Genomic DNA, 121,896 nt, shown 5'->3' with positions numbered 1-121,896 from the left:
TTGAATCAACAGACCCATGACTATGCCGTAGGACAAAGTTTGGATTTGAAGTTGAACATTTTGGAGTGCAATAGGAAATATTTTCTACTTAAACTTTGGTGTAAATGGGGGTTGAATTAAATTATGACTAACCCCAACCTCATAGAGTTCTATTTCTTTAAAAAACCTCTTTAATCTTCCTTTATATTTTTAAAATACAATGGTTAATAATGTTAGTCAGGGTTTCTCAAACTCAGCCCTATTAACATTTTGGGCCAAAAAATTCTTTGTTGTGTGTCCTGTGCATTGTAGGATGTTTAGCAGCATCCTTGTCTTCTACCCACTAGATGCCAGTAGCAACTTCTTCCCCCAAGCTGTGGCAACCAAAAATGTCTCCAGTCATTGTCAGAAGTCCCCTGGAAGGCACAATTGCTCCTGGTTGAGAACCACTGATGTAAATAATTTTCATATATTCCTATTTGAATGAAGGGTTATATTTTTGATATGATACACGTAATGGAGTGGAAATCAGAGGGATCTCATGCTTACTTTATCAACTTTATAGATAAGCACCACAATAATGGGTAGCAGCATGCTATATTTGTAGATGTTAAAATAAAGTTTAGGAAGAAATAGAATATGGATAAGCCCTTGTTTAACGACCTGGAAACTCTATCCCCATGGAGTGATCGTGAATGTTGAGAAGTCTCTTTCGGTAAAGGGCCTTGGAAAAATAATAATAATAAAATGGTAGTGTGGCTTCTTCCATAAATTATGCAGGTGAAACCAGATTAAATAATACAAACATTGCTTGCATCATTGGGACAATGGAATCACAGACAGAAAACAGGCAACTTGAAGTCTGTGTAGAAGGAAGACAGGTGATTCCTTCCTCATTTATTCCATTCAAGGCTGGTGTGTGGCATGTGGATGGAGAGTTTGGTTATGGATTCCCACTGGAGGTGTGTATTTGAATTTCTGATGCCTTCTTTTTGAAAAAATTGATTGATTGATTGATTAAAAGCTCTACTTGTGGAGACACCTCTTTGTCCCCAGCTGGCAATTCCCTGGGACATTTGTCCAGGTAGCAGTCAATATAAGAGCCCCAAGTCCCCGAGAACTACTTGTCACAAAGCAATGCTTTTAATTTTGAGGTTTAGGTATGGTTCGAAGCATATGTAAATTTATATAAGGCACGTGATAGACATTTATCAAATTGAACTGAAGGGATGTAACCTCAGAACTATGGGAAACGGAAGTAAATTTTGCAACCATATTTGAGGTGGCCATCATCAAATGATACGCTGGAAGGAAGAAAAAGGAGCAAGATGAGGAGCAGGAAAGAATGATGAGTGGAGAAAATCTCAAAATTTACTTTTTGAGAATACTTGGGGAAACTTGTTTCATACTTAACCATTTTACACAATACTTTTATCTCATATATATCATAAATATTCATCTATGTGTTACTGAAACAGTCCTGGATATATTACCTTAGTATCTTTCCTCAGTTGAACAAAATAGAAATTCCAGAAAGCCATGAAGCCCACCCTCCGAGTTTTACAAACCCCAGAGGTTGAGCTACATTGATTAATCCCCTAAATTCTTGGATGTCAAAAGCATGTCACTAACTAAGTCACTAAAGGCACCAAGAAAGCCAAAAAAGGAAAGAGCCTCCTAAAAGAAAGTGGCATTTAATTGGGAACTTGCAGACATCTGTCACTCTTTGTGACAAGCGCAAAAAAGTACTTTGCACATTTTGTGACTGCAAGTGGGATGGCACTGACAGCTGAAGGAACTGGAGCTGCGTGGAGGGAAGGCATTTCGGGGTGGGGAGGAATAAGAGGCTGGTTTTGAAGACTGTTCCTTTTCATACCTAATGTCATTTAAAAAAAATTGTCTGGGGTCAAAACTGTAACCTAAAATGCCATCAATTGTCCATTTAAGATGTCCTACTTGATAAACTGAGGTATGCACCCATCTCAAAAACAGGTCTTGCGTAAAGTTTGGAAAAGAAATATCGTGTAGCCGTCTCTGCTAAAATCAAAACAATGTTCCATCTCCTGGCCTCTTGGTTCAAATCCGTGTGCTTGCTCCTAGGGGGAGAGACTGCCCCTGGAGAACTGTGCTTTTAATAAGCTTCCCAATCAGCTCGCGACGGAAAGGCGCGCTCCCTCCCTCGCTCTGCCTGCGTCCTCTCCCTGCCCGCTCTTCTCATCCCTCCCAGTCTCCATTTCCCTTCCGTTCCCTCCCTGTCAGGGCGTGATTGAGTCCAAGGCAGGATCAGGTTCCCCGCCTTCCAGTCCGAAAATCCCGCCAAGGAAGCCGCAGAGCAGAGGAAAATCCAAGGGGGAGAGAGGGAAAGAAAGAGAGCAGTGAATCACCGTCTAGGAGGGAGGGAGCAGCCGCCGCGCCACGAGCAGCAGCAACTCGGGTACCTGGACTCGGAGCAGACCACCTCGCCCCTTTCAACAAAGGCAGCCGGAGCGCCCAGAGCACATTTGCAACTCAAAGTAAGTGAAAAGGACTGCTCGATTCTCCGAGGTGTCTCCAATCGAGTTTCCCTTCACCTTCTGCCACTTTTCTGGGTGCCAGCAGATGATGGTGGCGGGAGTGAGAGAGAGGCTGCCTTGGTGTCTTTGCTGGTGGGGCTGTTTTCAAGGCAGATTTGCTCCAGAGGTAAACTGAGGCATATTTGGGGGGAGACAGGTGAGGATAGTCTGCGTGCCCTGAGATGAGCAGAACGAAAGTTGCTTTTGTGATGTTACGCATGCATTTGGATAGTGTTTCTGCTGCCAGCTGGAGAACATGCAGGGGCTTTGCTCTCTGTGAAACCTCTTTAGTAGGTGTGTCTGTGGCTGGGTAGAGAAGAGAAAGTAAGGCAGCCTGAGCAAGCAGGGCTCATTTCCTACCCTTTCTCGGCTTCCCCCTTGCCCCAGGGCTTGCCAGATGACGACTCTTAGCTGGCATTTCTAGGTATGACGTGGGGGCTTGTTTCTCCCAGTACCAGCTGACATTGAGCATCTCTCATGGAGCATCTAGCACTGCTTGTGCTGCCTATTCTAGAAATGATCAAATCCAAAGTTTAAAAGGCACACTAACACGCCATCTCTCATTTGAATGCTGACTTTAATAACTGCCCTGTACACAGACACTTGAACTTTTTATTTTGCCCCCGTAAAGCTAGTGTATATTTATTACTAATTTGCCAGATACTTAGTTTCTCAGTTGATGTTTCTAAGTTAACCAAATATTTTTAAATGGAGGAATGTATTCAACTCCCTTCCCTATTTGATACACAGAACATACAACTTCCTCTCTCTTTACCACACACACCCCCCTTTCTCCTTAACACAACACACACGCACACTCACACACAAACGCAAGAACACACACCGAGTTTATGTGCACTCTGTTGTTAGCCCACTCTTCTCTCTGTTAACAGCTGCTTTGTAAGTTTGGGGATACGTTGAAAAAATAGGATTGGCGTGTGGGGGGAGGGGTGGTGATGAGAGGGGAGAATGGAAAAAGTGGGGGACAAAGTTCCAGTCTTTTAGCATCTTTCATCTTAGAAGGCATTTTGCTTTACCAGGTTGAGAAAGGTGGTGTGTGTGTGTGTCTGTGTGTTGGTGTGTGTTGGAGGGAAGGGCCTGGGAGGAGATTCAGGAACTAGCAAGAAGAGCTTTTGAACTAATAACAGAATGAAGCAATTTCATGATCTTAGGCAAATGTGGAACTGATGAAACAGTGGAGCCCATTTTAGCCCCTTGATCATCTGGGGATGAATTAATATGTAGAAATGTTACAAGGTAATGGGAGTGAAACAAAAGCATAGGAACTGAATCTTGTATTTTCCATCTTTATTATGCTCCTTTTTAAGTAAATTATATACTTTAAAGACCAAATGTTAAAAAAAGCATTTATAGTCCAGTTACATTCAAAGAAAATCAGAGTGGATAGTATCGTTTTGCTCCCCTTTGGGACATGAATTATTTCAGAGTGGCGATATTTGTACTTTCTCATTTAAACCAGAGGATGAGATTTTTTATTATTTTATTTTTTGAAAAAAGCCCCAATGCCATTATTCTGTGCTTTAAGAAACTTTTATGCTTGGAGTTGTCTAATTGTCCTTTAAATCTTGAGAAGGTCATCTTTCTTCTCCTACTGTCCCCCATTAGGACATTTTTCTCCTCATCTAGTGAAAGGCCTCTGCAAGGAATGTCTACCTGACGCCTTGCAAAACCACAGGAGGTGCTGTATTCCAGCTGTTTCCTTGCGGATACAATTGCATTATCTTTTCAAAGCTAGAGCTGCAAGAGAAATGAAACTACTGTTAATATATAACCTTTTATTACCTGACTTTTAAGTGAGGTATTATACCGAATGAGAATAATATATATTTAAAGCAGGTATAGTATCATACAGGTTATATATGTTATGTAATCTTACATAATAATACGTAATTCTGAGGTTTCCATGATATTTGGAATAATTTGTTCAAAGTTTCCAACTACCTTTTTTTGGCCTTTACTTTTAGCAATATGTGGCAGAGCCCACATTTTTTTTTTTTTTTAGTGGGCATTTTTTTTTACTCCAATAAAGCCAATGGCCTGGTTTAAATTTTCACAAAACCTAATCATTAAAAATAACCTGAGAGGGGCCAGCCCGGTGGCACAGCAGTTAAATTGGCACGTTCTGCTTCTCGGCGGCCCAGGGTTCGCCAGTTCGGATCCCAGGTGTGGACAAGGCGCCGGTTGGCAAGCCATGCTGGGGTAGGCATCCCATGTAGAAAGTAAAGGAAGATGGGCACGGATGTTAGCTCAGGGCCAGTCTTCCTCAGCAAACAGAGGAGGATTGGCAGTAGTTAGCTCAAGGCTAATCTTCCTCAAAAAAATTTAAAAAAATTAAAAAAAAAATAACCTGAGAGAAATAAGGTCCCCAAATAGTTTAATCACTTTTATCAATAAAATCAATCTTAGAAATTAAATATTTTAAGTGTTTTGTTTTCCCTTTGAAGTTACTCTTGCTTTCTCATTTAAATACAGTCTCACGTGAATTCTGATCGTATTCCTATTTGCCATGTGGTGTTTTTATTGCTATTCAAAATTTTCTCAAGAGAGTGAGTTTAGTTGGCTTGTTCAAAATGGTGTAGTAAGTTAACGATAGATGGAGGGCCAGAAGTCAGAATTCAGAATACAAATTCGAGTTCTCCTAAGACTTAGGCTTTTTAATATGGTGGCACAGTGATGAGGCGAGTTGTCCTTGACTTCCTTCCTAAAGGTAATGTCCAAATTGAGACCACCCAGGATGATCAGGGAACAAACGTGTTCTACCTACACCTGGGTGCACCTCAGCCTCAGCCCAGATGCAGGTGTGGTTTCCTCTAGAGCATCTGGCTGAGGCTGAGGGAGTGCTCTCCCACTGCCCTTGTTCCGTTGCTTGGATGCTCAGTGGGGCTTCTCTACAAGGGAATGTTGTCTCCTCTGGCTGCTGTTCTAATGGATAATCAGAAGAATTTTTGTCTCCACGTGGCACAAGGCCGTGTCATTGCCCTGGGGTAAAATAACATTCAGATATGGACCTTGTTTTTATGAGCTGAGTCTGCTTTTTTTCATCCAGAGTCAATTGGCTCGAGTGAAATTTGGGTCATGGCCTCACTTTGGAAAGTTGTTCTCCATTCTTGCTGTTTGTGGCCAATTCAAGTTTCCATTCACTGGGCCATTTTTCCATGCACTTCATGCCAGTCATTTATATGGCATAGTTTTCATGGTGTCATACATATAATCTTTCTAGATTGTCCAATATAAGAAGCCTTTTGTTCCTCCCTATTTTAGTGTTTGGTAAACAAGAAGTTAAAATTTCTGTGGTTTAAAAGGGTAGCTATAATGTAACATTATCAGAGGGTATTATCATTATGGTAATATTTGTATTCAATTATGTAGATCACATTCACCACAAATCCTTATTTCTTTAGGGTAGGCAAGGAACACAGTGGATATTTCATACCTGAGGTATTTTGAGAAATAAAATTTAATTTCTTCTACTGGGCTTTATTTTGGAGACATTTCTTCACAGTAGGTTTAGATAAAATTTTATTTTAAATTAAAAAAGATAATCATAGTGAGTCTCCTAAAAGCAGAATTCTACATTCTTAAACATAATACTCATAAAAAAAGAAATCTCTTGCTGTATATTAATCTTGAAAGAAGTGAGTCATAGTAACTGATACTTAGGCTCTTGATTCTAGGAATTGTGCTTAGTAAAACCCAAAGCATCATTTAAAAACACAAATAGCATGCTGTATTTCTAACCTTTTGTTTCTACTTCCAAATTTTACACTCACTTGTTCCCCCTTCTCTGGCTCTCATTTCTTCCTTTTATTGATCTGGTTGCCATCATTTCTCATCCAAGAAGTCCCAGGATGTCTTGCCCAATTTCATCCCCACATCTATGACATCATATATCCATTTATGTACATGTGTATCAGGAATGGTTGCCCATTTCTTGGAATCCATGGAAGGTTTGACCTTGCTACCCAGAATTTTGACATTTTTCTGACCTGGTTAACCCAAATTTGTTTTCAGGGCCAATGTACTCTCTATCGACTCCACTAGATTTTTTTCCTTTTTGACTCAGTCTGTGGTGAGGATCAGCTTACCCTTTCATCACTACAATAAACGTTGGCTTCATTCTCCTCTCAGATTCTCAACTTCGATGAAAGGATGGAGCCAGGATTATTTATCTCCATCATGCCTTCCTAGGTACCACCTCAACAATACAATGTTTCTTGCTACTATGGCAAGTCAATTTAACAGTAATAAACAGTATTTGTTATATATGTGCAGGATGCATAATTCTTTGCTGGACAATGTAGTATATTTAAATACAACACAGAAGGTTCTTTTCTCTAGGGCTCACGATTTTACAATTCCAAACACTTTGTGAATGGCAAATGGTGCTAACCTGTGAAATCTTTTATTAGAAATTCAATTAAAAGAGATCTCAAACAATGAAAAATCCATTATACCCTCACCCATCTCTGGAAGAAACACTTAAAAAGTCACAGTTCATTTCATCAAATCAATGGCTTTTTGCGTTTCTTCCTTTTTTTTTTTTTAACCATGCAGCAGCTTTGCCTGCTAACATCACCTTCTTATCTTTTACTGTAACCTCCTTGACATATTATTATCTTAGTTTTTTTCCAACTTCTTTGGCCACTCCTCTCATCTGTTTTTTTTTGATTTTTCCTTTTTCACCGTCACCTTCAAAATGTGGACATTCCTTTCCAAATATTTCAATTCTCTCTCTTCTCCTCTCTCTTCATCATCCTCTCTCCAAATGCTTTCATATTGATCATGACTCCTCTTTGTGTTTCTACTCCAATTTTCATTGAGAAAACTCTCAAATTTCTCCATTCTCTACTGAGCTTTAGTCTCACATTTTAAAGTGGTTTTTGAATGAATAGGGATGGGAATGATTTGAGTGTAATCCTGTTGGGGAAGTGGATTGAAGTAAAGGATTTCTTATTATTTTATTCTTGTCCCTAACACACGTCTACAGATATTGACTGCCCTATTACATGTCAGGGAGTGTGATGGGGATACGAAAAAATAACTATGCCTTCAAGCAGCTTATGGTCTACTCAATGTATATGTTAATAATAAGATTAAAACACAAGTTACTACAACACAAGTTAGAGTAAGATATGTGCATACAAGGTTTTTTGTCCTAAGCAGTTCCAGCGACAAAGGGATAAAAAACATTTTTATGAGAAAAAGGAAAGTGTAACTCACAAAAGGCTAAATGGAGAAGGTAATAATATTTATTTCAAAAGCATCTTTGTCCTTTTGTTGGTTTAATGCTTTCTTTCTGGAAGAGAAATTGGACTCTCAATTCCTTTGTGTTTTCATTTCGCATTTGCCACATAATAGACCAGAAAAAAAAATATTGAAAGTGACATCTTAAGAAATCAGTCTTAATTATTTAGAATAAATATAATTTTGAAGGCATGAGAGTTCACCCTAGGTGTTCTTTTCAGAAAAAAATTTATACCAGATATGAGATGACTGTCCTTCAGTGGAAATACAGACATAAGGAAAAGAAAGCAAATCCTCCAACTTCAGCTGTGGCATTTGGATGAAACTGTCAATGAATAGGGGATTGAAGGCCCCCAGGGAGCGTTTCCCCAGGTGAATCCTCCCTCCAAATGGAGCTCTGATTGTCCCCTCCTCTTTTCTTCTCGGCCTCTCCATCACCCCTTCCAGTGACTTCAACTCCTGCTTTCCCAGCAGTGTTGACACTGGAAGAGCACATCTTTTACCTGTCATAATTATTCACCTTTACCACCAGCTCCACCCCACCCACATCATGCACCCTTGAAGGCAGAGACTTTTTCTCATTCACCTCAAGAACGCTAGAATATCTAGCATAGGCCCATTGAAAATGCCCAGTAAGTGTTTGGCAAATGAGTGAAAACTAAATAAATGACTCTGAATACCATTTTCTCTGCCCTTAATGTTCCAATGACCTTGACTGTCCTCTATACCTAATCTCCCTAAACATCACTTGGTACCAATTTCCTATTTAAATCTGAGCACCCCCATTCTCAGCCTTGAACCTCTAGAAGAAGCCTCTCTGTCTCTCTTTTCTTCACTCCTTCATTCCAAAGGTCATATATGCCTGCCAGGTCTCTGGAGTGTCTTCCTACGCATACTCCACCTCATTCAGTTTAAGGCCCCAAACCTTCTATGATTCCTGACTCATGGCTACCTCCATAATGGAGAGAAAAATCCTACCTCTTCTTTAACAAGCCCTATAATTCAAAGCTACAAGACTGATCACTTGAAGCATTATTTTCATCATAACTCCAATGTAGCTGTAAAACATTTGCTTTTCAGAACTTTTCACACTTATTTTCTCATCATATTTTGCAGCAATTCTACTTAGGTAGGTTGAGCAGGGTTTTTTTTTTTTTTTGATTGATGTGGACACTTAAGCTTAGAGAGGTTAAGGTGACCCCATTAAATGCCATACTAGTTTTAAAACAAAGGTCTTAAAATTGCCAGTTTGGCAATTTTTTTCTCTATAATATAATGCCATCTTTTTCTTTGGCTAATTAATTTTGTCTCCCAGTTGCCTCTCATATCTAACCTAAACTCCAATGTATGTACAAAAGAGGCCAGATAACCTCTGGTAGTGGTTCCCTGTCTTCAATGATTATCAGAGTAACTAGAGTCATGTCTTAGCATCCAGATGGGCCTGGGGCCCATCCCCAGAGATTCTGATTTGACGGGTGGAATCAAGGAACCTGGACACGTGATAGGTCATCTGGATGCAGGTGATGCATTAGAAACATTAGCCCCAACTCTCAAGTATTTGAGCTCCAAGGCCAAAGAAATCAAGGTGTAAGCTACAGCTACATTTCTTACTAGCTGTTTGACCATCAACAAATATTGTGGTCTCTCTTACTTCAAATTCCTTGTCCCTAAAATGAAGGCACTAATACTTACCTCCTAGGACTGACATGAGTGTTAATGTAGAAAATGAATGTGAAGGACTGAACCAAGAGTCTGACTGCTAGGAGTGTGTGATGAGGATGATGAAAATGCTGATTGCACCCCATAAAAGTCCCCCTTTGATCTGCCTGCTCTACGGCTTTTATTTCTCATGCCCAGTTGAGTTTTCTAACAAACATACAAACATAAACCTAAGGGAGACTCTCTGCTTCTTGAAATGCTTCTCCTCTCCACACTGTCAGATCATTCTCTCTAAATAAAGATCCAAAACTCCTTTCTTCTGAAAAGAAATATGTAGAACATGTGATTATGCTCAAGACCTGGGGTGTTTGACATGTAGGGTCCCCAAATCAGATTGTTGACCTTGGCCTGTCCCATAGTGTCTAGGAGAGCATTGTGCATACAGAACACTCCCAATCTAAGGTGCACCCACCTTATCGCTGACATTAGTGATGCCCATAACCATGTTCTCCCTGACTCCTGCTGCCATCATGGAGGCATCAGCTCAGAGGAAGGAGTCAAGGTTTGGATTCAAGAACCCACATTTATCTCATCACAGTTCTGTCTGTTGTTTGGTACGGGATGCTGAGGATGTCATTGAATCTCCTGGAATCTCAGACTTTTCAGTATGAGATGATGACAATGATGATGATACTATCTGCTTTACTTACACAGGTTGGTGGTAAAGGTAAACTGTGACAATGCAATGTTTATAAACTGCAGACTGTCTTACTACACGTGAACTATTATTAATAAAATCAGTGGGGCCAGTTCTGTCTTTCTCTTTCCCCAATTCTGCTGCTTGTCATTGTCATTTTCTCAGGACACCTAGAGATTGCCTCAGATCCCAGAAGGTAAGTTTGACCTGATGAAGTGAGTAGGAGGAAAGATGTGTGACGGGTGTGAAGAAAAAGAAATCTGAGTCATAGTGAAAAAACAGTGAGTAGACAATTCTAAAAAAGGCTAAATTAAAATGGTTATGAATTCTTTTACTAAATTTTATGTTATAGTTCTTCCCAAGAGTTGTCAAGGATACATACCAAAGTTTTCAATGAGTTATTCTCACTAAATTTAGGTTTTTACGATTGACTAGCAACACTTTGTTTACACTATAGCTGTGCATCTCATACTCTAATGTGCATATGGGTCACCTGGAGGTCTTGCTGAAATGCAGATTCTGATTCAGTAGGTCTCCGTGGACTCTCAGAGTCTGCATTTCCAACAAGCTCCCGGTGATAGCTATGCTGCTGGCCTGGGGATCTCACTTTGAGTAGCCAGCCACTAGTGTTTAGTTCAACAAACTTGAGAGAATGGAAGAAGGATCAGAGCTCTCCAGTCATGACATCCATAGCTTAACAAAAACAATGAGAGTCATTGGCACTAACACTTCTTGCTACATGCAAAAGCTTCATGTCCAAATAATATTTACAATGTTTGATTATTTATAAAGGAAATTTACAGTCACCATATGAATTGCTATTGACTCGACCAAAGCCTCTTAAGAGTAAAAGGCCCCTTGCCAGGTGTGTATGCGGGTCTCTTTACCAGTGCTTCTAGACCTTTCCCTGGAGAGAATGTAAGTGATCCAAATGCAGCCTTCTTAATTTGCCTTAAAATCTATTGAGAAGTGTTCAGGAAACTTCATTCTTAATATGGAAAGGATATAATGTAATATGTTTTCTTGGTGCTGGAGTATTCTCTTCTTTAGGCGTCGAACATCTATTACTCCCTTCAGTTGTCCCCTTCCAAACTAGAATGGAAGTAGAGCAGGTCTCACCCATCTGTGTGACTTCCTGGGAGACATTGGGTTGCCTAGAGAAAGAGCAGGGGTTTTTTGCCTCTGAGTCTAGAATTAATTGATACGGAACACATCTTGGTAACACTCTTAGGAAATGGAGAAAATTTTCATTCGGGCCAAAACAAATGGAGACCATACAAAACTTTAAAACAATGTTTTCATAATGGCCTTCCATATTTGCTGATAATATGACCTTTTCTAAAACCTAGCCATGGAATTATTGCTCCCGGTAGCAGAGAATCATTTCTGAGGTTTTAACGTATAGTGGCCTTCATTTCTGAGCATAAGAACATCAGAGGGGTTCCACTGGGCATCCGCCAGCTGGCCAGATGGAGTGTCCATATGAAGTCAGAAGTTGGATCTTTGGCTTTAAAAAAAACAAAACAAAAACCCTGCAGCTTTGGAGAATCTTTTGCAAGGGTCAGTTTATTTCTCCGAAAAATAATTTCTATAAAAAAAATGTTGCCTTGTGTGTGCAATATTTTTCTTTAAATATGGTATAAGGGGTGTGAATGAGGAAGCCTGAAGCTGCTATTGGAAAGAAAGCTGGTAGTTTATTGATTATTTTAACATGTGTAGGTACTTAAATCTTGAAACAATAAAATAGCCCCTTTCTTTCTATCCTGTTTTCTGGTATACAATATACATTTCACTATTAAATTTCCTGTCTCTGACGGTATGCTCTCAAATACAGCTCAATGCATGTCAAATTTGTGAGAAGGTTGATTAATTTTAACCATGTGAAAAATGATGAAAAGGATTTTTTTCCCTTATGTTTGTTATTAGGAAAACACAAATATATGCCTGAAGAAACACATCATTTTTTTCTCATTCTAGGAAAAATATGTGTTCATGGTACAAGAAATTCAAACTTTAAAAAATTACAAAGAGGGAAAAACCTCACTTATAAGCATCCTCAAAATAGATACCACTATTAGCACTCTGCTATACTTTTACAGTTTTTCTGATGTAACTTTTTAAAGTAGTTGTATGAATCACTTTCTGTCCTGCTTTTTAAATCAACATTACAACCGACGCACACTACATTTTTAATAGCTGTACATACGTTAACATGTGCATTTGTTTCTACTAAATGGGCCAATTAAGATGGAAATTCAACTTATTTGGTTTGATATGGGTAAATTTAAATCATAAAAAAGCTTAATAAATTAGCGTTACGGACTCTCATAAAAAAGTTGGAAATAGAAAAATACAAACAAACGGACATAATCCCATGAAACAAACAAAAAGTTCTTTGTCCCAGCAAAAGATGTGCTGTTTAGATGGGAACAAATAATCCTGTGGAACTTAGTGTGTGCCAACTAAAGGTCAAGCTGAGTAAACATCATCTTCCATTCTTACCCTTGCGGACCCTTCCAGATACATATCCAGGGGTAAAGTCTCCCCAGGGAAGCCACAGCTGCCTGATCCTGCCCAGATCCAACCTGGCCCCTTTAGCAGGTCCCAGGGGCCCGGGGGACCTCTGTGTGTTCTGGGATGACGGGAGTGGGCCTAATGCACTGCAGGTGGGGAAAGTGCAAGAGGAGCAAACCTCTTTGATGCATGTCGCTCCAGGGCTTGGCACCCTTTGGGGAGTTATTTATTTGCTTTGTTATTATTTGGAATGACGAGTGTACAAATTGGCTCTAGTTTAAAGTGAGTCAGATCAAATTTGGGGTTGAGAACCACATTTCTGTTTGTAGAGGATGGGGGAAAGTTAATGCTTTTGTGGTCTACGCCAGGGTTGAGATTCCCACAACTTGAGCCTGAAATGAGGTTTAGCCTTTTTAAATAGCTGTTTTAGTCTGATGGTTAGGGATCACAGGGTTTGCTCTCTGATACGTGATACCTGGGCATTTGAAGCTGTGCTTCAAGGCTGTCATAGATGAATTTGGGTTGGAGAAATAGATCAAAAGCAATTCAGCAAGAATAAGTGGGTAGAGGTGGATTTTTACCAATTCCTAACCAGATCCACATTTCCTAAAAGCAAGAAAACTTTGTGGGTTTCTAATGTCTCATCCAGTGATGTTCTCTCACAAGAGATTAAAAGGAGAGCAGTTAACTTCAAAGGTAGCAGAACTGAGAAGACAAAAGCAATAGAAGTGGACGTGAACTGAAACCTTAGGGAAACCTTCCAAAAATCTGATAGAAGCCCTACATTTGCGGAGAGAAACTTCAGACGTCACAGAAAATTCTATTAGATAGCATTGACTGCAGATGAACTGCTGGGTGACTATCTTTGGTCCCTTGGGCCCATCTGGCTCTGGTGGGGCTGGTTAGGAGATTTCTCTGGGGTAGATTTGTCTTGTTTGCTTTCCAGATCTCCCAGGCTCTAGATGCATCTTGGTGTAATTATTCCATGAAGTCGGTTTGGCTCTGTGGGGCAACCCTGTCCTCTTCTTGATCTTCTCAGAGGAAGCTTTTGAAGACAAAGCAATATCAGTTGTTCCAATGAATAGTTCCTGCCTCAGATAGGACCTGAGTAATCTTGGATGCAGGGCTACCAGTTCTGTCACTGGTGCCAACTCTTCCGTAAAGCTGTCCACACTCTATTGTTTCCAATCATGTCTTCTCTACCATGGGGGTGGATTATGACAGGGAATTAAAGAGGAGACTGAGAGTCTCCCTTCCATGGGCTGCGACACAACAGGATCCCTCCAGGCCCGTGGCTTAGCTGAACACAGGCCAGTTAGCTTCCTGGGTTAGTTTTCTACCATAACTTCCATTTACCAGTTGCGTAACGTTAAGTATATTGTTTAAATGAGAAAAAGTTCAGGCTTGGGCATTTCTATTAAAAATTCTAGTTTTACTTTGAAGAACAAATATTCCCATGTCTTCTTCCCATCTCAGATTGACTCCTTCCTTATCTGATTTCCAAGTCCATACTAAGGTGTAAGCAGGTTTTTCATTACCCTTTAGAACTTCAGCAACAGTTGAAAACAGGCATAGAACAGGGGCAGGTGTATACTCTTCTTAGGGTTACTTTAATGTTTCTTTGGTGAGGAAGATTAGCCTAAGTATTAGAGGCTGTTTTCCTCAAAAGGGAATGAACCTCATTGCTCATCCTATGTGTTATGGGATTCCTTATCTCTATTCTTGGTGGAATTTAAGAATGTCTTGGTCCCTTAAGAATGTTCAAATATTTGTACTTATTATGACTCATAGTGCTGCAGTGAGAGTGGAGTGTTCTTTAGATCTGCAGAGTGGCTGGAAACCTCTGAATTGGAAGAGGTGAGATTTGTGGAAGTGAAGTACAGACCAATTAGTAAGGCTTTAAGGAGCAAGTAACAAAATTCTTCCAGAGGGTGGAAATGGAGAAACTGTGGGACTGTGGCTTATCAGTTAAATTTGACTTTTACTGAGTGAGGATGAGGAAACACCCAATGAGGAGCACCACGTGCAAGTGAGGGACATTTAAAGTACATACTAGAAAGGATAAGACATGGAAATATTGACTGGTGTTTCTTGAAGCAAATTTGCAGATCTTAGAATATATTCCTCAAGACAGCATCTAACTGATATTATTTCCATTTGTAGGTTCATTTCAGTATGAAGATGCTTCAATTGTTAAATCATCTTAAATTATTTGTTCTTTGAAATAAAAGAAGTTGCTATATTAATTCTGAGTTTCAGTGGTCCTGTCACTGTTCCTACTATATTGCTAGATGATCATTTCTGGTTCTTCTTTTACTTTACCACTGCCCAAATAGCAACCAGCACATAATAGGTGCTCAGTTTGTATTAACTGGCTGCCCTAGCCAAAAATTGTGACATGAGCACTTGTTTACTTTGGTATCCCAGCTTTTCTTTTCTGCTCCATCCTTCATACTCAGGGATATTTCCTTTATCAATGTTCAGGCACCCAGAGTCCCGCCTCCTGCTATTGTATGAAGACATCTTATATCTCGGCTTCTTGCAGGCCATTGGCATCCTTAACTTCCCTTGATGTGCTCTGGGGTCACACAGCAGTAAGTCAAAGTTCAGGACCTGCCAGCACCACTGAGATGCTGTTCATAGGAACTTTCAGAGCCAGCCTTTGTTCTTTATGGTTGGCTACTTCTAGAAGCTGAAGACTTTGCTTTCTTTTCTTATTATTTTTCTCCTTTCTCCTTTCTGGCACAATTCACACACTTTAATAATAATATTTAATATTTGTTGAGAGCTCCTATATTTAGGGCTCAGTACTAGAACTTTACATTCAGTACTGGCTTATCCCAACAACCCCATGGGATAAACACTATTTTCCTTCTTAGTTGAAAAATGAGGAAACTGAGTCTCAGAATGGTTAAGTAACTTGTCCAGGATCACAAACTAGTGAGAGGTAGAATTGAGTTTGTAGTCCAAATATTTCTAACCACAGAGCTCTTAAGCATCATGCTTTTCTACCTCCATCCCATGTTCTATGACAAGGGCCCAGGGAGTATATGAAGATATTTGGGTTCAATATTTCCTTCTTCCCCCTAGCCAGTGTCCAGGAATATAAACTCTCATACTATGCAATTTATTTCTACCTCACTATGATCAGGAGAATACCCTCTCTTGGACAAAGAATCCTGTCATAGACTAGACCTCTTTGATTGCATGTTATTGTATATTGTTTCATTCTCCATTGTTTTCTCAAGCACCAATTTGCCTGGCCTGGTGATTCAACTGGCTTTTGCTGAAGAAGGGAATAGGGAGAGTTAGGCAGAAGGGTGTCTAGGAGATGCTCTATCTATTCCTCCAGGCTGCTATCACCTGACTAAATTGTTTGTTAGATTGCTGTGTTCCAGCCCTGGGGGAGGCCACAATGGCGTGTTTGTTTGTGTATGAGAGTCTCCAGCTTTGATTAGCAGCTAGCTCCAGTGCAGCTGAGCTTACAATAGGGACCGAAGGATGGGAAACAAATCCTGCTACAGTTTCCCATTGGAAAGCATTCACTGTCGAGCTTGGACACCCAACAGTGGGGCACAGATGGACGGAGGCTGGGAAAGGTTAGGTGATGGATTCTCCATGCCCCACAGCTTGGTGTGTGTGATGAAGTCAAGTGCTAAGCCTCTATCCCTCTACACGTCTTTTAGCGATTAAGATTTGAGACTGGTATTGATGTGGTTTGATGGGGACAAAGCCTGGAAGGCTGAAAAGCATGAAGGAGCCACACAATTATGAGGGCAAAAACAGTGAAAAAGATGTAACTATCTTAAAGGGCTAGTCACACAGTAAAAAAAAAAAAAAAGTCATTACTTTGGTTACATGGAAGTGGTGAAAATAACCATGACTATAATTCTACCAATGAAAGAGGGAAGTAGAAAATTTTTATTTCGTAAGATAGGAAAAGTTAATGATTTCATAACATAGACAAACTCTAGTGGAATTTTATTTCTTCTCATTAAATTAAATCCTATATCTGTTGTAAGCACCCTCATCCCTGGTAGCTGAATAATAAGGTATCTGCCTGAAATAATGAGCCCTCATACATCCTTAGAGGAGTGTTTAATTTATTGAGAATTGTTAATCAATAGTATATTTGTCTGAAACACTGTGCACGTTACAAAAAGACATAATCTATTATCTTAGCCTGTAGGTACCTTAGTTGGGTCTTCACAGGCAGGACAAAGCTGACTTATGGTTAGAACACCATACAATGTAGCATATGAATAAATGGTAGGCAAGTGGTTCAATCAAGTTATCTAGAGGAAGAAGGCAGTCTAGTTTAAGTGGAAAAGCGAGGCTATATGAGGGGGGTAGGATTTTCAAAGACAGAGCAGTAATGTATATGGCAGAAAGGCAGGGGGAAAGCATTGCAGGTGCAGGATGGAGAAAGAGGAACACCAAAGAGATGAAAACGAGCAAGATATTGGGGGACACAGAACAGATGGACCTGATTTGTGCAGAGAGTGGGTGGCCGGAGAGTGAAAGTTAAGAAAAGTGTTGGGTAATAGTAGCAAGGTCCTTGAAGTGCAAGCCAACCTACTTGAATTCTGTCATGTCAGTGAGCAAAGAATCATGGAGAGTTCCTCACAAGCAGGGAAAGAAAGAAAATTTTGTAGAGTATTATTATTTGTAGAGTATTATTATTTGTAGAAAGATTATTCTTAGAGAAGTAACAGATTGGAGATGGAGAGAATCAGTTAGATTTTAGAAAGTAATCCTCAGTGTACCACCCTTCCCCCACAAACACTTGATCTTTTCAAATTCTGGAAATCCTGTTCACGCTTCAGCGCTTTGCTTAAACACCATCTCCTCCATGAAAATCGTCTTTATTCCCCTAGTTAAAATGAATACTTACTCCCTTTTCTATTCCACAACTTCCTATGATTTTTCTTTTATAATTTTTTATTCATTCATTCATTCAAAAATATGCCACGCACGCAATGTGCTGGGCTCTGTGTTAAGTACTAGGGATACAGAGATGAATACAACACTGTCTTCAAATCTCACAGTCTAGTTGGGGGGCGGGCACATAAACATCTAATCAGTGCAATGTCAGTGCAATGATTTAGATAAGCACTTTAGAAAGCCTGTAGGAGAGACACCTAATTCAACTGGGAATGGATTCGGGGCAGCTTCCAGGAGAAAGTGTCTCCTGACTATGTTTAGAGACTGACGAGACAAGGGAGAAAGTGGGACTTCTAGGCAGAGGCAATAGTATGAATCCTTACTTCATTCTTGTCATATAACAGTTACTTTAAATGACTATCTTTTCCCTACTTAACCATGGAACTCTTAGCCCAATCCTTTGCACGATAATGAATGAAATAAAGAAAGAAAGAAAAAGAGAGCATGAATTTCTGGTGCCTTGGTGTAAGTTCGTAGTTAGGAAGAATCCTTTCTAGAGACACTACGAAAGAAAATAAAAAGCTATCTGAAATCTAGACCTTAGGATGGAAAGTGGGTACACGAAGGGTGAGTGAACAACGAGATGTTAAAGCTGATGAATTTGGGAGAATGCTGGTGCCATAGATAAAAAGAAGAAATTTAGAGATAGAGCTTATTTGGGGGAAGTGTTCTGGGCCTGAAGGAATTGTGGAAAGACAGGATTCTCCTCACAACGGAGTGTGAGCGGAACACAAGCTTCTCGGATCTCCTGAACTTTGTGGGCACCCTCAATGTCTGGGGAGGCTGTTTGATGAGAATTTGCCTCAGGCATGTGTCACTTGGTCAGTGGTAAGCAGGCTGCCATCTAAACTCAAATTCCCTGGCTCATTACTGTACTTTCCTCCCCAGGAGGTCTCGCAACATACTTTTGCTAGAATGAGGTAAGACCACGTTAACACTTATTTTCTGGAGAATACATTTTATTACTTTGCTCCTTATTTTAAGGTTTCCTTGGATGCATCGGCTTTGAAGAAAACTCTATAACCAGGCCTAGATATTTCATATGTACACAGAACCATTTGAAGCCACTTCTTACAAAAGAGATCAGTCTGCCTACAAGAGCCTTCTGTAATTTGAGTAACTGTGTTTTCGATGCCCACTGATTCACTATGCTGAGGTGCCCACTCTTTCCTTGAAACTGCTCATTTTCCTTTGCTCAGATGAATGAGCTTCTGCCAGGCATGTATAGAGTCATTACTTCTGCAGCCAGTGGAAAAAGTCGTTACTCATGAAACTCAACACCAGAGTGACGGTGAAAGCCAGATTGTTATGGTTCCACTAATATTGATTAAAATATGTGGAGAAAAACAATGTGCCGGACCCACAAAGGGAGAAAGTTTCTTATGTTCTCTGTTCCTGTCCCCGAGGATGTTTTGTAATGCACTTAACTCCCCAGAGTCAGCACCTCCTTCACCACACACCCTGCTGGGGAAGGAAGACTCTCCCTTTCTTTTACGTATTTTCTTTATCCAACTCCGCGAATCCTTCATAGTGAGGGCAGAGTCGAGGCACATGGATCTTTTAAATTTTTCTTCCTTAAAAATCTTTTTTTCGGTTTTGTTAAAAGAAAAGAGAGCTCAGAAAGTCAAAATTGTGGCATTTCCAATCCCCAGTTCAGTTGTGAGTAGAAGAGGCAGGAAATGTCCTGGTCACAGAGATTAGACAAGATATTTTCTAAGCAAGCCATTTAGCCCAGGATGTGTTATATTAATATTGTTCCAGATTAGAGTTTAGTCTCCAAGTCCTCATCCGGGTAATTTGGGGCCTTTGAGTATGAAATCTTGTGATTTCATGGAGTTTTTGCCTCTTCTGTTTCCTTTGATCAATCAGTAAGCTTCTGCTAGGATGAGCCTATTATCATACGATTGTCTCTTTTATCTGCAGATAACCCACCTGATATTTAAAAAACCATACTCTGTTTAGGCTTTTCGATAATGAAGCTAACAACTAACATCCGTGTAATATTTTACTATTCACAAGTGGCTTTCATATATCTTCTCTCATTTTATCCTCAGAACAATTGTATGAGATCAGTTTCAATATTTTTACCTCTTATACAGATGAGGAAAAGGAGGCTCCAAGATTGGAGGAGGCTTGTCCAGGCTTTCTCCAAGAAGGAAGGATGATAGTTGCCTCATCTACCTCCTAGAATATTTTTGGGAGTTTTCATAGTCTGTGGTTATGTTTTATGAAAAAATTCAAAGAAAAGTCAGTATTCTATTCTTTCAGATGTATAACAGCTTCTGTGGCTTAAGACGTTTAGCCTTCGCGAATCTAGAGCACTGTCGCTTTAAAGAACGGTCCACCTGTGTTAGAATCTCATGGGCTTGCGATCTAAAAGTGCCCCGTGCTCCACCTGAGAAATCAGAACCTTTAGAGGGGCGTTTAGGAATGTTAGTTTTTAACTAGGCCACACGACTACTTTCACAGAGAGTAAAGTTTGAGAACCTCTTTTCTAGTGTGTGTGTGTGTGTGTGTGTGTGTAAAATATATTCCACGTGTACCTATTGAGAATAGGGCCTATTATGATGCCAGCTGTCTTCCAGAAGTTATTGGAAATAGATTCTAGGTTCTAAACCAGCCTCTAAGACTGGCTAACTTTGTATTTGAATTAAACCACTCGAATTTTGCAGGTTTCCACTTCCTTAATTGTAAAGCAAGGAACCTAAACTAGAAGATCTCTAATATCCCCTTAAGCGCTTTGATTCAGTGTCGATGCTCTTGTCAGATTTTGGTCTCCTGATTCTTTCCTCTCTCCCCATGGAATACCCTTCTGATTGTGTTTAAGTCAGCGGTTCTCAAAATGTGGTTCTTGTTCAGCAGTGTCACCTTCACCTGGAGACTCGTTAGACATGCAGATTCTCAGGTACCGCCCCAAACCTACTAAATCAGAAACTCTGAGGGTGAGCCAGCAATCTTGTTTTAATAAGCCCTCCAGGCAATTCTAATACATGATAAAGTTTGAGAGCCGCCCAGTTTAAGCATTTCCAATCCTGGCTAGTGAATGTAAATATGCAACTTTCCAGTGACAACATTTTGTTTTCCTAGACCTCTGCGATGACTAAAAATCTACTCCTGTCTATTTCTCAGGGGAAGACATTAAGAAAAGTATAATCTCTCTGTTCTTAATATATGACTTCCAAGGGTAAAAATCCAATTTTCCATGTTACTAAAGTAGCTTCTCCCACACATAGAGGTGTTTAGAGGTCATAGGAAAGTTTGGCAGAGAAGTGAAATTTTCAATTAAAGGCAGTTTTTGCTTTGCATGGTTCCAATATCCATGAATTTCGGTTGCCACAGTTCAGTTAATTAACACCAGTCCTGCACCAACATGGTTCAAACTTTAGGATATCAACTGTAAGTAATTGCATAAAGTATAAATTTTACTGCTAGCTACTCAGCCCACAAATCCCTACATAAATAACAGATTTGGTTTATAATCAGTGACCAGTCACATCACCTCTTTCATCATTGTCCGTAATTGGTCACTCTGCATCCGTTATTCACTCTACGCACAGACAGTGAAGGAGGTAGTATTGTTGCCTCCTTGTGTCCCAGTATAAACCCACATGACATTTTTCAAAAATGGATCATTAAAAGAGGAAATTGGCTGATAAAGATGAAAGTGCAGGCTAGAAATGAGAAGTGATTTAACACTAGAAGTGAAATTCAAATGAAATAAATGGAGTTAGAGAAGAAACAACTGAAGTTGGGAGCCTTGACACTGCTGCCACTGTAGGTCTGCAGACAAAGACACTGAGTGAAGACAGACTTGTCACGTAAATGAGGGAAGCAGATAAGACGAAGAGGATGAAGATGTCCCAAAGGAATTGATGCTGGCAAAAAAAACTCACTTTAATGGGATTCTTGAGTATATTTTGCAACATTGAAAGCGTGAAGAATAAAATGTCAGAGACTACTCCAAACCTGGAAAGATACATGACAATTTACCAAGGCATGGAAGAGATGCTCCCCCTGTATTGTAATTTACAAAATGAGAAAAAGAAAGTTGTTCAAAGTACTGTTGATAGATATTTTACCAAGAATTGAAATACTTTAAATCTCAATATTTCTAATGTTGTAAATTATGGTATCTAAATAAATATTAGTTTTGTTATATTTTTTATTTCCCTATATTAGTTACAACTGGTAGTAAGAGCATTTTTAATGATTTGACAAAAATTTTAAAAGGTCAAAAACAATAATTTTTCCCATTGATCATTAAGGTTGCTTACCATGGTTTCAGTTTACATGGTCATTTTATGGCACCACACTACTGTGCAAAGTGAGGATTGCCTGTATATATCTGTCATATATCACTCCTGAAAAATAGCTACATGAGATTATCCGTTTTGTATTTTTAAAATAGAGCATAGATGTCACCACTTGAAAATATCTCTCCATTTGTTCACTCATCAAATATTTCTAAGATGCCCACATACTATCCTTCTAAGTCCTGGAACACAGGGGTGAGAACATGAAAGACACGTGCTTTCACTGATCTTTCATTCTCCATAAATGAGGAACCAAGTAAGTAGACACAATTTCCGTCGGTGGTAAGGGTTCTGAGGAAAAGAAGAGAGGGTCATGAGACAGAGGAGGACTATGCTTGTACGAGCGAAGGAAGGATGGTTTAGGAAGGAGGGTGTCAGGAAAGGCCTGTGGAGTTCCCACCAGACACATTTCTGTCCCTGAGCAGGGATAAAACAATGGTGAAACATCTCATACAATTTCAGTGACTAAGTCCAAACTTATTGGGTAACTTGGAGGGCAATATATTTCTGAAAATCAAAACATACTCTTTTACTTATCCTAGTCATGTATGGCCTGTACTAAGTAAAACAAATTTTAAAAACCTAATATTAAATTTATAAATAGAACCTTAACCTCAAGACTATGATAACTTTTTCTTCTATAACTTCAGCGCTAACTGATATTTTATTTTTACTGATTACATATATTTAAATCTGATCATAAGTTTACATTCCAAAGGCTGTGGCCTTCACTCAACTGAGAAATGAGTATGAAACAGTATTTTGACAAGAAGAGCAAACCATATTCTGATGTTGATTAAAAAAAAGTTAGTCAAGCATTAGTCAATATCTAGCAAAAATAACATTGTTATAGAGAAATTATAAATCCACATATAAAATATCTTTTAGCACCTATCATCTCAGAACTTGGCATCAACGATAAACACTATTAATGACAAGAGAAATAGTGCCACTGTTGCCATATGAATTTTATAGTTAGCACGTGGGCACGAGCAAAGACAGTGGGTTACCTTTTTAGATGGTGAAATATGAAAGTGTAGATGTATATAGATGAATAGGAATGAAATATATGTATCTATATATATGCAGAGAGAGAAGTCTGTATAAGTGTTTGATTAAAACTGTTGTAAAGGTGAACAGAAGTCCAAAGCGTATTTGTTTAAAGGATTTCCTTCTTACAAAACAAACCTCTCTTGGTTTTTATCCAAGCTGTGAGCAGTTATAAAGCCTGCCCTGAATCCAGTGCAGTAAGTGGTATTAACCTTAGAGTTTGGAGGTGAGAGAGAGTGGTGAATGTGGAGTTGCTTCGCTTGTTTAGCTGTGCATGTGTTAAGTAATTCAGCACCGCCTGGAGCATGGAAACAAGATTGGCGATAGCAAGGGAGGCCTACCAGCTGCTGTGCTGTTTCCTTGACTGTCCTTAGCTTGGATGCTCTGAATGGGACACCTGTGGACACAGTATGTTGTTGAATCCTCCTTTTGGAGCCACATCACATACAGTTTACCTCAAAGCTTACTTTGAGTCTGTGAAAAATAAAGCCAGAAATGATAACACAGAGGGTTCTCCCCGTCCCAGCTTGCTCTGCAGCATGGATAACCACCACCTCAAGCTGTCTGAAGAGGAATAACAAGGTCTCCTGTGGGGCAGGTTGACAATGAGCTACGGGACCAGAGCAGCCAGAGTGGTGGTTTGTGAAGGCTACTGCTGTTTGAATGAAACTCAATTGACAGGCGAGAGTCAGAAAATCAAGAGAAAGTGGACAATGCAAACTTGCAAAAACCTCATGGTGTTATAAAAGTTTTCTCTAGTCAATGTCCGGCTTCATATTTCTTTCTCTAGGACTCCTGATCCCTGCCTTAGCTCTCTTTCTCCTATCTAAACACCTTCCAGAGATTTTTTTTCTTTCTTCACCTTTCCCAACCGTAGCTTCGAATTTGAGACAAAGTAAAAGTGCTCATAATGTTTATAATAAATACATAGTTATTAGTGAAAGGACTGGTATTAAACTCTAAGAGCAAGACAGCACTGCAAAATATCCTAGAAGTATGAAATGATGCAGTTTATAATTGCAATACGTGGATAGGAAAGTTAGAATATCTAGTCTCCATTTTTAATTTGACATTATAGTGTTCTTTAAAGATTTTATATCTCACGGGTGGCTGTTACTCTATCAGGTAAGCGAGGAGCGAGTGTGAGCATGGAGGAGGGGTGTGTGTGTGTGAGTGTGAGGGTAAATTGTGGTAAAAGATGAGTAGGAAAAGAAAAAATAAGAAGACTATTTTATTCCCCCATAGTGTGAAATAATAATTGATAATGATAATAAAATTGAGGATGCTCGATGGTTGTCATTTAAATATAAATGCATATATTTAGGTCTTCTAAACGAGCAAGCACATATTGAGGGTACATGTAGTGTGCAAGGGAATTTCAGAGCTAGAAAGAGGGAGGGATTTGTTTTCTGCGTTTTAGAATGTCGTGGGAACACAGACGTGAATTCTTAATTAGTGGAATATGTTTTCAGGGCGCGTATCAAAGAGGGCAGCTGTATCGAGTATGGACTGAAAAAATGGCCCAGACCATCTTAACATTCTCTTTGACCCTTTGATGTCACTTCAACCTCACTTTAAAGGTAGAAAGATATTACGTTACTGAGTCCTAGCAAAGACATGAGAGGCTGGAGACCAGGCAGCATGTCCTGCCTACTTCAGCAAGATCACACAGGCCTTGCGCCCAGCCTCTGGGTCCTGACGTCTTGGCAGCTTGTCCTTCTCCTCATCGGTGCTGAGAGACAGTCTGAGATCTCAGTCAGATTCCGATAAAATGAGAAACAAAACCCTACAGGGGAGAAATCCTGATTTTTCCATTTCAATGACTACAGAGGAAGCTGAAAGGCCAAAAAAGAACAGTGAGCAATGTGAGGAGGATGCTGTCTTGGTGAAATGACAAAGAGATGCTCGCTTTCAGTCCCTCGGAGTGCCTTGATTCAATGTCAAGTTTTAAGAAATACTCCAAAAAGAACTCTCAGGTTGTGAGGATTAAAGTCATGCCCTCTTTGGAGACTTAAGCTTCCTGAGAAGAAATGAAAGGGAGAAAAAGCTAAGCTTTGTAATATCTAACATTTTTTTGAGCCAGGAACTCTGATAAATCGTTTGTGTATATGACTTCAGTTCATCCTCACAATAATTCTCTAAGGTATAGAAAACTTATCAATGCCATTTTACAGATGAGAACATTGAGGCTGAGAGTGGTTGAGTAAACTGCACAAGGTCTTTGGATTAGGAGGTGAGATTTGAAAGCAATTGTGTGTGTAACTCCAGAATTGAAGCCATCGGCAGTTATGCAACATCAGAAGAAATACAGAGCTTCATATTAGTGGGGTGGACTGATGGATGGAGAAATAGGTAGGTCAGTAGGTAGATGGATGTATCAGAAAGATTCTCCTTTAGTAATGTAAAAAGGGAGAGACAAATGACGCAAGTTGCTAAAATGCCAGAGAACAAACAAGGAAACGGGTGCTGGTGAGAGAAAAGTTAATTCTATGTATTGAATCCTATGCTTATTGCTTTCACATGCCTTATTTCATTTGAAGTGTTATTATCCCATTTTACAAAAAAGGAAAATGAGGTCGCAGAAAGGTTAGGGAGATTTCTTAAAGTCATCAGCAAGTAATTAGCAAAGGCCAGATTTAAACTCTGGTTGTCTGACTCCAAAATCCATGCCTTGTTTATAGCATCATAATGTCATGGTGAATGAAAGCAAACCCCCGAAAGGTGAAAGAGGAAGAGCACACAATTCAGAAAAAGCCTGTGGCTCTTCCTTCACTTATTCATTCATAGTACACACATTTATGCATCAGGTCTCTGAAATGGCACACAAAGTTACATGAAACTTAGAGCCTACCATTTGTTGTCCAAAAATTATAATGAGCCTGAAGTATAAATAGTTAATATTTGGGGCTGGCCCCGTGGCCAAGTGGTTAAGTTCACATGCTCTGCTTTGGCTGCCCAGGGTTTCGCCTGTTCGGATCCTGGGGGCGGACGAGGCACTGCTCATCAGGCCATGTTGAGGTGGTGTCCCACATGCCACAACTAAAAAAAATATATACAACTATGTATTGGGGGGATTTGGGGAGAAAAAGCAAAAAAAAAAAAAAAAAGATTGGCAACAGTTGTTAGCTCAGGTACCAATCTTTGAAAAAAAAGTTAATATATAATGTGAAGCCATATATGATAAAATGCTGTATAAAAGAATCTGTAGAATTCTACCTGACTTTTGTCCTCTTTGAAGTCTCTGGAATTGCTGGAATTATCATCAGGGCCAGCATGGGAGTGATGAGGTGCTGAAATTCTTGGTCCCTTTCAAAGCTTCCTCTCCACTGGGCTCCCTGCCACTAGATAACTTCTTGTGAAGAAAGGTTCAAGTCCATCTTATCCAGGAAGTCTTCTTTAAACCCTCCATCTGACCTGTGCATCCACTTCTGAGCTCTCGGGGTACTCACGTCGATCCTGATTCACATGTCCTCCGTCACTCAGCTTCTCAGTTGATGCATCTTCTTTCTGCAAAGACTGTAAACTAGGAAGAGTCTACGTCTATTTTTTAAAAAATATGGCACAACACCCTGCAAGGCATCATCATTTACATCTTGAGTGCTCTACATATAATTATTTCACCATATTTAATTAAGATATTCTCTCAAGAAGACCCTATACAATTCAAAGACTGAAAGAAAAGGAGCATATGGTTATCTGTCACTGCATTTGTTGACTGGAACATTTTGAAGTTTCTAGAATGCACGAGAAGGAAGTTGGTAAAGTTCCAAAGTCAACTGGATTTCCCAAAGTTGGGACTTCCCTGTATGTGGTCAGTAGTTTTGGGGTGTAACGTTTGCCATGTTAGGGACCTCTGGGATTCCTCTCATATTCTTTACCCACATTCTCAAGCCCACTGTCCAGTTAGAAAGCTAGAAGAAGAAATTATGATTCTGGAGGTGCTTGGGCATTTATAAAATTCTTGATATTCAAATTTAACTCTCAATAACCACACAGGAAGAAACCTAAAAGTCACATTCTGGCTTTTGAACTGAGGATATTCAAGGATAGAATAACAAAATCACTTCAGATCCGGGGGCCAGGACGAAGAGGAGAGGACCAGGAGCCTGAATCTGCATTCCCAGCCTCTGCTCTCTCTACGCTCATCCAGGGCCTCTTTCATCAATCCTGACATCCTAAGTGATGGATTCGCTAACACAGTCTCAAGAAAGCTCTAGGTGACTGATGTGATTTCTGATTAAGATTGCTATGCGTGTGTGGAAATGAGAAAGAGAGGGAGGGAGAGAGAGACCACCAACCTGAGAGGAACCCCATGTCCGACAGAGAGGCAGGCTTGGTGACAGACAAAGCAGTTAATTGTGAGCAGTTCCACTAAGGGGCCTGGGAAACTCGAGCGCAGAGGGGCGGCTGTGACCCATTTGGCTCAGGCAGTGCTGGTCTTGCATATTTCAACCTCCTCTAGGGTCAAACACCTGGGTTACCTCGTGAGTGCAGCCGTGTTCTTAGAGATTTATGATGTTTACCAAATCTGGCAGCTGGCTAATTTGTTGGAAAGGTAATGCTTTGGGAGCCTACTCTGCAACCCAATGCTCCCCAGGAGGGCTTTAGTCCCCTTGCTTATTGTTCTTGCTGAATTGCCCAGCCAGTTTCTACAGCAAAGAAAGCGCTTTCTGCTCTCCTTTGGGCTCTCTTGATCCTCTGGTATCTGACATCAGTCATTTTGAAATTAGCCCCCTCCTGTTTGAAAGACATGAGCCCCCTCTTATTAATGTGAGATGACCTTGGCCTGTCTTTATGAAGTTTTCTTCCATTGCGTCACTTGACATATTTAGTCATGGAAAATGCCTCACTCTGATTTTCTCAGGAACACTACTTGCTTGTTCTCCCAAAGGATTTTCTTTACATGATTTGTGTTCCCTTACTATGGAGGAAGCCCTCAAGATGGAAATTCCAGGGCTAGGAATGAAAGCAGAGGGTAAGCACCTTGCTCCAAGTGTACACAGCAAGTGAGCGGGGAGACGAGAGTTGAGTTGACACAGTTTGAGTTCAGAGCCCTGAGAATTTTCATTTCTACCAAGTCTCCAGGTGATGTGATGCTGTTGGTCTGAGGACTATGCTTTAAGATCAGGTGGTTTAGACACGAAGAGAGGATGTCAGAGTCAGTTACCTTTAGAGTAAGAAGGATCTTAAGAGATTATTCTATTGAGATGTTTACTGACTATATTCAAAAGAGCCTTAGGATTCTGAAGAGGTGCCTTGGGGTGGATGTATTATGCAAGGAGAGGTCCCCCATTTTGGTTCAAGATATAATCAGAGCAGCTTGTTTTTATCTGTTTTATATATTGGAGTTTTATATGTGGTTTTATTTGATAAGAGGTTTTTGCTACTTAAAACAGAAGTGAAACTACCCATCTAGTCCAATATTTTATTTTAAATATGAAAATGCAGAAACAGAGGCAGAGACTTACTTAAGATCACAGAACTGTATAAGTAGGTCTTTCTGGTGAATAATGCTACCTCCCAAACTCTGTACAATTTAGCTGTATGTATGTGGCGGATATGACACTCTTTCCTCTCAGCTCTAAACTCATCCTTGTGCACTCTACCCTGTGATGCGGGAGTGGGGACAGTGCATACCACATTTCTGTTTTGCCAGGTGGCTTGAGGTTAGGCTATCAATAATAGGTACTAGAGGGAAACTCAGAGGTTTAGGAGCCTGGGTTTTGTCTGAGTCCAACTAGATTTCCCCTTTCCAAATTTCAGGAACTCTACTTTCCAAACAATGTCCTTACTTGCACATGAGAGAGCTGCTGAAGTTGTAACTTCAACATAGTTTGTAATTCTGTAACACACACAATTAAATGTTGTGCTTGATTTTCAGCGATATCAGCCCAGAATTTACAAGAGATAAGAGATCCTTTTAGGGCTGCTGCATGAGTTCTCTTCTGTGATTTGTGATAAGAATTTAGACTCGAGCTTTTCACTTCTTTCTAATAATTACTCCAGAGTACTCAGAAGAATGTAGCCCACACCACAGCCCTCATAGTCATCATCACTGTCATAATGGTCAAGGACAGCAGCCATCTGGGCTCTCAAGGCACTTTCTTCAGTAGGCACTTTATCACAATCAACCACAGGTGTTCATTTGATTAAGTGTGATGCCATTGCACTGCAGAATTATTGGCATCCTATTTTCCATTGGCTTGGAGCCCATCAGGGTGTTCAAACCCAAGGACACAACCAAGCCAATCCTAAAGGCCATCTATGAGGGTCTGGTTCCTAATCTCATACCTGCGATCACTTTCTGTGTCAATCAGAACCACCTAAGAGATAAACCACACTGGTTATTTTAGCAGAGAGAATGAATAAATATTAGTTTACTATGTGTGAAGTTATAAACTAGGTAACTGAATGTAAGACACTAATGAATATGGAGCATCACAAAGCAGCATAAAGAAGGATAGGTTTGGACCTAAGAAATTACTTAAAGTTAGGCGTAATGTATACTGTACATTTGTATATATAATTGTCCTTGATTTCTAAGCCTATCTAATTGCCTGAGACAGAATCTATATTCTGACAGAACTTTTTACGTACTTCTACAATGCCCACTTTGCATTGTGCTACAAATGTCTTTATACGTGTCTATGTTGTGTCAACATAGATACCTCAATGGTAATTCTCATCTCTGCCATATGCCCTAATACACAGAACAAAGTAGGCCAATAACTATAGAAAAGAATAATGAGCCTTGATACTGTTGAACTTGCTTTAGTTAATGGAGTATTCAGTACAGACCGTATTCTAGAGAGCAGGTCTTGGGATTCTATCTTTTAAGGTATTATGCAGCCTTCTGAAAATTTTCACTATGTTGTGTACCTTAAAGTGATCCTGCAGTGACTGCAAAATAGATCCTTCCTTCTGCCTTCCTAATATGATTTCCCAACTCCTGCTCATCACCTAGCAGCTGATTAAAGAGACTGAATAATAAAGCTATACCTAGCCCAGTCCAGTAAGCCTGTGCATGATGAACATCCAGTGCTGAGAAAAGGTTATATTCCAAAGAGGGTATAGGTTCTTGTTGCATTCCTAATTGGATTAAAAGAAGCTTCTCAATTCAACAGATAGGACATCTGTACTACACTAGATTTCAAACCTTACTAGATATAGAGAGGACCTTGCCTTACAAATTTTTAGAATAGTTATTTGTGTGAATTGAAATAAAAAATCTTAGATGAATTTATTTCATCCTTTGACGGTTATGGAAGGGTTGGCTGAGCACAGAATTTGAAGAAGGACAGAGTGAAGTCAAGTTTTTTTTAGTCGAAAACAACAAAATCCTCTCTGGCTAGTTTAAGCAATGAGAGACTGATTAAGGGATGGGGATAGTTCCCACAATTATTGGGACAGCTGACAAAATAGATTCTAAATGAACTTCTGGGAATGACTCTTAAAAACACGCTGCAGAGCTGGGTCACTGTGGGAGCTGCTGCCTCTGCCACCATCAAAACACCTAGATTCAGGAAGCTGCCACCACAGCAGCTGGCTCTAGCACCACACGATTTCTGTCAGGAACAGGAAGGAAGGGAATCGGGATGCTAGGCTGAATCACAAGGCAACTAACAGAGCTGCTGTCTCCAGAACCAGGTTGTCCTGCCACAATCCTCCTCCACAAACCAGTTACCATATGCTTTGCCTTTGTCCCCTCATGACTTAGCTCATGAAGTCTCTTGTGAGTGCATCTGACTGGCAATTCCCTAAATCACCTGCAAAACAACAGTAAGATGTACTAAGAAATGAATTTTCTTTTTAAAATCTGTTTTGTTTTGTTTCTCTTTCTGCTTTTGCTTTTCATTTTCTGCTTGCTGGAATAGGGTTGGGGTGGGTGTCGAGCAAGCCGATACACGGTATAGACTTGATGATAGAGAAGTCAGATGAGTCTCAAAGAAGTATGTCTTTGGAGATGAATGTGGGGTGTGAGGGCAGTCAGGATGGCACTGGGCTTCAGCAAGATGGGTGGTGGATGGGGAACCAAAAGGGAAAGGAGTGATTGTTACTAAAATCCTGCAGTAAAAGCCCTGGAAGCACTTTGTAAGAATATCATAGTATAAATAACATGTATCACAGGATGAAATTAGTTTATGGTTTTCATTATGTTCAATCTTTTTTTTATTTGATTTTCACAATAATCTTGTGAAGTAGGTAAAGAGTAGTTGAATTAGTGTTGTTATCAACTATTTCTTCACTCCATAATTGATGTGTTTTATACGTTTGTTTTATAGTAGGTTATTTGAAAGTAGAGTATGACTCAATTTAAAATTCAATATTTTAAAATTTTTGTGAAAAAATAAATAGAATTTTCTGGCCCTCTCTTCACCTTACTTATTTTGTCTTCCCTTGGACCAGATGCTGAAAATCTCTCCAGCGTTAATAGCTTCTATTTTTCATTAAATATGGGGGAGGAATGGGGGTGTAGTTAAAAAAAATTAAGTAGCAGCCGTCTTTCAAAAGGTAGGTATTTAAACTGAATTTGAAAGCTGCGATAAAGAGGGTGGCTCAGAAACTGTGGAGATTGCAACTAAGCATCAGGTAAAGGAAGCAAATAAGCAGAACAAACCACCCAGACAAAGTGTCAACCGGGCAAAGTTTATCTTCGAGCATATTCTATTTCTCATTTTAGTAGGCATCCCACTGCGTGGTTCCCTGGCTCGTTTACCCTGCTGTCCGTCATTGGTAGCAAACAAGTCAAGTACCTTCCAGTGAAACTGTCCTGAGAAATGTACACTGCAGAGACTCCTCAAAGAGAAATGGATGGATTCATTTGGCTGCCTCGTTGCTGCACATCCCAATTTATATTCATTTTCACTGGAGAATGACTACAACTGTAAAATTTAAAAATTGGCTTTGAAAACTGCTGGCACCAAAAATAGATGATAGTTAATATCCTGTCTTTCAAATCAGAAAACATCACACTTCTCCCATGTTGGCAATGTCTGGTAGGTTTTACAGATTTCTTAGAGCTTCAGAATTACCACCTGTATCTTAAAACCAGGTCCATCTACCTTTGTATGACATGGCCAATTGATGATATAAACCAGTTTCTTTAGGCACTCCAACTATCCAGTTCACAGAGAAATTGTATCCAACTCTCACTCTTTACTCTGCCTTAAGATCCATTTCAGTGGCTATTTTGGATCCCATCCTTTTACCTTCTCTTTCAGCTCCAACTTCACATGGCCATTTGAATTGACATTATAATAAGTGAATCTTTTAGGTCTAGAGGTAACAATTTCCATTTGAACTTGTTAGGTGGCAAAATATTAATCTCAGACAATTCAGAGAATCCAGTAAATTTAGGGTTAGCCAGTTGATTCAAACCTTTTTGCTCTTCCCTAATCTTTACAATCCCTAGAATAGTGTCTAAGTTCCAGGAAACTTACTGAAAGCCAATGTGCTGGAGAGAGATGGAGTTTAGGTCAAGACCATCTTATCCTTGGTCATTCTGTTTGCTGCAAAGATTTTAATGCTCACCTATCTTGGGATATAGATTGATCATGACCAGATTACCCCAATGGAATCCCTATTGTGATATCTTCAACAAAAATTTGCCTTACCAAGTTCTGAATCCTAAAACTCCCCAGCAGCTTGGCATACCCTACCATGAAAAAACCCACCATAAGGCATATGGCTAATTCCTCTAGTGGTTTCAATAGGTTTTGATCAGCTGATTTGAGAATCTAATCACCACTGGTATGAATGTACATAAGTATGTATGTATTTCTATGAAGTAATGATGTGAAATGGAAGAATAAATTCTGTATTGATGTTTTTTCCCTACTGGAAAGTCCAGTTTCCTTAAATCCCTTCTTCCTTTGAGCCGCTAGACAAGACCACATGCAACCCTCAAGAGAGAGTGGCTATAGCAGATCACAGCAAAAGGGAGTGGAATTTACGACTTTTGAGTAGCAATCAATGTGGGGACCTCCAAAGCCATGGGGGACTCAGGGCATAAACGTTATAACAATAACAATGAACTGGTTCAGTAAGTTCTTCTTCCTCCTGGAGTGCATAAAGACTTTGCAGGCTGTAAGAAAGCAAGTTAGAGGGAGCAGGATTGCTAAGACATAGGTGTATCCCTCAGTAGGGATCTTATAGCTCCTCCTTTTTGGGGAAGGAGGACAGAAAATATAATCCTAGATAGTTTAGAGATTCCATGAACAGATGAAGCTGTTTCTCACTTCCAAAGAACACAGCAAATCTTGTAATGTCCTCTCTTCCACTTGGCATGGAACAGGGGCAGGAGTAGAAGCAGCTGTGCAGGGGGTTATACAGCAGCATTCAAAGATAGGTCTGGCCCTGGCTCTGCCCTTCATCAGTGACTTTGGGCAAATTACTCAGCATCGCTTTCTATTGGTCAGTGTTGTTGGTATCATCAGACAGGATGATATATGTTGAAGCACACCATGAACTCTAATCTCAGAATTTTAAGCCATATTACACACAGAACACACTAAACTGGATGATCCACATCAAATATATATTAAAGATATATATATACACATTAAGTATATATACATTTATATACATATATAGATATATATACACACACACACACACAGACACACACATCATTGGCTTAGGTTCCCTAAAAATGGGTCCTGATTTCAGCCCCAACACAGGCCATATGTATAATCATGTGTGATTTCGAGCAAGACATTTCATCTCATCTCTCTTAGCCTCTTACCTCTGAAAATTAAAGTGGGGTAGACCAGATGGGCTCAGTAATCTGTTCCATCTCTGTACTACTATGGTTTTGACAACTTATGCTTATACGTTCAGTCTGAGTTCTTAATCAGACAAGAATGAATTTTAATTAGTTAGTCTGGTCAGAAATAAAAATTAGAAGAAATGGATTGTTGAGAAGAAAAGTCTATGAATATAGTCAGCCCTCCATCCAGCTAAAGGCATTCTTAAAAATATTTACGTGGCCTTTCCATTCATAAATGTATGTGATGATTTGTCCTAACAAGCATGTGTTGAGTGACTTCCAGGTACCAGATTTGGGAATCCAGGCACCTTTCTTCCCCTGCTCTAAAAAGGACCTTCTACTGTCAGGAATGAAATAGCTCTTAGATGCTGTACGTCAGTGGATCCAGCAGGATGCAGTACCTTGTTTTGGGACAGGAATAGGAGTGAACTTTCATGGAGACTGAGACTATCCATGGGGAAAATAAAATGGAAACATCCACCAAAACCCAAACTTTAAACCTGTTGTTCAAAGTAAGTGCAAGTGCACCATTGATATCTGGATTGAAGTTCAGTTTTTCCTCTGAGCATTGACTACTTGTGGCATGTACGGGAAGTCAGTTGCTAGTTGCCAGAGTAGGTCAAACCCATTGTTTTCATAGAGGAATCTGAGGCCTTGGAAAGTGAAGTGAGTGCCCAGGGTTGTGTGCTGGTGAGTGCAAAGCCAGAACTGAAGGTCTGTGCCCCTGTTTCTTAGTGCTATGATTTTCCTACCACATTTAGCTGTGGCTACCTCAACAATGGCTTATCATCATCACATCCTAACCCAAATGTGGTCTTCCTAAAACACATCAGATTTCATTTTGAGGATGTTTTTTAGATATCTAAATGTCTTAGGAGTTGTCATATTTAGGGATGCAAAGTAAAGACTAGTAAATACTAGCAAGGAGGTAAATAAATTTAGAGTACGTTTCAAAATCTGCTGGGAGATGAAAACTCAGTTATTTTTGTTATCCTTGGTCCAGATTTTTCTGTTTCTATAAAAAAGAATTTTGTGAGTTAAGCTGTATAACCATTGGCTTTGGCATTTTTTCAAAGGGTTTCTTTCATTTTGCAGAAGACCTCATTTATTCCTAGCTCTCGTTATTCCCGGGGGATTGGAAACTCAGCCAGGGCATCTGATTTATATAATTAGCCTTTCGTGAGTATGGATGGCCTCTCACTCCAGCATGAAGTGAGGTGAATTTGAGAAAAAACACTCTTCCTTTATCCTCCTCCTCACCCTCCCTCCCAACTCCAATTCTCATTTGTAACCCGATTTACCAGGGAAAGCAATGATTCTGCAATCCAATGTGATCTCACCCTGTCAGAGCTTTCAGCCAGCAAGACTTAGAGCCCATCAATTTCATAATAATGGGTGTATAATGACGGTCCCTTTGGTATTGCTCTCACCCAAATCCCCATTTAGAGATGGCGACTGGAAGGACAAAGGCTAGTGTTTCAGGAAGGGCAGATTTAGGGTAGATCGGCCATGGAAATCAGCATTGGCTCACATGTCCAGGACCTAATGAGAATCTGGCAGAGGCCCAAAAGGAATTGAATCCACTTTGCTTCTGCATTCTAGTCCCTATTTCAGTGCTTTTCATGGGAATCTGTAGAATTCTAAGGGGAGGAGGTGAGGGAATGGTGCAGGGAAGAGGTAAGTAATCACAAGAGTATTTGCTCAGATTGATCTCTGTCCTTCTTAGTACAGGGACAAAAGATAGAGCCTCTGATGGTTTCCTCTATGGGGGATTCTCCCACAGTCATCTCTACGTCCTATTTTGTGACTGTTGGAGATGCTCAAGGCCCCTGCCCTTGACTGTAGTAAGTATGTATCCTTGAAGTCCACAAGGTTTCCACTTGATGATTTGAGCTCGTGTGAACTTGCCAATTTGACTCTCAGCCTCATCCTTATTTTTCCCAATCACAACAGATCACCTCCTTCGTGCATATTCTTATGGTTGAAATCTGACAGTGCTAGAAAACATAGATAGTCAGAGAAGTGTCACTAGAGATGGAAAAAAAAGGGAAAGTGCAAACAGATATGTAGGACCAATGCCAAATTTTCTGGCCAAATAGTTTTAGAATTCTATTTGAAAGTAGCTGGAATATGTCAGTGAAGAAGTAGGAGGACTTTTTTGTCCTGCAAATACAATTCCTCCGCAGCTGTAGAGGTGGAGATGATGTCCTATTGGGGAAGAGGAATGGACTGAAAGGTCATCAGAACATCTTCTTGCTCCAGCCTTTTTTATCTGAAGCATGTGGTGCTTACTTTGATTCAGAGAGAATGAAAACTTTTTGTAGTACTAATCTCAGAGATAGCACTTATGTGAAAAAGCAAAACAGATTTTCAAATACGTGATTAATATGTTAGGAAATGTTTACCTCTTGTCGGGGGAGGAGGAAATACAGTGAAGTCGGCTGAGTGACTGAATGCTACCTAGTTTTGAGGTTGATCTGAATTTAATTTAGATTTTTTCTCACACCTAACATTCTTAGATTGACAGGAAATACTCTGTTTGCCGTCCTCTGTTCTGTTATTAAGTTGGTTGACTATGAGACCCTTCACCAGTCTGATTTGGGCCACTTTCTTATGTCGCAGTCTGGTCTCGGAGGCATCAAATTGCTCAGCCAAGCCTGTTGAAATAAAGATTGACTGTATGTGTAACCCAAAGAATATATCTGCGATAGCTTGCTTTCTGCCATGTAAAAATGTTTCCTCTGGATCTGTGTGGGGTTTTATGGGAGTTCTCAGTTCCTGAATCTCTCAGCAGGTGCCCTAGTTCCATATCACCCAGCTCCCAAACAGAGCCACCACGATGCTTCAAGAAGGTCAGTCCCAAAGGCTCTGGGCTTCTCCCTTTGGTTCTCCTGTTGGTGCACTCTTTAGTTTTAAGCTATAACACAAGTAATAGGCATTCATTTTTGAAACAGCTGGCCTGTTAGAGAGACCTCAGTTTGGGGAAGTGTGTAAGGCTGCATTTCATCTTCTGAATTTTTATTTCTGAGGACTCAGAACTTGCCCTCCATCCTAGCTTCCTTGCTTCTCTTCATTTCTTTCCCTGGCATTCCTCCTCTCCTGCCCTCTCTGCTTCTTGGCTTGCTTTTCAGCCAATGGGGCTTTCTTCTTCATCTCCTGCTTATTGATGAATGAGTTTCATTCATCTTTCGCTCTCTCTTTTTTTTTAAGGGGGGAGGGGAGAGCAGGGTCGTCTGTGAATAGCTATAGAGTTTGCCTGCTCCCATTTTTCCACTTGGCTATTCAGTTCCATGGAGACAGAAAATGGAGGGGAGCAGCAGGATGGGAGGCACCAGGGTCAGAGGTCAAGAGTGGCCACTTTTTAAATTAAAGCTTCTCATTTCCACTGGGGATAACATATTGTAACCCAAAGTAACTGTGCGAGTACTTGGCTGTCAGAAGGCTCAAAGCAAAGGGAGGGAGGAGAAAAAAGTAGGGAAGGATCAGAGAGAAGGGGAGGAATGCAAACTCTGGGGTCAGTTAACATTATGTGCAGTGCTTTCTAAGATAGTGTCTGGTGACGTGAGCTGTTGTGCCTTGAACCACTCTGCATATCGTCCCAAGAGTTGGACCTGGTATATACTGTGCAATCTATGTACAGAAGATTACAGCCTTCCTACCTTATAGACAACTTATTTTAAAACTATTTAATTAGGTGGCAAACTATTGTGCAACATCAAAGCTTTTTTTTGGGAGGGTGGGTTATGCTACATGTTACATTTATTGTCACGTCTTAGAGACTTTGCAAGACCACTCAAGAGGCCATTTGTGTCCTATTGGGTATAAGATGCACACTTAAGTTTATCTGTTTTAGTGTCTTAGTGATTGTCTCATGGCCAAAGTGCAAGAAATTCTACTTTCAGTGAATGAGATCTGCTTGCTTTTTTATTTATATATGCTGTTCTAACACTTCAAATATAATTTTGATTAGGAATGGATTAACATCAAAATCAAACTGTAATTTTCCCACTACATTTTTAAGGGCTTGGTCTCCATTTTATTTGTCTTTATGCCCATAGCACAAACCTCAGCAGTGTTCAATAATTGTGTGTGGAAAGGATGAATGATGAACCAAGGAGATTTAAGAATTTTTCAAATATCTCAAGCACTTTTTTTATATTCTGGGATATTAATTTGTTTCTGTCAAATGAGCCTAATTCAAATTGAGAGCCATACTAAGAGAGGTTTTCATCTGATTAGGCTTCTAGTTTTGTCTGGGAACAGGTTTCCATTCTAATAATACAACAATAATCAGATGGAATCCTCAAAATAGAATGAGTCGACATAAGTCTACAATAAAATAAAAGGACTTTCCATAGTACAGTTGTTTTAAAATCTTGAAACTCATCAGAATCACTCAGGAGACTTAAAAATTCTTCTTCCTGGGCTCCATAACTGGTAATTCTGATGTGCAACTTGTTTGGTAAACTACTGTCATAGCGCAGGGAAAGCAAAAAAGGAATAAGTTTTGCAAATAAACTCTGAAACATTTAGTAGAACTCAGAGCCATATACAACAAAATTCCATTATAACTAAAAAAAATACAGAGAGAGTGTTATAAAACAAAGCTATTTCCATGTCTCATGCAGCTGGCCCATAGAAACAGTGCCTTATTGATATGATTACAATAAATACTATACAATGAATAAACATGAACATCAAGTCCTTTCTCTTTGAGGCGATATAAGTAATAGCTATTGTTTTATGAAGGAACTAGATTGCAGACAGTTTACATTGAGAGTGGGGAGAGCAGAGCTGAACTGATAAACTTTATAAGACATTTTGAGATATTTATGGAACTGGATCCTATGATTAAATGGCACGTGCTACATATTCCAGCTACCTACTTGGGCAATAAAATGAGATAATTCAAATGCAAATGTCTTAAAATTATAAAAGCACCAAATAAGTGTAAGCTGGCACCCACCATTGCATTCTTCATAACAAAATTTCATTATAATAACTGCAACAACGATATTGGTTACCTCTTGAAATTTCATGTCAAAAATGTTAATCTGGAGAACATATCCAGAAGTGATTTGAGATAGAGTGCTGATGATCCAGTAAACTCCTTGCATTATTTGGTATTGGTTGGTGGTAAATTCAACTCCATTGCGTCCATTTCTGATTTCCATTCCTCTTTGCTTTATCAAATCTATCCATCTGAAGTTTTTTCACTGAATTTCACCTGATTGCTAGAATTGTTTGTTTTCATTTTAAAAGCAACCAAGTTCTTCCTTTGCCTATTGTTAAATATTGTGTTACAATACTGTTACAATACAATACAATAAGGATATATGCACAACATTCTTTGGAAACCATAAATTACTGCATAAATGTAGGGACTTATTAGGCTTCTTTCTGTCTTTATTATATAGACTGCTCTTAAATCCCTAGAGAATTTTTATTTTACACAGAAATAATTTTTATCATATTTATTTCTAAAAAGAATGCCTTTGAGATTTATTATTTGAAGAATTAAGCAATAACAAAAATAATAAATTACAAAACTCTTAAGGAACATATATTAACATTGTGATTATTATCCTGGGCTTTTGACAATCAAGAGTAAAGAGTTTCAGGGTTACCTCTATTTTGTTAGGTCTTGATCTTCAAATGCTAAGATATATTTTTTAATTATGACATTAATTAAAAAAAAGAAAATAGGGGCTGGCCTCATGGCCGAGTGGTTGAGTTTGTGCGCTCCGCTTCAGTGGCCCAGGGTTTCGCCAGTTTGAATCCTGGGCACAGACATGGCACTGCTCATCAAGCCATGCTGAGGCGGCATCCCACATGACACAACTAGAAGGACTCGCAACTAAAAATACACAACTATGTACCTGGGGGCTTTGGGAGAAAAAGGAAAAATAAAATCTTTTTAAAAAACACAAAAAAACAAACAAACAGGACAAAGCATACTTCTGTTGAACTCAAATAACAAGAAAGTGGTTTGCGTTCTTGGTTTGTTTTAGTCTAAGTTCACAGTTTTGCTTATTCTGCATCTGTCAGGGAGCTCATTGGATTGTTCCATGAAAATCCAAAATTTACACTTCTCTTACACATAGTGTTCTGCATAGAGTGCAGAGAACACTTTCTATACATTTCTATTGACTTTATATACACAAATCTCAGCTGCTCTTGGCATCCTACAGAGAAACTGTGGACCCTTCTATTTACTCCTTACCTATGTGAATTGACCAATATGCTCACTATTCCTTTCTTTAAACATCCAGTCCAATCTTTATGTGAGCTGGTTCACCTCCAGCACTATGGCAACTCTCACTGCTGTCTCTCTCCTGGCGGATTGGTGGGCATTTACAGTCTGACGAACAGCCTGCCCCATCCTGCACTTCAGTGTTCTTGATACCACCCATGAGTTCCTCACATAACGTAGCGTGTGCCCCCTCCTGCTTTCTTTCTCACGTCAGTCGTTAACTGCAGTGGTGTTTACTCCATTCCCCACATTGCCTTGGTTCATTTCTCTCTGACACATATTGAAAATCTTCAGGATATTGTTTAGGAAACTCTAGTTATATGAGGATGTTGATTAAAGGAGCCACATTTTTTTTTTTTCTTTTGAGGAAGGTTAGCCCTGAGCTAACATCTGCTGCCAATCCTCCTCTTTTTGCTGAGGAAGACTGGCCCTGAGCTAACATCCGTGCCCATCTTCCTCTACTTTATATGTGGGCCTCCCACCACAGCATGGCTTGATAAGCGGTGCATAGGTCTGCACCTGGGATCTGAACCGGTGAAGCCTGGGCTGCCAAAGTGGAGTGCACAAACTTAACTGCTATACCGCCAGGCCAGCCCCAAAAGCCACATTTTTAACAAATATTGTACAATACCCTTTTATTTTTTTATCTCTAGAACCTGGGCCTAACTCCTTTGTAATTATCCAAAACATCTTTAAAGAGTCTGTTTGCACACCATTAAAAATGGGCAATGAGGGGCTGGCCCAGTGGCATAGTGGTTAAGTTCACACACTCCTCTTTGATGGCCCAGAGTTCTCAGGTTTGAATCCTGGGTGCAGACAAAGGCACCGCACATCAAGCCATGCTATGGCAGCATCTCACATACAAAATAGAGGAAGATGGGCACAGATGTTAGCTCAGAGCCAGTCTTCCTCGGCAACAAGAGGAGGATTGGTGACAGATGTTTGCTCAGGGCCAGTCTTCCTCACACGAACACAAAAAAAATTGGGGAATGAGTGAGAATTCAGTTTAAGGTACAGGTGGAAAAATTAAAATATAAAAGTGCTAATCCCTAATACGACAGGGATAGGTTAAACAAACTTTATACCATATTCAGAACAGGATTTTGAAAATGGGACTTTTAGCTGGTCGAGGTGGTGCTAGAGTTGTGATCCCTTGGGGTTGAAGTGAGGTGAATTCAGGGAGAAATCAAAGCCCTGTGAAGATAATCCGAGACACAGAGAATATCTGCCTTCGTGCTCTTACTGCAGCGCTTTCTTGAAACCCCCATAGTCCCTCCTGTTGGTCAGGACACCCACTGCGCTGAGTAGGCCTGCCAGACCCTAGTGCCTCTTTGTGTCTGCCTTTAGATCAGCAAATGCCTGCTCATCCCTTCCAGGGTCCACCTGGCTTTACTGTCTCTGAAACGCCTTCCCTAACTCACTCCTGACTCCCCAGGAAGAGTTAGATCCTTGCTCTTCTCTGTTTCCAGGACGCCTCATTTTCCTCTGTTTTCATGATCCTCTCTATTGTGGTTGGCTTATGGTCAGTTTTCTCTGTCGGGTTGTGATCTCCTTGAAGGCAAGTACCATGCTGTTTTGGTCTGTGTTTCTTCTGATCTCTAGGACCATGGCTGACACCTGCGAAGCACTTGGTAAATGTTTATAAGAATGAATGTGCAAGGAAATAAGGAAAAATTCTTAAGTTTGTTGGAAATAGTTGATGCATATTATGCTTCTCAAATTATACTGCTGTGATCAACCACCTGTGCCTTAGGCCCTAGGGCCCCTCCAATGATCACAAAATTCTGAGTCAAATGGGATAAAAGATATAAAAGTGTTTAGATGGTGAATTTCAATGCAATACCAATGTTCTTTCTTTCTATCTATCTATCTATCTATCTATCTATCTATCTATCTACCCACCTACCTATCTATCTATCTATCAAAAGGATTCAAGTTTTAAAGAGAGAAGTGACATTGCTACCTTGGACGGGGGCAGTCGTGTCACCTCAGGCCTTCGGTCCCCATGTTGTCTGGACTACAAGACTTAGGGTAAAAGGGTGTGGACCTTCCAAGAAAAGATTTTAAGCTTAGACTCAATGAAGGGGACTTCTGCAGATTTGGATCCTATGGTAGAGTTTGGGGCTTCCCTGGTCTTTTAGATAAAGAATGCCTTTTATTTGGGGACCATTATGATCAGATCACTGTGATCAAAAGATTAGTTCTTTAGGGCTGATTCTTAAGCAGAGATGTTAAAAATAGAAGTGTAATGTTTCTTGACATTTGTCCCTTTCACATTGGTAGAAACAGGGATGAGGAGTCAGGGCAGAGTCTCTGTCTAAAGTCGAAGGTTGTACATTTGATGGAGGTGTGTCTTTCATACCAAAGCATGATTTTCAGTAAGATTAACAATTTCGGCCTCCTATTTAGAGATAACTGCCCACCATATTTGGTGCTCTCACCAGGAATAGTTCTTTCGGTGCTGCATGATGCTGTCACATGTCCCTCAGAGGCCTCTGAGAGGTGCATGCCACGGTGCCCTTTGCACTGGATGGTACAGCACTTGCTAGTTGGGGCCCTTGCTCTGTTCCTTGTGAAACTTGCCAAATGGCTTGATCATTTTAAAACTCAGCTTTCCCATTTGTAAAATGGGGTTAGCAGTCATCTCCCAACAGATTTATGGTAAGGATTAAAGGAGATAAGGGCATACAAAGCATTTAATGTTGTGCTCAGAACTAAAAAAGAAAACAACAACAATAACAACAAATCACAGTTAATATTAACAATTATAACTAGAGTAGTCTATTTAGGGCACTTGAGTGCCTGAATAACGTGTCCTGAGGTTTTCCAAATGTTGGACATAGGGCTGGACCTGTTGATAACTCATATTCCAGCTGTGAATGCCCACTGGTACATAGCATGACCCCATCGAGGAGGCATGTAGGAAGGCTCAGTACAACATTTTATTAAATCCCATGGGTAGTGAACATTCTCTTTGCTCTTAGTACTTAATAAGACGTTCTCTAGAGTTCCCCGATTGTTTCTGATTAGTCAGAGGTTCGCCTCTGGACTCACCTGAAACTGATTCCCACAATGAACCTAGAAAAGAGCCAGGGCTGCTGTCTTGCCACTGGCCTGGTGATATTAAGCAGGCCTGAAGCCATGTCCTTTCTCTGAATCCCTGGATATACTACAGATCTTGCTTCATTTCTTTGCTCACAAGCTAAGTTCTGGATAAGAAACCAAAACAGAGTTAGCTTTTTTGAAATTCCTGGCAGTGAACCCTAACCCCTACAGAGAGGCGGTGCCATGAGCAAAGTGGGTTGAAAGAGTTGGATGCTTCCTGCTATTTTGGGCAGGAAGGCAGGAAATAGTCCTGCTTTACAATAGTTGTGGGCAACAGGGTTAGGAATAAAGTAGGCTTCTATGAAAACAATCTGTTCTCAATTTGGTGTGCTGAGCCACCAAGAGTGTGTGCAGAATTTTCACTGGGTGTCACTGTGTCTCAGTAGCCAGCCACTCAGTGGCCATGCATTTATTAACATGAATTACCATAAGAGGTTTATAACACTTTAATTACCAACATTTTTATGTTAAAATCAATCCAAAGATCAGAAAATTTGAAAAAAAATTCACATTAAAAGAATCTACTATATTTAATAACTGGGACACGTTTTTCTGTTAACTGTCTACTCAGAGACTCAGTAAGCTTTTAGACTGTTCAGATCAAGGTCTGGCCGGGTTGGGAAAAAGAAAATCTAAAACATATTTACTCAGGTAATGAATACAGGATTTTGGATTAGTTTAATCAAAATTCAATCAAAATTTGGATTAACACAAATCTCAGGATTGTCGAAAACTCAAGATTAGGAACAATAATATTTTTATATCTAAGAATTCTCGTTATGCTCTTAATGTTTCCTGTGGACCTATTTCTTGTTTATTCTTGCTCCCTGATCCTTGATTTAGGCATTTCACGTTGGAAGTCTGTAGAATAGCTACTTGTAGCAGTTCTTCTTTGCTCCTTGTAGTGTGACCCACCTCTGTCATGTGGACAATAGGAAATGGTTTCAGAGCAAGCTGTGACAGGATAAGTAGGTCAGACAGGAAAAGTCCCCATAAACGTTTCCATTCTGCCCACCATAGGAAAGCTTCTAGTCCCATGATATCCCCTCGATCTAACTTATCAGCTGTTTGGGATGTGTTCTTTCTGCCCCTCCAGCTCCCCTTCCGATCTTCTCTATTCCGTTCTGAGTAACAGAAAGCTGGCCTTTTGGGTGGACATCAACAGATCCTTTTGCCATCTGGCTTCTGGTTGGCTTTGGCCATTGGAGACGCTGTCAAGAGATCAAAAAGTGGAAAAGAATGAGTCTAGATTGCCTGTTCTTCTCACTCTCTCCTTCACCAATGAGCAATTCGTGAATTTCCAGAGGTTGATCCTCTTCAGACTGTCTTCTCCTACAGTTCTCGCTGTCTCGAGGTTCTGACAATTATGCCTTCCACTTTCCACCTCACACCTAAAGATGATAAAACCTTGTTGTTGCTCGCCTTGTATGTTTCAACGTTTCCCCTTGATTTCACTTAATTCTTCTTACAGCATTTTAAATAATGCATTCATTAAACTCTTTTCAATAAATCGCGAATATGCCATCTGCTTCCTGCTGAGACTCTCCTCTCTATGCCTCTACGTGAAACCTCCATTCCATTCAGACAGGTTTACTCACTGTGTCTTAAATGTCCTCTGTGGCTTTTCGACCTCCACATGTGTAATGTCCCATGCCCTTTCATACCACAAAACCACATGTGAACCAAACTTAACTATGCTCACCTGGCTGGCCACTCCACAGGAAAGTGATGGTACAGGTTCTTTGGAAAAAATAATCATGTGCTATTTTATAACATGCCTTATTTAAAAAAAATTATCCAACATTATTTATCTGTTCATGTCTTATGGAAGCTTCTTTAGGCAAAGTCCATTTCTTTCAGTTCTATTTGTTTCCCCATGATGTCAACCTCGTTGTCATGCACATTGGAAAATGTATTTACTGACCTAAATTAGCTCAATTTGAAATACTTTTTGAATCTTTTGTGCAGTCAAGTAAGCATAAAACAGGTTGATTTTCCACACCACAACAAGCTTCCCAGACTACAACAAGCACAGCCAAAGTAGGACTTCTGAGACCATGGGATCTGCCTTGATTTTCAGGGTCTGATGGAGACCAGGAATGTTGGGACCAGCTCGGATACCCAGAAAAATAATCGTGTCTCTGTGTCTCACTAGTTTGCAATTATGGGCTAAGTGGTGTGGTGCCTGGTATTGCTGAGCCAGAAATTGTACAAAGTGCCCTCTGTTTCAACAAGCTTCAACTTATGCAGTGTGAAATCAAGGCCCACCGCCCACCTTTTGCTACTGCAGAAATTCTTAAACAATAGACCACTGTATAAGTAGGGTGAGTTTATTGTTGTTTTTTTAATCAGTCGCATATATAATATATAGAGTATTCATTGGAAGAGCAAATAATATCAGAGTCATCTCTTGGCATCAGGCAAGTGATAGAGATGTCAACTCCAAAACCAAATTGTCCCTACTCTTTTACATGCTTCCACTCTAAGTCCCCAGTTAACTCACCTCTTCCTTTGTCAACTTTACTATTTAAACATTAGTATTTTAATATTTTTATTGAATTTTTGTTGTTTTTGGAATTTTCCCCAAATTATGGTATTTTAATCTTCTACATCTCAAAAGTTTTCTTAACTGCTTACAGAGATATTTATTATGATCATTATTATAAATAATGATAACGGCAATATGGTTTGCAGTTTATCAGGTGTTTTCATATATATATTTATCTCACTTACTACAATTCTATCTGAAACAGAGAGAACAGATTATTTTTATGTTTTTACTTAGAGGGAGATTCTGCAAGATCTCATGATTTGCTCTTGATCTTTCAGTAAGTGAGAACTCTAAGATCAAAGGAACCAAGGTTTTCTGATTAATAGCCACTGCCTCTTCATTGCATCATGCTACCTAGACTTTTGAATCATGTTCACTAATTATTCAAGGTACTCAAACAGGAAAGATCCTCAAACGGGAAAGAAAAGAGGGGAAACTGTGCCCAAGTTAGGTTCAAGTTCCTCCATCAGTTATTCCACAGCGCCCTGGAGGGGAAAGCTCTGTCTGGTACGGTTATTTGCACTGGTGGAGTGGAAAAAATGAGGGTAGAGAAGTGCTGGCCAATACAAATATTATGTAAGCCACATATGTAATCTTACTTTTTCTTGTAACCGCATTCAAAAAAGCAAAAAGAAACAGGTAAAATTAATTTAATAATATAATATATTTAATCCAATATATACAAAACATTTCCATTTCACCATGTAATCAATACCAAATATGCATGAGATACTTTATATTCATTTTTTCATACTGTCTTTAAAATCCAGTGTGTATTTTACACTTAGAGCATGTCGCAATTCAAACTAGTCACATTTCAAGTGTTCACTTGGCACAAGTGGCTATATTTTATTGAACAATGAGGCTCTAGAGCAATGAGAAATGGCACCTTTGCCAGGTGGCAGTTGGGAATGTACTTCTAGGACACATCCCTGTCCTTGACGTTGCAACAGGGCTATGGTGGTATGAGAGTATCAGAAGTGCAGACAGAGCATTCATGCAAAAGGCCAGACAATCAAGGAAGACAACTTTGAGTAATATCTACTAGACTTTAAACTCCACAAGGGTCAGGACTGAGCCTGTCTTATTCATTGCTCGATTTTTAATGATTGGCACAGTGCCCAGCTCTTGAATGAATGAGTGAACTATCAATGGAATGAATGAAAACTATATTTAAGATATTTTTACATTCTTTTTTTTTCCTCCTAAGTCTTTAAAATCTAGTGTGTATTTCACATTCACAGCACATCTCAATTCAGACCACCCACAATTCCTGTGCTCAATAGCTGCATGTGGCTAGCGGCTGTTGTGTTAGAAAGGATAGGTATGGGTTTTGGGGATATAAGACTGACTGTATCACCAACATAAACTGTTAGATGTATGACCCAGGGCAAGTTTAATTAATTATTTTTTTTGTTTGCCAAACTCTCTGGAAGCATGAATTCCAATTTAAATTATGTCACCTTACAATAGAGCAAATAGATAGAGATATATTATATTCACACCTAATTCCATACTTACTTAACCAAAACAATTACTATTACCTTCATTAACAATCTAAATAATTTGGCTAATGGAAATGGCAAATGTTTTTATTTGTCTCTTCACCCTTCCCAAAATGTACGAATGCGTAATACCACAAAGGCACATAACTAGAAGCACTGAGAGGAGAAGTTAAAGACACAATAGATAATGGGCTTTTCAGTAACTGCAACTTGGCCTGTTTTCTGGTGGCTGGAGCAAATGGCAGAGAAACTTGCTAACAGGCCAAACTTTCTTGGTGGGGCAGGAGATGTCCTGGTGCGGAGCAAGTGATTCTAATTTGGCTTCTGACTAGATACTTGATGCCAAGCAAAGCAGCCAGAGACTAAATAAAAAAAAAAGGAAACATAAATGTTCAGGACCAGGACTGTTGCACGTCATGCAACGTGATGCAAAATTGTGCCCTGCACAAGGGCGCCCAACCCAAGGCGAGGGTGGGTAGTCAAATCCATGCCCAGTGGGCCTGCCATGGCCTTGTGTTCACCTGGAGGAAGAGGTCCACTGTTAAATTTTGTACAAGGATACTTTTTGGGTCACCAGAAGCCCACTTTAGGTCCTAAGCAGCTGTATTTAACACTCAAGCTCTGGCTAGAATAAATAAATAATAAAAAATCAGTTTGCAGCTAAAGCCAAAAATATGGAAGCCCTTTATATACCTGAAATTGGTCTAAATATGAATGACTATTATTTCTTTCTAGGAAATAAAATAAAAGGAAACAAAAAGCAATGTAACTACGTAGGTACATGTATGAGGACAGTCTCAAGATACACTTCTAATGCTCTGTCAGTATTTTCTGCTTGAGTGATATGCCAAAAATTTTTTTTCCTTGAGTACTTTCAAGAAAATCCTAGACATTTTATTATTTCATTTGAAAATGCCAAGATGAAATCTTTTTAAAAATTATAACCACGATACCATAATCACTCCTAATAAAAATAGTACTTGAGATTCATTGTCCTGTCCTTTCTTAACCTGATCTCTATTTCTATAATAAATCATTCAGTTCAAAAAGTAAGGTCAGGACATCAGTTTGCCATCTTCGTGGTGCTGTGCATGGTGGAATCATCTAAAGCTTCACTTCCCAAGAGAAAATATTTCTGTCTTCCCTCTGCACCCCGCACAACTAAATGCTAGTAGTTACTAGCATTTCAAGTACGCTAGCCCAGCAACTTTATCAATTGTCTGATAAATGGCTTGTAAAGGTATTTAGGGGTGCTTGCATTTTGCTTTTTCCCCAGTAAATGGTTACACTGCTTGGGAGGTAGAAGAATCCCTGTCATATCAGCATGAATCAGTTTCAATTACTGATTTCTAGCCCCATGAGTCAGGAAGTCGGGGCTGGTTCCAAACCATCTATTTCTGGATTCTTCTTTTTCTCTCTTATCTCCTGACTTGGCTGTTAAGCAGTTTTAGGCCTAAACAAACTGCTGTTTAGCTCCATCACAAGACGCAGTTTATGTTAACTCTTTTATAGGACCAGGACTAGCTCTAGAAAAGGAAGGCAGCCCTGGGGTGACGTGTGGAAGAGCTAGTCTAAGGTAAGTGGGCTGCATGATATGGCTTTGCTACCTGCGTACCTTTGCCTAATGTTGAGGCAAGAATCTTCATTTTTGGAAACTGGGAAAACAGGAAAAAATAATTGGCATATCAAACTGTGGTACATCTACTTGGTAGGAGTTATGCGGCCATTAAAGAAAAAGTTAAGACATTACATGGAAGCATGGAAAAGTTCTTTTGGCTTGTTAAATTTTGAGAAGAACAATGCAAAATTGTGAGTATCATGAGATGGCAACTATGTAAAAATAAATATGAAGGTGGGTAAAGGATTGAAGGTAATTAAACATTAAAACTGTTTTGCTAATGTTTTAGGACGAAGGATTCAGGGTTTTTTTCTTCTGCAAATTTTTAAAATATTGCTTTAGTCCACATTTTGCTTAGTTCTTTTTTCCTTTTTTTGAAGATATCCCCATCAAAATGCCAAAACTCACTCACTTGACCCTAAATAGCCTATTTCCCAGTGGTGGCAATGGACATATAACTACAAAATTCATGTGCATTCCCATTGGTTCAGGGCAGGCCAAAGATCCAAGGGTCCTCATGCTTTATTAGAATGTGGGTTTTATTCCTCAGACACAAAGGGACACAAGGAGCGAAAGACATTGAGTCACTCCAGGGAGATGCCAAAGGCCATAATCTCAGTAAGAGTGGGCGGTTGAAACCCTGGCCAAGTTACACCTACTTTTTAAGTGTGTCAAAAGAACTCACAGTCCTTTTTATCCCACTGCCTTTGGCTAGAAACTTATAGGTTTCAGCAATTCTGATTGGAAGCTTGATTTAAAAGAGTCTGGCATTTTCACAGCCTAGGAAGGAGAAAGTGAAGGAAGAAAATTCCCTTTAAGTTACTTCAGTGGGAGCCTTCAAGAAATGGAGTCAGGGGAGATAAAGCTTCCCTCCGGCTCATTCCTCTGATCAGTGTACCTGGCTAGGTCTAGGATGCTCTTGAGAACATTAATTGGCACTTGCTGCTCAGTCAAAATCGGTCAAGAACAGTCAGGGATCTGTAGGTATTGGTCATACAGCTGTTGATGCTGAGCATGAGAGACACAGGTGTGCGCACAGCTGAATTAATGGGAACAAGGAGACATCTTCAAGATGAGAGCCTCGCTCCATATTTAATTCTCAGCTGTCATATTGACTCTTGGATATTTAATAATAACCATGTTGCTTTGATACCACTAGACTGAGAGTTTCAATCGAATTATTTTGTAAAATAAAAATGACCTTAGTGTTATTTTTGGATGGTAAAAATACACTATAAAATATAATACTTACAAGAAATGTAGAAAATTTAGAAAAGCATTAAAAGGAAATTAAAATGCTCCGCATTCCACAGATGACCTCTGTCCAAAGTTTAGTATATGTGTTAGTATGTGCATATGTACATATTTTTTTACAAAATGGGATTGAAGTGTACAAATGGAATCAACAGCTTCTCAGGTGAATAAACATATATCAGAATTTTTTATGTGGATAACTATAGATCACATTTTAATGGCTACATAGAATTCCATTTTATAGATGTATTTAATGGATCCCATTTTTGACAATTTTTCATTATCTTACAGCTTCAATCATTTTGAAGCTTAGTTCAAACTTTTACAAAATGTTTGAACGTTTTTTTCTAAACATTAAAAAAAATTTTAAACAAAAATCTTTTTTAAAACATAAAAATAAATGTTAAAACATCTTTTTAAATGGCCCATGTTGTGTGAAGGGTAGGAAAGTTTTATGTGGGAAGAAAAGCAATTATTCCAAATATAAAATTATCTAGTTATTATTTTATTTCTTAAAATAGGAAGAGAGGAGGAAAAGAGAACATTACTCCTTTGTTTTGCTAAAATATTTTAAGTCAGTCTTGAGAATAAAATGTGGTTTTGAGAGAAATCAGAAGAACTTGATTGTCACCTACTGGTCACCCCATTGTGCCCCCAAATTCTTGTGGTTGATCTTGAGTAGGTCACTTGCCCTTTTTTACGTATTCATTTCTTGTGCTATAAGGAAGGATAAGAATAATTATTATTTGTCTACTCTACTGGGTTATAATAAGGCTTAAATGATATAATGAATGTGGAAGTATACTGAACACTCGAAAGCATTTACATATTATTATTACTATTATTATTTATAAGTTCACATGATTAGATGACCAGAGGAATTTGATGGACCTGCAGTTTATTTGATGAAAACATTGATGTTTTCTTGCAAATGTGTGTGTAGAAAACTGATTATACAATTTACAGATAAAGCAACCCCATTTTCAAGCTAACTGAAGTACCCACTAAAGTCCTAATCTCAGGTTAACATTTTTGTTTTATAAAAGTGTTTAGCCTCTTGTTTTTGCTTTTTATTACCATGTGACAAATTACTATAAACTTCGTGGCTTAAAACGATACCCATTTGTAAGCTCACAGTTCTGTAGGTCAGAAGTTCGGACATGATGTGGTTGAGCTCCCTGTGCTCAGGGTCTTTAGACTGAAATCAAGGTGTTGGCTTGTTTTCTGGAGGTTTTGGGCAAGAATCTGCTCCCAGGCTCATTCAGATCGTTAGTCATGTTCAGTTGCTTGTAGTTGTAGCACTGAGGTCTCCCTCTCCTTTCTGGCTCTCAGCTGGGGGCCATTGTCAACTCCAGAGGCCATCTACTTTCCTTGCCACATGATCCCCCCATCTCAAAGCCAGCAGGAGAACGTCCCTTGTGTCAAATCCCTCTCATAATTCCCCTGTCTCTGATTGTATGACCCTAATTTAGTGGCCTCATGTGATTGTCAGGCTCTCCCAGATAACCTCCCTATTTTAACGTTGATTGATTTGGGACCCTAATTGCATCTGTGAAGTCCTTTTATGGTAACACTTAGATTATTGTTTGCTTGAATAATTAGGAGAAGGTATGCATACATCAGGGGCTGGGAATCTTAGGGACATCTCAGAATTCTGCTTGCCATACTCCCCAAAGCCAAGGCTCTTCTCTTCCAAAAATTCACAAGACTGCTCTTTCCCTCTGAAAAAAGAGACCCTCCAGTGTGAAAGTCGCTAATAGGTCCGAGTTCTAGGGAGCCGGGAGACCACATTTCATTACCCAGGTTCTCATTTCACAGTAACAGCCTTGCTGATCTCCTCTTAGCAGTCCTAAGAGAACGGGTGTAGAAATTGATGCACAAAGTTCAAATCTTGTTTCAACCAAGGCCTGTCTGAGTCAGACAACGTGCTTAACCTGTCTGATTTTTTTTTTCTATCTGTAAAATGGTGACAATACTACCTGTTTTGCAAGGTCATCTTGGCTGTTGAATAGGATTATGCGTGTAGAAACCTTTAGTACAGCACCTGCATTTACACACAAAATAAGTACTAATCTCAATGTTGTTTCAGTGGGGAGGGAAACAAAGAAAATTCAGATTGATATTATTTTCTTCTCTTGGAATTTTAAAATTAAATCTACCATCCAGCAGAAGGCTTGATTCTGCCTTTGGAGAAAGAAGGGAAAGTGATATCCCATTATAATATCATTATTAATGAATATAATGCAGAGATTTTTAGTTTTCTTCAGGAACAATAGGTCCAATCTTTGCAAACTCCAAATGAGAATTTTGTTTTCTCCAAATAAATGTTTCTTTTCATCTCTACGCAAATATATATGCTTGATTTTTAGATCACAGTGCTAAATTAAAAAACTGAAAAGTACATTTGGCTTTCAATAACAGTAAATAAATAATTTGATAAAAAATGTATGTGCTGTTTTTATTGGAGGCCCCTGGAATGTGATCAAATACCCTTCAAAGAATGAATAATGATCACAAATCATATTTAACATATAAGTGAACTGGGAAGTGAGAAACAAAACTGAGAAGGAAGCCAAGTGGAACTCCTGAGTTCCTCCCATTATTCTAGAAAGTATTTGGTCAGGAAGATAGGGCTGTAAAACCAAGTCATAACTTTGTTGCTTCATAAAATTCCTGAAAGCCAGTATATCCAAGCACAGAGTTTATTCATCTGAGCAAAGTACTCTCCTATTAGAACAATAGATTACTTACCTGGGTAAGCAATTAGCTTATTAAATAGCAGTTCACTTATCAAGACTCACTTTAAGAACTTCGCCTCGCTCAACTATTATATTATGAACTTTACTCAATTCCCTGCCTTGAAAGATTCAACTTCAAGCACTTGAGACCAGACTGCCGAAACCTGCAAGTGACTCCTGGACCTACTCCTTCCGAGACACTAAGATGCAGTCAAGGTTATATTCTTCCTCACTGTAGTAGGGTTAGTGAAATTAGCTTTGCTTAGTCAACAGATTTTTCTGGTTCGTCTTCTGGAGGGAGTCAGTAGTTGATAATAATTATCATATATACCTTTCATAATCTGGAAAAAACTTTACTAAAGAAAAGAAGATTTATTCATCTCTCTGGCTTCAGAGTAGACTGCACTGTAAACATTTTGAGAAGCACATACAGTATAAGGCTTTCAAATTTTCATGGAAACCTTCAAGTTTTAGTTTAAGTTCTTTATAGGTAAGGGTCATATATTATATTTATTTTTTATGTCCACAGGGTCTTGTACATAACAGCACCAAATAAATTCTAGTTGATGAATTAGGAGCTGAAGGATCAATTTAAGGTCACTTTTCTTTCGAAAATGCTCTGAAAAAATATACATTTGTTTGTACTTAGATCACATCCTGACTACCCTAAGCAGAAAGGAACTCCGTGTCAACCGAAAAATAGCTGACAAGCTTAAATATATGTAGTAATCAGATTTGGTAATTCATAAGTTTCTTTTCATAAGCCCTGTGGAAACGGCAGTTATTTATAAGAAGCACTGTAAGTAGATCAGCAGTGAATTCCTCCACAAATTGTGCATGTGGAATGCCAAGAGAAGAGACGGAAAAACCTCACTAGCAAAATTGCAAATATTCCACCATTTGGGGAACAAGCCTCATTTATTCAATATGCTATTTTGTAAACATAACACCAGAATGAGATTTCAATCTATGAAATGGGATAGCTGATGATTTCCTATCATAAAACATGAATTAGACACGTTACATAAGTAGAATAATTAATTAGGTTTCAAATCAATTTAACTTTTTATCTGGCTTCACCATTAGCTTGCCGTGTGGTTTGGGGTAAATTATGCAATCTATTGAATCTTCAATTTCATAGTCTATTAACTGCAGATTAAAAATGCCTGCCATTGTTACCTCACAGTGATTTTGTGGAATTGAACAAGATAGTATCACACCATTTTGGGGTTGAGGAGTAATTAACAGTTATTTAGTCTAACTGGTGCTTTAAAAAGAAAAGTGCTTTAAAGAAAAAAATTTAGTACCATATATATGGTATTTTAAATATCAGACCTTTACGATTTTTAACTCATTCTGAAAATATTCCTCCAAATATTTGTTTATGTGCCTGTTTTCCCAAGAGAATTGCCTAACTGCTACAGTTGCATCACCCAGCCTCATGCCTGGCATGTCATGCACATCCACATTATAAGTTTATTCAGTCTAAATGAATGATTAAGTGAAAAACAAAATCTTTACCTTTAAGGAATAGACTGGTCTACTTTCTCTTGATTTAGTTTCTTTTGTGTTCATTTGGTTCACATATCCGTAAGTTGGATATGGTGTCCTCATTCTTCTATTCTGAGGTGTTAGGATAATTGAGGTGAAAAGAGGAATCGCTGGAAGCTAACATGAATTGCTAGGGAGGCTTCCTAGAAGTTTGATGAAACTGAGGCTGTCGGGATCCCAGAGGAAGCAAGTTAACCATGGATAGTAGAGTTTGGAGTGTTTCTAGAGAGCTGAGGGTTTATGCCTTTAGGTACTAATTTTTTCAGCTAACTAACTTTGTAGGTGTAGTCTTATAAAGGTATTGTGCATACTTTCCCATGTTGGTGATCACATAATGCCTTATAAATATAAGTGTACCTCGATGATCTTAGCTCTCTTCCAGGTCTCAATGCTGTGAAACCTTTGAGTTCTCTAAACAGGGAAAACTGAGTGGTTGGGAGTTATTTGACTCTACCCTACATGACTCATATGTACATTTGAGTTTTTAAAAATAATTTTCCCATATTTTCCTTTATTATTATGCTGATACCAAGATACTTAATGATAGCATTTATTTTCTTCCTTCTAATTTACTTCAGACCTGAAAACCAAATGACCAAGCCTGCAGAATTATATGTAAGATTCAAAAGATGATTAATTTCCTAAGGGTGTCAACCACATGATATTGTTTCATTGGAGTTGGTTGGTCAGTCTTTTAAATTTTATTCATTCATTCAATAAGTGTTTGTCAAGTGCCTGGGTACTTTGCTAAGCATGGAGGTAGAAAGATATATAGGACACAGAAGTTGCTGGATTTACATGCTAATAAAACAGGATGTTATTGTATGATTTTGAGGAAATAATATGATCTAGGTTAGCAACTCTTTAAATCTAGTTAATATTTGCAACTGCAAGGTAACAACCTCTAATCTGTTGGGTGTTGTTCCCTGCTGTCAATGTCATATTAGACATATCATGATCACAGTTAATGTTGTATCTTATTGTCTGTGTATGAGTTGCCAGGAATTCAACTTTATTTATTTCTAAGAAAAATTAAATGAAATTTATAGTGAATAGATTCCAGCTCAAGATACGGAAGAAATTTCTAACAATTTGAGCTTCTCAAAAATAGAATGTACTGATTTGCTCATTAGCTTCATTTTTCCACCCATATTTACCATTTGTGTATATTATGCTTGTGGTCCAATAAAACCTCCAGTTTATCCCGTGAACCACTGTGAAGCAAGTTATCTTCAATTACTTAAGTTATTGATTTAAATACATTCAAATGCAGGACTTGGCAGTTATGATTGTTAAATTTTAGTTAAAGTCAATATTGTAGTCCACTGAGATTATAATTAATGTTGAATTTATCATCAGTGTAATTTCATATTTGCCCCAATTTTAAATATCCTGCACTTTTAACTAGGATCCTTTTGATGTTTCCATTCCAATTATTAGTTCAATTTTTTACAGAACAGAGTTAAAAAGAGAAGTTTCCATAAATTTCTTGTAGGCATCACTCCAGGTTGACTTCTCAGAATAGTAGTTTTCTAGCAGTGTATTCACCTCATAATATTATTGTCTCATTCAAACTTCGCTGTCTTACTCAGAGGTATGTTTTCAGAATATGTGTGAAAATTTCCTGAAACCGAGATATTCTATGGCCATAAGATCACTATTATTAGCCACTTTCTCACACAACTAAATACTATTTATTTGGCATGACTGAACCATTTTGATCTCTTTGTTCCTCTTTTAAAAATTCCCATGGTAGTTTTAGCCCTCAGGCTAATTATTTCTGGAAAGGAGAAAGTTCATTGAGTGGGGCATTTGATGCTCCTACAGAAAGGAAGAAAAAAATTAAAGAACCTCTTTCTTTGACCTGGAAACTATGCAGAAGAACTTCAGAGAATCTCTGAAGGGGCAAGAAGCAATTGATTCTCATGCACCTGTATGAGACCTGGTGCTCACGTCCACATTCATTTACCAACATTGCATAGAATGAATCATTAGGTGAAAGAAGAATGAGTGAAACTAGTATGTGTATGAGAGAGGAGGATGGTGGAAATGAGGTAAAAATAACCATTTAAGCAGAAAAAGAAAGTGGGCTTTTAGAGGCCAAGTGAGTAAACAGAATCACAATTTCTGATTTTAATGTTTCTAATTTCGAATAAGTCACATTTCTTTCACCATATTTTTTAATAGCAAACTTTTCATCATTGCTAAAAGTATGATGAAAATGCAAAAAATGAGGCAGACAGAATGGAGGAGGCTAGGGTACCCCTACCAAACTATAAGGCCACTTGATGTTTGAGACTAACCTGATGTAATGTTCTGGTTTTAGAAGATGTCACTAGGTCCCTAATGAAGTGAATGTGCCAGGCTTCTAACAAGATTTTCCCCTTTCCCAAAGCAACACTCTGAATAATCAATTAAGCCTTTCCTTGAATTCTTTTCTTGTTTATTTTTTTTTCTGTTCTTCTTTATTTTTTTAGTCAATGAGCTCAGCCCTAAATGAAAGCTGGAGTTGTATGAACTGAATCGGCTGGAAATAGTAGCTGAAAGGCGTGCAAATCAAAGCTGGCAAGTTTCAGCTCTTCCGTTCTTGAAGGAGAGGCTAACTTCAATCCAAATGTCTTCCTGGGCGATCGTTTGATTATTCTAGGGCTTTGTTCCTGGTATGGAACTGGGCATTAATGACCTAGCCTTTGCAAGCCTAAAGCAAGAAAATACACATTACATCTTTACCTTGCAGTGGCTTAGTACCCATGTGGACAATTCCTGGTAGTCTGGGAACTGTGTAGGAAGGGATGTTACATCACTTGTTGGGTGTGTGGGTAGAGGGGGTAGCCTTCAGGCTCTTTGATATTTCCTGTTCCATCCTAACCTAGCATAGGGTGTCAACTATAGACAGGAGAAACTAGGAGCTCTGGAACTCAGGCAGCCCCATCCATTTTGGTACCTATACTAAGGGCAGGGATTTCTAATATCTTCACAGGAGCTATATACACACCTACATCTGTACATATAGATCTATCATCTATCTATCTCAATACACACACATTTTGGGGGATAAAAATTATTTGTAACTCTGTTTTTGAAAATTGAAATTATTTGCCTTCAAGTAATTCTTTTATAGACTATCACTAAGTATATTTCAAGAATTCCTGCAAAGTAGGAAAACCTAACCTAAAGATGGTTTTTCAAGTATGTATTGTAAATTTTCTCATTGCTAAATATTATACTTATGAAGTTGACATAATGGTTTGTTTTGCAGCCACTACGAAGCATGAACTCAATTTTTGCTATTTTCTTGTTTCAGAGACATCTTTTTTTTTCATAAAAAATTTTTGAAGGCCTCCAAAAGGCCTGTTGTGCTAGACACTGAATATAGCGACCAATGGGTCAAATGGCCATGAAGGAGTGGGATTAGTTCCTGGCCCCATATTCTGCTTCCATGCTACTGCTTGTCCCCCACTTGTTTTCTAGTTCAGGATAATAAATTATCGGTCATCTATTTAAAGTTTGTATAAGATATTGCTATAATATTAAAAAAAATTCTGGATACACTTTATGTACCTGTTAACTAAGAAATAGGATCTTAAATCCATGGTACACATTTCAATTTATTGAAGTTTTATGTAATTCACACTTTTACAAGGATGTATAGCTCCTCTAAAAAAATAGTGATAGCTCTTTTCTACCACACAGATAACGTTATGATAGAGAATTAAATACGGGCTCTATGGATGTTGTTCTTATAATCTCTCTTCACATCAGCTTCTAGAAAGTGTAGAGCCAAATGCAGCATAAATCTTTAGGAAGGATACAAGAGTACATAACAGGCATTTTGTGTTTTAACCTCACCACTCAACTCTGTGGTTAAGAGCATAGATCTAATTTGGTTTTAACCAGTCTAGGTCCAAACCCTACTCCTAACGCTTTGTGATCTGGGTAAGTTGTATTTTCCTCACCTGTAAAATTAGAATCTTATTGACTCCTTTCCAAAGTTGTTGGGAGGATAAAAGTTAGAAAAAGCTCTTAGCCCAGAGCAAGGCTCTTTAATCCACGACAGCTATTATCTTTCCCTACTCTTATTTTCCCTTTGCCTTTTTCTTTACTTTCATTGTTTAATCTTTCTAAAATGTATATGTCTTTAAAAGCTACCTTAAAATTATTGGAAGAAATTGGTCTATAAATTAAGCAGTCACACAACTAAGAAATATTTAATTTTTTTATTCCTAAGGAAATTATGGTTTAGAAGAGGCGTTTCTCAAACCTTCATGTACATAGGCGCTCACCTGGGCATCTTGAGCTTGGTAAAATGTAGATTCTAGCTCAGAAGTTCTGGGGTGGGGCTTGACAGTCTACATTTCTAACAAGCCCCCAGCTGATGCTGATGCTGCTGGTCTTTTCGAGTAGCACTTTGTGCAGCCAGGGGTTTGGAAGATAGTGTGGGTGTCGTCTTTAGAGCTTTATGAAAACACATAGTATCCATGCCTAGGACTCCTTGAATCACAGCCAAAAGCAGTGAGGTACTTTCTTATTTTTCTTATTATTTTAGGAGTAAAAGCTTCCTCTCTTTAAGCAAAATTACCTGAAAGGGTCCCATGGGATTCTATTTCTGACAAGAGTTATTATCTTTGCCACCCTTTTGAGTCATACAGCTTCCTCAGCAGGCGTTTGGTCCCTTGACTCTTGGACAGAGTGTTTTTCATTATACTGCACCAGTTCTCCAAGCCGTTCATTATGTCACGTTGAATATCTATTAGGCTTTTCTAACATCTTAACTTGGCAAAGTCACACAGAAATGCACTGGCCAAGACACAGTCTCTAAACTAATGTTATCTTAACTTAATGATTGTTTCTGAAACAACTCTTTGCTTTAAATGTACCTCATTAAGGTTACTAGTGACTTCCTATTGCTAATTCCTATGGGCACCTATTTGGCTCTAGAATTTGTAGAATTTGACCTTATGCATCATTTCTCACTTCTCGAAATTTCCTGTTTGCTTAGTTTTCATGATTCATCTCCCTTTGCTTGCCTCTTACTCCTCTGTTGCTCCCCCTAATTCACTTAAGTAAGAACTAGGATTCTCATCTCTTGCCTACCTCCTCAATTCTTACTCTACGTCTTTTTTACTCAATGGTCTCCTTGGGCAACCCCAAGTCATCCTACTTATTCAAATAGAGTATGTTGACTTCACTTTAATTTTGAACTCCAGATCAGAGCTCTCTTCCAAATCTATAACTACTATCTATTTCAACTCAACTGTCCTATTAGTACCTCAAACTCATCATGTCCAAACAGATCCTTACTACCTTCCTTAAACGTAGTCATGGTAAGTCTTTAAGTCTTAGTTACTGATCTGAAAAATAAGGTTAGTAAAAGAACCTAAGTAATCAGATTTTCTGAGAATTAAATCACATTTAATATATGCAGATGCTTAGAATACTGTCCTTAGAATAGATAATAGTATGCATTACTTATGAAACTATTTGTGAACCCGTATTATCTATATTGGAACCTCTCTCTGGATTGAAGATCAGAACCTGGGAGATATTCTAGATTTCTCCTTCCACAATATATTCAATTAATTTGATATGTCCAATAAATTTTATCTCTAAAATAACTTTTCATTTTCTCTTCTCTCCACACCCTTTCCAATGTCACAGCTTAAGTCTTTGTAATGTCTCATCTGGACTATGTCAAATGGCCCTCTCTATGCCTCCTTGACTCCAGCCTCATCGTCCTCCATTCACTCTGCTTACTGCTTGCTGAGTGTTTTCTCAAAAATTCACAGCTGATCATAGTCCTCCTTTCTCAAAATTCTTCATATCTCCTAAAATACAGCATCACTACATTTTCCATGTGACCCTTATATATGACAAGCAAGAAACACCAAGATTTGTCTCTTTTATCACTCGGTTTCTTTTCTGTTTCTCAACTTTCTTTACTGATGTTCCAGCAATATTTAACTAATTGTTCACTCCTGGAATATATCACACTTATTCAAATCTGTAGGCTTTTGCCTGAATGTTCTTCTTCTCCTCACCTAATCTGTTATTTGAGGCCAAATTCAAAATTAGTCTCCTCTGGAAGCTTTCCTTAAAGTCTCTAAACATACTTAGGTAACTTTTTTATACCTATAAACAAAAAAACCTATAATAGCAGTTTTCTAATTTTAGTGCATCATAATTTTATCAGGAAGTAGTGTTGGTTTTGATTCAATTCTTTTACTGCATCTGTTGAGATGACCTTATGATTTTTCTTCATTATTCTGGTAGTCTGTTAATGCGGTAAAATAGATTGGCACTCAATTGTTAAAACCACCTTGCATCCCAGAATAAACACCGAGATGTTTATAAACCATGAAAATAGTTATGGTTTATCAGCTTTTGTTTTATATTTGTTGGATTTAGTTTACTAACTATTTTAAAAGATTTTTATGTTGATGCTCATTAGGAATATTGGCCTATTATTTCTTGTAATGTTCTTGTCAGGTTTTTGTATCAAGTCAAGTTCATTCATACTGAATTTTTTTTCTACTTTTATCAATTAATCAGAGAGATTTTTTTTTAAACCTCAGATTATGATTCTGGATTGGTTTCTTTCTTTCTTTAGTTTTGTCAATGGGTGATTCACGTCTTTTGAAGTTTTGTTATGTGCAAACACATTTGGTAATGTCTTCTAGATTAATAGATACTTTTCTAATTATAAAATTTCCCTCTTTATTTTGTTAATTCTCCCCATCTTGAAATCTATATTTACAAATACTACTATAGCCACACCAGCTTTATTATGATTACTGATTGTGTGGAATAACTTTGCCCATCCTTTTGCTTTCAGCTTTTCATATTATACATATTTTAACATGTATAATACATATACAGACACATATATAGTATAACACAACCATATAATCTTTTCCTTCACTCTGAACAACTGCATTTAGAATTTATTGTAAAGAAAATTGACTGGCACCAAATTCTTTCATATTTTTTTCCCTGAGAATGTGTTTATTTGCCCTCAGTTTTGAAATATATGAATTATAGTTTGTGAGTTTTTTTCCTTCTGTCAGATGTTATTCCACTGTCTTTTTGCTCCCATTGTTTAAATCAGAAGTGAGCAGTCATTCTTGCTTTTCCACTCTATGCAGTGTACTTCCCTTCCAGTTTTAGATTGTTTCATTTTTTAAGATTTTTAAGATTGTTTCATTTGTTTGTTTGTTATATTTTATTTTCAATGATTTGAATATGAAGTGCCTATGTGAGGCTTTCTTTATCTTTATCATACTTGGGGTTTGCTGAGCTCCTCATTTCTGTGGGCTGATGTATTAATCAAATTTTAGAATTTTCAATTATTATTTCTTCAAATACTTTAGGTGCCACATTCTCTTCTCTCCTTCTGGAACTCCTACTCAGAGCATGACAGACTGTTTAATACTGCCTCACAGGACACTGACGCACTAGTCACTTAAAGAAAAACAATTTATTTCTCAATTTTTTAGTTTAGATTATTTCTGTTGATCTATTTCCAAGTTTAAAGACTCTTTCTTCTGCTGTTTATTAACCCATCCAGCAAACATTTTGTATGTTTTTTTCAGTTCTGGAATGTCCATTTTATCCCTTTTTAATGTTTTCATTTTTCTGCTAAGATTCCCCACTTATTGTTATATTATCATAGGAATCTTGACAATATTTATCATATCTACAGTATTCTTGTCAGCTAACTCCAATGTTTGTGTCATCTTGGAATCTATTTATGCTGACTACAGTTTCTCTTGATTATGTGCTGCTTCATAATTTTTTGATGTCTGCTATTTTAAAGCTTTATTGGATTTGACTGACATACCACAAACTGCACATATTTAATCTGTCCATTTGATGAGTTTTGATTTATGTATATACTTGTAAGACTATCATCACAATCAAGATAATGAATATGTCCATCACTTCCAAAAATTTCCTCATGCCTCTTCGTAATCTTTCTCTCATGCTTCTCCCAATTCCCCTAAATTTCATATTCAATTAATCTTGATCTTTTTTTGTCACTATATGAATTTTACATTTTTCTAGAGTTTCATATAAATAGAATTGTAAAGTATGTATTATTTTTTGAATAACTTCTTTCACTCAGCACAATTATTTTGAAACTCATACATGTTGTTGCATGTATCAGTAATTCTTTTTTTTCTTAGTAGGATAACATTATATGGATATGCCACAATTTACTTATCAATTTATCTATCGATGGGCATTTGGGTTATTTCTAGTTTTGGCTATTATAAATGAAGAAAGCTGCTATGAACATTTGTGTACAAGTCTTTGTGTGGCCCTCAGTATTCATTTCTCTTTGGAAAATACCTAATTAGTAGAGTGGTTGGGTTGTATGATTGGTGTATATTTAAATTCTTAAAAAACTGCCAAAATGACTTCTAAAGTGGTTGTAGCCAGCAGATTATGAGAGTTAAAATTATTCCACATCTTTGCTAACACAGGATGGTCAGTCTTTAACTTTTGGTCAGTTGAGTGGCTACGTAGTAGGATCACATTGAGGTTTTCCTAATAATCCTGGACGTCTTTTCATGTGCTTGATTTGTGTATCTTCTTTGAAAAATGTTCAAGTCTTTTGCCCATAATTTTATTGTGTTTTCTTATTATTGAGTTGTAAGTGTTTTTTACATATTCTCGATAAAAATCCTTCGACTGATACATATTTTGCAAATATATATATAATTGATATTTGTACATTGATCTGGTGTCCTGCAACATTACTGACTCACTTAGTTGTGGTAGTTTGGGGTGATTCCATTGAATTGTAAATAGAATCCTATTCCTTGCAGTTTCATTGGTCATTCTAGGTAGCAAGTTAAGAAACCTGGTACAGCCTCTCACATATAATCAAGATTTACTGGGTAAAGATTTTCTGTGATTTCTTTGCACTCAAAAGTAGTACTCGGTTCCTTTTCTGGTTCAAATTTAGTAGTCTGCAACAGACCAATAAACAAATTTAGGTTTCTCTTCAAAATTCTCACTTCCCAGGTGTGGCACTTTCATCAGAGGTTTGACTTTTATGGCAAATGTAGAAGAGCTTCTTCTCTGAGTTGGTGCTCGAAGCTGCCCTGAGAAGTCTCTATCTTATACAACCATGCACCATTTATTCTCTGCCTCCGCCCAAATACATGATAATGTGGGACACTCTTTATATGCTTAGCAGTATCTTAGTGAACATGAAAACCTGTTTTGTTAATTATGTTTTTAACTGAGTCACTTCATCTGAAGAAGTAAAGTCACCAGTTCTTAGTGAGAGGCCCTCTGAACTCAGTAGTTAATAAAGCTGTCCTGAATTGTTTAGAAGAGTATGAAAATGTGGTAGTAGTCTTGACAGAAATACATTTTTATTTGAAGCTGAGATCCACAGATTTTGTTAAATGTGGTTTCTTACTGAGCTAGGCTGAATGAGTATGGATTTGTGTTTTCAGTCAACATGGGGTATGCATCCATGATTTGATACTACAGACTCTTGCTTTGACAAACTAATTCAGTTTGCCAGAATGGACAATTTTCTTTTGATTTTTACTTCCAAAAGTTGAGAAGCATCCTTTTAGCTTCACAGAAGAGATTTTGGCAGAATATTAGATACTCCTCTTTTATCATAAATATGTTTGCTTTTAGTTACAGCATTTTTACATCCCACACAAAAATATGGTGTATACTCTCATTGTCTTGGTCTCCATAACAAGTTTATAATCTTGTCGGACTCATGAGATCAAATGTAATTCATATCTGTGTCTCCCTTATAAACTAGACTACTATCATGCACATAGTAGGCGGTCACTAAACTCTGGTTTATCTATACCACACTTCCTTCTTTGATTACCAAACTGAACTACTTACTTCAAATTGGTCTCTTGATTTCTCACCTGAAACTTTGGCTTATTCCATTTCTTCCTTGGAAATGCTTTCCATTCTAGACTCACTTATCAAAATCCAAACCCCCTTAAAAGGAGGTATTGCCACCCTCTTTATGAAGCTGCCTCTGGAATCCTTTCAAGAAGATATACACTCTTCCGCCTTCACTGTCTTCCTCTAAGGAACCACAAGAGCCCCCACTGGGGAGCACCTAATGTGTGCCTGACAAAATGCTAGGCATTTTATATCTGTTATCTCTTGTAATCTTCAAACAAACTATGAGCCCACATAATAAACTCTAAATTTCCATAGAGGAGGATACTGAGAGTAAAACAGAGTGACTCCTTTGTCCAGATCACAGCTGTAATAAGTGATGAAGCCAATGTGGAAGAATTCTGGCTGACTCGAAAGCCTCTTCTCTTTCCGCAGTATTAAAATTCATTTCTAATGCTTTATGATTTTATGTCATATTTTCCTCATAATTGTAATTATACTCGTTAGGCTGTGTGTTTGACTGTTGACAGAAGAACAAAATCTTGTGAAACTTTGTTGTATAGAATAGTTAAAATCTGCATTTGTAAAATTCCTATTTGCCCTACCACAGGAAAGGCATTTTGCACACTCAAAATATAGTCCATATTTAGGGCACCATACTTGAGACATTTGCCCAATTCTACCTTTTTATAAAAATATTGTTTTGTATCATTGTCATATCCTCAACAGGATAGACCTTGAGATTGGCTAGACCAGTGACTTTTCAATATATTTTTCGTTTTTGACAAATGAAATCTTACAAGGGAGCCAATAAGGAAAGTGAAGAGGAGCGCTCTAGCAGAAGCTCTAGCACCTGCTCAGGACCCTCTTACCTTGTGACCACCCTTGATGCCTCTCTGTGGAAACACCAGTGCTCTAGAAGTCACTCCTTTAGCCCAACTTTGTTTTTCTAATGAAAATCAGAGGGACTTTTGCGTGTACGCGTGTGTGAAATTTTTGAATCTTAGAGCTTGACTCCCAATTACAGTACTTTTATCATAATCAAATACCCAAAAATAAACTGAAGTACCTAAAACATTCACAAAACTGATGAACAAAAACAAAGCCAAAGAGTAACCAAAGTACTTTGCAAAGGATCTCTGTATGAACTATTGAACTCCCAGGACTAACTCATTTCCTTTTCTCCTTTTGAGGTCTGTCCATTGCTACTTGCCACTGTATACTCTATATTCTAATCACATTTTGTCACTTAATATATTATAAACATCATTTCCACACGTTTGCTAATGTGGTCCCTTCTGCCTGAAATTCCCTTCCTTCCCTCCTTTCTTTACTTAGAAGACTATTTTTTTCCCCCAAAACAGATAAAATACGCCTCAACCCTCTGCCTCACTCAACCTTGCTAAGCAAAATTATCACTTGGGCCTGTGCAGTCAGCGCTGTCGGTATAAAGTTTTTTAGTAATATTTACCATAGTAAATCATCATACTCATTTCTCTCTCTTTTCTCCCAGTTAGAGAGAGCTTTTTTAGGGCAAGGGATGTATCAAATTCATTTCTCATATTCCCATGCCCAGCATAGACCCAGCCCTTAGTAGGTGCTCTAAAAATTGGTGAGTAGATGTCTAAGGAAAATATCCTGAAATATCACACTTTTCCAGCAGGTGCCACCATGCCATGAAAATATTTTGCCCTGAAAGTTCCCTGTTTTTGAGACATTGAGTTATACAAAATTAAATGAATGCCCTACTTTATCAATCTAATTGATATGCACTTGGTTAAAATCAAAGATGGCACGTTGTTGAATTCACTTCTGTGCTGTGAGTAGAGTGCACCTGAGGTCATGTGCTTGGGACACATTCTTTTCACTGCTTAGTGTTTAAATAAGGCAGCTTAACAAGGCCAAAGTGAAGGGCTGATTTAGCAACTGATTCCATTATAAACATAAGGCCTAGTTCTGTGAGACTTCAGGAATCTAAGGCAATGATCAAGCCATTAGAGAATAAATCAATATGAGGATTTCAAGACTTGAAGATGAGCTAGTGAAAATAAAGAAAGAAAAGTAAACTATACATAAGAAAAAATATAATTAAAGTTACTAAATCCCCCATAGGAACAAATATCTCCCAAATGTAATGTAGGAAAAAAATGAAATCACCATTCCTAAGTAAATGTATGAAGTGGAAAGATAAAATAAAAATGGCATATTTGCCTAATTGACGTTTCTGTATTTGTAAACTTAGAAGAAAACTACCTCCAGCAATACTTTGCATTTCATAAGCAAGGTAGAGGAAATTCACTTAAATAAAAAAATACGCTACTCCAAAATCAAGGTTCTTTAGCTGTTAAAAAATATATGAATTAAAATGCATTTTAGTTACTATGTCAGATAACACCCAGTGCTCAGCATATCCCCTGGAATGTCTTTTTACATTTCTTATGCTCTCCCACCTTCAGTCTGCAATAAGATTTCAATAGCCAGCACTGCTGTTCTTCAGAGGCCTGCCATCTTGGGAGAGACGATAATTAACAAATAAAATAAACATATTATAAATCCAACATTAATTTGTGCTGAGATAAAAATAAAGCCAGGTGAGGGAACATAGATATATGAAGTTGGTATTATTTTAGATAGCGTTGTCAGTTATCATATTGGCTACCAGGCTATTTTTTCCCTTATTTGTTATTTTACTCATTCATATAACAAATATACAAGTGACATCTGTGTGTCAAACACTGTTCTAAACCTTATAAATGAACATAAGAAAAAGATAGTGTTCTATCTCTTAAAGAGCTTGTAGATTACTGAAATTGGATGTATACAAGTGTTTGTGTACACACACACACTATTATAGGCACATATACACAAACACAATCACAATCACCTGTGCACACACTGAAGCTTATACTATTATGTCAAAGGTTTTTGATAGAACTTCAGCATTAGAGGACATTCTAAATGCCAGTCATTCTAATAGGACCTCAGAAGATCCATGGCTTGTATTGCTGATAGTTTTCCTAAGAAGAGAATTTACTTCTTGACTGGTGAATGGGAGCCAGTGAATTAGCTAGAGAGGAACCTTAGAAACCTCCATTGACTTCTCAGTGCCTGCCTTTCAGGACGGCTTTTTTATTCTCTCCTAGTTCTGGCAATGAAAGAAGAGAAATTAAAGGGACCTAAAAAAATAATGGTTACTAAATGGTCTAGAAGGCTCATGTCATTTTTTTCTGGTTTACAGAGTCAATTATATGCCACTTGTATATTCAGAGGTGGTGAATGATGGGAGCCTATGGAATGAGTATAGCAAAATGACCTCCAAAGATAAAGAGGAGAATATTGCCTCAGCAAAGGCTTCATTGAAGATGAAATCCTTGAACTAAACCTTGGAAGGTGATAAGGGTTTTCCAGGTAGAGGGGTTTGGGAAAGAACTTCCAATTGCATGGGACAGCATGAGCAAAAGATCAGTGGACTAAAACAATGTTTCTGGGCTTAGAGAATTATAAATACTTCTTTCTGGCTAAAGATATATAGATTGGGTACAGGAGGCGAGAGGACAGAGTGAAAGGGATTCCTGTGAGAAAAAAAGGTTTTGAGATATTCTAGACATCTTGACTTTAGAGGAATAAGATTAGAAGGAAACAAGAGAGGTGGCAGGAAAGTGAGTTAAAAGCTAGTACAGTAAGCTGTGAGGGAAGTGGATTGCCATTTTTGCCCAGTGAAAATTCAGTATTTTGCACTCTGTTATAGGAAAATTCCATCGAAAATGTCAATTTGTTATCTTAGCACAGTTAAAAGTGAAGCGGTTGGGGAGCTGCAATATGAGTTAGGAAAGCATCCTTAGAGAAGGTCCAGTGGGTTGGCCATGTGCCAGGTACTGTGTTGCTTACTTTTCATGCCCAATCTTTTATCCCAAAACATTGTGCAACAGATTTTATACCCATGTCTATGACTGAGGAAAATAAGTTTCAGAGAAATTAAATGTACTGCTTCATTACCTAGCCAGGGTTGGGATTCCAACTCAGGTCCAACCTACTCTAAAAGTGTTACTTGTTCCTCTATATCAGGTTGCAGTAGATAGATATAAAAAGGATTAAGAGGAAATTAGAAAATTCTAAAATTCTAAAAGTTGATCTCCAGTTGCTTTTGATTATAATGTATGAAAGCAGAAAGGAATAATATAAACAACCCCAGTCCCTTTTGAACTCACTTGGCTCCAAAAAATAATTGAATAAACATACCTTCACACTACAGTCATATTATAAAGGGAAAATCAAATCCATTTATTCCGTTGTTTTATTTTTTCCTTTCTCATTCCTGAATCCTTTTGTGTATTTAGAGTTGAATTTGAAGTAGAAAGCAATTTTCAAGAAACCTACACATCCTTAGAAAGATTAATAGTGGGCAGAGGTGAAAAGGCTGCATGCTTTTAGACAAAATGGATTTCCTACTATATTACCAGGCTAGAAAAAAAGAAAAAAACACTCTGTGATGTCATGTTTAAATTAAATAAATGGTGGCCATTATTTTTCTTGGGAAAGTAAACATAAAAACTATAATTTCTTTGATTGTATTTTTTTGGTTAAATATGATGTCACATATTAATATAGATTATAAACTGGCAAGATTTCAGGTTTGACTGTGCTGCCTACCAGTGAGCCGATAAGAGTGAGATATTGTTGGCTGTTGGTCAAACCTTAGGGAGATCCAGAGATTGTGGTGGAGTGGAGAGAACAAGGTCAATCAGGAGGAGTGGATGGCTAATTCTTGAGTTCCAGAAGTATTGTAAAAGCTTGGAGGCAAAAATAAGACCATCTCATCTCAGAAGAGAATGACGAGGAATGAAAAGTGGTAATTGGGGGCCCCTGATGCACAATATTTATCACTAAGACATATTATACTTTACTGGCTCTTTCTCAGCCTTATAAAAGAAGCCATGCGTAAGCACCCTACCTAAATTGTCTTCTTCAGGTCACTCTTTCACTCTATCACATCATCATCTTTTTTTTCCCACAAAATTTGCCACAATCAGAAATTATCTTGTTTGTGAATTTGTTTACTTATTTGTTTACATCCTATTTTCTAACTTGCTTACTATTAGGTAAGCATCATGGGGCCAGCAATCTTGCCTATCTTGTTCAACTCCTTGTCTCCATTGCCTAGAACAACTTATGCTACAAAGGATGCAACTCTTACATACACATAGTTTTTGAATAATTGAGTAAATGGATATACTGTCTGTGATGGTTCAGATATCAGTTAATATTAATATAAGTCAATATTTATAAAGTACTTAAAAGAGCTCCTTGTATATAGTAACTACTATAAATGTTTGTTAACTAAATAAGTACCTTCTTGACTGATGCAAGCTGATAAATCTCCCTTGAACTAAATTAAAATCCTTTATGATAAGTGAGAGAAGATAGACATTTAATTCTATGACTAAAATCATCAGGAACATGACTAATAGTTAATGCCCCATAACAGAATTTCTACTATTAAATTAAATCTTTGGCCTTAACTGAATCCCTGTCTTGAGTTAGATAACAATCAAGAAAGGGAAATGCAAAATGGTTGCCCTTCTCTTATACTTCCTGACAGTTTGTAATTCTTATCAGAGAATAGTGAATTATAATTGGCTATTTATTTGTCAGTGTAAACTTTATTGGAGTGCAAACTTCATGAGAACAAGCAAAAACATCATCTATCTTATCACTTCTTACTGTTACACCCTAAGAATATGGCCCAATGGCTGGCATAGATAGGTGCCATCAAAATGTTTAATGAAGTAATATGCTGATTTTGAGAGGAAGGAGGTGTCAGGATGTTTTTAGAATCTTCCTGAATCCTCATATAAAAGCGGATGGGCAGCTTGATAGATAGCAAAACCAAACCCAGGGACAATGTTTAAAACAAAACTCAGGACAGAGTTTTCCCCACAAACCTCAAAATAAAAGTGGGTGGGAGTAAACCATTATAACTACAAGATCCACAGGCTATTGGTGTCTGAACAAAAGAAGGCAGAGGGGGGGCTGGCCCCGTGGCCGAGTGGTTGGGTTCGCGCGCTCCGCTGCAGGCGGCCCAGTGTTTCGTTGGTTCGAGTCCTGGGCGCGGACATGGCACTGCTCACCAAGCCACGCTGAGGCAGCGTCCCACATGCCACAACTAGAAGGACCCACAACAAAGAATATGCAACTATGTACCAGGGGGCTTTGGGGAGAAAAAGGAAAAAATAAAATCTTTAAAAAAAAAAAGAAGGCAGAGGGAAGCAACAGAACATCTGACAAACCTGACAATGGGAGAACCCCAAAACAGCCCATACATGTCCATTGTAAATCATGGTGAGCGAATTCGAGAACACAAGCTGACCCTCCAGGACTTCCTTCTAGGACAGGAACCCACAGTGAAGATGAACTCCCGGGAATAAAATCAAAATTGATCAAAAGAGCAACAATGGAAACAAAGGAAACAGAAAGTCCAGATAAAAGTAAGGACAGGAAAACAGAACCAAGAAATCTCAGAAAGATAGCTTTTTTATTTCACCATAATACAGAAAGAACAGAAGAAGGAATTTTGTGAAGGTAAAACAGCTATAAATATGAGCTAGAGAAATGTATTGAGGTGAAATCTCATATAAAGTAACTATTAAAAAGGGAAATAGAAGATAAGGAGCGGAATAATGTCCCTAAAGGTAGGGAAAGTATGCCTGAACATGCTCAAGAACTAGAAAACAGGACAAAAACCCCTGTAACATACTATTTTAAAATGAGTTAGAAAACACGGAAATCATACGAGATGTAAGAGAAAATCATAAATCATAACTAGAAAAACTCAGGAATGAGGTGACAGAACTCATGTGAGAATTAGAAATAAAAATAATAGTTTAGAAATGAAGACTAAACTAGAAGAAACACAAGATCGAATAAACACAATACCTTAAGATAAATCGAAGATAAAAACAGACTATTTTAATTTTTTTAAAAAATGTTGATAAAAAAGATTTGAGATAAAAGCACAAATAATGAAAATAGTCAAGGAAGAATCAACTCACAGATAATGAGATCCTGAAGAAGAAAACCAAGGAAAGGTAATAGAACTTATATTGAAAACTCTCATTCAAATAAAAAACGATGAAATGATCTAAAGTTGACTATTAGAAGAGCCCATGATTATGCGAGGTTATCAACCCCAAATGAACAATGCCAAAGTATAAGTTAGGAAAATTATCGCATTTTAAAGAAAAAAGATCCTTTGGTCATCTCAGCAAAAATAATACTTTACTTACATAGAAAAAAATTAGATTGTTATTAGGTTTTCCAACTGCAACACTTTATGATGAAAGAAAATGGAAGATAATATTTTGGATACTTAGGGAAAAAAGCTGTAAGCCAAGAATGTTACATTCCAGCAAAACTGACCCTCAAGGACAAAAGGGCTGGATAATCTGTTATCAGCACTCAAGAACTCAAGTAATAATGTTTCCACAGCTTTTCTAAGAATTCTGCTAGAGAGTCGTTTCAGACCAACAAAATGCTTAGAGAGATGTCAACATAAGGACTGTAGCGACCCTTAAATATATAGCTGGTTCTATAACAAAGATTAATGAGAATTAAAGGGGAGATGGTATAGTATACAATGGCTAAAATTTCTGATGACATAGATATTGAGCAACCACGAAAATGAGGGCAAAGGAGATAGTGTGATAAAACAATTTTAACTGCTTTTAGGATTCATAATTGGTGGTTTTAGTATTAATATTGTTATTCTGAGACTATTGTTTCTGTAATATGGGATAAATCAAATGATCAATGCCAAATGATCAAAGGAGATAGTGTGATAAAACAATAGTTTTATTGTTTAATATTTAATTCTGTCATGCCCTATGTTCTTTCTTGGCTCTGCTCACAGAAAAAGGCCTGGAAATAAGGATCAACTCAGTAATGTCGAGCATCCCTAGCGTCCAGATTTCAGTTTGGAAATATTATTTACCCTAAAAACAAACAAGGCTTCTTGAAGGAATGGTTGATTTCAGGTCTGGGGTAGGAAATGTGCAAGGTAGACCTGGCACACCAGATCTTGGCACACCAGATAGCAAGGATGTTGTCAAAGATTACAAGGATCATGTCAAAAGAATTCAGCGGCCAACTGAATGAAGCTTACATTGGCCAAAGATGGGACAATTAGAGCTTCAATAAAGGTTAAAAATGTGATGGCTTAAAACCCATCCAATATGAATAAATCCATGCGCTTATAATAATACACAAAAGAAAAATTTGTTGGCCATATTCTAATTATGATGGGCAACAAATTCATAATCTTGAAAATTAGGTAAATAAAGGAAAATAATCAAGCATTTATCCCACTTGCTCTTATGAACTGTATACTGCATAACAAAATAATAGATGAGGGGAACATCTCATCTGTTATTAAAATTATCTCAAATAATAAATGAAAAGGAAAGGATAGATTTAGAATATCACCATTTTGCAGCCCCTAGGTCTTGGTAAACTCAGGCTGCTATAACAAAAACACCACAGACTGGGTGGCTTGTCAATAGCAGAAACTTATTTCTCACAGATCTGGAGGCTAGAAGTTCAAGATCAGGGTGCAAGGATTGTCGTGTTCTGGTGAGAACCATCCTCTGGGTTGCAGACTGTTGACTTCTCATTGTATCCTCACATGATGAAGAGCAGAGAGAAAAAGCAGGCTCTCTGGGGAGCCTCATAAGGATACTGATCCCATTCATGAAGGCTCCACCCACATGACCTCATCTGATCCTAATTACCTCCCAAAGGCCCTACCTCCTACTACTATTACATAGACAAGTGTAGAGTTTCAACATATAAATTTGAGGGGGACCACAAACATTCAGTCCATAATATCCCATCACTAATGGTGGAGTGCCAATGGCTGTTAACATCACAAAAGAGCAAAGACCAAATATTATGTAACTCCTGGTGAAAGAACACAATACCACTTCTAGTTTTTCCAAAGGAATAGCACTTGAGTCTGGTTAAGCCTCTGCACCCAGCTGCCAATTTGCAGCTGAACAGAGGAACGCTGAATTGCGTCATGCATTTACAATCATCAAAATCCAGAAAATGGGATACTATTGATTAAACGGCCTGGTTTTCGTAAAAAGTAAAAAGCAAGAGAAAGAAAGGAGTGGAGGACAAACTTGTATAATAAAAGCAATGTAAAAGACATCTCTGTCTTTTAAATTAGACATTTCTAGGGAAGCACACTTGAATAAAACCCTCAAGAAATGCACAGAAGTGATTGCTATATAAGTTACTTTTGGAGGGATGGGGCTATAATTAGGATGAGGAATATGTAAAGCCTTCAGATGTGACTGGAAAAATAATTTATCTTATAATAATTCACTGAGCTATGTAATTGCTTTGCGTGTTTTTTTTTGTCTCTCATGTTTTATTTTACAATTAAAAGGTCAAAAAATTAATATTTCACAGGAGTTTAGGCAAGTAGATCACAAAATATCCAGAAAGGTCTAGTGATGTGTAATGTATGATGCAGAAGCACTGCAAATCATTCACTGATTATTCTCGTATGTATGACACTGCTTTAGATTCTGGTTGTTGTTTGCAGTCCAATTTCTTCAGTGAATTTCATATCCCATGGCATAAACAAAAAGCTGAGACATCATTTTAGGATGAATATTAATTCCTCTGACTTGGTGCCATGTTTTGGAGCCATTTTTCATTAGCAAAAATTTTACTGAGCGGCATCCAGGTGATGGGGCCCTGTGCTTTTTATTTGAAATAAAAAGAAAAAGGTGGAATGGTTTCGCCACACAATCAGCATAAAACACAGCTGCAAAGTGAGATTATTTTTTTATCTGGTACAAGTTAAATTGCATCCAGATTTTCCTAATTTTCAAGATGGAACCTCTTGACTTTAGCAAACTCCAAGGAAACACTGGGGATGAAGATCCTTGAGTTTGTTTTAACCTTCCAAGAAGTCAAAAGGCAGAATGAGTTTGTGCCGATAAGGCTGAACGAATCTTTAGTTGATATTAATTCAATCATATCTCTCTCTGTTTCTTTGTTTTTTATTTTGTCTTTTGCTTTTGGATAATATTAGATAGTTCAGAGTGTAATGATTGTTATTTCTCAATAAAAAGAAGTACTTTAGTGTAGGAGTGAATTAACTTTATTCATCAACTAATAATGTATTTCTTAATATTCTGGGTTAGCTCTATGTCTGCATCTTGCATTTTCACGACAAGCCTCTCAAGTAGTTGTTATAAAATAATCCTACTCTGCAGATGTCAAAACAGAGGTGCAAATGATTGTGATTTGTACAAGGACATCCCGAAAATTATACGGTGGAGCTGAAGTTTAAGCCAAAACTTCTGCCTCCAACTCCCATATTAGTCTTTCCAGCAAGATCACTAAGGGACATATTTCAACGTCCTTGTCTTGTGTTTACACTAGATGTTAATTATCTTAAAAAATTCCAGAGCCTATTGGGGCCGGCCCTGTGGTGCAGCGGTTAAGTTCGAATGTTTCACTTCTTGGCGGCCTGGGGTTCGCCGGTTCAGATCCCGGGTGCAGACATGGCATCGCTTGGCAAGCCATGCTGTGGTAAGCGTCCCACATATAAAGCAGAGGAAGGTGGGCACGGATGTTGGCTCAGGGCCATGCTTCCTCAGCAAAAAAAGAGGAGGACTGGCAGTAGTTAGCTCAGGGCTAATCTTCCTCAAAAAAAAAAAAAAAAAAAAGCCCTAGATCCTATTAAAATACTAAAGGTAAGGAGAGCTCTTTCTTCCTTCTAATCAACCATTTCTCTACAGAAGAGATCAAGATTCAGTAAATTAACACTTTTCCCCTGAGTTGGTCTGTTTAACTTTAATTTCCTTTAAACTTTGAGCTTCAGACTTATTGGTGATTGAAATAACTGAACAATAATTTCCAGACACCAGTGCCCATGTATCGTAGTCTTCAACTTGACCATTAAGCCCTATAAGGTTAAATCTCTCAAGGTAGGTACAAGGAAAGATAGCAGTAGCAGGGGGTGAAAATAAGTAAATTATTCAAATGAACTGAGGCAATTTAGCAAGTCTTCTTCTTCCACTGTTTTATTTTCCTCAGTGTGAAAAATGAGTCACGATCCTGACTACTTCCTTAAGGTCAATGTTCTTGTCTCTGTGCTCATCTAGCACCCTGCTGGAGAGCAGCCAGGGGGAAACTATATCCAGAGCTTTTGCCTTTACTTGAGGCTAAGGACAAATAAATAATCAATTATGCAGATACCACAGGCCAGGGAACTGTTATCTATACATGTACTAATTACTTAAGGATTTATTACAATAGTAAGGCACCAACATGCTAATTGGGTATTGTTTGGGCAGACTTGAAGTTTTGGATAATTGTAATCATCCCTCTTCTAAACCTCCTTACTCTCTTCTTTTAAATACGCTTTATTCATTTTCTCTACCCAGAAAAATGTAACCTATCAATATATAGGCTTAAGCAGAATGGCAGGCAAAATAGGAGGAAAGAGAGAAGAGATCGAGAAGAAAGATATGCTCCAATTCTAACCTGTTGCTGATCACATATTTTACACAGGTGACTCCCTGTACACATGGACTTGTGAGCATTTTTCCGTAGAACATCTAAAAGCTGAAATTCATAATTTACCCACTTTTTAAGGTTCTGAATTGTTCTAAGTAGTATCAGGAGTAGACAGAGTATATTTTCATTCTACTAACTCTCCAAATTTCACCCCGATTCCTTTCTCCTTTTCATTCCGCTTGGCTCAGACTTCAGTTAAGATAACTTGTTTAATAGACCATTCTATGCCTCAAAAGAAGATTTATATGGTTAGGAAACTCTTGCCTGTGTGGGATTTTTTTCCTTGAAACTAAGTGCATTTAACTTGATTAAGAGAAAGCTTTTCAAAAATAATTATAAAAGTAAGAGTTTAGCAATGTAAAACTAGAAATGCCAAGGTTAAAATTAGCCAGTGATATCATCTTTCCATTAATAACTCTGTGTTTGTGCTGTGTTATTTATGGAAGGGAGAGTTCTTTCTATTTCTGCCAGGTGGCTGTGTTGCTTCAGTGGGTTCTGAGGTGCTCCTGACCTCTCTTCCTGCTGTGTATGTTACAAGGCTCTACAAGGATCACCCCATTGCTTGGTCAGCAGGTTCTCTCAAGAGCTGTGCTTTCTCAGCTGGAATTTCTGAATTCACACAATAATCTAATTCACAATCTAAATACTTCAGGTTTTAGTAGGTAATTGTTAAAGATGAAGGCAAATTCTGACTTGGAAAGAATGCATGAAAATGTAAAGGTTCTGAATTGAAAAGTTAACTTCTCCTTTAGGAAAACTCAACTGAGGGAGCTGCCCCATCCTGTGGTCTAGAGGTTAAATTTGGCACTCTGCTTTGCAGCAGCCCATCAGGTTCCTGGGCTGGTGAGGACCTATACCACTGTCGGTGGCCATGCTGTGGCGGGGACCCACATACAAAATAGAGGAAGATTGGCACAGATGTTAGCTTGGGGCCAATCTTCATCAGCAAAAAAGAAAGAAAGAGAGTGAGGGAGGGAGGGAGGGTGGGAGGAAGGAAGGGAGGGAGGGAGGAAGGAAGGAAGGAAGGAAGGAAGGAAGGAAGAAAGAAAGAAAGGAAAGAAAACTCAAATGAATAATTTCTGTCTCCAAAGTGGCTAGTTACTGAGTTACTAGGTTCTAAGACGGGCTTTGGAGAAAGCAACAGAAGACTTCCACTTTGGTTTACTTTATACCTAATAATTTTAAATGATATTTGAATATATGATGAAGAAGTGTAGTCATATAGATGCACCAGGGTACTCAACTGTGAGAAGACTTGCCAATCAGTAGGTCTAGACTGCCTTCTCATATCATTCATGCTCAGTGAAAGAAAGGCATAGGAAAAGTCTAAGAACCAATAGGAACTTTCCTGTGTGACCATCAGTGAGGTATAATTATAAAAATTTAGCATTAGGAGGAAGAACAAAGCACCCAATATAAGATTTTTGTAAGTGATAGAGATGGTGAGTAGCTAATCAGGATTCAATGAAAGGACCAAATGACCAAAATATTAATTTTAATTGGTAAATAAAATATACTTCGTCTGTGCAATGAAATTCAAAGTCATCAATTAAAAAAAGAAAACACCAATAAAGGATAGCATTTCCAATGTCACAGAAAGGGAAATAAATTAACTAATAAGAAAATCATTTCTTAGATATTTTTGACTGAGAAAAAGAAGTTGCAGAACAGAATTATCTCAATCCTTTATATATATGAGAGGTTTTATTGTTTACAATCAAGAGAATGTAAAAATATCTAAACTAATCTATTACCACTTCTGGAAAAAAATCCTCAGAGCTAATAACCTTACTGTCCTTTTTATATGAAGTCATCATGAACCCAGCAGATGAAGATGAATAACTGCCAGGTGAGTTACTGAAGCTAGTGACATAGTGAAGCCATTGGGAAATGGGTTGTCCTGGCGCTTCGACTGAGACTTCCTCAAGTGTGTTTGGCAAGGTGACCATATTGACACTCAGCTCTTGTAAGTGACTTAAAGTTCTAGGGGAGTCTTTATAATGTTATTTTGAGATTTTGAGTCATATCAAATGTGGAGAATTTCAGATTATGAGTGGGTTTAAAGACTTTTCATTATATCCTAGAATTTAGAGCATTTTCAGGACGTGTGAGTTTATGTGTGTTTGATATATATCAAAGGTGTGCTAGCTCGCTCTACTTCTGTTTTGTGCTTCGCTCTTCAGTGGACCAATGATTAATGAAACAACAATGATGAGATGGTCACGATCATGGGAAACAATACAAAAAACCAGAGATGTTGGTCATTATTGGTGCATCTAAAGCTAACAGTAAACATAATACTTGCACAGATAATCCATTCGCTGTGTCCACTCAAATTATCCATGTGGACTACAACACCACGGTTGTTTCTAGGAATTGTCAGGAGTTATGAAGATGACTACAGTTATTGACATTACCAAGTGTCACTATCAGCAAGATTTACTTTGGGAGTCTGCTCAAAGCCATGTCATCAGAAATCTTTTGCTTCCATAATTCTTGAGTCGTACTTAGCAAATGGTTGTGTGAAGTGTTATATGGAGAACTGTTGTATTTTGTCAGTGAGTATGTGACTGCTTGCAGAAGAGCACTTATTTCAGCGGCTGTTGGAGAGAAAAGATAGACTTCTGTCCAAGATAACTGATATAAATTTCCCAAAATGTAGTATTCCAAAAGTGTAAAATTGAGCCCTTCATCAAGGAGTTCACTGAGCCTTCCTCTGACTTAGGTTGACACCACTTTCTTCTGCTTCTCTGTTTATTCCTAGAATGCAGTCCCAACAGCACCTGCAGCAGCGTCGAAAATTCGCAGCTGCCTTCTTGGCATTCATTTTCATTTTGGCAGCTGTGGGCACTGCTGAAGCAGGGAAGAAAGAGAAACCAGGTAAGCAGTGGGGTTATGAAGGCAAGACTCTTCATTGATTACTGTCCATCTAATCCAACTACTTGATTTCTATCCTTCCTCCTTCCCTTCCTCCCTTTCTTCCTTCCTTCAAGTATTTACGGGAAGCTAAATGACATCTCCTCTGATTTTCCCCCCACTGTAAGTCCTGAAATATAGATGGTGGTCATTAACATAATGGTCATATTAGCAGCTACTATGTACAGAACATCAACCAGCAATCAGTAGTTTTACTTATGTTGCCTCTCTTCCTCAAAAATAGTTCTGCAGGAATTTTTGTTTTATCTTATATTTACAAAGGAGGAAACTGAAACTCAGAGAGGATAAAGCACATTTTCTATGTCACTCCCAATGTCACAAGGAGGCTGTGGCGTCTGTTTACATCTGTGATCCACTACACTTACATTATGCCATTCCATCTATAAGACAGAACAAGGAAGATGGACTTGCATTGAAATGGCTAATCTGACAACTGCTACTTCTAATAGAATGTTTTCTCATTTTTTAGGTTTAACTGTTTTTGACCATTGTGTCTTTTATAGAAATGTTCGCTTCTGAAAGGAGATGTCAGCAAATTACTTAGCACAGCCCCAGGCACTTAGTCAGAGTTACATTAATATTAGTTCTAGCTCCTTCCTCAGTTTTCTTTCTCCCTTCTCTTGGTCAATCATTGATTCAAGCCTTCAGCTAACACCTATCAAGTTCTATTATTTATTGGACACTGAAGATGGAGGTAAAAGGCATAGAACCTGCTACAAAGGTGCTCAGGAATGAACTTAGTTGCATCTAGGACTTAAGGAGTTTTCTGAATGTTAATTATTTTTTCTTCCTTCTTTCCAGAAAAAAAAGTGAAGAAGTCTGACTGTGGAGAATGGCAGTGGAGCGTGTGTGTGCCCACCAGCGGAGATTGTGGGCTGGGCACCCGGGAGGGCACCCGGACTGGAGCTGAGTGTAAACAAACCATGAAGACCCAGAGATGTAAGATCCCCTGCAACTGGAAAAAGCAATTCGGAGGTGAGTCCCACCCCTACTGTCCTGTTGATTTAATCTTCCACTCTGAGATAATTCTTGCATTCTTTCACCAAATGTCTTTTGAAGTTACTACTATTTAATTTAAATAGTAAGTTACTTTTGAAGTTACTACTGTTTAATTTATCAGATAACCAGACGTCTTACCTAACTCCAGGGTTTCTCAGCTTCAGTATGTGCATTTAGGATATTTAACAACATCTCTGGCTTCTACCCAGTAGTTTCAGGTAACATTCCCCGCCTCCACCAACTGTGAGGACTAAAAATGTCTCCAGATGTTACCAAATGTCCTGTAGGGGTCAAAAATAGTCCCTCATTGAGAAACACTGCCTTACCAATAGGGACGTAAAGTAGACCCTTGATCCCTCCTGACAGTGTTCATTGATCTATCTTCTCTTTCCTTTCTTTCCTTCTTCTGTTTCTAAGTTCCTTTTATCTTCCTTTCCACTTTTCTTATTTATTCTCCCCCTCCCTGAGATCTCTTTCTGTTACTTTCAGGCCCTCTCTGTCTTTTGGCCCTTCCCCACCCTCTATACTGGTTCACGGATTTACTTCTCAAACCCAGTGAGGATGGTCATAGCCACTTTTCATAGTCTTTTCTCTCACTGACCATTGCCAGTCTCATGCTGGCCTCATCTACCTAGTTAAGAAGGAATCTTTCAACGCTTATAACCTTAAACCCACTACTGAATACCCAAATTACCTGTTTTTTCTACATTCTAGACTTTTTGTTCTTCTTAGCCATGATAGGACATCATGCCCAAAATGTTCTCACTGTTCTACAGAAATTACAGGACAGTGAAGAAGGACAATGAATATATACACTATATCTTTTTCATTTTCTATAATCTTTGGGGTACTTTTTATGAGTGGAGATAAATTCTATAAAGGCATGGTGAAATTCAGATATGTTTGGTCTTAAATTGTATATGGGCACCCTAAAGATCCACTTATGAAAACTTTTAAAAAGCATATCTTGAAGGACTTATATTTAGAATATATAAAGAACTCTCAAAACTAACAATTTAATTAGGAAGTGGACAGACATGAGCAAACATTTTACCAAAGAATATATATAGGTGGCAAATAAACACCTGAAAAGATATTTAACATCTTTTCTCCACAAGAGGAATGGAAATGAAACCAAAGAGATATCACTATACACTATACACATATCAGAATGGCTAAAATAAAAAAATGACACCAAATGTGAGAAAGGATGCAGAGAAACTCTATCATTCAAACATTGCTGATGGGAATGTAAAATGGTACAACCACATTGGGAAAGAGTATGGCAGTTTTTTACAAAACTAAACTTGTGTTTACCATACAATGCAATGGTTTGACTCCTGGGCATTTATCCTAGAGAAATGAAAACTTATATTCCTATAAAAATCTGTACACAAATGTATATAGCTGCTTTATTTGTAATAGCCAAAAGCTGGAAACAATCCAGATATCCTTTAACTAGTAAATGGTTAAACAAACTGTAGTACATCCATACCATGGGATACTAGTCAGCACTAAAAAGGAACAGACTTGATAGACACAACTTAGGCTGAGTGAAAAAAAAAAAACAATCTTAAAGGTTACATACTGTATGAGTCCATTTATATAATATTCTTAAACTGACAAAATTATAGAGATGGAGAACACATTAGTGATTTCCAGGGGCTAAGGAGATGGAAGGGAGGAAGGTGGCCAGGCTATGACTATAAAAGGATAATCCCAGGGACTCTTGTGTTGGAACTCTTTTGTATATTAATGGTGGTGGTGTTCACTCTATCCACATGGGATAAAGTCACACAGAACTAAATACACACATACCCACATACACAAATGAGTCCATGTGAAACCTGTATAAGTTCCGTGGAGTGTGTCCATGTCACTTTCCTGGTTGTGCCATTGGACTATAGTTATGCAAGATATCACAATTGAGGGAAACTGGATGAAGGGTATATTGGGATCTCTATTATTTCTTACAACTGCATGCAAATCTACAATTATCTCAATACAAAGAGTTGAAAACAAAAATACGTCTTTATTTTCATGGCACTACAAGTGGGTCTTTCTAAGACTTCTGTCTGGTCCTATCCTACCTTTAGCGGAATGCAAATACCAGTTCCAGGCCTGGGGAGAATGTGACCTGAATACGGCCTTGAAGACCAGAACCGGAAGTCTGAAGCGAGCCCTCCACAACGCTGACTGCCAGAAGACAGTCACCGTCTCCAAGCCCTGTGGCAAACTGACTAAGCCCAAACCTCAAGGTGAGTTCCTGCCATTACACCACAGTTTTAATATGAAGGGACTGATGGACCTGGGCAGGATCTTCAGAGGTGGAAACTCAAATTTTCCAGAAGGAAATCTTGGTGAATTACCTGAAGAAAGGGATGAAAAAGCCCAGTATGTTGAGCATCACACAAGTACTTTTCAGCAGGCAATTGATGAGTTCAAATTGAAGTCCCCTGCACAGATAGGGGCGTTGGAACAGTCGCCTAGCACAAATAAACAACTTAGCAAAACAGGCCAATTAAGACAGTTGTTGAATGGTGGCTATATATTCTCAGCCCTAAATTGGGACTACATCTTAACAAGTAGGAACAGATTCACAAAGATCATGAGGCAGAAAATTTAAAATCCAGTCTCTCCTAGATTATCCAACATACATAGTTTTCACATGTATAGTTATTTTACATTTTTTTCTTTTTCCACCACATAACTTGATAGGTTCTGTATTTCTTATACTTCTTTCAGAGCCTTTATATTTTATTAGGTAGGTTATCTTACCAACTATATTTATCATGGAATTATTAATTATGCATAGCTCTCTTTCTATTCATTCCCAGAAAGTCAAACTCTGCTCCTCATGCTGGAGAAAGTAAACCAAAAACAAGCATCATGGTCACGGTTTTATACAAATAAGATCCCACCTGAGGGAAGACAAGGGGTATTAAACTCTTTTATTCATAGGTGTTGTGGGCTGGATTATGTCCCCCCAAAATTCACGGGTTGAAGTTCTGGCTCCCAGTACCCCAAAACATGACAGTATTTGGAGATAGGGCCTTCAAAGAGGTGACTGAAGTTAAATGAGGTCATATGGGTGGGCCCTAATCCAATAGGACTGGTGTCCTTATGAGAAGAGGAGATTAGAACACTGATTGGCACAGAGGGAAGACCGTGTGAGGACACAGGGAGAAGGCAGCCATTTGCAAGCTAAGGAGGGAGGCCTCAGAAGAAGCCAACCCTGCAGCTCCTTGACCTCAGACTTCCAGCCTCCAGATCTATGAGAAAACAAATTTCTTTTGTTTAAGTCACCTGCTCTGTGTTACAGCAGCCCTAGCAAACTAATGCAATGGGCCTCAGTGATCTCTAAATCAAATACCTTCTTGGCCTCTGCTCATATCTGAACTCTGAAATGGACCTGAAATTTTATACTAGCCAGATTAACCGTAAGGAGAAACTCAGAAAAATGACCATGAAGCGTGTAATAAATGAAAATAGGGAAATTGCTGCTGATGGTCAGAAAGGACTCATTTCACAGGCCTAATGCTTCAGCCTCTGATGGAGTTGTCCTTAGAAATGGTTACCTCCAACTTCAGGATGGCCAAGAGCAGGCTGGACGACAGATGGCAAATCTAGGATGCAGGCTGCCCTTCCAGATTATGGAAATCTCTGCTGGTTATAGTGTTTTTGGAAGGAATGACATGTGCCTGGGGTCGGTGCAGTGAGTGAGTGTGCCACCTTTGCAAATGTCACTTGTCTGGAGACAACTACATAGATCTGATGAAAATTAGTGAAACATTTCCAAAGCTGGAAGAACTCAAAGATATAGTTTTCAAGTTAATTTATTTTTAAGCCAGCCAGAGAACCAAAATATTCAGCGTAAATATAGAGTGGAAAAGAAAAGGAATTAAAGAAGTCTCCATGCTTTAGCATGGACTGCACGTTAGAATGTTTCATGGGAACTTACAAAAATCCCAGGGCCCAGGCATAACCCAGAACGACTAAATCAGCATCAGCAGTTTTGAAAATTAGAAGGCTCCTTTAAAAGATTTCAATATCAGCCAAAATTGAGAATTACTGCTCTAGTGTGAAATTCACAGACACCATACACACGCACACACACAGACACTCTGTCTTTGTTCTTTCTTATGGGTGAGAGAAACTTCACCTTAATGGGTGGGGGAAAAAAAGGGAGAGTGGTTAGGTGGTGGACGGTGGTGTGACTAAGTGAATATGAAAAATGTTGAAAAGTTTGGAATAAATAAGACAAAGCGGGGACATGATTAAGAAAGACCCCTCAGGATATTCAGTAAACACATTAAGCGAGGACACCTTTTTAACTGGACTGATGGATAGTTCACATTTTTAAATTTTCCCATCTAGCAATGTGTAATGAAGGTTAAAAGTTTGGTTCAGGGGGCCAGCCCGGTGGCATAGTGCTTAAATTTGATGCTCTGTTTAGGCAACCTGGGGTTCGCAGGTTCAGATCCTGGGTGCGGACCTACACACTGCTCATAAAGCCATGCTCTGGCGGCTTCCATATACAAAATAGAGGAAGACTGGCACAAATGTTAGCTCAGGGACCATCTTCCCCAGCAAAATGAGGAAGATTACTAACAGATGTTAACTCAGGGCCAATCTTATACACACACACACACACACACATAAAATTTGGTTCAGCTTTTCACCTTGAAAAATGGTAAAAATATTTCAAGTGGGTAGACATTCTGCAATTTTTTTTCTAGATCAAAAATTGAGGTATATAGTTAATTGAAATGGGATTACCCTGAATGAGTTCTTTATTTCACAACACTACCAGTTATGCATTTTGTAGGTCATTAAAATGCAACCTTCCCTGTGTGCGTAACATACTTTGTAGAAATTAACCAATCTTTTCTCTCTCAACAATGGAGGGTTTCATGAATGCCGTTTTGGCACCAGGCGCCCCGCACAAAGAAAAATGTTATCACAGGAATTGAGCTTGGAAGATCTGTCAGATAGCAGATTTTCTTAATGGGACTCACACATACTTTCCATGACTTACTTTTGTTGGTTTAAGTAAAATGTAACAAGTGGCATGTGTGGGTTGTGTATATTTCTGTACCGTTTTTCTCAAGTAACCATAAATGGATGTTACAGCTTTCCCTTTAGGTGTCTCTAACCTTAAGATGGCTCATATTTTTCTGATCAAGGAGAAATCAAATAACAAACAGAATCTGTATTCTCCTTAATATTGTTCCATTTCCACTCTCATACCGTGTTCTAGGTATTTTACATTTTCTATCTCCTAAAGTCCCATATATCCTTGCGAGTAGACACTATTATGAAGGAGACTGAGGCACACTGGTTAATTTGTTTGCCCAGGGTTACATTTCTAATAAATGACAGAGTGAACTCATGTTCTCTTTTGTACCCTGCTGATTTCTCACCTAAATCATATATGGGTATAAGCCAGCCTCCACAGTTTTTATTTTCCTCTGAAACAGGAGAAGGTGAGCTTTGTAAAGCCCCATACTGACATGCAAGATGCCTCTCAAATGGAAGAAGACATTTTCTAGAACGTTATTTCTAAATCTGTTCTGGAAGACATCCAACAGGATCAAAGTTTCCAGACGATAGGGATCTGGCCTCTTTTGTTCTTTACTGTACCCCTTCTGCTTAGAACAAGGAGTAGCACATAGTAGATGCCAAATAAACATTTGTGTAATAAGTAAATGCTCAAGGGAGAAAAGGTTTCACACACTAAATCCACCGCAGGCTGGTGGAAGCTGCAGGAAAGTCATTTAAGTAAACTTTTCTCAAAGTTATACAATTATAAATTATTTTCTTACTTTATTCAGGAAAGAATAAGGAAGGCATCAATGCTTTCCCCTATTTTAACTCAGTATATGAAAAGCACGGAGAGAGCTTGGCAACTTACTAATTTTGAATCGGACACAGTGATAGGCACTCCACATGGTTTAATTTAAGCTTCAAAGGAACTCTATACAGTGAATTCTATTTATCGTACTTTATATATGAGAAAGCATAGGCTCAGAGAGGTTAATCAACTTGCCTGAGGTTTCACAGCTTGTAAGTGGTGAAACCAGGATTCAAATTCAAAGCCAGGCTGATATGGAAGACCTGCTTCCTTTTCACTTGCACCAGGGTGCTTCTGGGTATTATAAACTCATGAAACTGGCCATATTAGATAAATCTCGATGTCTAGAATCATTAAGGGTTAGAACTTCTGAGGACCTTGCCTGTCATCTGATATAACCCTCAGGTAACAAATGAGGACGGAGGAAATCGGTGATTCAGCCAAGTCCATCCTATAGTTTGGCAGCAGAATCAGTTGCAGGTTTTGTTCTTTTCTGATGTCGTTTTTCTGCCTTTTCAGTCCAGTCACTGAGCTCATAGCCAGAAAGTACCGTTTTTCCCATCATTATCCTCATCAAACACATCATCAGTTCTGTTTCGCTTGTCCGTTTATTTGTTTTATAAAACTTTTTTGCTTGGCTTCTGGCCTCTTTTGTTTTGGGAAATGGGAATGGATTGTGTGAAACCCACTGTGGTGTAGGAAACATGCTGTTGAAACTTTAGAATGGAACCTAGAGCTGTTGGTAAGGCTGTGACCACCCAGCATTAAATTGAGAAAAGACTGGAGAATGGCATTGTGACTTCATTACTAATAAGGCTAAAATATTCAAAAAACTCGCTTGGGGAGCAAGGATGCTTAATATGTAGAGTTGCCATCTAAACTCTGGGAAATTACTAAATATCCCATTCACTTTAGTTAAAAATTAAACTTCATCACACTCCAGTCTAACAGCGTTACCTCTTGAGGTACAGAAGTGGTCCTTCCTGTTGCTATTGTACAATTTTGCACAAACCCTACGCTCTAGTCTTCATCCACAATTTTGATGATACTACATAGCAAGTCGGAAACCCTTATCTAAAGATTCTCTTGTGTTGGAACCCCACTTAACCTCAGGAGAGCTTTTAGTCATCTACTTGAATATTATATACCCAGAAGAAGAGAGAATATTGATATTCTTATGTAGACATGAGACTTGAAAGATGCGTAATTGGAATGTAGCTTTCCTGGGGATGGGGACAGGATTGCCCTGGGGAAGTCCATTGACTGACTGGAAGATTGGAACTGGAATTTGCTTAATTGCTGCCAGAATCTAGCAGGGATAAATTGGTGAGCAATTATGTTGAACACTTGAGATTTTAAGTTCTTAGGAAAGAGATTGAGAGTATTAATTAATATTATTAATTAAGAAAATCCTGTCTCCGTCAGGGTTTTTGGCTGCAGCAAGATCTACTTTAGCTAGTTAAAGACAAAGGGGTGTATTTGAGGGTATTATATAGCTCACAGAATCTCCAGAAGGGCCAGATGATTTGTCTTGGATCTAGCAATATTGTGGCAAAAGGCAACAGATCCAAGAGAAATGTCTAATCACACCACACGGGACACATGTAACAGAAACCTTCCTGCTGAAATTCCCCACTGCTTAGCACATATAATTTGAAGAATTGAACACTGGAAACTCCACCATAGCGGTCCCCTAAAATCAGACACTTCCACCTCCCTTCTGCCAAAATAGCGAATCTCCCCAAATTTGGCCCTTTTTTCTGGTTGCTCACTTCTACCTCTAAGACTTATATAAGTGTGCCTGCTTGATGGGAACAAGGTCATATATAAAGTCATGCTGCAAGGGAGTCTGGGAAATGCGTCTTTACCTTTCAAACTCTACCTGTAAATATGAGACGAGAAGCTGAAAGGGTCTTGAATTGGTATTTAGTGAGCAATCTGCCAAGGAGTATGCAGGAATGTCAGAATGTGTTGGAGGATGTCATTAGACCTAACTCTCTCTCCTCTTGGGCTAGATTAGGCCTTGATGAGATTTCTTGGAGAAGTTGCCAACAATAATCTTATATTGGGACAGCTGAGTACCCCACTGTAGAGAGAGTTAGGTCTCTCCTTGTTGGAGCCACTAGTAATTTTTTGTCGAGTCACTACAGTCTTTTCAGTTTGAAAAGAATCTTTAGGGATAATTGAGCTGTGAACAAGTTGAGAAAGTTGGAAATGTGCAGTCTGTGCTGACAGCACTGTATAAAAGGTCAGAGCAGAGAACCCTTTGGAGGGCAAATAACTCTTCTCTAAGCCACAAGTGTTTCTCAGTGGTCCCCTGGAGGCTGGGTTCACTGTAGAATTAGAAGATGGCCAAGCTAAGCAGGGCTGGCAGGATGGGCTCATCTGTGGACAGTCCTATCTGTGTGAGCAGGTGCAGTCCACTGGCAGATTTCTGTTAGTTATCACTGGAGTGTGGAATCTAAGCTGAGACTGAGGTGGGGGCTTGTGTGGAAGGCCCCTAAATGAGCTGCGATTTTCTCAGGCGCCACAGGTGATATGGCCTAATGATCGCCTTGAATCTAGAATTACATTCTAGAATCTTGAGTTACTGTTGATCTGGAAATTATTAGCTGTTACTTTTCAAACAAGATATATAAGGGGTATTGTGAAGGCTCCTTTTGATATCGACAGGCCAGCATGGCATTCATGTCAGCCTCTGAATTTGTCTGGCTAAAGGACATTCTCAAATGGTTTCCGGGACTGGCAGAGGCAGGAGCACATGGATGGATGTCTATGTTACAGGTGGTCCAGGGAAATGTTAATCCCTCCTGCTGTCCTGTCCACCAATTCATGCTTTACTGGTACCAGGTCTTTGTTATATTTCCCTGCTCACGATCACTCCAATTCCTTTTATTTCTTCCCAGCTATTTCTGGAAGTTTTGCCATCTCATTGCTCTTTTTTTTGGACAGTTACCTAGCTCTCTCTTAGGTCTGACAATTCATCTTTAAAGATCAAAGAACAGCATCTGTTTAAGCGCAAGACTCAGTTGTGTGCGGGGCACAGCATTTGGCAGCTGATTATTAAATGGGAAAGGGGGTCAGTCAAGTGATATTCCCAGCATTCTCAATTCTCTACTGCTAAAGAGATTCTTTTGTTAGTTCTTTTAAAGATAAAAGAAGTTCCCCCACATTTCTTTCTATTTTCTGAGCTCTGACATCCCTTAGGAATGAGCATGGCAGCACTCTGTGGATGAGCTGTGCTAAGCTGAGAGACTTTGAACTGTGTTGAGAGAGGTGAAGGGGCTGAATCCCACTGCAGGTTAGCCTGGGATGGGCTCCCTGCCCCCTGGGACCCCCAAAGGGGTTGATGGTTTCTGCTCTTGCATTTAACCAGAAAGAGGCAGCCTGGGGTGCCTTGAGGGAATTTTGTCCTTTTGATCAGAGCGAAACTCTCTTATTCAATTTGTTCTCAAGATTTTGATTTCTTTTTTATTTTGCCTGTGGAAATGACTTTCAATATCTGTATTTTATTTCCCATCCATGATACTTGGATACATGTATACATCCATGTACTTGGATACCATGTATACATCCATGATACTTGGATACCATGATACATCCATGTACTTGAAGTGACAAGATCTAATTCTGCCCCTTTCTTACTAGAATAATTTTTTGTCTCCTTTAAATTAGTCTACAATGAGTACTTCAGGCATTGTTGTAAAGATAAAATGAAGTCATATAGGTAAAAAGGCTTGATAAATGTGCAGTATTTTTAAGACTATTTCCTTCCTTCCAAATGAATTTCTTGAGCTGGGTGTTTCAGCACCTTTTCAGGCAAAAGAATTATGGTGATTACAATGATAGTAATTATAGTTAATATTTATTGTGAGCCTAGATGTTTTGCATATATTTTAGTACATTGCTCATACATTGTGTCATTGAATATTCACAAAGACTCTGTGAAATAGTTGCGATTATCAGCCCCAGTTTTACAGATGAGGAAACTAAGTCTTCGAGAGGTTAGATGCCGGGGGTAAGGGTATACAGCTAATAAGCAGAGGGGCCAGGACTCAATTACAAGGCGGTCTGACTGTAGATCTCCTGCACTATCTGCAGCTCCTTCCCCTGTATCTATTCAATGCAGGTTTCTCAGTTTCTTATTTAAGAAATGTGATGAATTTCAGACCAACTTATTCTTCCTAAAATCCCTCTTTTATCATGGCTTTACATCAGCAACAGAATCATATCCTGATTCCTTAGCGGGACATCCTGCTCATACATCATCCAATTTGGCCCTTGCCTGATCCTTACTCCAGATATTACCCATATGCTCTGCCTCAGTCATACCAAACTCCTGGAGATGGCTGAATGGGCCACGATTTTGTATACGTCCGTATCTCTGCACCTGTGGTTCTAGAAACCTGGAACCTGTTCCTCTTCTTCTATACTTCATACATTTCATTCTGTAAAACCTAGCTTGCTCACTCAGCAAATATTTACTGAGTGGGTGTTACATGCTAGAGTTAGCACCAGGGATAAGCTAATGATCTATATGGACCTACACTGCAGTAGGAGAAGCAGAGGTCAAATGCCAATGTACTGTGCAGAATGACAAATGCTATGAAAGAGAGAAGCATATGGTCCTTGGGCACCGTTTCCCATTTATTCATTTATTTATATAATCTATTAAGAGCCTGCAATGGAGCAGGCAGTATGCTAGGTGCCACTTTCCTTCCCTCTTACTGCTATAGTCCATAGGCACCATAAATAAATAATAGTGACAAAAATAAATAAATAAATAAATAAATAAATAGGGGCTGGCCCCGTGGCCGAGTGGTTAAGTTCGTGCGCTCCGCTGCAGGCGGCCCAGTGTTTCGTTGGTTCGAGTCCTGGGCGCGGACATGGCACTGCTCATCAGGCCACGCTGAGGCAGCGTCCCACATGCCACAACTAGAAGAACCCACAACGAAGAATACACAACTATGTACTGGGGGGCTTTGGGGAGAAAAAGGAAAAAAAAAAGTAAAATCTTTAATAAATAAATAACATGATAACTACATATTGGAGTAAGTCATCTCAAAAACGAAAGAGCCAAGTGTTAGAGTGACTGAGTTGGTGGGGGTGCTGTGGGGGGAGCTAAGTTAGCTAGAGTAACCAGGGAAAGCTTCTTTGAGAGGTAACTTTTGAAGTTGGCCTTGAAGATGGAGACAGAGCTAGCCATACTAGTGTTGTAAGTGAAATGAGGGGAAGTGCAAAGTCCCTGAGACTCCAAAAAATTTGTTTTGTTCAAAGACTAGAAAAGAGATCAGTGTTAAAACTTGCCAGACTTCCCTTCCCAGGCATTAAGTCGCTGCCTTCTCTCCGACGGCTGACTCCTCTGATGAGACATTCGTTCATTCCGCTGTAGCAAGTGCAAATTCGCCTCTCCCAACACTGAACCTCTCGAGGGCAGGGGCCACAGATCATTCACCTTTGTAAGTTACCACATCTCATAGTCCCCAGTCCACGAGAGGAACTCAATGAATAGTATTAACTTGAATGAATGAATGATGTGTCCAACTAAATTGTCCTGGTCTGGCTCACTAAGACCCATCATTTATTCACTGGCTTAAAAATGTACAGAGAAATCACTGTTAAAGCACACTGTATTCACCTGGAAGAAGAGTCCTCTGGGTGTTTTACTCCCATCTTTATTAAAGAATTTTTAGTCCTGTTTGCCAGGACAGATCGAGAGCTATGAACTATAAATATTTGTAGGGTTTACTTCACACGGTGTGCCTGCTTTCATCTCCCTTGGTAAATTCCACACTCAGAGGCTCATTAGCTGTTCACACACAAAACAGCTCTATATAATCAGTCTTAAGGAAGCCTGCATGATAGAACAATGTGCACACTAATTAGTTATTGAGTCAAGGGACCTTCTTTTTTCCCAAGTGAAACTTTTGCATTTCTTCTTTCTACCTTCTCTGGATTAAGCGTTTCTGCCATGTGTTTTAAGTTGCAGCCATTGGCATCAGCATTTCTTGGGAATCATAGAAGTAGTTCCTATTTACTGACTATTTATGATATGACAGGCATTATACTAAGCCCTTAGCATGCAATTGTCTCACTTAATCCCCACGGCAGCCCCTAGGAGATTTGCTCACATCTTATAAACAAGGACACCAAGGTTGCAACTTGCACAGGGTCACTCAGCCAGTGAGGGGTCATGCTTGAACTTGAAGTCAGGACTTGAACTCCAAGTCTGTGTCCAGAGTTCTCTTCTATTATGTCAATCCTTCTCAAACTGAGACCACTCTACAGGATATCTTTGGGTATTCTAAAAGAAATTCATAATTTTGGTTTTTGTTTCAAGATAATCCTAAAACATTAATATAAGCATGTTTGGGGTCATTTATATTGTTCTGTCAGTTTTTGGCTCAAGCTTGTTTTTATGTAATAGTTGCACTGAAGCAAATGATAATTTCTAGTGCTGCATTCATCAAGCTGAGGTCCTTTAAAAGGGCTACGGTCCTCGAGACTAAGACATAGCAGTGCGATGCACCTGTTACACCCAGATGCCTCCCAGGCTGGATTCAGGATTGCCTCCTCTCTGCTGTAAGATTCATTGAGACACTGGTGCTTCACGAGGATCAGAGGCGCTGGTGTCCTGGTAACAAGCGCTGCCAGTGGAGACGCTTCGCACCCTCCCCGGGACTCCAGCCAGCTCTGCACTGAAGCAAAGCCTCCGGGAACCTACAGGGAAATCAGAGCGGGCTGGCTGCTGCTCAGTGCACAGAGCTGGGGAAAAGAAAAAAATAAAGGTTTTTTCTAGAGGAGTAAACAATGTGTTTAGAAGAGCATATCAGAGATCCAAAGAGTAAGAAGCAGGTAAAAATTTTCCTGGTGTCCTACTGCTCAGCACACAGGAGGCAAGACCCAGAGTTGTTCATGCATTACGTGGTCTAATGGATTCACAGCGCTTGTTCTTGCAAGGCTTTTGAAAATTATTTTCATTCTACAGAAAATAGAAAAAATTTTATTTTCAGATCTTTTCCCAGACACACAAGAGTAATAACTTAAGCTGCTATAAAGGCTACTGTCTAAAATTGTAGAGAAGATCAGGGGAATCTCCTTAGATGTAACCTTTGCTGCTGCATAGACAAGAGTGCTGGGTGTGGTGGTGATGGGAGAAACGACATGGGGAAACGGAGCTCACTGTTCGAAATCTGGAGGACAAGGACAAGGAGATGGGGGAAAGGACTGATGCAGTAAGCATTTGTGAAACAATTAATGAACATAAAATCCTACATTACATAGTACCAAAGTCACATATTTAAATAATGTATATTTAAAAGTCTAGGGGACAAATAAAAAATGACAATAAACTCATATGTATATTTCTAAATTATTTTATTGAGGTCATATTGGTTTATAACATTGTGTAATTTCAGGTGTACATTTTTATATATAAGTTTCTGTATAGATTGCATTGTGCTCACTACCAATAGTCTAGTTTTTATTTGTTATCATACATATGTGCCCCTTTACCCGCTTGCTCTCCCTCCCGCCCCTGTCCCCTCTGGTAACCACTAATCTGTTGTCTTTGTCCATGTATTTATCTTACACATATGAGTGAAATCATATGGTTTTGTCTTTGTCTGGGTTTTTCACCTTAACATAAAACCCTCAAGGTCCATCCATGTTGTTGCAAATGGGACGATTTTGTCTTTTATATGACTGAGTAGTATTCTGTTGTGTGTATATATATGTACTACGTCTTCTTTATCCATTCCTCAGTTGATGGGCACTTGGGTTGCTTCCATGTCTTGGCTATTGTAAACTCACATGTATTTTACACCTCTACAACTAATGAAGGCGCTCTGAAAGATATACAAATATGAAAGATGTTGGGAAATCTAATTCAGTGATGTATCAGTTTACTGGGTGACAAACAACAGAAATTTATTTTCTCACAGTCTAGAGGCGAGAAGTCTGAGAGCAAGCTTTCAGCAGGGTTGATTCCTTCTGAAGGCCACGAGGGAAGGATCTGTTCTAGGTTCTCTTGGCTCGTAGATGGCCATCTTCTCCTGTGTCTGCAAGTCATCTTCCCTCTGTAAATGTCCATGTTCAAATTTCCTCTTCTTATGAGGACAGCAGAACTACTGAATTAGGGCCCACCCATATGACCTCATTTTAACATAGTTATCTCTGTAAGGACCTATCTCTAAATATGTTCGTGTTCTAAGGTACAGGGGTTAGGACTTCAACGTGAATTTTTGATGGGGAGATAATTCAGCACAAAACAACTGATTATATATATATATATATATATATATATATATATATAAACCAAAAAGAAGAATCCATTTGGGAGCAAATAAAAAATGATTTATGGAGGTGTACTTACTAAAATTTTAAATATTCTGGAGTTCAAGCTTTCCCCTTTTTTCATAAATCACATTTTGATTTTCTAGTAGCACTAGTTGTATAATATTAAACATCAGCTATGACAATAGAAAATAATGATGTGCCAAGTGGGAACTACTTATTGTTGTTTATAATAATACATCTCATTTCTGACTTAGGCTACCAATATAATTTATATGAGACAAATTTTATACCTGTGCCCTTATCATTGCAGAAAACAAGCTTTTAAATATTTAAATATTATATCAGAAATAAATATTCTTCTTTTTTGCTTTGATGTGGAAGAAGTCAGTGAATCCATGAGTAGGGAGGTCACTGTCAAGAACTGTAAGGTCTTGAGAGTGGCCTACAAATTGAGAAGGGGCAGATGCTTTTGCTGAACAGAAGAAACCTAAACATTGATTCCCCCACTCACAGTTTTCTCTGTGTGTGTGTGTGTGTGTGTGTGCGCGCGCGCATGCATTTAGTATATTACTCTATTCTAGCTGACTTCTAGAGTTCTTCAAAGTAACTTGAGAAAGATGAGAATGGAGTTAGGGCCAGCAGTAGCACCAAGTGTGACAGCACACAGTGACTGTCAAACCAAACACACACACACACAGACATGCGCTGAGTCTCTAACAGAGGTATTATTGTACCCACAAATGCATAGGCATAATTCTCAAAGCTACCTACATAAAATTATACGTTCTTTCAGAGTTTCACTTGCTTTAGCCATGTTTGCCTTTCTTCAATTTTATTTAGTACTTAAAAACATTTTTTGCCAAAGGCGAAGAAGACAAAATTTAGTATTTAGCAACTGAGTATTGAATACACACACACACACACACACACACCCTCTGATTTTCCTTCCATAACTACGCAAAAGTGAGAAAGCCCTGGATTAAAAGACTTGCAGAGGAAGCACCTCTGATTCTGTTCTTCTCTCCTGATACTGCTCTTCTCTCTCATGACTCTCAGGAGAAATCCACAAAAACGTTCAGCTGTTTTTACATTTCCAAACAAATGAATATAGGTGTAGCTAAAACATAAGGATGACGTAGATGTGTTGAGCTAAAAATAGGGGTTTAACTTGGTGATTTTCTACCTGGTATACACAAGTATGTAGGTCAGATCAGTGAGTGACCCCAACACACCATGACTCTGTGGTATAAAGAAAATGCATCCTAAAGAGGGTCCCTTTCTTGATGGGTTGGAGAAGCTAAGAGATATCTCAATTGCTTCCCCTAAAGAAAGGGAAATGGAGACACACGAAGGAAAAGAGGCTGAAAAGGCTGTAGAGAGGAATCTTTGGATGAGGGGAGAAAGGCTTCACCTACTGATACTGGGTGAGTCGCTTTGGAAAATTACTGACACGTTTAGGGACGTCTATCAAACTTGCTCTGTGTGGTTGGTGAAATAATTACCTCATTTCCTCCACTAAACCTTCAGTTAAATCTACATTACTCACTAGCCTTCATAGCTGAGCTTTCATTTTTGAGGCAATGCAGTTAAGGGCTGAGTCACCTCTCAAAGTATATGGGGGTAAAATAGAGGTTCCTCAAAGGGCCGGGCACAGGACATGTTTAGTCTGTGTCTAGACACAGATGCATACTCTTTCATTCACATCTACTTGATGTTGGAAAGCAAATGTGTAGAAGGGCAGATAGTTGAGAGAGAGTACTAGGTATTCTGTTATGAAACAGAAAACTGATGAGCAAAAATGAAGGTGGACAGTAAGGAAAGACCAGATATCAGCATGTGGGCAGCACTGAGGGGCAGTCATACGTATGTGTGTATGTATGTATGCATGTGTACCACACATAATCCTAGCAGTAAATGCATTGAGTCCATAAAAGAAGCAAAATGTCCAAAATGAAGTAAGTGCTTATTACAAAATAAGAAGTCACAGAAGAAACAACAAAATTATTACATAGACATTGAACTGAACCATATCTGAGAATGATATATTAAGAAAACTTTTAAAAGATTATACTTTTGATTTTTAAATAGAAATTTCATCTTCTCTTGTGCCACTTAATACCTGCTACCCCAATTTAAACTGAAATATTGAAAAATTTAATGAATGGTGCCATGTCAGGAAGCCTAGCCAACTAGTACCTGGATTCTGGGTGGATCATGAGTTGTACATTGAGTTAAAGAAGCCTTATTATCAGTTCTGAGGCATAGCTGGCATAGTAAGAAGGATCAGATATTTACAGGTGACTGGGCAGCTAATTCTTCAGCACAGGTGAATTCCTTTAAATAGGTTCATGGAGCATTAAAGGCAGCTGGGTGGTACTCAGGCTTTTGGACATATTTACATTGTGACAGTACTCTTTGACAGTGATATCATCCTTTTCCTTCACTGGGTTCTCATGATTTATTGAAGGAGTCTCCAGAGGTTAACTTTAGTGGTCTCTATGGCACGCCTCCAGCTATCGCTGACTGGCTGGCACTCTTGACCTCTGAATCTGCTGTGTCCATTTCTGAGTGTCCATAGCTTCGCTTCCTCATATATGAATTCTACCTCTTAAGGTGCAAATCTCTTATTCCTACTCTAATCAATAGTTCTTCCCATTGGTTTAATGGCCCAAAGCCACTTTGTTTAAGTCGGTAGCAAACAAAAGTTGACTCACTTTGGTTAAAATCTGGGCTCCTCTCAATCATTTCATCTCTAAATCCTTTTTATGTTTTCTGTGTACACAGCAGGCCATCTGTAAAAAAAAGGAATCAAATCAAGAAATTTTGTTAAGAAAATGAGATAAACTTATTCCAAAATTCTCAACTCTTCTACTTCTTGGACTAGTATCTCCCCTACAGGTCTTTGAAAAACTCTTAAATTGATGTATTTCTTTCAAGGCCCACTACTAATCCCATTTCCCCCAGATTTCCCTAATATTGAAATGGATGTTTACTTGTACTAACTACATGGCAATCCTATTCCTGAAGGGCTTCTCAATAGATGAGGAAGAGTTGATTCATGCCATTTGATCATTTGCCTTTCGAGAGCAAGTTTGCTGTGATAGGGTCTCATCTAAGTTGCTGATAAAAATTTAAATTAGTACTTCCTTTCAAGAAAGAAATTTGCCAGTACATATCTAGAGCTTTAAAAATGTCCTGCCCTTTGATTCAGCAGATCCTCTTCTAATAATCTATACTGAGGCAAGACAAATATACAACGATTTGTCTGCAAAAACACACATTGCATCATTATTTATAATAACAAAAAGTGAGAGCATGCCAACCGACCAACAAAGGAAGAAAGATTATAAAATATAAGGACTGGAATGACAGGAAGGAATACTACCGGGTCATGTTTCAAAGTATATGTGACGGCATGGAAAATAATACAACAGAATTTTTAGTAGAATATACTTGATCGACTGTGAATATGTTCCTAGTTAAAGTATATATTATATCTATTCATAGAAAGGAAACATAAATAAAACCTGCTGTTAAAAGTGTTATTTCTAGATTGTGAAACTATGAGTAATTTCTGTTAAAACATGTATATACTTTTTTAATTTTCTATATGAGCCTATGTTGCTTTTAAAACCAGAAAAGTAACTAATATTTTTTAAAGAAGAACGAAATAACTCAGAGAGGAAAAGCTCTCTGTTTCCTTCATGCTAAATTGGCTATAGGCATACTTTTTGTCCCTAGTAACATGCATCAGTGATGTCATAGTAACTCGCAGAAAGAGAAATAGGCATTGAAACTATAAAAACAGCTGCCACATACCCGTCATCTTTAATATAAACATATACTTTTAGAGTGTTTTACAATTTTGAAAGCCCCTCACATGAGCAATCTTGAAAACATTACTTGTAATGTAAACTCTGTGAGAGCAGAATTGTGTCTTGTTAGCCATTACATCCCAGCATGTAGAGCAGACCCTGATAAATAGTGGGTATAGGGTGTATATTTGCTAAACGAATGTTTTCTGAACAGTAGTAGTAAAATGCAATCTTAGAGGTCGTAGTCTCACGTGATATTCACAATGGCCCTCTGAGGAGGAGATATTCGATTTTATTATTCTCAGTTTACAGGAAACAGATGTGGAATAATTGATTTTCTCAAGATCACAGAGCCACTAAATGGCAGACATTGATTAGAACCAATTCTCTAGGTGAAGACTTGGTTCCCAGTACCATTCTAAAAGAACTTCATTGTTTCCCCATAACCTTACTAAACAAAAGGCCACGGTGTCACTTATGACTTCAGTGTCCATCAGGGTTTTGTTTTCTATTCAGAATAAAACAGTATATGGGCTCAGAATTTATTGTAGCATGGCTCCTCTTAATTCTTATGGATTCTTCTCACTACCTCTCCTCTTTACTATCAGTAGTTGCTATGCATTGAAAGAATTTTCTTGGCTAAATTTTGAATTTTCTGCAAAGAATACAGTAAAGATGGCGCTCCAAGAGCTATGACTCATAGCTATGTGAGGAGCCCGAATCCTTTCTAGAGTATTTCTTTTTAGGAAAGTCTTAGGACTTTCTGAAACTTTTAAGAATTTCTGAATACTTTCAAACATATCTTAAACAAAACAACCTGTTTCTTTTCAAATAATACAAAGTTTTACATTCCTACCCTGAGAGAGATGAGTACTATCCTCCATCAACTCAAAAACTGGCCAAAGAGAAGGGAGAAGGTTTGTAAACCCAGGAAGCTGAAACACCCCAAGGGCACTACTGTGAGTTTCCAGTGCAGTGATGTCCTGGCAGGGATCATGCAAAAGAAAAGAATAAGTCACTTTTCAGGCAGGTGCCCTTTACTCTCACATTTTGGCAATGGCCCATTTCCTGTTTGCATTCCTTTCTGCTTCACAGCCTCAATCCAGGTGGGGAAGAGTGACGCGGAACCTGGGGTGTTATTTGATGTGTGGCATGTGTATACTTCCTTCCCTTGACTGGGCTCTTTTCAGTGTGAACTAAGGTGTCCTACTGTTTCACATAAGGACAGTGATCATACCGGCCCTTAAAATCTTTGGGAGTAGCTGCTGTATGCCTCTATTACAAAGCACTTTGCTTTACCAAGTTAGAGCTCTGCTCCAGGCCAATTCGTGACCCTCATGCTCATAGTAAAGATTTCTCTCACTATAACCTTGAAAGGCTACTAAAATGGGACATTACTTTTACCTGCAGAGTTAATTCAGGCTTCTACTTTAAAGACAAGAATAAGTATTGAGAAATTTGGATAAATTTCATGTATATATGTTTGTAATTTGATTCTTCACAAAATATTTTTGTTTAAAGAAGAACTGAAATATTGCAAGCTTCTGATTGAATTTACACTCTTTACTTTCCTTGGCAAATACTATTTTTCTATATATTAATCTGCTGACTCTTTCCATTTCCCATTCAAGTGTTCATTTCTTCACTCTTCATGCAACAAGTATTTCAGGAGCACTTATCATATACAAAGCACTGAAGACACAGATGCAAAAGATAGATGCAGTCTCTACCCTCATATGAAAGGGGAAATGCATATTAAATAACTAGGTACAAAATTAGCAGTTCAATTCTAACTTTGGTAAGAGCAATGAGAGACACAATGGAAGTATCTAACTGTGGGTGAATTTGCTTAGTCTGGAAGTTCTGGGAAGGCTTCCTTGAGGAAGTGAAATTGAAGCTAAGCTCTTAAGGGTGAGTAGATATTGACTAAGCAAAGTTGAAATAGTAGGAGTAAAAGCATTCAGGTAGAAAGGCCATTACGTGTAAAGGCTGAGGTGGAAATAACCAAGGAAAACTCAAGGAACCACCATAAGGAAGATTGGTTCATGGTGGGCCAGTGAAGCACGTATTCTTGCTGTGCTACAGATTTATTTATTTCACTAAAGATCTACTAATCACTGCATATATATATATACACACACACACACACATAAATATATAATGCACTAGGCACTATGCCATGGGCTAGGGATATGACAGTGAGTAGACATTCTGCCCTCTCACAGCTTATACTTTGGTGGCAATGATGATATTAAGAGATAAGTGCTCTGATAGGGGAATAAAGGGAAAAGGCTTCTACTCAGACCGAAAGGTCAACAAACTAGAGGTGGTATCAAAACTGGTACCTGAAAGACAGTAGGCATTAAGAAGATTGAGGTGGTAGTGGAAGTGTGGGATTGATCGTATGAAGAGTGAGTTTGAAGGCCAAAGACTAGGAGAGAAAAAGAAGGATGTGCTTGGGGACTTGAAATAAGCGTAAGTGTAGAGACTCAAATAAAAGGAGGTGATTTGAACAATGGACAAGATATAAGCACAAAATAAGATGAATAGGCATTTACTACGGATGTGATGATTAACGGAGGCAGTGCTATGTTGGGTGAAGAGGTCAGACAGAGTCAGGGAATGGCCTGCCATCTGATTCTACTGCTGGATCATTGTAGATCTTGAGGAATCACTGACCCTCTTTTGGCCTTTATTTCTTCATTGATTACATAGTTGGACTACGTTCTTTCCTGATCATAGATTCCATAATACTATTTAAAAGCCCTCATGTAGGCTGGGCAAAGTTTGAGAGGTCGTTCATAAATTTTTGAGGCCACAGAGACAAATAGTGACAAAGCCCATTTAGTCTCAGTAATATATACATAAAAGTCAGTAAAAAATTATTTTTGATTAGAAGCAATATCACCGACCCAATTTTCTTCTTTATTCTCAAAAATCTGAACCCTTAGTTATGTGAGAAATAAAATTTATTTCATGCAAATTCAAATTCTTCCTTCTTACCACTGCTTTTTACTGAAAACGTCTCATTTTTCTGTTTATATTGAACCCAAAGCGGACTTAAGGTCTGAAGTGCCTCAAAGGAATGCCATGAAGACTTGCCAGTTATGTCAAAAACTAAATTGATTGACGGTGTTAAGATTAAATGAACAATTGGTTGACTTCTTGACATTTTTATCAAGTGGTTAATTAATGAATATAAAATAAAGGTCAGGCTCAGGTAGAGAGAGGATGTTCTCTTGCCTTTACCACGGAGAACTGGGGAGAGATTCCCATTCGCAAAGTGTTCCCTGAAATGGACAACCTACATTCGCTAGATCAAATAGTGCCCAATATTCAGAATAACTTCAAGTTTTATGAAATAAATGTATACAAACCCCTAATTAGTATAACAGCCATTCAGATTTATGTATGAAATAAGGACATGCTAGCCAAAATATGTAAATCACTGTCATAAATATCCACTCTATTGGAAAGGTAGAGGATTACAAATTACTGAGGCTTCCCCAGTAAGGGATTTGGAGAAACTGAGACAAGAGAAACCAGAATTATATCCCAGTTGACACTCTAGATTATTCCTTGATGATACCATCCTAATATACAGCTTCTGCTTAAAATGTCAGCCCAAGACTAGGAATTACTAAATGTTCAGACACTGACTATTTGTTTAGAAATTAAACAGAAAACCTTCTTTGACCTTCTAGGTATCTTTGAACTTGGAAGTTCTGGTCATCTCACTTTCAAAGCTCATGAGAAGGACACATTTATAATGACAAGCAAAAATAAAGAGGGTGAAAGATTAAGTCTTTTCAGTATAGAAAGGGGGAAATCTGAGGATAGGCATGAACAAAATGAATACCTGTGAGCAGCAATTTAGCAGGATTTTAGCAACCCCTGATCTAATTGTGTGTGAAGCTTGAAGCTTTAGTAAAAGAGGCTTAGAACAATTACTTTGTACAGAAAAACTACTTTGTCTAGTATATAATGGACTTTAGACTTTTCTGAAGAGGTGGTAAGGATAAGAATGGACAAGGTTCAAGCTCTGCTTAAGTATAAGCTAGGATTTGTACAACATTTGTGGTTGGCATCACGTGGCCTCTCATCATAAGCTTTAGGGCCCTCTTGGACTCAGGCCCTATGATCCAATGAACAATGACCTAATCCCTGCTGGCCACTGTTTTTGTCCTGGTAGTCCTCTGTTTCTTACACATTCAATGACCTCCTCAGACAATATATGATGATGAAGAATATTAATTATACAGAGATATGACCTCTTGTTCTTAGTCTATTACACTAATGATAACTGCTAACCTTTATTGAGCACCTGCCATTGTGCCATATTCTGTTCTCAGTGGATTTTATACAACTCATTTAATTTGGATATTAACCCTGTGAAGTGGTACTAGTCAGATTCCCATTCACAAGTGAGGAATCTGAGACAAAAATACATGAATTAACTTTCCCAGAGTTTCACCGTATCTTAGTGATGGAGCCAGGATTTAAGCTCCAGTAGTCAGGCTCCATTGCTAGGTACCTAACCCATACATTTCTGCCACTACTGTGGACCAGATGAGGAAAGGATGTTAGAAACATTTAGCAGCATCTTTTTCAGTGCTAGCCCAGTAATTACTACCATTCTCATCTTTGGAGCCAAAGTTGACATATCCTATCCTATCCTATACTGCATTCTCCTATGCTTAGGAAAAGGGAGATGGCAAGATGATTGAATGGAAAAGGATGGAGTCTTTCGATTTAAATTTTCATGGCTTTACTTACATGGTTCAGCCCAGGTTGGTGCATTCCTTTTGCTTCATCCAAGACTAGGAGTCCCTACAGGGTCAAAGCTCCATATGGTTGATAGCTGGTCCTTCGTATATGAATAGCTGGCCAATACATAAGCAGAGGGAAAATCGGGAGTGGACGCACTGTGAAATTGTCAGAAAAAATGCTTCCCAACAGTCCCATGGAAAGGGAATGTGGGGAGTGAGGGGCTAAGCAAAGCTTCTGTAGCTCTCCACTGAGCAATGACCTGGCTTATTCTCTCAGAGATGCCAGCTGCGTTTCTATTTTCTAAGTAGGACCCCCAGACAGTATTCTGTATATCAAATGGGGGCAACCAATAAGATGAGAGACATTTACAGGTATTCACATGGAGGTAGACTGTATTACTCTTGCTTATTCTCACAGGCACTCTCCTGGCAAAAGCAGGCACAAGCGCGTGTGTGCCTGTGCACGTGTGCGCACACACACACACAAACACACCCCTTGTCTTTCCATCTCATCGTTTCATTCCTGGCCAGTTAAGAGGAAAGTGGATCCCTCTCCCACCATAGCTTACTAATGTGATGCTTTTTTTCTCTCTTTCTTCTATTTTCAATCACAGCAGAATCTAAGAAGAAGAAAAAGGAAGGCAAGAAACAGGAGAAGATGCTGGACTAAAAGACGCCACCTTCTGTGGAACATGAAAAGGACGTCAGCAAGCAAGATCAGTTAACTATTGCATTTATACCTACCGTAGGCTTTTTATTCAAAATTATCTATAGCTTAAGTACACAATAGGCAGAAACAAAAAGAAAAGAAAATTTTTGTAGTAGCATTTTTTAAATGTATACCATAGTACCACTAGGGGCTTATAATAAGGACTGTAATCCTATTTAGACAGTTGACTTATAGTACATGATAAATGGTAGAAAATTGAGGTAAGTTTTTTGAAGTTATGTGATATTTTACATTTAAAATCTTTTTTTTTTACACTTTTTTCTTTTGGCAGCAATTTAAATGTTATGACCATGCAAACAACTTCTCTTCTTAGGTAATTTTTTTCTCTAGACTTTTTTTCCCAATTGAGAAAAGTATATACTAAACAAAGCAGCAATAAAATTATAATCATCCTATTTGAGGAAAACATCTTGTTTTCTGCCAATGGATTTTTAAAAAAATTGTAGTCAGCAAAATAGGGGGAGGGAAGCAGAGCATGCCCTAGTTCCATGTTGACTTTTTTTTAAAAAAAAAAAAAAATCATTAAAACATGAAATTCTTTCACTTTGGCAGAAACATTTGTTTTCTTGATGAAATTATTTTTCCATCTGAGGAAAAAATGATTAGGAAAATAAATCAAGGTGATGCTGAAAAAAGGGTGCTTTTGTGTGTAATAATTTATATTATAACCCACCTGCGTTTGTCACCTACACTCCCCCCATCAACCTGTTAGCAGTGAGAATTTATCATACCAACTAATTTAGTCACTCTTGGCTACAAATGTTACAGAGGATTTTATTTAGATATAGATAAATGTAGAGGTAGATATAGATATCTATATGTCTCTACCTATATATTTTTAACTTTCTATCAATATTTAGTAGGTTAGACTATGCTACTGAATTGAACGAAAGTCTCAAAGTAGTCTATGGATTAGTCCCAAAGCAGTCTAGTAGGCTAGTAATTAAGAAAATGCTCCTCTTATATTGTGTAAGTCTGGGCTTGCACAGTGCAAATCAAGATCAGAGTGACAGAATGCAAAATGGTAGTTTGTGCTTGGTTTCTGTAAACCAAGAATTCCTACTCTCTTATCTATTGCATGAGTGCCAAAGGCTATCTGTACAACTCCCTTATCTGCTGGGCTCTAAGCACAGTGTTTAAGTAAACAAGACTAAGCTTCCATTATTCAGAGAAATAACGTCTCAGAAATCAGCTGAGATTAGCTTCAAAGTATTTCTCTTGAAACAGCCATCTCTAATTTTAAAGTGATAAGACTCAAAAACAAACACCCATCTATCAACACAAATCTGAGTACATATTCAGAAATGGTGGTTTTAACATATGCTGGGCTAGCCATAAAATTGCAAACTGGTCTAATGATGCAATCAAAGCGTCTTCAAAGCTAAACTGTTTTTACCACCTAGTCAAAGACTCCACTTGAGCTAGGAATGTGGAGGGGGTCCATATCTCCCCACTAAATCAAAGCCAGCTGCCGGGGGGAGTAGTAGAAAAAGGAATGGACTTCTGGGCACATACACTGAACATTTTATGGACTGGTGCTTAATAAAGCAGAGTACCTTGTACAGTGCAAATGGCAGAAACATGAATAGTGAATGCAGTCCTTTTATAAGCAGACCCTAATAGGAAAAAAGTACTCACGGGGATGGATGGAGGAAATGAAAGAAAGGCATTGTCTCGAGCGGGTCTTTTGACAGCAGAGTCCCGTAAGAATAGGGATGGTGAGAGTCTGCAGCAAATTTTGTTAGCCTCTCACCTAATATTGCTCCTCCATCATCATTTAGCCAAAGTAGCAGCCCATGAATCAATAATGAGCCAAGGTGAAGTATAACAAAATCTCCCAAAGGAAAAACAGTCCTGTAAATAATCGTGGCATGCCCCTTTATTCACAGGGCATGGCAGGAAGCCAGGGGCTCTCTGCCTTGTTGACAATGATTCCTAACAAACTATATAACTCCCTGATTCTCTGTGAAAGCAAGGGTTGGAATGCTAATCTCTGTTGCATAGGTTATGAAATTAAACTTTCTCTGAGTCTCGAGAATTATTCTAACCCCTGGCCCAGCTTTAAACATCTTGCTAAATCTCACTAAAGTATGGAAAACATAAATACAAAAGGACAAGCTTCAAAAATCACTGATTCTCACAAACAGGAGAAAACAGACCATCATCAGTATTATAGTGTGGCCTAGCAAACTCTCTCTTTCCAAATGTTCTGAGTTTTATGAACTTTACTCTAAAGTTCATTAACCCTTGAGGACAGAGAGGGAAATGTAAAGAAGTCAGCTGTGTTTCCTTAAATGGCCTTAGAGTGAAGACAAGCCTTCCTTCCAACAATTAGGAGGGCACAGAGGAGGCTCGCCAAAACCCAAGCAAAAACAATCCTTCAGTGACCGGTCAGTGTCCTTGTTCAGCTCAGTGATTGCATCCTCCACACCTGTACCCCGGTAGACTTTCTGATTTATCCTGAATATATGAATGCTGTCAACTCATTATACATACATGCTATCAAGAAGAGGATCTTGGACAAAGATATTTTAACTTCATATATTCTGGAATGACATCCTAACGTCTTATTAACTCTGTAGGAGTAGAACTCCAAACAGAATTTGATGCTCTGAATATTTATCAAATTAAGTTCAATTAAATTGTGTGGGTGAGAAGGCATGGGTATAACAAAATTAAGTAACTTTATTTGTGGGTCCTTTACTGTACAGAGTCATATTAAAGGAAAGAAAGATTACAGTCCTCTTCTCATTGAGAAGATAAATATTTAAGAATAAGACACACATCTTTTTCCATAATATATAACTCTTGGCTCCATAATTCTGAAAGTTCTTAAATTAATTGTTTTGTAACTTCTTTAAATGAAAAACAGAGGTAAATATGCTGTAAGAGGCACTGAATGAGGCAATAGAAAATGCTATCTTTCACAAAATGATGATTTTAAAATAGTTCCCAAACATAAAAATTAGAACTTTATCAACCTTTAGTCATGAGATTTTCTAATGGAGTGGAGCAAAGGGCTTTCTTCCCATTAATCTCCAAAAATAACATCAACATCCTTGGAAGAAGAATAGCAAAGCATTCAATCTCCTTTTTTATTTTTCTGGCTTGCTTTTAATTTAGTTAGTTTTAACTCTTAAGCTTTTAAAAGTGGAATTAATCAGAAGGCGAGGGCGTAGGGAAACAATTTTCCAACACTTCTCAGGTCAACTCAAATTTTAGATTCTTCTTTGGTGTAAAACAGCCTCTTCACTGTCTACAAGGTTATTTCTGAGTTGCAAAACTTCTCTCCATGTTTTCCCCTGTATTACCATGTTTTCCTCCTGTAGCCCCATTCAGTCTTGGCTGCCACAATCAGACAGACACAAAGTGAAAGGACACTTTCTTCTTGTGTCTAGAAACCTTAACAGCAGACAATACCTGCTTCAGGTCTATCAAGCATTTCAACCTATTTTTCCAAGAAGATACAGAGTCTTGGAATATATTTACACAAGGAGAAAGCGGCATAATGTCATTCTGAGCAGCCAGCAAGTAATGCCAACCTCAAACTTGCATGGACTCTAATTCCCCTAGAAATAAAAGAGATGGAACATTTTAGTCAGAGAGAAACATATCATAATTTTAGAAATCCATTGCCTCCCCTGCTGTTTCTATTCCACCCAATCTTTGACTTTTCCAAGCAAGGCACCGAAAGTAAAGTAAAATGCTCAATACTGTTAGGGTCACAAGGACAATAATGTAGTTAAAGAATATTTCAACACAAAGGAATGCAGACCTACATATGTTTGGTTTTTTTAATTTAAAAAGAAAAATAAAGAACACTTAGCTCTCAATATCTAATTTCTGTAAAGTGAATTTTCTTTTAAAGGGCAAAACCTCAACAGGCAGAACATTGTTTGATGTATTTCTTATGCACATATCCATTAACTACTCTGTTGTTACTCAGAGGTTGGCTAAGGAGGTTATAGATCTAGATTATCACCACATCTTCTTTTGTTCTTTGAAAATGTGCATGGAAGCCACAAACTTCACATTAGCGAATGAAAGCATGGAAACTCCTGACGTCATATCCTTGGAGTCCTGGGACCAGACAGATGCCTTGGAGACCTACAGATAGAGCGATCCGGATGCAGACGCTCAACTTGCTCTTCGTGGAGATACGGATGTTACATAAACTAAAATAATCACAGAGAATGATTTTTTCCCTTGGTCTTTCGACTGTCAGATCCATCAAACACAGGACAAACAAATCTTCAAGTATCTTAGTTTATGAGATTCTTGAAGAATTACACAAATACTCCAGTCACTACAAATGACCAACAGATTGAGATGCTTGCAATAAGTAATATGAATTTTAGACTAAATCCAAAATTTGTACACTTGTAAGGTGGCAATAGCTAATAATTAAAATTCTTACCAATTGATTTCAAGATTTGCCAATCTACTATCTTGTAGCAAGGATGAAGAGACAGCTATCAGGGATCTGTTCTGGGATGTGGTCAGGAGAGTGGGCAAGCGTGTATAATTGCTCTAACTCAGCATTTCTGAAGCCTCCAACTTCTTTCCCTCTATGTCAAGCTGAAACATGTCTTGCCATCAGAGGTAATTTTCTTTGGGCAGCGTTTGGTTTAGGTTTGTATTAATTAAACTAGGAAACTTAACCAGTGCTGGAAAATTGGATTTGGACTTTCTGGCGATTGCATCCTGATCAAGAAATTCGACCATATTCAAAAGAAGAATCCATTCTCCTAGGAAGTGCACCTCTAAAGTCTATTTGAACAAATACCATTTGATGTTAATTGTATAGATTAATATAGATTAATTAATTCCTGAAAATCTCTTTGAATATATTTCCCCTTTCAAATTCTGATTATACATTTCACCCCATAGGCTATGACTCCTTTCAATTCATTACCTACCTTGTGCATTCCTTCACACAGCATGGTTATTAAGTGCTCAGCACTGTTATGGATGCTAGGGATGCAGCAAAGAAAAAAGAAAACAAAATCCCTGTTTTGATGGAATTTACCCTTCTGCTGGGGACACAGACAATGAACACAATGACTATATATCACTGTATGACAAAACACCTAAAGGCTTCAAATGGCTATTTTATTATCTCTTCACTCTCCCTGTGGGTTGACTGAGCTCATCAGTCTGGTCCTTTTGCTTCATGTGATATTAGCTTGAGGGCCTGGGATGTCGAACGTGGCTCACTCACGTGTCTGACTTCTTAGGGGAAATACCTGGAAAATTGGACTCAAGTGGGACAATGGATGGCAAGGCCTCTTTCTCTCTCCATGTAGTCTCAAGGCGTCACTCTTTCTACACGGCATTGTCTCTCTCTCCAGTGTCTACAGCAGAGTAACCAGCCCTTTCACATGGCAGCAGAGAACTCTCCAAAGCACAAAGCTGGAAGCCACCAAGTCTTCTTAAGGCTTAGGTTTGGAATGGGCCCAGCATCATTTCTGCCACATTCTAGTGGTTAAAATGAGTCATAGGGCCAGCCCAGATGCTGGAGGAGGGGACTACACAGGGAGTGAATCCCAGGAGGCTCACTGGGGGTTATGTTTGGGGACAAAGTACACAAAAAAGTAAAATATATATTAAATGATGATAAGTTCAATAAAGAAAAATAAAACAGTGAAGGGCAATGCATGGTATCGTGCAAGTGTTGCAATTTTAAATACAATGGTCGGAGAAGGCCTCCCAAGAAGGTAACAACATTCAAGCCAGTGAAAGCCTGAAGGAGGCGAGGGAGCAAGCCATGTGGTGACCCAGAGGGAGAACGTTATAGGCAGAGAGAGCAGCAAGGGCAGTGAGTGCAAAAGCTCTAGGGTAGGAGTTTCCAGCAGAGGAAAAGGAGTACGAGATCATCAGAGTAATTGGAAATGAGGTCAGTGCCACAGAGGTTTGGGCACCAGAGGAATCATTTGATGTCTCCTGTGAGAGACACTGCTTCCTCAATCAAGAGAGGCAAAGTAGGAATGTTGGCAAGAACTTTGGTGGTTCAGGTTTCTTCAAATCCTTACTAATATTAGTGCTGAACAGCTCATATCCCATTATTTTCTTAAAGATTCATGTAAGATATGTGGCAAAGTTCTCACCTGACCTGATCTAATTTAGCAATCTAAATGATCCATCTCTGAGTTTGGTTTTCATCGATCTCAGTTCTATGACAACTAGTAAAAGAGATGCTTGGGGCATGGTGAAAAGAAGACTCTGGAGTTTAGTCCATGCCTTAAAGTGAAAATTTTAACATTTGAGGTTGTAATTCCCTCAGTTCAGTTTATCCACGTCTATTGCAAAAGCCACCAGTTCCTCCAAGTGTCACCCTTAGTGTCCCATGTAGCCCAGTCCATAACCTTACTTACCAGCCATCCACTATATACCATGGAATCTTAATTTCCCATCTTAGAATATTAATGCCAGTCCCATTGTTTTTTATGACATTTTAGCTAGATAATTAATTCCACATACTCCATCATCTCTGAGGGTCTGTGCCCTACTCTCTCCCAGCAGCCTCCTCTGTGCTTTTTTACTAATTTCTGCATCATTTAGTGTTCTTTGGGTACAAGCAATAGAAATTACTATTCCTAAACTGAAGTGTGTATGTGTGTGTGTGTGTGTGTCAGCACAAAGGAATGTCTTGAAAAGATAATAAGTAGCTCAAATAATTGAGTAGAAGAGCCTAGGGAAGGATAGAACATCAGAGGGACATTAAGAAAGATAAAATGCATAAATGCTCTGAGCATCTGTGCATCCCAGGAGTTCCCAACAGTTCCAATCACTTTTGGTCCCTCTGTGTCCTCGCAATCTAGGGACATTCCTCCTGGTAAAGGGACTCTCGTTGGCCTAACTTGGGCCACATGGCACCCCCATTGTCAAAAGTCCATAATCTTCAAATTGACATCCCACCAAAATCACACGGAAATAAAGTAGAGTAATTCTTTAAAGAAGGGAACACTTGTCAGAAATAAAAAGGAAATATTAAAAATGAAGTAGGAAAGTATTAGATTTTAATTATGTTTACTATTAAACTATTAAAAAGTAGCAATACTAGGATGTAAGCATTGACACGGTTGAACCATATTGTACAGAAATTTGAATGCAAAGGAAAGGAGCGATGAAGAGTTATTTTTTAGTATAAGACCGAAGTGAGTAACAATGTTTACACTTGAAGAATTTCGGTCTGTTATCTGGAAGTGGTTTATAAGATACATTTGAACAGTGAAGCACTTAAGATGGGGAGACAACTTAGGAAGTTACTGGAATTTTCCAACTGAGAAATAACGAAGGCCATTCAGATCTGTCATACATTTTGCCTCTGGCCACCTAGTCATATTCTGTCTTGATTATTTCTTTTTCTCTTCTTCTATCACTGTTGCCTTATTATTTTCTTTGTGGTCCAAGGATGTCTGACTTAATAACACATTTGCTTCACGGTTTGGGAGCCTAATGTCATCTAGAGTAGATATTCCCAGAGAGTGAAGCAGATTTACAGAGCAGACCAGGTGTCATAAACTTCCTGGTTCTCCGCCTATGCCCTCCATTCCTATTAGCATGAATCATGTCATCTTGACAAGCCAACTTAGTCCCAACATGGGCTTTGTGAACCGTCCTCTCATAGTGATTTAAGATGATCTGATTCAATAATAAGAAATGCAGCATCAAACCAATCTTGCTTCTCTCAAGCGCACCTTGTGTCCAGGTGCAAGAATTAGGATCATTCCTTATACCTGAGATAAAGTCGCCATCTTCTTACCCTTTTCTACCTCATCCTTAATTAACTTCCTTGTAGTCAGCCTGGTATTCTAGCCCTTATAAGCCTGTGCTGTTTCCCTTGCTTGATCCCCTTCCCCCATCACACCGTCACCATCCTAGGTGCAGTCTTGCCCTGAATCTCTTACCACATCTGAACAGACTTGTCTGACACAAATCAAATCTCCAGGCCAGGGTACATGTCCGTATTTGATGTGATCTTAGGGTACCTGCTGCCATGTACATTTCAGCAAACATTTTCACTTTCATCTGGACTTCCTGATGCTAGCCTCTGACCAACCTGTGGCCTGTGCCTGTATCTTCCAGATGCTGAGTGCTGGGTTCTGTCTGCTGGGCTGGACTTTCCTCCTACCGTCTGCAATTTTGTCTTCTCTCTCATTACCTTCTTTTCCTTTCAGCAGCTCCCATCAGTGTACAGAGATCTCTGCCTCCAGATTTAAGCCCTTCTGAATCATCCCCACCTGCTTGAAGTTATCCCTTCATCTCCAGGTGTGTGCTGAGATAGGGGAATTCATTTCAATGGGAGAGAAACAGACAAAAGGGAAAGTAAAGAAAACAATAGGAAAAGAAGACATAAACATTCTTGATTTTTCCCACACATACAACCATAGGAACTGTCCTAGTATCAGTTACCTAAGAATCCTCACGAGAGCTAATAGAGGGAGCTAATTAGCTCTAATTGGAGAACTAATTTGATAGAGAAATGGGTGGGGAATGCTAAAACCAAAATGCTAATTCTAATGTAGGGTTTTTTTTTTTTTTTAAGACTGGCCCTGGGCTAATATCTGTTGCCAATCCTTTTTTTCTTTTTCCTTCTAGTCCCCAAAGCACCCCAGTACATAGTTGTCTATTCTAGTTGTGGGTCCTTCTAGTGCGATGCAGGACACAGCCTCAGCATGGCCTGATGAGCAGTTCTAGGTCCGTGCCCAGGATCCAAACTGGCAAAACCCCGGACCGCCTAAGTGGAGCGTGAGAACTTAACCGCTTGACCACGGGGCCAGCCCCCAATTTAGGTGTTCTTAACATTTTTGTTCCATTAATTCTTTTGGCAGTCTGGAGAAGCCTATGGATCTCTTCACAGAATAGTGCTTTTAAATGCTTAAAATAAATTGTATTTGATTATAAACGATTCCAATTATATTGAAAAACAATTGTTACTATACTAAGAAAACAAATTTTTGATATGGAAATATTCTGCTTCACTATTTACCCATTAAATAACATGATCTAGGTGGCGCAGTGGTTAAGTTTGCACTTTCTGCTTCAGCGGCCGGGGATTTGCTAGTTTCGATCACGGGTGTGGACTTCCACACCACTTGTCAAGCCATCATGTGGCAGGCGTCCCACATATAAAGTGGAGGAAGATGGGCACGGATGTTAGCACAGGGCCAATCTTCCTCAGCAAAAAGAGGAAGATTGGTGGTAGATGTTAGCTCAGGGATAATCTTCCTCAAAAAAACTCCCCAAAAACCCAAAAGAAACCCTGTGATCTAGAGTTAAGTCTGATAACTACTCAAATAATGATACATATAAATGATATTTGTAGATATCTGCAACGACTGTAATATGATGAGACTATCTGTGATTTCTATTCATGATAAAGTAACAGATTCTGCTAATACTGCCGTGGTTTGTTGCCACATTCGCAATGGAAGAAAATGTTAAATTTCAGTTCAGTTAGAGATGAGTGAAGATAGACGATTTTATTTTCTATTTAAGTCATAAACCCCACAAACTACTTCACGTCCCCATTAGTTGAGAGGCCTATTCCAACAGAAATCACAATCACAGGCAAGATTAGAGTGCTGCAACCAATCTATGTCAATTGCACTCCTTGGTGGACCCATTCACTGTTTTATCAGGCTGGGGTCTGCTTTTCTTCCCAAACACCAGGCTTCCCTTCCTGTCAAGCCCCAAATCCTCCTTTCCTTTCTCCCTAGCACTTTTGTTCCTGCTGTTTCTTTGTTTGGATGCTAGTCCTCCTTGCATTAGTGTAACCATGGTCTCCTCTCCCAATTCTTTAGCTAGTTTCCTTTTTATTCATTATTCTCCAACTTGTACATTGATTCATTCATTAATTCAACCAACAGTTTTTCGGTGCTACAAAAAAGGCCTGTTACGTCTCTGTCCAGACTAGATTCCCAAATCCATTCTCTACCTAACAATTCTTACACTTTACCATCTCATTGCCTAACACTCACGTCTAATAACAACATTTCTCATGCTCAACCTTTTTTAATAGATAGAAAGTTAGTAGTTACAATTATATATTATGCACTTTTGCAGATATGACAATTTATCCTGGGTTGATAATATTAATAATAATTTTCCTTTCCTATAGATCAAATCCTATAATGGATTTGAAAATGTAGAATCCTTTGAAAGCCATATTAGTAATAATAACTTAGTTTTATTGTGTGCCTAGTATGTAAAACACACTGTTGTAAGTGCTTGTTGTAGATTATCTCTTTAATTCTCATAATTCTGAGAGATGAGGGCTACTGATAGTTTCATTTTATAGTTAAACTAAGATGCATAGAGGTTAAAAGCACAGTATGAAGAACAAAGGAAGTGTGTCAATAGCTAAGTCTTAGCTGCTTTTCCACCCACCATTACAGGAAATGAAATTTTGTAAATTCAAAGTCATATGAAAATGTATTATAATATTTAGCCATATTTAAATAGGGACCACTGGACTCCATTCTGCTATTTGTATATAAATTACTGCTGAAAGTTATTAGGTCAAGTAACAGCCACAAAACACAAGATAAGAAGACGAATCCCCCAACGGCTTTCTTCAGATGAAAGGTACACATACCAACCTTCAGTTGTACCTGGGGAGTAACTTATAAATTAATGTATATTATACACTAGTAGCAACTACAAGTTTGGGCACATTGTATTTTCTTTGTAATTCCTGTCCTTGTGTTGAGTTTATACTTTATTATAAACATCTTTTTGTTCTCTTTTTCTAAATATAAAAGAATTGTCATCACTTCGATGATGAGGCAAAATCCTAAAATTCCCATTGTCATTAAAGAATAATGACACAACTAGAAGGACCCACAACTAAGAATATACAACTATGTACCAGGGGCCTTTGGGGAGAAAAAGGAAAAAAAAATAAAATCTTAAAAAAAAATTAAAAAAAAATAATAATGATAATTTTATCAGGTTAATTCAGGATTTGTAGACTGGGGAAACAAGATAAAGAAAGACTACCTTAGAATTATAGACATAAACATTTACTAGATTCTTTGTGGCAACTGCTATCAGTTTTTTAAATGACTCTAACAAAATGAAAACATATTAGGAAAAATTAACAACCCTCCAATATTTTCTTGAGGTAATCAATGTTAACATTTTTAAATGTGTTCTTCTAAAATATTCTCTGCGTACACGTATATACAGCAGCTGTGAAGTATGCAGCCAGAGCAGATGGGAATAGTACATTTTAGAGGGTATAGCCAGGTTGCCCTTACTAGGATTGATTCATATTCTAGATACGAGTTCACCTTCTCTGCCACCCTCATTAGGCAAGGGCTCACAGAGGGCCAGACTTACTGACAGCTCTCAGAATATTGCCTCATACAAGGGACCAACTTTACAGCAAAAAAGGCATTGCAATTGGCAAGTGACCACAGGATCCATTGGTCCTAACCTATACAGCATCATCTGAAGCTGCTGGCCCAACAGAACTTTGGATGGCTGTTCAAAAGCTCAGCTAACGTGTGAGCTTAGGGACAATACCTGTAGAGTTTGGCACTGAATTCTATGACAAGTGAGGTTCCAGATTTTGCAGTGGTCCTGGACTGGGTTGGTTAATATTCAAGGGGATGATGAGGCTCCCAAGTAATAGAGGTCAGGTGCAGATACTTAAAAGCCAGCAGCTAGGAGGCTGTAATTACCTTAATGACCAGCAAGGCCTGGGATTGGACTTTACCTTCAACCAATTGGACTTTCCCTTCGGGGAGTTTTGGAGATGATTAATGGAGTCTGGTGTTCCTAGAGACAAGATGGTGAGGCAAGGTGTCAACAAGGGTGATGCTGAACATCTACAACCAGGAAAAGGTAAGAATAGAGGAGCAAGAGGCCTAGGCTGTTTGCCCCCAAAGTAGTTATGATTCCCTGTTCAGTTGCTACATCTGAGCTAATTTTTATATTCAGAACCCAATGACCAAAAAGATGTCCAGGTCTCTAGAAGAAAAGACTGCAACACTGTGACAAGAAAATAGCATAAAGATTCCTTTAGTTCTTCCCCAAAGGGATCTATGGACACTTAAAAGGGTGACATTACACTGGGGAAAGGAGAATACCTAGACAGATTGAGAAATATTGACAAGGTGTCTGACTTGACATTGATAGCCAGAGACCCAAATCACAATTATTACCCACTCCCCCACCCCCGGTTTTAGTGGGGACTTAAGGGAACAAGTGAAAATAGTGTCCTGGATAAAGTTCAGGTCACACTGGAGCCATTCCATTTAAAGACCCACCCAGTGGTCATTTTTCCAGTTCCAGAATAGACAATTGGAATTCACATGCTTAGCAATGGGAGTAACCCCCACGTTGGGTCATTGACCTCAAGTAAAAGATATCATGGGAAACCTCTGAAACTGCCCTCCTACTGCAGCCAATGTGGTTAATCAAACACAGTATCACATCTTCAGAGTGGATAGTAGAGATTAGTGTCACTGTTATAAACCTAAAGGAAACAGAGGGAAGTGGTCCTGAACCTCTCTCTCTTTGACAGTAGAGCTGAAAAAACTGACAGGATTTTGAAAAATTACCGTAGACTACTGCAAGCTTAACCAAGTAGAAGCCCCAGTTGAAGCTGCTGTGCCAGACCTAGTATTATTGTTAGAGCAAATTAATGACGCCTCTGGTATATTGTAGGCAGCCATTGATTTCGCAAATATGTTTTTATTCCAACTAGAAAAGAGAATCAGAAACAGTTTGCATTTGTGGAACAGACACTATTTATTTATAGTTTTGCCTCAGACTGTATTAACTCTCCCATTCTCTGTCATAATGTAGTCTGAAGAGATCTGGGCCAGCTAGACATCCCACAAAACATCAAACCAATCTACGATGTCAATAACATCATGCAAATCAGTCAGGAGGAACAAGAGGTGGCTTGTATGGGGGAGATGTTGGTAAGATACTTGTGCTCGAGAGAGTGGAAGATAAGGCCTATGAAACTTCAGGGAACTGACACTTCAGTGAGGTTTTTAGGGGTCCAGTGGTGGGGGGTTTACCAGGATATCTACCACTCTAAAGTAGGAGACACATTGCTGCAGCTTGCATCTGCTACCACATAGAAAGCACAGGGCCTGGTAGGGCTCTTTGATTTATGGAGATAATCCATTCCACACCTAACAATTATTACTCTGGCCCAGATACCAGGTGACAAACAACTGTCAACATTGTGTGGACCTTAATTAGGAAAGGGCTCAGCAACAGGTCCAGACTCTGGTGCAAACAGCCCTGAAGCTTGGGCATTATGACCTAGCAGACCCTATGGCATTGCATATCTATGTCAGTAGAGAGAAAAGACGCAGTAGGCAGCTATGGCACACCCCAGTGGAAGAATTACAAGACAGGCCCTTGGGAGTCTGAAGAAAGCCAATTCTAACACATTCGTTGTACAGAATTTTCATCTCCGCTGGCAGAGTATGGGAATTTCCATAACACCCTGTTTTTGTTAATGCTTGGTGTTGTCAAACTTCTAAATTTTTTAAAGAAATGAATATAAACTTGACTAATTTTTATACTGTTTAATACTATTTATATGAAAAGAATAGGAAATAAACTTATTTTCTAAGCATCTTTGCCTGTGGTAGATGGCAGTTTTTTAAAAGGTAGCAAAGTAACTGAGATCTACAGTTCCTTCCACTAAATAATTTAAAAAATCAGAGAAAATAAACCTTCATAATATGGAAAGAAGGAAGCTTCAGAACTTTTCATAACCTTTCCATCAATTGATACTTTAGAACAGTTTCTTTTTCTGCATTATTGATAACTCCTGCTTCAGATTCCTCAAAATACATGATGTTATCCCAATTCTTGAGAGTGGTAGTAAAATTAGAAAAAAGAAAGAAAGAAAGAAAAAGATATATAAGTAAGTAGGTAAGTAAATAATGATAATATTACATTTGGGTAGCTTCAGGACTATTGAAGATTACTTTCCCCATGCTCCTGTATTTGGCTATATCTAGAGGATGCTAGAACATCTGATGAAAAAATGAAAATTCCATTCAAATATTAAATGGAATCATAGGTGAATAATCATATTCTTTACTTTTCCTCCCAATGCCTGTTTTTATATTTAACATCCACATTCTGTGGCTGAGATTCTTCCACTTGTCATGAATCTTTCTTCTCTGAAATAGTGATCCTAGACATTCCCCCAGGCTCTGCTGGCCCGTGTTATCTATGAGATTTTAAGGAGCCCACAGCTACTGTCTATGTGATGGATAAGGTTAGTTAAGTCTGAAGAAATAGATATTAATCTCTATATAAGAGAGAAAATTAATTTCATGTCAAAGTCATTACTCCAGCTTGAGATGTCATTATTTTTCTTATTATGAATTAATACTAGGGTGGGAAAATTATTATAATATGGGTTTTTCACTTTTTATACTCTACTGTCTTTTTTAGTGTTAGTAATAAATGTGTGGTTCTCTAAAAGAAGTGATATTATTCCCAAGAATCATAAAGATGTTTTTTCTGACAACTACTTTGAACTCAGCTTCTTTAATGACCAACTGTCATCAACTCTGCTTCATAATATTTAATTATGCTTCTCTTTTCAGATTCGTTTTAAGTTACCACATCTCCATTTCTAATCAATTGTGTAAAATTATTTTTACCTATTATGAATAGTTGGAGTCTAAAGAGAGAAAGTCTCCAAAAATTTGAAAATGAAATGGATTACCATCTGAAAGTGAATCTATAAAATCAATGTTTAATAGGACACATGCAAAGGCAACTAAAGAAAATGGCTATTAGATCAAGGAATTGAGTGGGACAAGACTGATGTCAAATAAAGTTATCAAACAAGGATGTGTCAAGCAGAACCAAGAGTCTAGGGGTGGTGCAGGGAGGTGAGAAGGATGATCAGCATGGGGAAAGGGGAGGGGCAATAGCCCACATTGCAGTACCATTATGAGCATCCTCAGGGGAGGGACACACACCAGCAAAAACGCCTCCCACATCCAAAACCACTGACTTGACAGAACTGATCCCGTTGAGAAAATATCCATACCCCATTCAGGTTTACATATAGAAAGAAAATCAATGCCAAGTCAAAGTGACTACTGCAGACTGAGATATAGTTATTTTCATCGCTATAAATTAATACATGGAGATTATGATTTTATATTTCAGCTGTACAACATAGTTAATGTGAGTCCACTCTGCTATGTGTGTCCAATGTTAGTATACTAATAATTCAATCTTTGAGTCAGTAGGGCTCAGTCCTTGAACCATGGAATACTAGTCAACGTAATGCTGCCCCATGGGATAATTTCTAGTGTACAGCTTGCCTATTTCAAGTGATACTTCTGTTTCATGTAACTGTTTTTGAAATTTCTATGGTTGATATGGGTCATTAAAGCTACTAGAGTAGAAAGTTCTCTGTATTAAATTATTTAAAATAGCATCAACTTCCTAGTAATACCCTACATATGCATAGTGATATGTACTACTTTATTCTGATATCTATTGGGATGAATAGAATTAAACCCAAGTTAGGCAACACATCAAAATTAAATTACTAGGAAATCTCATTCTTAACCAGTGGACTGCAAAACAAACTTTAATAACCTTCTGAAAGAAGCCTCTTCTCACATTTTATGAGAGTAGAGAAAAGAGAGACTTCAAGATGATAAGTGAGGAGAGGAGAGTTCTTATATATCAAGAAAAATCTTCAAGACTGGAATGACACTTCTTACAGTATTTATATGAGCTGCATAAAGACTCACAGAAAATGCGTGTGTAGACTGTGTCATTATCAAAGGGTCTGGCTGTGTTCTGGATACCTAAAAGGTCAATTTGAGAAGAAAAATTTAATAGAGAAGAGGTGCATAAAAGGCACAAAGAGAGATCTATTTTCTTTCTGTCATCCTGTTGCATAATGGGCTCGTTTTTAGTGATACTCCAATATACACTAAGTATGGTAAGTATTATTAAGGAATAAAATATCTTGGAGATGTGGAAAATATATGAGATGTGGTCTTTCTATGAATATCTTGATTAATTGGATAGAATCCTCAACAAGGTGAATTTGCCCACTGGGTTTTCCAGCAAAATCTCTCACATATTTTTTCTATCGAGGAACTCAAACTGAACTGTCCTGTCTTAAATTTATTTATTTAAGTTATTATTTATTTAAATAAATAGTCCAACATATTGCCAAATGAGTGTGCATGTATACATGCCTCCCTTCCACACCCCACTTTTGGCTGCCTCAAAGAACGAAGCATGACCTATGCTACTGTATTCATTTGCTTGGGTTGCTATGACAAAACTGCACAGACCGAGTGCTTAAACAACAAACATTTATTTCTTACAGTTCTGGAGACTAGGAAGTCCAAGATCGAGGTGCCATTGGATTTAGTGTCTGGTGAGGGCCCTCTTCATCATTTGCTGCTGGCCTATCTTCTTGCTATATCCTCCCATAGCAGAGAGAGACAGAGAGAGAGAGAGAGAGACAGAGACAGAGAGAGAGAGAGACAGAGAGAGAATGTGTGCTCCCTAGCCCCTTCTTATGAGGACACTAATCTCATCATGGGCGCTTCACCCTCATGGCTTTATCTGAACCTAATGACCTCCCAAAGGCCCTACCTTCTAATACCATTCCATTGGAGGTTTGGGTTTCAGTATTTAGATTTTGGTGGGGGAGGGGGGGCACAAACATGCTGTCCATAACACCTGCTGTAGATTAATTTCTACCTAAAGATAGCTACATATTTGATACATTTTGTATAACATCAAAGCATCACACAGCAGTGCTGAACAGAAATCAGATCCTTAATGCATATTCAACACTGAGAAAAATCCCAAAGACCTCTCAGAGGAGTTTTAAATCAATACTCATGGAGTTATATTAAAGGAGTTGTTATAGGAGAATGAAATTATTCTAGTAACAACTTTTATTAGACATGAAAAAGACAAAGATTTATCAGGATACTGGGACATCTCAGTAGAGCTGGACCTCACCAAAACTAGAAATGGAAAATGCTCATTTATTGTTAGTTTTGAAAACCTCAAAAGCAGCTGGTCCTGAAACTCTAGTGCTCCACAATGAATATGAAGTCAGATATACTCTGTCCCTTCTACCTATCCTTAAATCTTCCAGTTTGCTCAGTATTCTATGTATATTGTCCACAATCACATCAGCAAGACCTCCAAGAGGTCTGCAGTATCCAAGAAATTACTAAGTTCACAGGCTCGGCATGATACGTAATAGTCTGCAACCCCAAATCATAACCTTTAAACATGATTTGTCCACCGGTTAAACAGTTCATCCACCAGGGTGGGGTTTTGCTATATCACTAGTATCTCTCTTTTACAATTGCTTTTTAATTTCATTTGCAGGTTGTTTTGAAATCCATCATATCGTTACTATGAGAGATAACTCTCACCCGAGGTGGCTGGGAATGGTGCCAGCATGGTCCTGGTTCAGTTAAATTCTCTCTTCCATTTGGTAGTTGTATTGATTTCAGTCAGTCGTCTGTTTACCAAATGTAGAGCTTTCCTACTTATACAAGTTAAGTAAAACTTTAGCAGACTGTCCATTTATATCAGTTCTAGGGAGACCAGGATCAGTTAACAAATACGAAAGATTTCTGCCAGTGAGATTATTATGGATTTTGGCTCTGCTTCCTATTCCAGTATTCATACATGTCTTGTCTTTGGTCATTTGGTGCCACCACATGGCCCATGACACCTAGGAATCCCATCACCATTGTTCAAATCAGGCAACCCAGTTTGATTGCAGCAATTCCCAGCACCAAACCTGGCCTATAGAGAATAGTCATCATAAGACGTCAGGGCTCCTGTCACTAAGGTATTTTGCATACTCCTAGTGAAGGAAGTGTCCTCTGGACTCTTTGGGGGATACACTTAGGGAGTAGGTGAGCAGGTCTTACTCCACTCCAGCATTCCAGTCTTCCTAAACCTTTGGATACCTTTCTTTATAACATGCCAAGGGGGGTCTAGCAAGCATGTTATCTTCATTCTGTGTAGATCACTTTTGGGTCCAGGTTTTAGTCAACCAAGCAAGCAAACTGTTAGGGCATCTGCCAGCTACCTACACCAATATTTTCAATACAAAATTGTGTCTTAATTTAACAATAGCAATATATTAGACCCAGTTCAACAGTATATTCCTCCCACCTTCATTGAACTCCTTAGGATCCATTCCCATATATGTTTCCAAGATTTCTGTTGATATAAATTGGCAAGTTTTGGCAATTCTTTTTGTGTGTAATACACCTCCTCAAAGGTTACAGTTTGTACTTTACACTCTTGAGATTATTAATAGTTAAGTCTGTTTATGGGACTAGAAACAATGAGAAATTGTGGGGGGCAGTTCCTAAGGAGGAGTAGCAAGTCCCTGAACTTATAAAATATGAAATTATTCTGAAATTTTATCAGAGTAGGTCATTGTGTCTTCAGACAAGAGGAGACTAACTTCCAATGTTGGATATAAAGGGCTGCTTTTATGGCTAAAGGATACTTGGCAGAAAATAGAAAAAGGTCCCTAGCTTTATCAGAATCTGCCCATACGTCCCAATTTCAATTTTCAGAGAACCTTCCTTCACTCTTAATAGCCTAACTTTAGCCAAAGAGACCATGGGAGATTAGGAATTCAATTTTTGTTATAGTTAATTCACTTTTAGGATTAA

General features: G+C 38.5%; 1 protein-coding gene across 2 annotated transcripts; it reads left to right on the top strand.

The window, feature by feature from the left end:
• The first annotated feature begins 2,020 nt into the window (after positions 1 to 2,020).
• On the top strand, positions 2,021 to 103,836 carry PTN (pleiotrophin). 2 transcript variants are annotated; one of them, XM_070514250.1, is made up of 5 exons: positions 2,021 to 2,492; positions 78,564 to 78,679; positions 79,538 to 79,711; positions 81,832 to 81,993; positions 103,086 to 103,836. In XM_070514250.1, the coding sequence occupies exons 2-5, from the start codon at positions 78,565 to 78,567 to the stop codon at positions 103,139 to 103,141; spliced, it is 507 nt and encodes a 168-aa protein (XP_070370351.1). In that variant the 5' UTR covers positions 2,021 to 2,492; position 78,564; the 3' UTR covers positions 103,142 to 103,836. The 2 variants fall into 2 exon arrangements, with proteins under 2 accessions (XP_070370351.1, XP_070370360.1); XM_070514259.1 differs by having other exon boundaries at positions 2,053 to 2,492; positions 103,089 to 103,836.
• Positions 103,837 to 121,896: the final 18,060 nt, after the last annotated feature.

The sequence above is a fragment of the Equus asinus genome, chromosome 1, assembly GCF_041296235.1.
Source record: "Equus asinus isolate D_3611 breed Donkey chromosome 1, EquAss-T2T_v2, whole genome shotgun sequence".
In the NCBI taxonomy this organism is placed as follows: Eukaryota; Metazoa; Chordata; class Mammalia; order Perissodactyla; family Equidae; genus Equus; species Equus asinus.
This window is presented reverse-complemented; position numbering and strand designations above follow the sequence as displayed.

Bases quoted from the DNA above. Each gene is read 5' to 3' on its own strand.
- PTN (XM_070514250.1), top strand. From the start codon at position 78,565: ATGCAGTCCCAACAGCACCTGCAGCAGCGTCGAAAATTCGCAGCTGCC. The intron at 78,680-79,537 runs GTAAGCAGTGGG...CCTTCTTTCCAG, and splicing joins AGGGAAGAAAGAGAAACCAG to AAAAAAAAGTGAAGAAGTCT. The intron at 81,994-103,085 runs GTGAGTTCCTGC...TTTCAATCACAG, and splicing joins GACTAAGCCCAAACCTCAAG to CAGAATCTAAGAAGAAGAAA.